The sequence below is a fragment of the Helianthus annuus genome, chromosome 13, assembly GCF_002127325.2.
Source record: "Helianthus annuus cultivar XRQ/B chromosome 13, HanXRQr2.0-SUNRISE, whole genome shotgun sequence".
NCBI classification, from domain to species: Eukaryota; Viridiplantae; Streptophyta; class Magnoliopsida; order Asterales; family Asteraceae; genus Helianthus; species Helianthus annuus.
This window is the reverse complement of record NC_035445.2, coordinates 135,801,953-135,946,131: the sequence shown is the minus strand read 5'-3', so window position 1 is coordinate 135,946,131 and position 144,179 is coordinate 135,801,953. Positions and strand designations below refer to the sequence as shown.

The following is a 144,179-nucleotide window of genomic DNA, read 5'->3' as shown; positions in this document are numbered from 1 at the left end:
TTCAAACGATCAATTGCTCATCTCTTTTTCTCTAAATATGGCAAACTTTCAAACGTGGAATAATGCTTTCAACATTGGTTCAATGTCTAAACCTCCGACCTTGGTCAGAGAGAAATACCCACAATGGAAAATTAGGATGGTCAACTTCCTTAATGGACATGACCAAACTCTGTTTCAATCCATTGTAAAGGGTCCATATGTACCAACGTCTGAAATACCAGCTATTCCACCAACTGATCAATCACCAGGAGTCCTTACCTCCTTGGCTCCCAAAAGTGAAAGCCTTTGGAGCCAAGACGACAAGGACCTGATGGCTGCAGATGAAAGGGCAAAATCACTTTTAATAATAGCTCTTCCTAATCACATATTCTCTCAAGTTGATGCATGTGCACCAGCTAAAGAGATATGAGATCAATTAGAAAATCTGTGTTTCCTCCTATGAGAGATTTAAAAATTTACCAAATGAAAAACTTTATGAAACTTATCATAGATTTGCTAAACTTTTGAATGAGCTAAAGAAATTTGGGATTATAAAATCAAATGATGAAAGGAATATAAAATTTCTGGATGCTTTGCCTAGAGAATGGAGAAGTCTAACCATGACTTTGTCCTCCACCTTAGAACTAGGTAATATGAGTCTTCATGACTTATATAGCATTCTGGTCCCCAGAGAAGAAGAGATATATGAAGAATAAAAACTGTAACGACTCGCCCAAAAATATCCTAAAACGCTCCGTAAGTGGAAACCCGAACCCCTGAAACCCTAATGTACATGAAAAACCAAGAAAACAAGAAATTTGGGTTTCAGGCGGGCCGCGTAAACCATAAGAAGAGTTTACGCGGGCCGCGTTAACTTAAAATTATTCCGGATATGCATGAAGGCTTCACACGGGCCGCGTACGTAATTCTCCAAGTTCACGCGGGCCGCGACAGCTCAACGATAAGCGAAAGCGTGGTGCCGCCACGTGTCGATGACTCAGCAATCCTTAGCCGTCTTTATGGCCCTCGCGGGCCGCGTAAGATATATCAAAGGGTTTACGCGGGCCGCGTAAAACCCATATTTTTGCTATAAATAGCCTGGACATCGAGCTTTCATTCTATGTCGAAATCTCATTCTTAAAACGCCTCTATTCTGCTAAATTCGAATTTCGCATAGGGAAACGCTGCTACGGATACATGGTATTAACTCGATAACTGTTCAATTCTTTTCTTTCCGTCAGCTTTTATTTTTGTAAATAATAGCTCGAGATTATACCTTCTAAATCCCGAAACTCTGCCCGTTATTAGGGTAATAACTTTAATCACTGGAACGATACTTTATCCGATTGATTGAAACTATCCGATGGATGTTTAAGTGCTGCTCAAACTCAGGTTATAGTTTGTCATTCGTCGTGAATTCGATGGATGTTTAAGTATCACACTTTGTCATTCATAGTGAGGGTTTCTATCTCGTGATTATCGTTAAAGTTGAATTGAGTTAATACACTAATACGAGTTCCATTGTATCTAGAAATTAGAACTCGTAAGCAGGGAGCTGCTAGAATACTTAAAAGCTAAGTAAACTTAATAAGTTAAATAAACTTAGCAGTTAAGTTAGCTGAGTAGATTAATTAATCTCTTAATTAATCAGTTAATCAAGATTAATTAAGTTAATGAAGATTAATTAAGTTAATCAAGATTAATTAAGTTAATCAAGATTAATTAAGTTAAGCAAGATTAATTAAGCTAAGCAAGATTAATTAAGCTAAGTAAGATTATTAAACACCTAAATAGATATACATGAAAAATAGATATATATGGGGTAAATATTATCTAAGGAAGATTTTATCTAAGGAAAGTGTTATCTAGGGAAGATGTTATCTAGGAAGGTGTTATCCAAGGAAGGCTTATCTGGGGAAAGCTTATCCAGGGAAATTCTATATAGGGTAAGGCTTATCCTCTTACCTATAAATAGGAAGCTTAGGATTCATTTTTCTTTGTTCATTTCTTCTATTCTTCTCTCTATACGTTGGTGTTCTAACCAATAATCACCAAAGCGATGTTCTGTCCGATCGATTCAGGAACCATCTAACGAATGCCAAAGTATTATACTTTGTGAATTTCGTTAAACGGAATCCAAAGTACTATACTTTGTGAAAATCGTTAAGGTTCGAATCTCGTGATCATCGTTAGGTTTGATATGGTTTTACACAAATACGTATTCCATTCTGTTAAACTATATGTTTAACCATCCGAATACTCCCAACCATACTCTCACAATCAAAATGGATGTTTAAATCATCAGAAGGTTCAGAACAATAAAGTATATGCCTAGTTATCAGGAGGCATAAAATCAAGAAAATCAATACTGCATGCTTATACTGTGAGTCATTCTCTTTTTATCAATTGTTTTACAATACTCCAAATTATTTTTCGAAGTTATAATTACAGAGATTAAGTTTATGTAATCACCAAATTACAGCCGGTATGTGGGGTATTGTGCACATTACTATTTTATCACTTTAGGTGGGCGAGCCTAAAATTTGTGTCACTATTGGGTGACAGGACCAATAGTGATATGACCATAGTCACAGATCCGGTCGAGTGACAAATACTGTGGGTAATTGGTTGATAGAAACATTGTAATCTCCCTTAATACTGTAAATTATAACAACGTGTCATTTTATTTAAAATGAATGATTCACTCAGTATTTCCCACTGACAAAACCTTTTTAAAACGCATTTCAGGTAATTCCAGTAGATCAGAATAAGAGATGGATACGGCACCAAAAGACTTACAGAAGTGGCTCATTTTTATCAATTAAATTAAATTAAGAAAAATTGTTTTATATAATCGGGTTTATCCCTTATTAAAGCTACCATTGTAAAACATGGGTTTTTATCCCCTCTATTTAATAAATAAAATCTGGTGTTTCTAAACTCTGATATTTTTCCTAACTCACGGTCCTGATGAACTTTCCGCTGCAATATTTTTCAAAATAATCACCGGTACCACTTGGCTGCTCGCGGCTCCCGATTCCGTGCAGGGAGGGTCGGGGGTCGTTTCAGAAGGTGGTATCAGAGCCACTGACTTAAGCCAATAGGTGTTGTGAGAATAATACCTAAGCTTAAATAACAGAGTTAGGAGATTGCTATTAACTTGTAACACACATGGTAGCATTTAGACTTGAACTTAAGATTTTTGCCTTAATATAAGCTTCGAGATAAGCTAAATACTTGTGTAAATAAAGTGTGATGGGTTTTGGTATGCCGTTAAAATAATAACTATAACATTGCAAGTATAATAAATAAGCAATAACACTTGACCACTGTTATTTCTTTATTTTGTTCTAAAATATGCACTTTCTAAATCATGATTTAAGAAAGATCTATATTTCTCCGGCAAGATTGGGTATGGTGTAGCAGACTCTCCAGCTTGTCCGGATATACTGAAGTTACCTCTCCGGCGAGAACCGGGTAAGATGGGGCATATAAAATGTCAAACGAGTGACAAGATTTCCCTAAATAGTATCTTGACCTGATATCTGACTTGTTTTTGGAAATAAGAATCTGTTAAATACATTAACCTTATAAAGGGTATGTATATTACAGCATGTGAAGTATATGATTATATAGATATGTATATCTATAAGAAATTCCAAAAGCCATAACGATTTACAATTAAGAATAAAGCACAAGCATATGTGTCAATAATAAATATAGATTCCTTTATCAAGAATCTCTTACATATATCGATATCAAACATTATTTCGATTGATCATCTACCTCGTAACTCGAGCGACAATAATAACAATGGAAACCCATTAAGTTGGGACACCATCAAAAATATAAGAATTACCAATGCATTACCATAAATTATTAACGCCATAAATTATTAACGCAAATAAGAAGCAGGTAAAGTTGTGCTAATGTACAGGAAAACACATGAAACTTAAATTATACGACCACAGACGTCGAAGTATATCACACACGACTTTCAAGGCAAGACCTTTGGAAAATATGATTGGACACGACAACAAAAAAAAAATGCTAATCCCGACAGTGGGAGAACTACTGATTAAAAAGAGGCACTTTGCCACATGATCCTACAAATGATCTGAATATCGCTGAGGTACGTTGGGACAAGACTTCACAACCATCAATGCATAATCTAAGCAGAGTCACAATTCCTGACGCTGCAAAAGAAGTCACATACCTTTACAATCCCTCTATTTCATTTTATTCGACATTCCCTGGTAATGTCACTTAACAACGGTTATCACACGAAATTCCAGATAAAATTCTTATATTTCTTTCATTGAAATCCTGACTTTTGCATATAATTAATTGATCTTCACATTTCTACTTCCCTTAATGGTCATCATACCATGAGGATTTCTTTCATAGTAACAAATATTGATCTATTTCATTTCTTGATAAATCCACGCGTTACACATGCACTGTTTGTTGTGTATGTGGTTCATTTGAGTTATGAAGACCCTAGGAGGGCTTCATTCCAATTTGTTGTTTTATCAAAAGTTCAAATCTCGTTTTGCTATACTTAATCATTGCATTGTAAACCACAGTTTTGCCAAACGATAATTCTTTGATATTGAATCGATGAATTTCCTGAAAAACTCGATTTTCTTTTGAATGGTATACATGGTTTTTGTTGTGACCATGTCAGGACTTTCTCGTTTTGTCTAAACCAAGTTTAATTGTTTGAACTTGCTCGCATTACGTATTCAATTCAAGGTTCCATATGATGGATTGCAGCTATCATATTCAAAATAGTCCCAACAAGCACTTCATTTGCTTTAAACCATAACATGCTTGTTTGGTCTTCGACTTCATCATTTCTTTGATCACGATCACCTTGTGGTGACGTTTTCCCAAGTTTGAAGCCTGCGCTAATCTCGTTGCTCACACCATGCTCGGATTTAATTATTTATTGTGTATTGATATTAAATCCGCTTGTTCGATCTATGTATTATCAATCTTAATGCAATTATGTGTTAAGATAATGGTACCCCAGTTCGTGTTAAATATTCCGGTGTACCTCTTAACGGTTCTTTCACCATCAAGCGAACATTTCGTGATATTCAGTGCCTTTTCTCTTCGCTCAAAAATACTGTTTATTCGTTCCATTTTCAGTTATAGATCCTATGAAAATTATTTAAAACAAATATTCAGATTTACTTTGTGAACCCTTCGCTTAATTTCAAAACATGGTAATACTTGTTTGATCACTCCTATTATTGCCTTGTTTCAATCACTACGACACCTTGTGGTGTTGGTATGAACTTGCAAATTGTGCTAAATTTCTATCAGTCGTTTCATGCGGAACTATTTATACTTTTCGTTTGCACACATTATATACGGATTTAATTTGTACTGAATCCGCTTTGTTGGTTTATCCTATAAAAATCAATCTTAACACAATCGTGTGCTAAGATAATGATACACAAATTCGTATCACATTTCAGTGTATCTCTTAATGATTGTTACATCATCAATCGAGAGTTTCGTGATCTTTATTGCTTTATCATCTTTGATTGAAAAACATTATTCAATTGTTTCATTTTCAATCGAAAATCCTACTAGACTCTTTGAATCAAACATTCGGATTTACTTCGTTAAACTTTCATTTGATTTCATGAACTCATTCAGTCACTGCTATTATTATTTCAATCACTACGACACCTTGGGGTGGCGTTTTATTTAATTTGAAACTTGAGCTAATCTTCTTTTCACACCTGATGTACGGATTTATATATTTATTTTCTGTTGGTTCATTATCTTAAACATTCTTAATACAATTATGTGTTAAGATAAGAGTACACAAATTCATACCATATTCCGGTGTATCTCTAAAGTTTTATTCATCATTGATCAAAAATTCTATGATATTCATTTGGTCTTATCTTCCTCAATTGAAAATCCTATTCGAAATGAATATCTAAAATTTTACTTCATTAAAGCTTTCAGTTGATTACCAAAAACGGTGAAATTGTTCGGTCACCGCAATTATTGAATCATTTCAATCATTACGACACCTTGTGGTGTCGGTATAGACTTGTAGCTTGAGCTAATCTATATATACCTTTCGCTTGACTCATCCTTGAAAGTGGTCTTTATGTGTTAAGACAAAGATACACTAAACTCTATTATATTTCGGTGTATCCTTGTAATTCAATAAATGTCAACCCATTGATTTTTTTTCCTAGTTGACAAATCATTTTCGTACTTTTATTTCATTCAAGCTTGTTGATTCTGATTCTTTCTCAGTTGACAATCGAAATAAGTTTCCTTTGGCAAATCATTCACAACTTGTAAACATTCACATTCATTTGATCATATATCTTTTCGACTTGAACCTAATCACCTTGGAAACTATATCATTTCATCTCATTCATTTGAACATCTCATCTTTTGAAATATCCAGATTCGCTTCCTTGAAACTCTCAGTTAATTTCGAAAACGGGGAATTCATTCAGTCACCATAATTATTGATTTCTTACAACACTTTGCAGTGTCCGTATAAATTTGTAGCATGTGCTAATAATAAACCCTATTCATACGTCATTCGTTTGATCCGTCATTTTAATAGTCTTGATACAATTTAATATTCAGACCATGATACACTAAATTCTATTGTATTGTCCAATGTATCCTTACCATTTAAGTAAGCGATATTGATTTTTGGATTAATCATTGACAAAACATTTTTCATACTTCCATTCACAAAATAGAGATTTATCAATTCAGAATCTTCCTCAATTGATCAAAGTAAGTTCCTTTCTGACATTGAATCCTATTGTTTCTACAAATCATTTTATTTCAAATTTCATGCCTATCGAATATCTTTTGATTCCATCCGATGACATATTGTCTTTACTAATTAAAAGGAGTAACGTAAACCCAAGTAGAAATCATAGTCCAAATCTCGAGGACGAGATTTAAACCAAGGTGGGGAGGATGTAACGACTCGCCCAAAAATATCCTAAAACGCTCCGTAAGTGGAAACCCGAACCCCTGAAACCCTAATGTACATGAAAAACCAAGAAAACAAGAAATTTGGGTTTCAGGCGGGCCGCGTAAACCATAAGAAGAGTTTACGCGGGCCGCGTTAACTTCAAATTATTCCGGATATGCATAAAGGCTTCACACGGGCCGCGTAGGTAATTTTCCAAGTTCACGCGGGCCGCGACAGCTCAACGATAAGCAAAATCCTGGTGCCGCCACGTGTCGATGACTCAGCAACCCTTAGCCGCCTTTATGGCCCTCGCGGGCCGCGTAAGATATATCAAAGGGTTTACGCGGGCCGCGTAAAACCCATATTTTTGCTATAAATAGCCTGGACATCGAGCTTTCGTTCTGTGTCGAAATCTCATTCTTAAAACGCCTCTATTCTGCTAAATTCGAATTTCCGCATAGGGAAACGCTGCAACGAATACAGGGTATTGTTATGGGTGAAATTCTGAGCCCATATCCTGGAAAATATCTTGATATATATCTTGTTTATATTATATCTATTTACATCCGGGATGCTAGTTCAGGATATTGGTAACATCCTGAATGGTATCCTCGGGATTACTAATGGATTATGTGCAGGCACGTGGGTTAAAAGCTAGCAACGTTAACAAGACTTATTCCACGGAAGACTCGGTCCAAGTCGTTCAAGTGAAGACGTTGAAGCCGTATTACTCGGTCCATAACGTTCATAATGGAATATTCGGAGTAGCCCATATTTGTAGGGATTATTGTTTGTAATTCGTTACTATAAATAGTTGGGTATATCAGATCAACTAGGACATCACAATCACATCCGCTACACTCTAACACTTAGCAATTTTCACTTTCATACAAATTCGTTGTAATACTTAGCGATCTGATCTATATCCTGCACTGTATCCTGAAGTTTAAAGCAATAAGAACAACAAGGCAGCTGCGATTGTCAGCTCCCGAGGTTTTGTGCCGGCGATCTAGATTGATCAAGGGCTTCCTCGTACATATCGTGTCATTTACTTTACTTTCTTGCTCATTGTTTGATCGTAGATACAACTCAATATCCTGGGCCGTATCCTGAACACTGTTTTTCCAAACAACATAACCATCATATTTTCAACACATTTTTTAGCACACTACCTCACTTAACTAATTTGATCACTTAATTGCTTCGGTAATTTTTGACCAAAACAATTTGGCGCCCACCGTGGGGCAAGTGGTGCTCTCTTTACTAAAAATCTTTGTGAAATCGTTAATCGGTTTTCTGTTTTCGAAACTTTTTGCCACATTTTTTACAATGGCCTCAAGATCAAACATGAGCTCTTCTACTGTGTCTGCTACAACTTCTGCAATAGTTGGTTCGGTGCTTCCACCACCTCCTCCAAGGATGCCAGCCTCTACACAATCTCAAGATGTCATCCCTACTCGGAGTGTCCAGGGATCTGCTCCTGTTTTAGCTTCTAACGATGAAATTTTAACCTTATTTGGAAGTGTGCAGGAACAAATGAGGCAGCAACAGGAAACAAACCAAATGCTTTTAAGGGAAATACAACTCCTGAAGTCTGGCTCGAGCAGATCTGCTGAGGATAATGTCACTCCATTACACCCCAGAGCGTTGAACTTTAGTTCAGCTGTGTATACTGAGGATAACAGGGGGAATATTGTGCCCAGCCTTCCTCAGAACCATACTCCTGAAATACCCTCCTCGGTCAGGATATCAACCATGAGGAGCTCAGGATATGCTTCAGGATATGGGCAAAATCCTCTAACGGGTAACGTATCAAATAATAATAATACTATTACCACTAACAGTGTTGGATCTTTGCAGGATACAACTGTAACGTCAGAATTATCCAGGGAGCTTCAGAAATTAAAGGATATGATATCCAGTGTACCTGGGGTGGTGCAGCCAATTCCTGAAGTATCCCAGGATAGCCACAGGATATCTCGGTTCGTGCATCCTATATGTGATGCTGAAATCCCAAAAAGATTTCAGACTCCGAACATGAAGCTTTACGACGGAACCACGGATCCTGAAGAGCATATTGCCCAGTATAGGGAAAGGATGGAGATCAACCCTATCCCTCCAGATCTCAAGGAAGCGTGCTTGTGCAAGGGTTTTGGTTCAACCTTGACAGGATCGGCTTTGAAATGGCTCCTGAATGTTCCTCCACATTCGATTACATCTTTTGCTCACTTAGTAAATTTATTTAATAGTCAGTTTTCTTGTAGTAGAAGCTTTGAAAAATTAACAAGTGATCTCTACAGGATAACACAAGGGCCTCAGGAATCCCTTAGGGATTATGTGAACAAGTTCAGCCGGGAATCACTAGACATTCCCCATCTTGATGTGGCAACAGCTGTGCAAGCTTTCAAGATGGGGCTGCAAAAGGATTCTCAATTTTATCAAGACCTTGTAATGAACCCATGCAGGAACCTGGATGAAGCCCGGAACAGGGCCCTAAGATATATTCGGTTGGAGGATGACAGAAAGATGCGAGAAAGAATGAACTCATCCAGCACTTATGAGTCAACTAACAGGAAGTCAGAATCCTCATTCAAGTCATATCGGCCTAAGCCATATGGCAGAAATGAGAGCAAGAGAGTGAATGCTGTCGAAGATGAGGATCCTGAAGAGTATCCTGAATTATCTGAATATTGCTTTTCTGTTAACATTCCTGAATTGATGTATGCCATGCAGGGTCTAGGGGACAAGGCAAGATGGCCTCGAAAGAATCAACAAAAAGCAGATTGGAAAGACAAATCGAAATGGTGTGCTTTCCATGAAGATTTTGGACATATGACTGAGGATTGCATCGCTTTGAGGAAAGAAATAAGCTATCTTCTAAGCAAGGGATATTTGAAAGATCTCTTAGGAAGAAAGAAGAATAAGGGTCAGGATACTGAGAAGGATCCTGAGCGAGCGGCATCACCTCCCGCCGATGCCAAGATAATCAACTTCATTTCAGGAGGATCCGACATTTGTGGAACTTCGTATTCAGCAGCAAAGAGACATGCAAAGGAAGCTAAGGCCGAAAGGGGAGACAAACCTGTCAGGATGACTACCCTCACAACTGACAAAGTGATCACTTTTGATGCAGATGACAGGGATACTGTCCAGGATCCTCACCATGATGCTCTGGTAGTAACGTTATATGTGGCTAACCATTTTGTACGTAGGATACTGGTTGATAATGGCAGCTCCGTCAACATAATACAACTGGAGACTCTGAAGAGAATGAATGTGTCTCCGATGGATATCACTTCGAAGTCCACTGTGCTCGTTGGTTTCAGTGGAGAAGCTAGGAACACAGTGGGAGAGATAAAGCTGCCCGTATATGTCGAAGGAGTCAACAAGATGCAACGTTTCTGTGTGATGGATTCTCTATCCTGCTATAACATCATCCTAGGAAGACCATGGATCCACGATATGAAGGCCGTACCATCGACATATCACCAATGCATCAAGATCCCTACCCCTTGGGGGGTTGTCAAGATCGACAGTGATCAGCAAGAGGCAAAAGAATGTTATTCATCCTCAATGAAATCCTCGACCAAACCGAGTGCAGCATAGCAATTAAAGATGCGGGCCCAGGATATCGTGGAGAATCCGGAGCAGGATGTGAAGAAAGTTATCCTGGATCAGGATAATCCTGATATCTCGGTGCTCGTAGGGACCAATATCCCTCAGGATATTGAAGAGCAATTAACTAACTTTCTGAAATGCAGGATGTCAACATTCGCATGGAAGCATGAGGACATGACAGGTATATCTAAAGACATTATTACTCACAAGCTTGGAATTGACAGGTCATTCAAGCCTATACAACAAAAGAGAAGGAAATTCGCCCCTGAGCGGAATGCAATTATCCAAGAGGAAGTTGAAAGATTATTGAAGTCCAGGATGATCAGAGAAGTCAAATTCCCTAGATGGCTAGCAAATGTGGTAGTGGTTCAAAAGAAGAATGGGAAGTGGAGAGTCTGTGTAGACTACACAGACCTGAACAAAGCTTGTCCAAAAGACCCATTCCCTCTGCCTCATATAGACTCAATGGTGGATGCCACTGCTGGTCATAAAATGTTGACCTTCATGGATGGATCCTCAGGATTCCAGCAGATTCAAATGGAACCTTCGGACCAGGAGGATACTGCTTTCATGACACCAACAGGTATTTACTGTTATACTGCTATGCCTTTTGGTTTAAAAAATGCAGGTGCAACGTACCAGAGATTGGTGAACATGATTGTTTTGGTCAAAAATCACACAAGGATAATGCAACCAAACTCTAAGTAAACGGGGAATGATGCTTGGTTTGTTGAAAAAGTAAAGGATCACTCTGGTAAGAAATATGCAAGTGACACAAGGATTTATACGAGGAAAAAGCCCTTGATCAATGAATGATCTCCGGCATAAAAAACCTCGGGTGATGGCAACTACCGATCACCAAACTTCAATATAACAAAAAATGGTTACAACTTCGGATGATAATGAGCTGAGTACAAGGATCACTATAGTATCGAGTGTCTAAGCGTGTGAGAAATGTGTTGTCTTTCTTCCGAATGGGGAAGAGTGTTATATATACAAGTGTGAGTGACCTATTTTAGGTAAATAGACTAACAATCAGCTCATTACCCCTTTAGAAATAAAAGTAAATCTAGCCTAAATTATCGCCCTTAAATCATGCCGAGTTTCCATATCCTCTACAACATCTATTTCTGGTAATACGTGTGCGAGATTAGCGTGACAGGTTTCTTGTTTACGTTGCAGAGACCAGATCCCACTTGTAATTCCTGCAAGATAACATTAAATCCAAAGAGAACAATCGTTAGTATGAGGATCCTTAGGATGATCCGTGATCCTGATCCTGAAGCTCCTCTGAGGATCACTGTCTGTCAAGGAAACAAGGATCACTTGTTAGGATAACATGTAAGGATCATAGGTCATAAAAATCCAGCCCTAACAATTGCCCCCAAAATATAAGGAGTTTTTATGTGATATAAACGAGTTATATTTTGCTGAATCTTATCTATAACTAACTCAACGGATATATAGCCGTTAAGATGGAACTATCCGTTGCGATCTGACGTCATGGAAGTGACAGCCCTGCACAAATCATCATTATAAATAGAAATAGGGATAGGATCGAATGTATTTAAATTCAAAGCAACTCCCTTTATAACCGTATTCAGAAGATCAACCAGGTATTCTCCTTTTCATCTTCTTCTCTCTTGTTCTGTTTTTCATATCTCATTCCAGTATGTTGCTCCGGAATTCTCCTGCCAAGGATCAACAGAAAGAAAGCCCCTTTAAGAGCCAAGGGATCATCACAAACTCTGCTAAAGAACGCTGTATCTTTGCTGATCCTCAGATTGATAGGATTCGGTGCTGTTTTCCTGCAAATACGGTGTTCAAAGCTTATGATCCCTCTGCCCTGAGTGACCACACCTCCGATTCATGGGTTGCCTTTCCTGTGATCCCGTTTTCCATAGGTTATACATATCCCTTTCCAGCCTTTACTCAAGCATTCTTCTCCTTGACCGGCATATCTTACGTCCAGGCCATGCCGATGATCTGGAGGGTTTTGTTTACCCTTGAAAGGATCATCGAGCAAGAGGGGATTGACTTAGGTATGGCCGAGTTGGGTGAGCTATACGATCTGACCACCTTTGGTGCCCATCGTTATCTGTTCAAACGTAGACCCGGGGAGGAGCATCCAATCTTCAAGGTTACCAAGAATGATACTAATTGGAAGCGGCGATTCTTTTTTGTTAGGAGAGATACCATCCCTAACGGGAAGGATTTGCCCAAGGAGTGGGCTACCCATGGTAGGATAGAGGATCCTGGAAGGATCACCATAGAACATATTCCTTGATAGAAGGATCACTGATATTCTGTTGTTTTCTTGTCGTGCAGCTATCTCCGTTTCACATCTGAAGTTGACTCCTGCTGCAAAAGAGAGACTCTTGGCCTTCAAGAAGCTTGATCCAGAGATAAGAACTTTCCAGGCTGCCACCCAGGATTCTCAAGAAGTATCCTCTGCCTCTGTCACAGTGTCACGTAAGTATCCTGATTTAAAAAGTAATTCTGTGTAGGATTTTAAATTCAGTTAGAATACTTATCTTATTTTGGTTGTATAGGCGCTGGAAAATCTGCTAAGTCTGCTTCAAAATTTGGCGTTGAAGATTTGTCCAACGTCAAACCTTCAAGGAGGAAGAATCCTGCTAGCCCGAGTACCTCTGTCCCCAAGGCACCTGTGAGAGGAAAGGGAGGAAAGAAGAGGAAAACCACTGATGCTGAGGGTCTCCAAGGATTTCCCCTGCTCCGCCAACAGTTTCTTGATTACGTCAATGAGGTAAGGATCATTGCCCCTGCTTGTATATCCTGTTTGAATATCCTGCTTGTTTGAGGATCACCTGGTCCTGGGCTTACCCTTTTCCCTTTTTGCAGAAATTTGCTGAAATAGAAACTTATATTGGCCACGTTGAGGATCAAGACCGCCAAATCGCTGACCTCCAACAGATGGTTGTGCTGAAGGATCTCAAGATTGCTGATCTTGAGAAGGGGCTTCGGGCTACCAAGGATGAAGCTGCCAAAATGGTGATCAACTTCGATTATGAGAAGCATGATATCACCCAGGATGCCAAGGTCTCTGCTGCGATAACCATGTATAAGATCCAGTTGCAGATGGCTGCGGAGGCTCAGGATCCTACCTTCGACAAAAGCACATGGGACGTGGAGGGCTGGAAGGCAAGGCTGGCAGAGTTGGAGGATGATGATGAAGCTGAGGAGATCCCAATGCTTGAAGGTGGTGATGCTGGAAAGGATCAGGGGGAAGCAAGTGGAGCTGGTGGTGATGGTGCAGCGAAGGTTTGAGCTGCAGAATTGGGCGATGAAGGAAACTTCTAGACATAGCCGGAGCCCAATTTTTTTTGTTTGATGGTAGTTTGTTTCGAACAATTTGATGGTCTGTAACTTGAACAATAGTTTTAGGATTAAGGATCCAGGATCCTTCAGACAATGGGTAGGATTGCAAACGGTGGAGGGATCCTCTGTTTGGGGGATGAAGCCTTTGTGATCCTGCCGCTTTTATTTACCTGCATGCTATGACCGCACAAACAATGGACACCCTTTGCCAACCCATGTGGACGGGCCACGTTTTACTGGTAGAAACGTGGGTTGGCAATTTTGACAACTTTGAAGGGTTTAAAATCCTTTGTTAATAAAATAACTCTAATCTTTTTGGCTTATATCGTGTTGTTATCCTTTGCTTATCCTCTTATTTTCCGCTTGTTTAGAAATGTATTTATTTGAGCAAGAAAAGTTAAGCAAATTATGTTTAAGAAGTTTAGGATATGATCCTGGATCAAATATCCTATAATCGAAAATTTTCAAGGTAGTTTATTTTAAGGATCATAGGTTCAGTTGTCAAGGTCTAAGGGTTATTCAAATGAATAATGAAATTAAAAATAGTTAAGGATCATACCTGAGGATCCGAGTTAGGATCCTAACCTTTAATCAGGATAACCATAAGTAAAAACTTTAATGAATAATAAGGATTAAGGATCCTTAATTGTTTAACTTCAAAAACCTGAAAAAAATGGAATATAACTTGGGACTAAGCCAATATAAAAGATAAGTTAGTAACTGGGGACAAGCCCAAAGGATAACTGGGGACGAGCCCATAGGATCACTGGGGACAAGCCCGAAGGATAACTGGGGACAAGCCCAAAGGATGACTGGGGACAAGCCCAAGGATCGTATGTAAACTGGAGTATGGCCCTTACTGGCGACTATCCAATCTTAGTGACATGAAAATGCCAAAACCTTAGCTAACGTGAAAACGTTAGAAACCTTAGGAACGGATGTATGGTACGTCTACCATTATACGTAGGATCCTAGGTATAGCCAGTACGATGAGGTTGTCAGCCCCGAAAGTGGGTACTGGTCCCAAAGACGTGAACTATACTGTTTTGGTCAAAAATCACACAAGGATAATGTAACCAAACTTTATGTAAACGGGGTATGATGCTTGGTTAATTATGAAAATAAAGGATCACTTCTGTGATAAAAGATGCAAAGACACAATGATTTATACGAGGAAAAAGCCCTTGATCAATGAATGATCTCCGGCATAAAAAACCTCGGGTGATGGCAACTACCGATCACCAACTTCAATATAACAAAAATGTAGTTACAACTTCGGATAGTAATGAGCTGAGTACAAGGATCACTGAGTGTCTAAGTGTTTGAGAGTTGTGTCGTATGTCGTGTGTGTCCTTCCGAATGAGGAAGAGTGGTCTTTATACTAGTGTAGGTGACCTATTTAAGGTAGGTAAACTATTAATCAGCTCATTACCCCTTTAGAAATAAAGATAATCTAGCCTAAATAGCTGCCCTTAGATCAAGCCAAGTTTCCATATCCGGTACAACGTCTATCTTCAATTTAGCTCTTGCCATAATTGTGAAAACGCGTCCCTTGATCATGGTCTTTAGAGCATATCCTGCTAGATGTTCCTGCAAAACAATATTGTATTAAGCGGAAGTGGCCGTTAGTATGAGGATCACCATAATGTCCCATGATCCTGATTCTGAAGTTCTGCTGAGGATCACTGTCTGCCAAAGAAACAAGGATCACTGGTTAGGATCATGTGTAAGGATCACTTATAGTAAAAATCCAGCCCTAACAATTGCCCCCAAAATATAAGGAGTTAATTGTAAATAGACGAGTTATATTTTGTTTCGATCTTATCTCTAACGGGCGATTCCGAATAACTAGCCGTTACACATGGACTAGCCGTTGTGATCATTACGTCATAGGTGTGACAATCCCTGCAAATCATCATTATAAATAGGAGATAGGGTTAGGATCATTTTGTATTTAAATTCAAGATACTTCCCTTTATATTCTGCACTCGAAGATTGATCAGGTATTCTACTCTTCTCTTTCTTCTTCTCTCTATTTTTCTTTGCTCTGTTTTCTGCTTCTACCCTGTTTCTGTTCCAAACATGCTGCTTCGGAATTCTCCGCACAAGGATTCCAAGAAGGATAGTCCCTTAAAAAGCCAGGGGATTATTAAGGATTCTCCTACGGAGAGGTGCTGCTTTACTGATGCCCACATAGACAAAATTCGTCATTGCTTTCCGGCGAATGTTGTTTTCAAGTCCTTTGATCCTAGTGCTTTGAGCGACTCTGTTTCGAATACCTGGGTGGCTTTTCCTGCTACTCCCTTCACCATAGGGTATTCATATCCTTTTCCATCCTTCACCCAATCCTTCTTTTCTCTAACCGGCATCTCTTACATCCAAGCTATGCCGATGATCTGGAGGGTTCTGTATACCTTCGAGAGGATCATTGAGCAGGAAGGAATTGACCTGGGGATGGCGGAGCTAGCTGAGCTCTATGATCTTACTACGTTTGGATCACATCGGTATCTGCTGAAACGGAAAGCTGGGGAGGATCACCCTATCTTCAAAGTTACCAAGAATGATACAAACTGGAAACGTCGGTTTTTCTTTGTTAAGAGGGATTCCATCCCGGATGGGAAGGATCTGCCCAAGGAATGGGCCACTCATGGTAGGGTAGAGGATCCTCGAAGGATCACTATCAGTCCTGTCTCATATGATGAGGATCACTAATGCCTTTTTTCCTTTGTCTTTTATGCAGCTATTTCCGTTGCTCACCTAAAATTGACCCCTGCTGCAAGAGAAAGAGTGTTAGCTTTTAAAAAGCTTGATCCAGAAGTTAGAAGTTTCCAAATCACTATCCAAGATTCTCAAGAGATATCCTCTGCATCTGCCACAATGTCAAGTAAGTATCCTCATAAAAAGTAAGTTTTATGTAAAAGTATTTAATTTAATAAGGGAACTTATCTTGTTTTTGAATTGTGTAGGTGCTGGAAAATCTGCCAGGTCTGTTAAATCTGCCTCCATATTTGGGATAAGTGATCTTGCCAATGTCACATCTTCAAAGAAGAAGAAGGCTCCTGCTGCTAGTCCTTCAGCATCAGCTCCCAAAGCATCTATCCGGGGCAAGGGGAAGAAGAGGAAGACTACTGAAGATCTACAAGGATTTCCCCTCCTCCGTCAGCAATTCCTTGACTATGTGAATGAGGTAAGGATCACTGCCCCTGTAGGTTATCCGCCTAGCATATCCTGCTTTTGTGTATTCTGCTTTATTTGATCCTATGCTTATCTTTTTCTTCTCCTGTTGCAGAAACTTGCCGAGATTGAGACCTATCTTGGCCATGTTGAGGACCAAGAGAGCCAGATTGCTGACCTTCAACAAATGGGCGTGCTTAAGGATCTCAAGATAGGAGATCTTGAGAAAGAACTCCGGGTCATGAAGGCTGAGGCTGCTCAGAGGTTGATTGATATGGATAACGAGAAGCAGGAGATCACCCAAGATGCTAAGGTCTCCGCGGCAATTGCTATGTATAAGATACAACTTCAGATGGCCGAGGAGGCTCAGGATCCTACCTTTGACAAAAGCTCGTGGGATGTTGAAGGTTTGAAGGCAAGGCTGGCAGACCTGGAGGACGAGGATGAGGCTGAGGAGATCCCCATGCTGGAAGGTGGTGATGCTGAGAAGGATCAAGGTGGAGATGCTGGTGGTGATGAAGCAGCGAAGGTGTAGGCTGCATGATTGGGCGATGATGGATATTTCGAGACTAGGCCGGAGCCCAATTTTTTAGGATTGGTAGTGTTTTTTTTGTGGTTGTTGATGTTTGAAACAATTATGGTCTGTAATCTCTGAACAATAGTTTCTTAGGGTTAAGGATCCCGGATCCTTTGAACAATAGGTAGGATTACAAAAGGTGGAGGGATCCTCTGTTTGGGGGATGAAGCCTTTGTGATCCTGCCGCCTTTATTTCCTGCAAAATGCTAAGACCGCATAGACAATGGACACCCTTTGCCAACCCATGTGGACGGGCCACGTTTTGCTGGTAGAAATGTGGGTTGGCAATTTTGACAACTTTTTGAAAGGGTTAATGATCCTTTTGTTTAATAATATAACTTAACTTTTCTGGCTTATCTTGTGTTGTTATCCTTCAATAATCCTCTTATTTCTCAATTGCTATATTTGTTAAAATAACAAGAGTTGACAAAGTGTTTAATAAACTTAGGATATGATCCTGGATCAAATATCCTTATATTGAAAGTTCTCAAAGTGTTTTAGTTCAAGGATCATGGGTTAGGTTGTCAAAGTATAAGGGTTGGTTAGGATAAAGAGTATAATCAAAAATAGTCAAGGATCATACCTGAGGATCCACGTTAGGATCCTAACCTTCAATCAAGACAATCATAGATAAGACTTTGATAGTTAACAAGGATTAAGGACCCTTATATGTTTAGACTTCCAAAACCTGAAAAGTGAGATATAACTTGGGACTAAGCCAATGTGAAAGATAAATTAGTAACTGGGGACATGCCCAAAGTATGACTGAGAATGATCCCAGAGGATCACTGGGGACAAGCCCATAGGATAACTGAGAATGATCCCAGAGGATCACTGGGGACAAGCCCATAGGATAACTGGGGACAAGCCCAAAGGATAACTGGGGACAAGCCCAAAGGATCGTATGTAAACTGGAGTATGGCCCTTTCTGGCAACTATCCAAACTTAGTGACATGAAAATGTCAAAACCTTAGCTAACGTGAAAACGTTAGAAACCTTAGGAACGGATGTATGGTGCGTCCACCATTATACGTAGGATCCTAAATATAGCCAGTACGATGAGGTTGTCAGCCCCGAAAGTGGGTACTGGTCCCAAAGACGTGAACTATACCAGGATCATCGTGCGCTGCTGGCGGAAACTGGGGATAATCCCAAGGATAACTGGGGTTGTACCCAAGGATCTGTGGTGCTTTTGGAGATCTTTGACGATTTGCTGAAGATACCTGAACTATCATAACTCAAATGGTTTGTGAGTAGAGGATGAAGGATACATGATCCTTATCCTTAGGCAAAAAGTAAGAAAATGCAATAGTCTTAGGATAAGCATATTACCAGAATAAGGATCACCGATATCTCCAGGATCCTTCAAGGATACTTCACATGCAGGAAGGATCATGTTCACATGAAATATTTCTTTAAGTGAACAGCATTCCAGGCTCTTGGTAACAAGTTTCCTTCCATGGTTAGCAACCTGTATGCCCCCTTTCCTGCTTCAGCTTCAATCAAGTAGGGACCTTCCCATTTTGGTGCTAGCTTCCCGTCAGCAGGATTGATAGTATTTTGAAATGCTTTTCTCAACACCATATCCCCGACTTGGAACTTCCTTATCCTGACATTTTTGTTGTAGGTACCAGCCATTCTTTGTTGGTAGCTTGCCATCCTTATTCTAGCTAGATCCCTGATTTCCTCAATAGTATCCAAATCCTGAGCTAGGATTGCAGCATTTTCTTCAGGATCACGAGCAATTGTTCTAGCAGTTGGGATCACCATTTCTGTTGGGATCACTGCTTCTGCCCCAAATACTAAAGAGAAAGGTGTTTGACGAGTGGCATTCTTGGGAGTTGTCCTATCAGCCCATAGCACATAAGGTAACTCTTCTGCCCATTTCCCCTTCTTGGATCCTAGCTTCTTCTTCAGATTGTTGATGATGATCTTGTTGGATGATTCTGCTTGACCATTGGCTTGTGGGTGAACTGGTGTTGATGTGATCATCTTGATTCCCCGACTGTCACAAAAGTTAGTGGTTCTGCTTCCAATGAATTGGGAGCCATTATCACATACAATTTCAGAGGGAATGCCAAATCTAGTTATAATGTTTCTTTTAATGAAGGATATGACTTCCTTTTCTCTGACTTGAGCGAAGGCTTCAGCTTCTATCCACTTGGAAAAATAGTCAGTCATGGCAAGCATAAATACTTTTCCACCAGGTGCTTTAGGGAGCTTGCCAACTATATCCATTCCCCATCTCATGAATGGCCAAGAGGATGGTATGGGGTGTAGTAATTCAGCTGGTTGGTGAAGGATATTGCTATGTCTTTGGCAAGGATCACATTTCTTAGCATACTCTATAGCATCCCTTTTCATGGTTGGCCAGTAGTATCCTGTTCTAAGGATCCTTGAGAATAATGCCCTGCCCCCAGTGTGGTTTCCACAATCTCCTTCGTGGAAGTCTCTCAACACTTCTTCAATTTCAGGATCTTCAATACATCTTAAATATGGTCCTGCAAGGGATCGTTTATATAGCACATTATTTAAGATTGCAAATTGAGATACCTTAATCCTGAAAGCTCTAGGATTTTCTCCCGTTAGAATCCCCCCATGTTGCAAGTATTTCATGATTGGTGAGATCCATGATCCTGAATAAGATTGGGCTTCTTCACTAGGGATCATTGCAGTATCCTCTTCTAATTCCATGGCCACCTGATTTTCAATAGCAGGAGCCAGGATATGGATGATAGGGATACTTATATCTTCTGGAATCTTCAAGGACGATCCTAGGTTGGCCAATGCATCAGCTTCCGTGTTATCCTCCCTTGGTACCTGTGTTAAGCTAAAGGAAACAAAAGAGAGTGCCAATTCTTTGACTATCTCTAAGTATTTGGTTAGTTTTTCACCTTTAACAGCATAGGATCTGTTAAAGTGATTAGTGATCAATAATGAATCTACATATACTTTAAGATATTTTACCCCCATATCCTTAGCAATTTGTAAGCCAGCAATTAAGGCTTCATACTCGGCCTCATTGTTAGTTGCTTGGAATTCACAGGCTATGGAGTGGGGTATTATGTCCCCCTGTGGCGATTTTAGTAGGATCCCTAGCCCTGTGCCTTTGATATTTGAGGATCCGTCAGTGTGTAGTATCCAAGGATCCTTGGTTTCATCCAGCTGTTGGACCTCCAATTCTGCTTCTTTTTGTAGATCACTACTGAAATCAGCCACAAAGTCAGCTAGTGCTTGAGATTTGATGGCTGTTCTTGGTTCGTATCTTATATCATGGGCACTAAGCTTCACTGCCCACTTAGCCATTCTCCCTGACATATCTGGTTTCCTGAGGACATTCTTAATTGGAAAATTAGTTCTAACAATAATAGTATGGGTTTCAAAATAATGTCTTAACTTAGTCGATGCCATGATTAATGCAAGGATAAGTTTTTCGAGGTGTGAGTACCTGGATTCGGCATCAAGTAGACTTTTACTTACATAGTAGATAGGATATTGTGTACCTTCGTGATCCTTAACAAGGACAGCACTTACAGCGGTTGAGGATACCGCCAGGTATAAGGATAACACATCTCCTTTTTCCGGTTTTGCTAATGCTGGTGCTGAGGACATATACTCTTTTAGGGCTTGTAAAGCATTCTCATGCTTCTCAGTCCATTCGAACGTCTTATTCTTCCTTAGGATATCGTAGAATTCTTTGCATTTTTCTGAGGATTTCGATATGAACCTGTTCAATGCTGCTATCCTGCCTGTCAATCTTTGAACATCCTTGGCATTGGCAGGAGATTTGATATTTATTAATGCTTTGATTTGTTCCGGGCTTGCTTCAATGCCCCTCTGGGTTACCATGTATCCTAAGAACTTTCCTGCCTTAACACCAAAATGACATTTTGAAGGATTAAGTTTCATGTTGTAATTATCAAGGATATCGAATGCTTCTTCCAAGTCCCTTAGGTGATCCTCAGCTTTCTTTGACTTAACCACCATATCATCTATGTACACCTCCATAGTTTTTCCGATTTGATCTTTGAACATCATATTTACCAGCCTTTGATATGTTGCACCTGCATTTCTCAATCCAAAAGGCATGGCAATATAACAATACAAACCTGTTGGGGTCATAAAGGCTGTATCCTCTTGGTCCGATGGTTCCATCTGAATTTGTTGGAATCCAGATGATGCATCCATAAAGGTTAACAGTTCATGCCCCGCTGTTGCATCCACCATGGAGTCAATGTGGGGTAATGGGAAAGGATCCTTGGGACATGCCTTATTCAAATCAGTGAAATCGACACATACCCTCCACTTTCCGTTTTTCTTTTGGACAACAACCACATTGGCTAACCATTTTGGATACTTTACCTCTCTGATCATACCTGCTCGAAGTAGTCTCTCTACTTCTTCTTGGATAATGGCATTCCTTTCTGGGACTGGTTTGATAGACCTGTCAATGCCAAGTTTGTGAGTAATAATATCCTTAGATATACCTGTCATATCTTCATGTTTCCAAGCAAAGGTAGATTTTCTTCTTTTGAGGAAGGATATCATGTCTTCTTTCATCTTGCCAAGGATCCCTGATCCGAGATAAATTTTTGATTCAGGATCACTAGGATCCAAGAGGATTTCATCTACATCTTGTTCCCTCGCCTCCAAGACGTTCCTTGGAGGATACTGTAATTGCTATTGCTCCCTTGGCTTCGAGGTTGGCTTCATAGATGAGGTATAACAATCCTTAGCCTCCTGCTGGTCACTATCGATCTTGATTATTCCCCATGGGCTAGGGAGCTTCACACATTGATGGTAGGTAGATGGAACTGCTTTCATGTCATGTATCCAAGGCCTGCCAAGGATAACGTTGCAACAAGATAAACAGTCAATAACACAAAATTTTTGGTAATTATGTAATCCTTCCACGTAGATTGGGAGTTTGATGTCCCCCAGAGTTTTCTTCGTTTCTCCACTGAATCCTACAAGCACGGAGGATCTTGGTGTGATGTCTGATTCTGGGATTCCCATCTTCTTCAGGACATCAAGCTGGATAATGTTCACTGAGCTCCCTCCGTCAATAAGGATCCTGCGGACAAAATGGTTAGAGATAAAGAGAGTGATCACTAAACTATCATGGTGAGGATCCTGAATGTTAATGCGATCATTCTCATCAAATGTTATCATCTTCCCTTCTGAGACACTTGAGGTTCTAATAGGCCTTTCTCCATTATCCATTTTTGATTCTTTTGCATGTCTTTTGGCCGCTGAAAAGGATGTACCACAAATGTCCGATCCTCCGGATATAAAGTTAATCACTTGTGCGTCTGCCGGAGGTGCTGGAGCCTTTTCAGGGATCCTTTCAGGATCCTGGGTCCTTTGCTTTTTTCTCCCCAATATTTCTTTTAGATGCCCCTTGCTTAGCAGGTATCCAATTTCTTTTCTTAAGGCTATGCAATCTTCAGTTAGATGCCCGAAATCCTCATGGTATGCACACCATTTGGACTTATCCTTAGTCCCGGATGGTTTATCATTCTTCCTGGGCCATCTGGCTTTTTCACCTAGGTTCTGCATTGCAAGGATCAGTTCATGATTATCAACGGAAAAACAATATTCTGAAATTGGAGGATATTCTTCATCATCCTCTTCTTGGTCAACAGCATGCACATTCTTGTTCTCGCTTCTATGGTAGGATTTGAACTTGTTGCTTTTGAAGGAGGATCCTTGCTTATCTTGTTTTGAGGATCCTACTTGTCTTTCCTGGATCCTTTTGTCGTCCTCTAGCCGGATAAACCTGAGTGCTCGAGTTCTTACTTCATCTAAATTCCTGCATGGTGTCATAACAAGATCATCATAGAATAATGAATCCTTAAGCAGTCCCATTTTGAAGGCTTCAACAGCCGTAGCCATATCCAAGTTGGGAATGTCCAAGGATTCTTTACTAAATTTAGTTATATAATCCCTTAATGATTCGTTATGATTTTGAGTTATCCTGTACAAATCACTAGTTAATTTTTCAAATTTTCTACTACAAGAGAATTGGTTATTGAATAAATTAACTAAATTGGCAAATGAAGTAATAGAGTAAGGGGGAAGACTTAGCAGCCACTTAAGAGCTGATCCAGTTAGAGTGGATCCAAATCCTTTACATAGGCATGCTTCCTTCAACTTTTCTGGGATAGGATTGATTTCCATCCTTTCCCTGTATTGTGCTATATGCTCCTCTGGATCCGTTGTGCCATCATACAGCTTCATGGTAGGGATATGGAATCTTTTGGGTACCTCTGCATCGCAAATTGGTGGTGCAAAGCGAGATACCTTGTGGCTTCCATCTGCAATCTCTGGGATAGGCTTGACTACCCCTGGAACACTTGAGATCATGTCCTTTAGTTTCTGTAATTCCCTGGCCATAGCATGATTGGTACCTGTATCCTGCATGAATCCAAGGTTAGTGGTAGGATAATTATTTAAAGTGTTACCTCCCATTGGGTTCAAGTTAGGGAATCCATATTGCTGGGATTCTGGAACAACGGCGGGACCAGTGGAAGCAATGGTCTGCATTGGAATGAAGTCCCCTTGATGGACATCTAGACTTCCTGTTTGCAAACTTTTTAGGGATCCTGGCATCTGTAAGGATCCTGGTATCTGGGATGATCCTGGAATGAAGGAGGATCCTTGAACCTGGGATGATCCTGGAACAAAAGAGGATCCTTGGCCCTGGAATGATCCTGGAATAAAGTAGGATCCTTGAAACTGCTGTGCCCCCGGATAGGCTCCCGGATTCATGAAGGATCCCATGTATTGAGGATAGGATCCTATTGGCTGAAAATGTGAATCTGATGTCTGAGTCATTGCTGCCGAGTTGAGATGTGATCCTCTTGACTCCCCTATGATTTGCACGTCCGGGATCCCTGATGGCTGGGAAGTGATTATTGGAGTATCGAAGCTCAAGGATTTGGGCATCAGTGGAGAATGATCCTCTGCCGCTTTCTTTTGTCTTTTGAGATCTCCAATTTCCCTGAGGATCCTTTCGTTAGTTTCATCTTGCCGCTGCATACGATCCTTCATCTGCAAAATTAAAGCAAATACATCACTAGTACTGGGAATAGAAGAATTCATAGCAGAAGAAGATAGAGGTTTAGAGAAAGTGGGAGTTGATCTCTTCTCAGTATTTTTCTGAGATCCCGCCGGTGGAGGAGGCAAGGTGATCTGTGATGAGGTGACCGCAGACATCGCCGTGGACGTGTTCTTCAATGATGAAGCCATGTAACTCTTTGAAATGGTTTTGAACAAAAGATTTTCTTATGAATGAAGCACCAATTGCCCCACGGTGGGCGCCAAACTGTTTTGGTCAAAAATCACACAAGGATAATGTAACCAAACTTTATGTAAACGGGGTATGATGCTTGGTTAATTATGAAAATAAAGGATCACTTCTGTGATAAAAGATGCAAAGACACAATGATTTATACGAGGAAAAAGCCCTTGATCAATGAATGATCTCCGGCATAAAAAACCTCGGGTGATGGCAACTACCGATCACCAACTTCAATATAACAAAAATGTAGTTACAACTTCGGATAGTAATGAGCTGAGTACAAGGATCACTGAGTGTCTAAGTGTTTGAGAGTTGTGTCGTATGTCGTGTGTGTCCTTCCGAATGAGGAAGAGTGGTCTTTATACTAGTGTAGGTGACCTATTTAAGGTAGGTAAACTATTAATCAGCTCATTACCCCTTTAGAAATAAAGATAATCTAGCCTAAATAGCTGCCCTTAGATCAAGCCAAGTTTCCATATCCGGTACAACGTCTATCTTCAATTTAGCTCTTGCCATAATTGTGAAAACGCGTCCCTTGATCATGGTCTTTAGAGCATATCCTGCTAGATGTTCCTGCAAAACAATATTGTATTAAGCGGAAGTGGCCGTTAGTATCAGGATCACCATAATGTCCCATGATCCTGATTCTGAAGTTCTGCTGAGGATCACTGTCTGCCAAAGAAACAAGGATCACTGGTTAGGATCATGTGTAAGGATCACTTATAGTAAAAATCCAGCCCTAACATATACCAGGATCATCGTGCGCTACAGGCGAAACTGGGGACAAGCCCAAACTGGGGACAAGCCCAAAACTTTGGAGGGTTGGCCAACCACTTTGATCTTCTGTAAAATGATAACAAGTCTGCAAAAGCTTAAACTTTGTGAAAATAGATGTTAACTGATTAACATCTTTAACTTATGATAAGTAATTAGTATAAAATGAATGAAAATGAAAGTAATGTGTTACCAAATGTAGAATCATATATCCTTTGAGGATCCTGGATCAGAATAACGGTATCGCTGAGGATCCCTGATCCTTCTTACTTAAAGTATTTTTTTGAAATGAACAGCATTCCAAGCTCTTGGTAGGAGATCACCATCCATTGTTAACGAATGATATGCCCCCTTTCCTGATTCAGCTTCAATTAGATAGGGGTCTTCCCACTTTGGTTCTAGCTTGCCATCAGAAGAATTTCTAGTGTTCTGGAATGCTTCTCTTAGCACAAAATCACCAACTTGAAATCTTCTAATCCTGTAATTCTTGTTGTATGCTCCAGCCATAACTGGCCATTTCCTTTTTTCTGACTTTGAGCAAAAGCTTCTTCTTAGGATGTAGATGTTATGTTGGTTGGTGTAGAATATTACTGTGTCTTTGACAAGCATCACATTTCTTTGTGTATTCCACAGCATACATCTTCATGGTAGGCCAATAGTATCCTGTTCTAAGGATCCTTGAGAATAGTGCTCTGCCCCCAGTGTGGTTTCCACAGTCTCCTTGAATTTGAAAGCTTTAGGATTTTGTCTTGTAGGGATCTCTCCATGTTGTATATATCTTAGGATTGGAAGGATCCAGGATCCTGAATTCGACTGTGCAGGATCACCAGGTATGATTGCAGAATCCTCCACTATCTCCATGGCTATGTGATCCTCAATTGCAGGCGTTAAAACATGGATGATGAGTATTTTAACATCCTCTGGAATCTTCAGTGATGATCCAAGATTAGCTAGAACATCAGCTTCTGCATTCTCTTCCCTGGGTACCTGTGATAGACTGAAAAAAGCAAAAGAATCTGCCAGTTTCCTGATCATTTCTAAGTATTTGATTAGCTTTTCACATTTGACAGTGTAAGAACCGTTATAATGATTAGTAATTAATAGAGAATCTACATATACTTGAAGATACCTGGTCCTCATATTGTTAGCTAATTGCAAACCTGCTATAAAGGCCTCATACTCTGCCTCATTATTAGTGGTTTGGAATTTACATGCAATGGATTGGGGTATAATGTCCCCCTGTGGCGATTTTAGTAGTGTGCTTTGTCCAGTTCCTTTAACATTTGAAGCTCCATCCATGAAGAGTGTCCAAGGATCCTTGGTCTTCTCAAGTTGTTGAACTTCTAATTCAGCTTCCCTTTGTAGATCACTACTGAAATCAGCCACAAAGTCAGCTAAAGCTTCGGACTTGATGACAGTCCTAGGTTCATACTTAATGTCATATGCATTAAGCTTGACTATCCACTTTGCCATTCTACCTGCTATTTCAGTTTTCCTGAGAACATACCTGGCCTCAGCATCAAGTAGAATTTTACTTACATAGTATACCGGATGTTGAGAACCTTCATGATCCTTAACTAGGATCACACTTACTACTTTAGCTGAAATAGCTAAGTATAAGGATAACGATTCTCCATTTTCTGGTTTCATCAGGGCTGGTGCTGAGGATAGATGATCCTTAAGAACGTTAAGTGCAGCTTCATGCCTATCAGTCCACTCACACTTGTCTTTGAGCAATTTGTCTACCTCTTCTTGGATTCCTTTCAATTGCAAACTTTCTCCTTTTTTGGTGGCTTGGTTTGAATGACCTGTCAATGCCAAGTTTATGAGTGATAATATCCTTAGATATACCTGTCATATCTTCATGTTTCCAAGCGAAGGTAGATTTTCTTCTTTCCAAGAAGGATACTAAATCCTGCTAAATACTGTCTAGGATCCAGATCCTATAAAAATTTTGGATTCAGGATCCACTAAGTTCAACATAACATCCTTGACGTCTTGCTCTCTTGCCTCCATGATGTCTTGCTCCTTGGAGGCTGGCTTCTTTGAAGAAGTGTAATAGTTTTTTGCCTCCTGCTGATCACTTTCTATCTTCACCATATCTCATAGAGTTGGGACCTTGACACGTTGATGATATGTTGAGAGGGATTGCCTTCATATCGTGTATCCATGGCCTGCCAAAGATAATGTTACAGCAAGATAAGCAATCAATAACATAAAATTTTTTTTTAACATAATTTACTCCCTCTATGTAGATAGGAAGTTTGGTGTCCCCCAATGTAATCTTTGTCTCTCCAAGGATAGATGATCTTTGGACAATATCGGATTCAAGGATGTCCATTCTATCGAGGACATCCAACTGGATTATGTTCACTGAGCTTTTCCCATCAATGAGAATCCTGCGAACAAAACGGTTAGATATAAATAATGTAATAACTACACCGTCGTGATGAGGATCCTGAATGTCCGCACAGTTATCCTCATCATATGATATCACTTTCTTTTGGGTAAGGATGGAGGTCCGAACAGGTTTGCCCCCATTCTCCATCTTTGTTTCCTTTGCACGTCTCTTAGCTGCTGAGAACCTCCGGAGATGAAATGGATGATTCAAGCATCGGATGGTGGAGGAGGAGCTTTTTCAGGAATTTTCTCAGGATACTTGATCCTTGACCTTTTCCTTCCAAGCAATTCCTTCAAGTATCCTTTGCTCTAAAGATAACCTATCTCCTTCCTAAATGCTATATACTCATCTATGAGATGACCAGAATACCCATGGTAAGCACACCATTTCGATTCGTCTTCGGTGGCAGACGGTTTGTCATTCTTCCTTGTCCACCTAACCTTGTCACCTAAACTCTGGAAGGAGGAACCTTGAGCCTGCGAGGATCCTTGAGCCTGAGAGGATCCTTGAGCCTGAGAGGATCCTTGAACCTGCGAGGATCCTTGAACCTGCGAGGATCCTTGAACCTGCGAGGATCCTTGAACCTGAGAGGATCCTTGAACCTGCGAGGATCCTTGAATCTGAGACATTGCCGATGATCCAGAACGTATTCCTGTTGATCCACCCTGGTATTGGACATGTGGAGCTGCAAAGTTCTGGGAAGTTATGACCGGAGTGTCGAAATTCAGCGACCACGACATCAAAGGGGAGTGATCCTCTGCTGATTTTATCAATTTCGCGAAGGATCCTGCCATTAGTTTTGACCTGCCGCATGTGATCCTTCATCTGCACAATCAAAGCATAAAAATCGCTGTTAGTAAGTGTAGAGGAAGAAACAACAGTTGGTTTTGTGAAAACGGGGGTTGTCTTTTTCGGAGAATTTCTCAGCAATTTTCTGGAATGCAATGGGGAGATGATGCAAAGGCGGAATGCCCTGTGAAAAAGTGACCGCCGACATAGAGCTTGGAGTGTTCTTCGCTGGAGAAGCCATGTGTTCGAAGGTAATGAACCGAAATAAATGAAATGAACAAAATTTCTCAGAATTGAAGCACCAATTGCCCCACGGTGGGCGCCAAACTGTTTTGGTCAAAAATCACACAAGGATAATGCAACCAAACTCTAAGTAAACGGGGAATGATGCTTGGTTTGTTGAAAAAGTAAAGGATCACTCTGGTAAGAAATATGCAAGTGACACAAGGATTTATACGAGGAAAAAGCCCTTGATCAATGAATGATCTCCGGCATAAAAAATCTCGGGTGATGGCAACTACCGATCACCAAACTTCAATATAACAAAAAATGGTTACAACTTCGGATGATAATGAGCTGAGTACAAGGATCACTATAGTATCGAGTGTCTAAGCGTGTGAGAAATGTGTTGTCTTTCTTCCGAATGGGGAAGAGTGTTATATATACAAGTGTGAGTGACCTATTTTAGGTAAATAGACTAACAATCAGCTCATTACCCCTTTAGAAATAAAAGTAAATCTAGCCTAAATTATCGCCCTTAAATCATGCCGAGTTTCCATATCCTCTACAACATCTATTTCTGGTAATACGTGTGCGAGATTAGCGTGACAGGTTCCTTGTTTACGTTGCAGAGACCAGATCCCACTTGTAATTCCTGCAAGATAACATTAAATCCAAAGAGAACAATCGTTAGTATGAGGATCCTTAGGATGATCCGTGATCCTGATCCTGAAGCTCCTCTGAGGATCACTGTCTGTCAAGGAAACAAGGATCACTTGTTAGGATAACATGTAAGGATCATAGGTCATAAAAATCCAGCCCTAACAATGATGTTTAAAGACAAACAGGGGGACACCATGGAGGTGTACATTGACGATATGGTGGTCAAATCCAAGAAAGCTGAGGATCATCTTCAGGATATTAAAGGAGCATTCGATATCCTGGACCAGTATAATATGAAACTTAATCCTGCAAAGTGCCATTTTGGAGTGGGGGCAGGAAAGTTTTTAGGATACATGGTAACGAAAAGAGGGATAGAGGCAAGCCCGGAGCAGATCAAAGCTATCTTGGACATAAAGTCACCCTCGAATATGAAGGATGTTCAACGGTTAACAGGACGAGTGGCAGCCTTGAATAGGTTTATTTCAAGATCCTCGGAAAAGTGTAAAGAATTCTATGATATCCTGAAAAAGAATAAGAAATTTGAATGGGGCGAGAAGCATGAAGCAGCCCTGCAGGATTTAAAGCAGTATCTCTCAACCGCGCCTCTATTGATGAAGCCTGAGGATGGTGAACCATTATCCCTGTATCTGGCAGTATCAGGGAACGCAGTAAGTGCAGTACTCGTAAAGGATCACGAAGGTCAGCAGTATCTTGTTTATTATGTTAGCAAAAGTTTGTTAAATGCTGAAACTAGATATTCTCACCTAGAAAAACTAATACTGGCTCTAGTAATGGCATCAACAAAGCTTAGACATTATTTTGAAACACATAGGATTCATGTTAAAACTAATTATCCTGTTAAGAATGTGCTTAGAAAACCGGAGATGTCGGGTAGAATGGCTAAGTGGTCAGTAAAATTAAGTGCCTATGATTTAATATATGAACCTAGAAATGCAATAAAGTCACAGGCTCTAGCAGACTTTGTGGCTGATTTCAGTAGTGATATTCAAAATGAAGTAGACCTAGAAGTACAACAATTGGGAGAAAACTTAGAATCCTGGATATTATATACTGATGGTGCATCTAATGTAAGGGGTGTAGGTTTAGGTATACTACTAAAATCGCCACAGGGGGACATAATACCCCAGGCTGTTAGATGTGAATTCCCTGCTACTAATAATGAGGCAGAATACGAAGCTTTAATCACAGGATTAGAATTGGCTAAGAATATGAATATCAAGAATTTGCAAGTATATGTTGATTCCTTGTTAATTACTAATCATTTTAATGGATCCTATGCAGTCAAGGGTGAGAAACTAATTGAATACCTCGGTATTCTTAAAAAATTAGCAGGATATTTGGATGTTTTTACACTTGAACAGGTACCAAGAGAGGATAACGCTGAAGCAGACGCATTGGCAAATTTGGGATCATCAATCAGGATACCAGAAGGAATCCCAATACCGATATTACATATCCTGTATCCTGCAACGGATCCTCAGCATAAGGAAGTAGCAAGTATTCAAGATCCTGAAGTGGTGTATCCTGAAGAGGATCCTAAATCCTGGACAACTCCAATTATGAGATATCTCAAGGAAGGACATATCCCCGAAGATGAAAATCCTAAGGCATTTAGGATGAAGGTATCACGATTCACTATTATAAATAATATTTTATACAAGAAATCTCTTACAGGACCATACTTGAGATGCTTGGAGGATCCTGAAGCCAAAGAAGTACTTCAGGATATACATGAAGGGGGTAACCATACTAGGGGCAGGTCATTATTTTCAAAAGTGCTAAGGACAGGTTATTATTGGCCAACAATGAGAAAAGATGCTGCAGAATATGCTCGAAGATGTGATGCATGTCAGAGGCATAGTAACATATTGCATCAACCAGCTGAACCACTATATCCTGTAGCATCCCCTTGGCCGTTCATGAAATGGGGGATGGATATAGTAGGGAAGTTACCAAAAGCTCCGGGAGGAAAAGTCTTTATGCTGGCAATGACGGATTATTTCTCTAAGTGGGTTGAAGCTGAAGCATTTGTTCAAGTTAGAGACCAAGAAGTAGTATCCTTCATAAAGAGGAATATCCTGACCAGGTTTGGAGTACCAGCTGAAATCATTTGTGATAATGGGTCCCAGTTTATAAGCAGAAGGACTACCGACTTTTGCAAGAGTTGGGGAATCAAAATGATAACGTCTACTCCGGTACATCCTCAAGCGAATGGACAAGCTGAATCTTCAAACAAGATAATAGTGAATAACTTAAAGAAGAGACTTGGAGCCAAAAAGGAAGATGGGCAGAGGAATTACCCTTTGTGTTATGGGCTGACAGGACAACGGTAAAAAATGCAACCGGCCAAACCCCATTCTCCTTAGTATTCGGAGCAGAAGCAGTAATTCCAACGGAAATGGCGATACCTACTGCAAGATCTATCCTACAGAATCCTGAGCAGAATCCTGAAACCTTATGTCAAGACTTGGATATCATAGACGAAAAAAGAGACGCAGCAAGGCTAAGGATGACAGCATATCAACAAAGAATATCCAGAGCATATAACAAGAACATAAGGACTAGGAGATTTCAAGTTGGCGATTGGGTGCTAAGAAAGGCTTTTCAGAATACTACTAATCCTGCCGATGGCAAGTTAGCTCCAAAATGGGAAGGACCATACGAAGTTGAATCAGAACAGGGAAAGGAGCATACAGACTCAAGAATATGGAAGGGGATATGCTACCAAGGTCTTGGAATGCTATACACTTAAAGCTCTATTTCAAGTAAGAATAGAATTTAATTTCTATCCCAGAATGGTATGTATTCTACCTCTTTTAAATATATTTGTTTATTATCTAGAACCCAATACTGACTTAGGCATTGGAGGGGTGTTAGCCAAGCTAACACCCACCTTAGTTTACAATTGTTTTGCAGCATATACTCCAGGATATAGCTCCAGGATGTGTACTCAGGATAGCTCGAAAGATTAGAGGATTGGCCCCCTCTCTCACGTTTAAGGGATACTGATCCCTTCACAGGTTTAAAGGTATTCACCTTTCTTCCGAATTGGGTTTAAACACCTCGCCTGGAGCGCAAGTTATTCGGGGATAGTTCAAGGTGGCGGGACCAGTCCATGTAAAAGTGGCTGACAATTTCGTTACTGTTGGCTATATCCTGAATCCTAAAGGTATATGAGGATTGATCACCCTCTCTCACGAAAGGGTATTTTCATACTCTCTAAGGTTTAAAGGTTATCACCTTTCTAAGGTTTTGAGTTTATACACTCTCGCCTGCAGCGCATGAAACTCAGGGTTTATCCCCAGGATATTAAGGGTTTATCCCCAGTATACTAAGGGTTCATTTCAGGATATTAAGGGTTTTGCCCTGGGGTATTTGGAATTCATTCGAGTCAAAACATGAATACATTTGTGTTTCTGTGTCAAGCACAGGGGACATACATTACAAGGATGGATCCAAGTTTATAAGTATACACTGGGGACAAGCTTATAATGAAGAATCGAAAATGATTCTCTAAGAATCTCTGGTATGATCTTTCCTTTTTATTTAGACAACTAATAGATTGTATTTTATCAAAATATCTTTCAGGATATTTACCGGGATACGTTTACAATATATTCTCAAAAATGTTCAAACAAAAGAATTTTCACAAGTGAAATTAATATATCAACGACAACAATAATAAAGTCAAAAGAGGAGTTATATTATTAATATACCAAAAGATGTGCTCTTAGTTTCACCTAAAAACAAGGCCCATCCACTAAGAGCACTAATAGTCCATTACCATATTTACCCAACAGTTGAAGGCTTCATCTCAAACCGAGACCCATCCACCTCCAACTGTTGTATTGTTCAAAAACCATCCAGGAAATGTAAATTGTTCAGGTGCAGAAAAGTAAAGTGCAGAAAAGTAAATTGTTTAGGGATTACAGACCAACATCAAATCTAAAAAAAGTGGGCTCCGGCCTAAGCATCAACATCCATCATCGCCCACTCACATGCCCTCACACAGCGGCATCCTCTCCAGCCTTCCCTGGCTTCTCAGCACCAGCATCCTCACCAACATCCTGTCCAGCATCCTCACCAGCATCCGCTCCAGCATCCTTCTTGTCTCCAGCCTGATCCACCACCTCTGCTGACTTAGAAGACTCACCGGCTTCAGCTGGAAATGGCACAGCTTTGCCTCCGAGCTCCTTCAACTTGGCCACCCAGGATTCAATTGGCCAAGATGGACAAACAAGACCCGTCTCCTTGGCCTCGTAGGCCATCTTGATGCGTGCTTGTAACAGGGAGACGATAGCGGAAGTCTTGATTCCCTCCCGGAAATTGATCATGGCTTGATCATGATCCATTTGAACGGTGGCAAGTTTGACCTCAGCTTCTTGGGTGACCTTCTTCAACAGGCTTTCGTAGTGCCGGCTCTTCGCTTCAGCAATGGCACCTTGGTCAGCAACGGTGCTTTCAAGCTGTTTGATCCTGGCTTCATGGAGTGCAACAGTACCACATGCATCATTATACAAGTGGAGCAAATGCTGGAGGCCCTACACATCAATAACAGGTACAAGTTAGAATATATATATAATAACTAAGATATCCTATCAGGATATCCTGTTAGGATATACTTGCAGGATATATGTGCAGGATATACATGAAGGATATGCGTCAGGATATTATCTTGTTAAGGAAGGATGTCATTGGCTCTAAGGAATCAGTGAAGCTGAGTTCGTCATAGGAGAACCCTTCTGAGCTTGGAGCACTGACTTCAAGACCCTTTCTCTTTTTTGCTGCGGAAGCGCGGGTCCTTGGGTTGGCCTTGGGAGCTGGGAGTGGCTTGGAGCTAGTAGCAGCAGGAGCCTCCTTCTTGACTATGGTTGGAGTTGGGTAACTGTCAAGTTCATCGAGATCTAGATAGACTGGAACTTTGCTGGAATCTGCACACAGGGAGTAAAATTCTAAACCTCTCCTAAAAATATCAAATAAAAACATGTGTGTACAGGATATCTTGCAGGATCCTTACCAGACATGTTTGTGCTTGAAAGAGGGCTTGGAGTTGGTGGAGATGGGTTGAAACTTCTCTCTGCCTCTGGAAGGAGTCTGATGGCGTCTATTCTTTTTTGAGAATCAACAAGTGGAGGTGCAATTTTCCTGAAATCAGCTGCGTACACGACAGAGGAAGTTGGTCAGTTCAGGATATAAAGCAGGATAACAGGCAGGATCATCTTTAAACCCTAAATCCTACCCTTCTTCAACCATCTCATCGGATAATCCGTTCCACCAGGGATTGAACCCCTTTATACAAAGAAATATTTGGATTGCCAACCATCCTCGTTCCTGGTGGCACGAAGTATCAATGGGTCACCAGAAGTAGAATAAAACAGAAACCTGCATGATCCGTGACATCTAAGTTTGTAAGCTAGGGGCAGATCATGGATAGAAAGGTCAGGAATGTGGTTTCTCTTGATTTGGTCAAGAACAAATAAAACACGCCAGAGCATTGGCATGGTTTGGCTGAAAGAAATTTTGGTGATATTAAAGAATTCGGAGATGAAATCCGGAAAGGGGAATTGTAGCCCTAGGGTAAAAGGGAAAGCACTAAAGCATATCCACTCGCTGGAGACCATATCCGACCGGATTTCCCGGTCAAACGGTCTGAACACGGTCCCTTCCGGGAAGATGCCGGAGAATTTCAAGGCTGACAGGTGAGCACTATCTAAGGTATATGCTTCCTTCTCCGGTTCTCGGAGAAGGTTCTGTTGGATGAATGTGGGAGCTGAGTCGCCTGAACTGGACCTTGTTTGCCTGGGCATTTGGTCGCCTGAATTGTCACCGGGGAAAGATGATAAAGATGAGTATGAAAATGAGGGAGAGAATATTACCTTTTCCTTGACGATTGTAGTTAAAAAAGAGATGGGGATGAGAAGATATAGGGCATGATGAGTAAATATAGGTCGGGTGGTTGAAAGCTGTCACATCAATAGTCTTATCTCTTAATTGCCTCGGCCACTGTGAAAAAATGTAACCGTTAGGATATCAAACGGTAACATTTTTGGGGACAATTGTTATGGGTGAAATTCTGAGCCCATATCCTGGAAAATATCTTGATATATATCTTGTTTATATTATATCTATTTACATCCGGGATGCTAGTTCAGGATATTGGTAACATCCTGAATGGTATCCTCGGGATTACTAATGGATTATGTGCAGGCACGTGGGTTAAAAGCTAGCAACGTTAACAAGACTTATTCCACGGAAGACTCGGTCCAAGTCGTTCAAGTGAAGACGTTGAAGCCGTATTACTCGGTCCATAACGTTCATAATGGAATATTCGGAGTAGCCCATATTTGTAGGGATTATTGTTTGTAATTCGTTACTATAAATAGGTGGGTATATCAGATCAACTAGGACATCACAATCACATCCGCTACACTCTAACACTTAGCAATTTTCACTTTCATACAAATTCGTTGTAACACTTAGCGATCTGATCTATATCCTGCACTGTATCCTGAAGTTTAAAGCAATAAGAACAACAAGGCAGCTGCGATTGTCAGCTCCCGAGGTTTTTTGCCGGGGATCTAGATTGATCAAGGGCTTTCCTCGTACATCTCGTGTCATTTACTTTACTTTCTTGCTCATTGTTTGATCGTAGATACAGCTCAATATCCTGGGCCGTATCCTGAACACTGTTTTTCCAAACAACATAACCAGCATATTTTCAACACATTTTTTAGCACACTACCTCACTTAACTAATTTGATCACTTAATTGCTTCGGTAATTTTTGACCAAAACAGGTATTAACTCGATCACTGTTCAATTCTTTTCTTTCCGCCAGCTTTTATTTTTGTAAATAATAGCTCGGGATTATACCTTCTAAATCCCGAAACTCTGCCCGTTATTAGGGTAATAACTTTAATCACTGGTACGACACTTTATCCGATCGATTGAAACTATCCGATGGATGTTTAAGTGCTGCTCAAACTCGGGTTATACTTTGTCATTCGTCGTGAATTCGATGGATGTTTAAGATCGCAGTTTTTCATTCATAGTGAGGGTTTCTATCTCGTGATTATCGTTAAAGTTGAATTGAGTTAATACACTAATACGAGTTCCATTGTATCTAGAAATTAGAACTCGTAAGCAGGGAGCTGCTAGAATACTTAAAAGCTAAGTAAACTTAATAAGTTAAATAAACTTAGCAGTTAAGTTAGCTGAGTAGATTAATTAATCTGTTAATTAATCAGTTAATCAAGATTAATTAAGTTAATCAAGATTAATTAAGTTAATCAAGATTAATTAAGTTAATCAAGATTAATTAAGTTAAGCAAGATTAATTAAGCTAAACAAGATTAATTAAGCTAAGTAAGATTATTAAATACCTAAATAGATATACATGAAAAATAGATATATATGAGGTAAATATTATCTAATGAAGATTTTATCTAAGGAAAGTGTTATCTATGGAAGATGTTATCTAGGAAGGTGTTATCCAAGGAAGGCTTATCTGGGGAAAGCTTATCCAGGGAAATTCTATATAGGGTAAGGCTTATCCTCTTACCTATAAATAGGAAGCTTAGTATTCATTTTTCTTTGTTCATTTCTTCTATTCTTCTCTCTATACGTTGGTGTTCTAACCAATAATCACCAAAGAGATGTTCTGTCCGATCGATTCAGGAACCATCTAACGAATGCCAAAGTATTGTACTTTGTGAATTTCGTTAAACGGAATCCAAAGTACTATACTTTGTGAGTTCATTAAATGGATACCAAAGTACTGTCTGAATAAGACTATACTTTGTGAAATTCGTTAGGGTTCGAATCTCGTGATCATCGTTAGGTTTGATATGGTTTTACACAAATACGTATTCCATTCTGTTAAATATATGTTTAACCATCCGAATACTCCCAACCATACTCTCACAATCAAAATGGATGTTTAAATCATCAGAAGGTTCAGAACAATAAAGTATATGCCTAGTTAGCAGGAGGCGTAAAATCAAGAAAATCAATACTGAATGCTTATACTGTGAAGCATTCTCTTTTCATCAATTGTTTTACAATACTCCAAATTATTTTTCAAAGTTATAATTACAGGGATTAAGTTTATGTAATCACCAAATTACAGCCGGTATGTGGGGTATTGTGCACATTACTATTTTATCACTTTAGGTGGGCGAGCCTAAAATTTGTGATGCTCGTCACTATTGGGTGACAGGACCAATAGTGATATGACCATAGTCACAGTTCCGGTCGAGTGACAAATACTGTGGGTAATTGGTTAATAGAAACATTGTAATCTCCCTTAATAATGTAAATTATAACAACGTGTCATTTTATTTAAAATGAATGATTCACTCAGTATTTCCCGCTGACAAAACCTTTTTAAAACGCGTTTCAGGTAATTCTAGTAGATCAGAATAAGAGATGGATACGGCACCAAAAGACTTACAGAAGTGGCTCATTTTTATCAATTAAATTAAATTAAGAAAAATTGTTTTATATAATCGGGTTTATCCCTTATTAAAGCTACCATTGTAAAACATGGGTTTTTATCCCATCTATTTAATAAATAAAATCCAGTGTTTCTAAACTCTGATATTTTTCCTAACTCACGGTCCTGATGAACTTTCCGCTGCAATATTTTTCAAAATAATCACCGGTACCACTTGGCTGCTCGCGGCTCCCGATTCCGTGCAGGGAGGGTCGGGGGTCGTGATAAAATCAGAGAGGGGGATCTTTAGCTTTAATATCAAACTCATAAAGAACACCCATCAATGATCCACAAACCTCAAACTGCCAAAATATTGAAAATTTTGATACATCATCAGATTTTTCTGCTTTTGCTGAAGCAATTGCACTGCTTACCAAAAATTTTGAGCAGAGGTTAAGGGGAGGTGGCCAAAGATACCAGAAAAGTGATAAAGGGAGGATGGAAGGAAGATCTAGGGATGAAGGAAGATCAAAAGATAAGGGAAAAGCAGAAGTTGTGTGTTACAAATGTAAACAAAAGGGTCACAATGCATCAGAATGCAAAACTAAGAAACTGAAGGATGTTGCATACTATGAGAAGAAGCTGGAAGAAGCAAAGAAGCAACAACAAGTCAGTTTGATAGCAGGAACAGATACATGGCTGACAGATGACTCTTCTGATGATGAAGAAGAAATGTTAAATTTCTGTCTCATGGCACTTTCTGGTGAACTACCTGAAACAACAGAACATAAGGTAAATTTAGATAATCTTGACCTTGAACACAAATTAAACAAACTTATGTCAGATTTTCTAAGTCTGCAAGATAAACAAAAATCAGAAAGTAAAAAATCTGATGAGTTGCAAAGAACCCTGAATAAAGTTATGATTGAAAACCAGTTACTGATAGAAGAGAGCTTAGATCATAGAGCAAAAATTGAATTTTATAAAAAAGAAAGGAAAGACTGTAACATCCGTCAAAATGGATTTCCAAAATCCGACCCGTTTTGAAATTCGGATCCAAACTTGAAACCATGGAAAACTTTTGCGAATTAATTAATCGATTGAGATATTATTTCTTTAATTATCAATATAATTATTCAATTATTTAATTATCTAGATTACCTTTCAAAAAATTTAATAATCTAGTTAGTTTGGTTCGATTTCAAAGTTAGTTTAGGGATATATAAACTAACCAAGTTAGTATTAGTTAAGCCAAGTTAGTTCGAGTAGTAGAGTTGAGGGGGGCTTATTGTCACCTTTTAAAAACTCTCAAGTAAAACCAAGAAAATGGTTAGTAAATAAATAAATAAATTAACAAACATTTAGACTTTACAATTAATATCGAGTAGTAGAGTTTGGTGCAAATATCCAATCTCTTATACTTTACAATTAAACCGTTGAACATCAAATTTGCCGCCTACTGTGAACGCGGAGAAGACAGCCACCAACTTATTTTCTCCTTTCCTTTCTTTTTGCTTGTTCTCGCTAATTGTTCGGGAATAACCGCGTTTCCATAAAGAACATGAATTGATATGAATGCGGCGTTTCCGTTACAAACCAATCACAAACCGTTTCCATAATTCGCGAGTCTTGCGAACACTATAAAACCGAGACCACCCATCTCGATACCCCACACATCTCCTACCTCACTGTCTCACCCATTTCAAATCACCCGCGCGTTGCCGGAGATCGGCGAACAAACCGGAGAACATCTTATCTCTCGCACACTGTTGTGGTTCCAATCGGTACAACCGAATCAGAAAATAGATAGAAAACTAGAAAGAATTTTAGAGAGATATTTAGACTAATTTTCATTCATAAATAATACAGAAATACCAATGCCAATATATAGGCTTAAAAAGAAAACTAACACTAACTACTACTACCACTAGTCACTAACCCACGAACACTAAACAAATGGAATAGTAAAACTAACTATCTTCATGAAAGTAAGGAAAAGGTGAATAATGTAGCAACCACGTTGTGATGCATGGATGGTAATTGTGATGTGCATATTGACCATATCACACACACTCTCTCGTAAATATAGTCTGCCGGAGTGACTTGAGGTCCACCGGAGTTACGAAACACCACTCACAAAAACTCAAACCTCATCTGCACACGTCACTGGAACTCGAAGGCGACGTGGAACGACTCAAAGTTCACCGGAAGCCACCGAAGCTGCACGGGATCGACCGTAACTCGTTCCTTCTTCATTTTCGGTATTACCATCTTTTAATCAATTCATTTTTTATGCCCTTTTTCTTTTGTTCAAACAATAAAGGAAAACATACAATGATGAAACAGTGGGTGTTCGGTTGGGTTAAAACGTGATCGCGTCGACGCCGTTTCGGTATATATATTTTTCTTTATAAATCAAATCAATTCTTTTCTATATAAAAGGAAAAACATCATCTAATGATTTATGAAAAATCAAGTTGTAACAGTAGAGTTCGTGGGTTTGTTTTTACTATTCTGCTGATGATTTTTTATTAATGAAAATGATGAATCTGTTGTGATCTTTATACAAACAAATCAAAAGAATGAAGTTATGGATCAAGTTTAAAAGAAAACATGTGTGTGAGGTGAGTTCTTTGGAAAGAAAACATGATTTTTTTTTTTTATGTATCTTCAGTTGTTGTTTCCATATAAAGAAGATGACCCCACAGTGGATGTTTAAAACTAATGAGACTACCCTTTTTATTTATTTATTTTTACAATAAAAATCCCTCTTGTAACTTTAAAGGTTATAATGAAATAAATTATTATATCTAATGACTTAATTTCTAAACCACAAATATTAGCAATCTTATATAATCTACAAATAATAATTAGATCGTTATTGTGTTATTCCATATCTAGGGTAACCCTATCGTTCGTTCTCTTGGAGTTCTCCAATCTCTTACTCGTGCGTACTTACAAGAAATCGCAACGCAATCACAGTGAGTATACTCGATCCCATTTTCGTTTTAAACATTTTGGGTGCAACATGTATTCCTTATTCAAATTACACTTCACTTGAAACTATTTTAAACTCTATCCATACCTTACATGAAACTACTTGATGCTTGTTAGACTTGTATGCTAGTGTAAACTATTTGTGTCGATATATGCTTCATTAACTTTGATAGCCCACCTTAACAATTATGGTACTATGCATATGCTATAGGGATAACGCACCGCCCACGAAACTTGGGGTATTGTTAAGTTAAACTATTTTACCTCCCGCAAAACTATTGGGATAGGCTATTTTAACGCGTTGGAAACTTGGGTTTGAACATATGAGTACACCTTTTCGGCATACTGTTAAACTTGCAAATTGTGATTCATGTTGGATATGAGACTTGAAACTTTTTATACTATTATATTGTAAACAAACTTGTATACTCGCCAACATTTTTTTGTTGATATATTTTAATACATGTTGCAGGTTGATTAGTACAAGACTCAAGAAACAAGCTAGGAGGGCTTTAGATACCCATTTTAGCAATTAAACAATGTTTGAATTTATGTTTACTATTTGAAACAATGTATTATTCTTTAGTTTTAATAAAATGATTTAATTCATATTGTCACAATTAGTGTTATGTTGTTTTGAGCAATTTGTTCGTCTCATCGCGATGTTTCCACCATCGGTTGGGGTGTGACAAAGACCTATACAAGAAAATTCATGATAAAGAAATAAATGTAAAGGGTTTTCAACAAGCAAAGGAATTCATTAACTTTCTTTAAACTACACCAAAGAACAGAGGTGAGGGTTTAGGGTATGTAAAAACAAATGAAATTAAACCCACCACCTTTGTGAAAGCAACACATCAAATTTTTGATAAATTTACATCAGAATCTGATTCAGAATCATGCAGATCTATAAGTTCTGAGAACTCTTTTGATATCTCAAAACTCAACTTAAAAGCAAAAAGGAGTGAATCCAAACAAAGTGTTTAAAAACTCCAGAAGTGATTCACTCAAAATTTCAAAATTATCCAATAGTTCCATCACAAGTAGAGAAATCAGAAAATTCTGATAAAGAAACTTGTATGTGTGTTGACATTCTGAAGCTAGTTCAACACCATCTCCAAACAAAAATAGAAAAATCTGTTCATGGCTCAGCATGCAACAGATACCCTGATGAAAGTTCATCAAAAGAAGACTATCTGATTAAAACCTCATCAGAAAAAGTACCAAAGCAAGTCTGGGTACCAAAAACCCTCTAACTTTACCATTTCAGGACCATCATGTGCAGCAGATCTGGTACTGCGATTCTGGAAGCTCCAAGCACATGACTGGGGACAGGAGCTTACTCAGTAATTTTATTTCAAAACTGGGTAAATTGGTTAATTTTGGGAATGGAGTAAAAAGGAGGATTTTGGGGTATGGATGTATAAAGTATGGATGTTTGACCATCGAAAAAGTAACCTATGTAGAAGGCTTAAAGTATAATCTGCTAAGTTGTGGTTAATTTTGTGACAAAGGTTTTCAGGTAACCTTCTTACCAGAAAAATGTTTGCCAATTGGTATGGATGAATAAGATCTATTTAAGTGGAAAAAGAATAAGACAGTCAATCTACTATTTTGATTTTAATGAGGAAAATGAACATCCAAAGTTATGTTTATTTTCAAAAATTAACAAAGGTAGTAGTTGGCTGTGGCACAAAAGATTAGCCCACTTAAACTTTAAAAATTTAAGCCAATCAGCAAACAAAGGACTGGTAAAAGGATTACCTTTCATATCCTCAAATAAGGATAAAATTTGTGAAGGCAGACACAAATTATTATATTAAAGATATAGTATACTATAACACCAAAATAACAGACTAACTTAAGGTTCTACCTGAATTTTGGCTTCGCTTTGGCTTTGACCAAAATTCAGACACATTATGAACATACATAAATAACAGATTGTCTTGATGTTCTACATAAATTTAGCTTCGCTTTGGCTTTGACCAAAATTTATGCATTATGAACATACATAATAGACTCATTTATCGCTTAACATGAACTTTGGCTTCGCTTTGGCTTTGACCAAAATTTATGTATTATGATCATATGTAAATAAAAACCAACTTAATGTTCTGCCTGAACTTTGGCTTCGCTTTGGCTTTAACCAAATTTAAGGCATAATGAACGATATAAATAATAGACCGTCTTTAGTGTTCTACATGAACTCTGGCTTCGCTTTGGCTTTGACCAAAATTCATATATTATTAACACACATAAATATAGACTGTCTAAATGTTCTACATGAACTTTGGCTTCGCTTTGGCTTTGACCAAAATTCATGTATCATGATAAACGTACATAAATAATAAGGTAAAACATATAAATATAACATAACACCTTTGGGCCATAAATGAAGTATTTATGTAAATTATGCTAATAATTTATTATGTGTATCATCAAACAATTAGTTGTTGGGTTCATTACCCAACAATACACATAATAACATAAAATGACATAAATTAAAGTTGGGCCATTCGCAAGTTATGATCATACGAAACCAAATAAAATAAGGCTTCCAAAAGTTAACATAAGGCATGCAAATTTGTATGTCAAATAGATTTCAAGACATAAGTAAAAAAGATTAATTTCGCTTAGTGTGAGGAACCCAAAACATAATAGAATCCCATATAGTCAAATTTAGTAACCGTAAGGATTTTGACATAATTTTTAAATCAAATATAGAGATTTGCATAAATACAAATCCAAACATTAATTGTATCCTTTAGATGGTTATAATAAAAAGTCTAATGTGGATATACGAAAAGATGTGACAATCAATTATCCACATCTTCAAACATAATACAGTAGGAAACGAATTCCTTTCTCTAATAGATATCAAATTAATATCAAAAGGAATTAATTAAATTCCATAATTCAATAAACTGTTCGATGGCATTTTAATATTTTCAAAGAATGAAAAGCCTTTTGAATATTTGACTAATATTAAATGACATACTGATACAGATGAAACGTTAGTTTAACTTTACAATCTTGATTATGAATTATGAATAACCAAAATTATCTAAAACAATTCATCAAAATTTAGTTTGTATAAAATTGATTTGCTTTATCTCATTCCGGTATAAATTACTAAAAGAAAGAAACAAATCAATTTTATATATAATATCCATCAAACGGATTGATCGAACTCAAAGGAATAAATCGATTCATATGATTGAATTTTGATATAATCAACATTGCTCTGATACCACATGTTAATTATATCTATAAACATGGGTTAAAATTTTAGAGCTTAATCATGTTTATTCAATCATAGCGTAAATACAGATACCAAGATAAAGATACTTACTTGTATGGATGATTATCTTTGAGGATAAAGATGAAGCCATGATTCCCATTATGGTACCTTGTGTTGATGGATCACACTACAGAGAATTTTTAGTATTGGTGTTCTACAAGAAGAGTTTTTGATCACCACTTATCATCGATATATAAAAATCAATGAATAATGGTCATGAATAGTGATCCGTTATAAAAACTTTATGTATTCTCTATTAATGGTACCTAAAGAGAAATCATAATTCCCCCTTGAACTAATCAATATTTACAATTACTACCATCAAGTAATTGTTGGGACTAGTTATGTCATATTGGTAATGTTACCAAGTGATCCGTAAGGCCACATCAACGGGTTATTTCTAACACATTCACCACAAAATCTATCAAATTTTTAAAAATTGGCGCCAAAGATCAACAATGAATGTAAAACCTCTACTACTGCACACGAGCGGGATGCAGATTCACATTCTGAATGGTTCGAAAGAGGTCCCTTTTACAAGACGCTTTACCCAATTTCCCAGTCCCGGTACGGTTCGATGCTCAACAAAAATGGGATCATCGTGTATAGGATCTGCATAGGCATATGACCGATTCACATCTCATCATCCCAATACAGTTCTTGATGGGTTGGAACCGATGCAACATAAATCCGCCTTATTTTATTCTCACTCTGGCCAATTCACTTTCCCCTTCATTTTACCTTTTTCTCCAATCGTTACTCACTCCTGTTCTGGTCGAATCTGGTATGTTTTCACTCCCACCGTTCTCTGTGTTCATGGTGGTAATCCAAGAATTACTGTTGTGCTTTTTTGTTTTTGTTTCTTTGTTCATATTCATATCTTTGTTACATATTGGTAGCATGTATTCAATAATCGAATCAAATGAACCTTTTGTAACCTACATTCACTAATCAGGAGTGAATGATTTCGATAATCACATATTTAAAACGAGTGTGTTATATTAAACTAAGGGTTCACAAAATACTATATTGTTGCCGTAGAAAACGAACTCTGTAGAACTCGATATATGACTCTACTTAATTTGTAGTAAATGAAATGCATTTAAGGTTGTGAGAACTGGGAATTGGAATGGTTGGGATATGGAAGATAGATGTCTCATTATTAGAAATTAAATAGCCTAAAAACAGTGGATTCCGTTTATAAGTTCCTTGGGTTAATCAGGTAACTCGAAGCATACACATTCAAATCTGGCATCCGACCCGATCAAACTAATTTTGGTGTTTTTCGTTGCCAATTTGTTTGTTTACATGCTACAAACAACAAATGTTTTTTTTTTTTTTTTTTGCAAGAGGGCTTATTGCAACTGGATTTGTATATGGATTTTGTGTTTGTAGAGCCCTAAGATTCATGTTAACTTAAAAATATTCTAATGGTTCATCACACATAATGTTCAATATGTTTTTTGCAACACCAATTTTTTAACGCTGTTTTCTAACACCATACAAACTTTTAAGTTTTGTTATGCAAATATCAAGTTGATTTCCTTTTTGGAAAAAATGTTTTGCATAAATTTAACGGTTATTGCATCGTATGTATTTATTGACACTAAACATTCTTGATCAACACCCGCCGCAACGCGTGGGTAACATCAACTCTTTTTTAAACAAAGGGTATCATCAATGTTGAATTCATTATCACCGCTGGCAGTGTGAAATCCATCATTGATTTCATCTTCTCTGTCTCAATCTTTTCGGTTCACGTATATCATCCATAGTATATTTTTCCGTCTTCATCAAAACTAACTCGGCCACAATAAAAATTTAAAAAATAAAACAACTAAAATCAATTCTGAAATAATTAAAGTGTGTTTACTTTCGTTTAGGATTTTTCTGGGTCATGGTTTAAAGAATTTCTTGCTAAAACCTTGTCTGTCGTCTCTTACCATGATGAAGCAAAAGGACCAAACACCATGTTAAAAAAGTTAACAAGTAAATGACAAACCTAATGAAGTTGATGGGCTCATATGCAATATTCACGAACAACGATTTAACAACCCATAAATCTATACTATATATAAAGGAATTGAAATGAATCCTGATAATAAAGGAATTGAAATGAATAGTGATTTTAATATTATAATAATACATAGTTTTTTAAATACTTTTATTATTTTAATATTACTATAATAGTTATTTTCTTTATTTTTTAACTTTAATCCTTTTTTAATATCAGGGGTTAGGATAAGCTTGGTGTCAACCGGTATCGAACCAGTACTGGTATCGAAAATACCGGTACGGTCCTGTTCGGTATCAGTACATGAAGGTAAAAACCAACACTAATATAGAAAACGACAAAAGTTGGTGCCGAATTGATATTGGAAATCTTTTGGTTCGGGAAATTCAGTGCGGCTACCCGATACCATTTGCTCATCCCTGATCACGGTTACCATACGAACAACGGTATCGTACAACTTTTTTTGTTGATTTTCTTCAAATTTTAATTTTTTCTTTTTTAGTTTCATGGGTAGGGATGAGCTCGATGCCAACCGATACAGAATCGGTACTGATACCTTTTTTTAAACTGGAAGATACTTACATAATAAGCATTTCGTTGATATGTTGATTGAGATATTATTTCACAAAAATCGCTCTCTTCTGCTTCTTTTTGAATACCCAATCCAACTTCGATTCCATTCCTGAATGCCCTCAGATGAAATATCACATTACCAATCTTATCGAATATCAGTGTGTCACCATCACATATGTTCAAACTTTCACACAGTTTCGGCCATCCATCGTTAAAAGCATAAGTAACATGTAGTTTAGCTGCCATTAGATCCCAGTACTTACCACCTGCAAATACTTGGTAACTGCCGTTTAGCTCGTGGTTTCTGTAGAACATGTTAATAAATTCATCTGGAATTACCTGCAAGTTATTAAAACATATTAATAATGATAATTACTAAATATGTATTACATTTCAAGTGTCTACAATGTTCACATTTAATTTACTATCAAACATTACGCTTACCGTAAGACCCACTTTTGTGTAGTTGTTCTTTGTTATGTATGATTCACCATGCACATTGTTTATGAAAGGATAAACCTCCAACACTTTTTCCCCAATGCTTCTAAATAACAGCCATGTGTTTTTTTAACAAATGAAGATTATTAACAACAGCCCTCCAACCATCTGTTAATACTGGTAGATCATCCATGTGTCTAAGTCTTACCATCCAATGTCTACCGTCTTCATGACGAACCTCTATGTTCATATGTTGCCACTCACTGCCCCATTTTTTTTTAACAAATGCAACAGGTACCATCTACATGAACGTTGATATATACATTATACGGCTTGTATTAGATACAAGGTAACATATTTAAATAATTCATATGGTGACAACGTTATATTTGATCAACTTAGAAACGGAAAGTACACATACCAACGAAAGCTCTTTAGGATCTTCCATCAGTTGAACTTGAACTGTAGGACCGTATTTGACAGTCGTGTGAGTCAATCAGAGCTAGCAACTACCGAAAATGTAGCGGAAATACAAAATCGGCATGAATCAAAGCAGAAATGAGTAGAAACAGATGGAAATCACTTTAAAGCAGTTTTCTCATTCAATCTTCACAAAATACACGAGCAGTAGTTCGGCTACACGGGAGACATGAACGTACAAAATGAGAAAACAACTTGGGTATTTATAGGGGAGGTAGTTTCGCTCATATGAACATGTCCTTTGGAGCGAAACCTTAATCAAGTAGTTTCGCTCTTAGGGACATGTCCATATAAGCGAAACCTCAACATGACAAACCCAAAATTACATATTAACCCCTATACAATACATAATTAACACATCTAGACCCTATACATTCAACAACTAAGACTAAGATGCAGGCTTTAGACATTCGTGCACCAACAAACTCCCCCTTGGATACAGCCGCAATCTTCAGTCTTCTCTTTGGGTCTTCAGATTGCTCTAAACTTTTCTTTGTGCTGCTTAGGCTTCCTCCTAAGAGCGTTCCTTATCATATCGTTTTCTTTCTTTTTTGCTTTATCTTCTTCAGCTTGAATCTTCATCCATTTGCCTTTATTCTCATCAAGCTTTTGACGTTCACGAGCAGCTTTCCTTTTCTTTTTCTCCTCGAGCGAACACCATGCTGACTTCCATTTACTTTCAGAGTTGATACTTTTCTGGAAGCAAAGGGTTGCAACTCTCTGAAATTGCATGGCCTGCTCTCAGTCCTCTGGCTGATAGTGAATTTTGTTTATGAACAGACATTCGATATCCTTTGCCGAGCAATTCACAAGCCACATAGGATCATAAACATGAATCTCTCTCAATTCTCCACCTGCTCTGTAAGTAATCACTGCTTCAGTAGTAATACAACTATAAACCCAGCCCATGAAACCTTTGTAAAACTCTTGCTCCATTGGAGGAACTGGTATAGTCTTCATCGTTTTCGGCTTTTTCACATTCAAAATCATTTCTTCAACTCCTGTCACTGGATCTCTTCTTGTAACTCTTTTCGGATAGTGTGGCTTCTAGTGCTTGAAGTCTCTCAAAGCCTCGAACTCTATCAAACCCCACAAAGCAATGTCATTTTTCCTGACAGGATATCATAAAGTTCTAACCTTTGACAATTCATCCACATCCCACCATGGAAGTGACATAATATCATGTAGCTTTTCAAAATACTGCACGCCGCATTCTCTTCTGATTGCATACGCATTAATTTGCGGTAAGAATCCCCAACTAATAATATCAACGAGAGATACGCTTCTATCACGTTGATAATACTTCAAAGGCCGTTTGAACTTTCTCTCGTGACTTTCTTTAAACCATTTCTTTCGTTCTTCCTTTGCCATATCCTTTTGAGTGCCATCAAAGTTTTTATCTTTCAAAATTTCAGCAACTTTTCTTCGCAACTCATCACGATTCTCCTCAGTAAAGAATTCCATTAACGTTGGCAACTGTGAGGTATCTTCATTAACGCTTTCATCATCTGTCCAGTCTTCGACTTCAACTCTATCATACAAATTAGCATCCTCAACATATCTATACTCATACTCATGCTGTTGATTAATATCGAAAGCATTCAACTCTTCTTCAAACTCGGCATTCATTTCTTCTTCAAAATCGAACTTAAAGTCAGGATCCATCACGCGAGTCATTTCCTTAATTGCTTCCAACGTGTAAGTATGGAAATGCTCTCCTTCTTCACGATAAGTATCTAATCTTAAAATCAATTTGTGAGCTTGTAGAACATTCTCTGCATCACCTAACTCCCCCTGTCTATCAGCTCCCCCTGATTCTTCGTTCACAGAATCATTCATCAAATTATCAACATTCTGTTCAGCAGAAGCTTCAGATACTTTCAACCCTGTACCACCCTGAGCATCATCGTCATCATCATCTTTACCTGAACCATGACTGCTCGCAGAGTATACTTTCTCATCTTTTTTATCTTTCTCTTCATCCTCCTCTTCTTCATCATCTTCATCACTATCACCGATTAATTCTTCAAGAGGAGTATAATCTTCAAACAGACCAGAAACTGCAGAGATAGGCTCGGGATTTTCAACAACCATTGAAGGAACAATCGATCTTTCTGTCACTGCAGAACTTCCTTCAACTCCTTTGCCTTTGTCTTTCATTTGCTCGTCTATTTTGGCTTGACGTTCAGCTCTGAGCTCTTCAACCTGCAGCTCTTCAAACTTTTGCTCAACAGATGTTCCAAGCATGCTTTCAACTACTTTATTCAGCATATAGAACTCGTGATCTCTGAAGGCTTTAGCTGCTTCAAGTTCTTTGTTCTTCGACTTGAAATACTCATTTTGCTTATCTCGTCGAGCCTTTTCTTCCTCAAGCTCAGCAACTCTTACTTTCAAAATGTCAATCACTGACTGATCAGAATCAATCTTTTTCACCAACTCTTTATTATCATTCTCCAACCTCTTCACACGCATTTCTAAAATTCTTTCACGGTCAGTCACCCTTTTATTCTCAGCAACCAACTTCTTGTTCTCAGCAATCACTTCATCAACCTTCTTTTCAACATTCCATACTTGTGAAGTGTTGGCAAAATCAAAATCTCCAACATCATCAAGACTCACATTCAAATTCGAAGGCACATTAGGAAAGTTTTGGAATCCCGCAGAACCCGGTGTAAGTTGACCTTGGGTAAGTGGAGGTGTTTGAAATATTTCTTGTGAGGTAAGAAGGGTTTGTTGTGGTGGTGGTGAATGATGAATAGGTGATGGTTGTCTTGATGGAGTTGATTGTTTCGGTGGTGAGGATTTTTGTGGTGGAGTAGGTTGTCGGGGTGGTGATTGGATTGGAGATTGTGAAGGTGTTGGTTCATGTGGTGGTGTAGGAGGTTTCTTGGTTTCTTTTGTTTGTTTCTTCTTGAGCACAATCTTCGGTATTTTAATCTTTGGTGTGACTTTGCGAATCTTTGGAGAAACTACTTTCTTACGAGCTCCAACTTTCTTTCTGCCACCTGGAGGAGATTGTGATTCAGATACATGTTCTGGTGAAGGAACGTAAGCATCATCATCATCGTCCTTTTCCAGTCTCTTTCTCTTTTTCAACAACTTTTCTCGTTTTGTTTCCTCCTGAATTCTTCGTAAACGTTCGGTTTCATCAACTTCCTCTTCTGAAGAACTCGAGGAGCTTGTAGTGTCTTTATCCACATCATCTCCCTCAACATCATCAGAAACCTTTTCTTTTCCTTTCTGAACTTCAACATTAACAACTTTATCAACATCAGCAACCACTGTTGGTCCTGTCTCTAAGACATCAGTATCAAACAAATCGTCAACATTAAATGGATCCTCTTCTGTAGTTACCACTTGTTCCTTTTCCGCTGTGACCACTGGATTATCTTCTTCCGGCTCATCAATCAACGATGTTTTAGCAGCCTTCTTTTGCTTCTTCTTTGGTTGTGAAGATCCCTCATCCTTTTTAACAATAGGAGTGGCCTTTCTGCGTCTTCTCCCAGTTTCTTTCACATACCATTCATTCTTTGTGTTTTTTAAATCTTCAAGAACTTTCAACTCCTCAGCATACGCTGCTTCTTTCATCTCAGCTTCATTTCTCCAATTCTGGTGATCTACTGGATCTGGATCAACATAATTTGCATCTTTTATGAAACCAAAGAATGCAACATCAACTTTCGATTCAGGGTGGTTCGGGTGATATCTCACAAGCTGTTTGATTGTAACCTCGTTGATGTGCGTGAAGTGTGTTATATTTTTAGATATATTTTTAAGCCCTTTTTACACTTTTAGCCAAGTTTTAAATTTATAAAACACGATATTCACTAACACTAAACACACATATGGGCAAGTGCACCCATCGTGGACGTAGTATAGTGTTGGTAAGATACCGAGGTCGTCCAAGGACACAAGAGCTTTTAATACCGGTTTATCCTCAACGTCTAATCAAATCAAAAAGTGAGAAAAATGTTTTAAACTAAGAAAAATAAAAACTAACTAAATGCTGAAAAATAAAATAAAATAAAAACAGATAGACAAGATGAATCACTTGGATCCGACACGTGTATTAGTATAACCTTTGATTATTTTCGCACTTTTGCACTTGTTTAAGAGATTATCTTAGTTATTGTAGTAGGCCCCTCTTTTGAAGGCGACGTTACCCTCAACCCAGTAGTTTGAGTCAGCAAGGATACAATCCTAAAGGGTCGGATTATTGAAAGATAATGAATTAAGTTATTAATGCAAATTATGGTAGGCCCCGCTTTTGGCGGTGACGTTACCCTCGGCTAAGTAGTCTGAGTCAGCAGGGATACAGTCCTAAATAACCGGGTTATAGTATTAATAGTAGTTAGCTTATGAGGGGGTCAAAGAGTTTGGATCCCCGCCATCCAATACCTATGGGCATTGAAGGAGATCCTACTAAATTTGACCCAGGTCCCAAGCAGGACCTCTAAACGCTGAACAAGGGCAAGACCCTTACCAAACCGTTCCCTTAACCCCCGACCAGGTAGCCAACATACCTCCATATAGACCGTGGAGATATGAATGGTGAAAATCTTTTATTTTATATAGACAGTAAAATAACGCCAAGACACCACGGACAAACGATAAGGAAAGATCACCTTCAACATAAGTAACTAGTTATTAAAGTCATTAATACAAAACCAAATAAAAAGTGCAAAAGATTAAAAATAAAAAGTATTATACTAAACACTTGTCTTCACCAAGTGATGTAAGAGACTTAGGCAAACATGGCCTTGATTGTCAAGAACTCTTACGATCAATCTTGGATCCCGAGACGACTCACACACTCTACGATGGACAATGGATGATGGAGGTGGATGATGGTGTTATGGTGGTGGTGGGTGGTGGATGAAGTGTGAGAGAGGTGGTGTGCCAAGGGATGAGTTGAAATGAAGCCAAGCACTCCTATTTATAGGCTGAACAGAAGCCTGGGCACGGCCCCGTGTCCGCTGGACACGGCCCCGTGCCCGTCTGACACTCTCTCTCTTCATTAATTGTAATTCGCAATTACAATAAATGCACCTGCAGCACTCTGACCACGCCCCCGTGTCCGCTGGGCACGGCCCCGTGGTGGGCAATAGAAGCTTCTACCACTTTGTCTTTTGTGCCAGGGCTGACCATCCTGGACACTGCCCCGTGCTCGCTGAGCACGGCCCCGTGTTGAGCTGGACACGCCCCGTGTCCGCTGGACACAGCCCCGTGTTCAGCTGGGCACAGCCCCATGCTCAGCTGGACACAGCCCCATGCTCAGCTTTCTTCTTGTTTTTTGCTTTGGGAGATGCTGTCGAGGAGTCGGGCATGCCACGTTTCTTCCTTTTCTTTGTATTTATGTTGTATTTAGCTGCATTTTTGCTTCTTTTGTTCATTTAAGCTCTTTTAACCCTGAAAATACAAAAGGAAGACAAAAGCACACTTTTTCCAACATTAGTACTTAAAAAGGGTTAGTTTTATGCCTCATTTGATGTAATTTATATGTTGCATTTCACACACATCAAATACCCCCACACTTGAATCTTTGCTTGTCCTCAAGCAAAACTCTTTAATATGTGGCTTACACTCCCAAATGGAATGGGTAGAAGAGAAGGTTTTGGGCTTGTCTTTGAGTGTCGGGAATCCAAGATCTTTATTGGGTTTTATTTTTATACTATTTACAATCCTATTCGTTATGATTTATTTAGAACGTTTCATAAGATAAATTACTTATTTGGGCATAACATGCCTTTTTAAAATTTCATTTATATACAAGTTCACATACCTCACGGGGGATCACTCAACACTCGGCCGAAGGTGTATTTTTAGTGAATCACTCGAGAGCGGCATGGAACTTATTCCTACCATAAGCTTGCCAAGCAATCAATCCTCCTCCTTTTTAACTTTATACCTTTGTAAATATCAAGAGGACTTTTTGGGTGAAGGGTTAGACTTGGGCTAAAGGTGGGTGGTTGGGTTAGTGGTTAGTAAAAGGGCGAAAAGCGTAAAAAGCGTCGGTTTTCGTAAAACACTTTGTTTTGTTTTTTTTTTTTTCTTCTTTTTTTTTCTTCATTTTTTTTTATTATAATGAAGCATTTTTCAAACAAGGTTTCTTTTGACGAGCTTGTTTGTTTATTGCTAACTTCATCTCTCTCTTTTTTTTTTTTTTTTTTTTTTTTTGTGTCACAAGAAAACCGAGCTTTGTTACTAAAATAAAGGGTTTAAAATGAAAAAAGGTTTTGGTGGGTAAAGGGTGTTTGTTTTAGGGAAAGAAACGAAAAGGTTTAGGCTCAAAGGGGTTAACTAGGGGGATTTTTGGGTAGGTGGTAAAAAAAAAGGAAAATTAATGGTGTAGAAATAAAAAGGGGTTAGTCCTAATGCCTCCATCATTTACTTACTCGGGTTTAAGTTGGTAAGGACCGGGAATGTATCGTCATGGCAAGTTCTAGAGTCGTAAGAACCAAGCGGCTATTCACACAAGAAACGAAAAATGAGCATTTAGTTTAAAGATGTATATTTGTATGCTCAATAAAGGCTCAAAACTCACTTTTGTGGGAATGGGTTTTTATGTGATCAAGTATATATAATCAAATTTTAACTAAGATTGTCATGCCGTTTCATAATCTTTTTATTTGGTTCTTTTTATCACGACGCTATCGGTTGTAAATTTATAAAAATATAACCTTTTTAGAACTTGTTATTCCCAAATTAAACCAAGACAAGTAAAAAAATGAAAAGTTTTTGAAAAAAAATTTGGGTTGATTAGCGGTTCCAATAGAGTTTTGTGTAAGGCTTGTTATTAGGACTTGCAAAATTCAAGGTTTTAGCATCCCCCCACACTTAAATTACACATTGTCCTCAATGTGTCCCAAAAATAAGTTTTTCGATTGATTAAAATGTGTAAAAGTGGGTTAAAAACAAGATTTTATGGTACTGGGTAGCTGAACACGGGGTGGTGTTGGCTGAACACGGCCCCATGTCCAGACTGCCAGTACCAAAAGTAAACAGAAGGCTGGGCACGGGGGCGTGTTCAGTGAGCACGGCCCCGTGTCCAGGTACCTGAACTGGGCATTTCTGCAGATTTTTGGGCACGGGGGCGTGTTGGGTGAGCACGGCCCCGTGCTGAACTTGCAGTAATGAAGAAAAATTGTCAAGAGGCTCTGTTTTTGCGCATGGGGTGTTGGTTCAAGCTTCCCATAGTATCCTTCACCATCCCGAGTGTGTTTTATTCCTGCAAATTAAAACTAAACTAGAAAGCAAAAAAAGTTAAACTAATCTAAAACTAAGGATAGTTCCGCGGAATGCCTCCGTGGTGCGCCACGTTTATAAGGGTCCTTGGCTAGACCCTCCTTATCGGGTGGTTCAGGCTCATCTTCAATTAGGGGGTCATTATTGCCAAAAGGATATTTCATTGAGCGCTCAAGATCTATGCTCCTTTTGAATGCCCCTAATTGAAGAGGTAGATTATTGAATTTCCGGTTTTTCAAAGCTTCATGAGTTTTTACAAAAGGTCGTCCCAACACTAGAGGAGCGTCATCGAGGATGACAAAGTCGGTTGGGATTACCATTTGATTTGTTTGAACCAAGACATCCTCCACTTCACCGATTGATTTTATTACTTTCCGATAGGATAGAAAAATGGGTATTTGAAGTGGAGAAAAATCACTAATACTTAATTTTTCAAAAATATAGTTAGGCATTATGTTAACACAAAGATCTTTATCAATGGTGATATTGCTAATAAATGAATTTTGAAAGAAACATGGAACCGGTGTAATGTTAATTTCAAAAGGGTCTTCTTTTATTAGCGAGGTTTGATCATTAGTTAACTTAACACTTACTAAGTCTTTGATTTTAGCATTAGTGTTTAACTCTTTTAAAAACTTGGCATGAGGGGTTATTAAACAATGATTTTCGAAAGTAGGTGACAAGAGAATAATTTCCTCAAAATTAGACTCTTCTTGAATTTTAACATTATCGGACTCACCATTTTCGTTGTTTAACTCATGTGTCTGTTTTTCACTTTCTTGTTCTTCCATTTTTACACTTTCAACTATCTCTACGTTATTATCATTTTTTAACTCTTCTCTTGCGCAGGATTCCTCTTCCCTTGCGCGAGATTCTTTTATGCAACGTTCGATAGTTTTAATGTGTTCTAATATCCTATTAGTTACTTCGGTGAGATTGAAAGAATTTGGATCCTCAAAGCTTGAATCCGGTTGTTCGATCCTTGGCTCCTCATAATTCTCATATGAAGTAGATGGTTCACACCATTGTTCTTCATTGTAAGTATATGATGGATAAGGGTCGAAACTTTGTTCTTCATAGTACTCATATGAGGTGGGTTGTTCACGCCATGGTTCCTCATAATAAGTATATGAAGGTGGTGGCTCATATCTTGAGTCTTCAAAGTATGAGTATGAAGGCTCATACCTTGGTTCGTCAAAATATGAGTATGAGGGAGGAGGTTCATACCTTGGGTCTTCATAGGATGTGTATGAAGTTGATGGCTCGTACCTGGGCTCCTCATAATGGTTGTATGAATTGGATGGTTGATATGAAGTACTATATTGAACCGAGCGTGCATTACGACAATTAGTGCAATAATTACCTCTATAATCATCCTCATCATAGGTGTAGTTGTAACCTCTTGAGTATTGATCCATAAGAATCACTCAACAGACCACAACTGAGTCTCGGGACCAGAAAACAAAAATAAGACGGAAACAGAAGCTGGACACGGCCCCGTGTTGGGTGAACACGGCCCCGTGTTCAGGGACTGTATCTGGGCGTTTTAATTAAATTAACTGATCACGTTGAGCACGGGGGCGTGTTGAGTGAACACGGCCCCGTGTTCAGACTCTGTATCTGGGTATCTACTCTAAAATATGCAGCACGGGGGCGTGTTCAGCGAGCACGGCCCCGTGTTCAGGCTACTGTAAATGCAAAAACTAAACTAAAATGCAGAAAAATGCGCGCGTTTTTAAAAAGGTTTTGAAAAACTGATTAGGCCGTCGATTCTAAGCTTTCTTAAAATCCTTGTGTCCCCGGCAACGGCGCCAAAAACTTGATGTGCGTGAAGTGTGTTATATTTTTAGATATATTTTTAAGCCCTTTTTACACTTTTAGCCAAGTTTTAAATTTATAAAACACGATATTCACTAACACTAAACACACATATGGGCAAGTGCACCCATCGTGGACGTAGTATAGTGTTGGTAAGATACCGAGGTCGTCCAAGGACACAAGAGCTTTTAATACCGGTTTATCCTCAACGTCTAATCAAATCAAAAAGTGAGAAAAATGTTTTAAACTAAGAAAAATAAAAACTAACTAAATGCTGAAAAATAAAATAAAATAAAAACAGATAGACAAGATGAATCACTTGGATCCGACACGTGTATTAGTATAACCTTTGATTATTTTCGCACTTTTGCACTTGTTTAAGAGATTATCTTAGTTATTGTAGTAGGCCCCTCTTTTGAAGGCGACGTTACCCTCAACCCAGTAGTTTGAGTCAGCAAGGATACAATCCTAAAGGGTCGGATTATTGAAAGATAATGAATTAAGTTATTAATGCAAATTATGGTAGGCCCCGCTTTTGGCGGTGACGTTACCCTCGGCTAAGTAGTCTGAGTCAGCAGGGATACAGTCCTAAATAACCGGGTTATAGTATTAATAGTAGTTAGCTTATGAGGGGGTCAAAGAGTTTGGATCCCCGCCATCCAATACCTATGGGCATTGAAGGAGATCCTACTAAATTTGACCCAGGTCCCAAGCAGGACCTCTAAACGCTGAACAAGGGCAAGACCCTTACCAAACCGTTCCCTTAACCCCCGACCAGGTAGCCAACATACCTCCATATAGACCGTGGAGATATGAATGGTGAAAATCTTTTATTTTATATAGACAGTAAAATAACGCCAAGACACCACGGACAAACGATAAGGAAAGATCACCTTCAACATAAGTAACTAGTTATTAAAGTCATTAATACAAAACCAAATAAAAAGTGCAAAAGATTAAAAATAAAAAGTATTATACTAAACACTTGTCTTCACCAAGTGATGTAAGAGACTTAGGCAAACATGGCCTTGATTGTCAAGAACTCTTACGATCAATCTTGGATCCCGAGACGACTCACACACTCTACGATGGACAATGGATGATGGAGGTGGATGATGGTGTTATGGTGGTGGTGGGTGGTGGATGAAGTGTGAGAGAGGTGGTGTGCCAAGGGATGAGTTGAAATGAAGCCAAGCACTCCTATTTATAGGCTGAACAGAAGCCTGGGCACGGCCCCGTGTCCGCTGGACACGGCCCCGTGCCCGTCTGACACTCTCTCTCTTCATTAATTGTAATTCGCAATTACAATAAATGCACCTGCAGCACTCTGACCACGCCCCCGTGTCCGCTGGGCACGGCCCCGTGGTGGGCAATAGAAGCTTCTACCACTTTGTCTTTTGTGCCAGGGCTGACCATCCTGGACACTGCCCCGTGCTCGCTGAGCACGGCCCCGTGTTGAGCTGGACACGCCCCGTGTCCGCTGGACACAGCCCCGTGTTCAGCTGGGCACAGCCCCATGCTCAGCTGGACACAGCCCCATGCTCAGCTTTCTTCTTGTTTTTTGCTTTGGGAGATGCTGTCGAGGAGTCGGGCATGCCACGTTTCTTCCTTTTCTTTGTATTTATGTTGTATTTAGCTGCATTTTTGCTTCTTTTGTTCATTTAAGCTCTTTTAACCCTGAAAATACAAAAGGAAGACAAAAGCACACTTTTTCCAACATTAGTACTTAAAAAGGGTTAGTTTTATGCCTCATTTGATGTAATTTATATGTTGCATTTCACACACATCACTCGTTCATATGTGATTGCACCAATAAATCGTCCTTTATATTTCGGTCAATCTCAGGATAAGCGTGATCAATCAACATCTGCACGAATCTCGGATACGTCCAGGTCTTGCTCTTTGATGTTATATTCTCTGCCATGTAATGAAACACAATATGCGAAAAGTTGTATTTCTTGTTTAGCACTAAAGCAGTAATCATATTCATTTGATAGTCACGCATCGCATCATAACCTCCTTTTGTATGACTCAACGACATCAATACACAGTGAATCAGGAACTTATACGGCTTTGTAAACTTTGACTTCAAATAATTCCCAGCATTCAAAGCTCCCTGATATCCCATTCTTAACATGCAGCCTTTAACCATTCTTTCCGGAAATCTTGTTGGCGAATCTGCTTCATCTGGAAAGTTAATAACTTCACGAATAAGAGCTTCGGTAACAAGAATCTTCTCCATCTTGCCATGCACTTCAACAATTGAAGATATAACTTTGTTCTGATCATCATAGCTGGCATTTTTCCAGAAACGTTCAATGTGAGATTTATACAGTGGTCTTTGATCAGTCAATGCCTTCTGAATGGGAATACGACCCATGAATTCCAATATACCACTGAACTTGACCAATTCTGGATATTTCTGAATATCCAAATCACAATAGCTGTTGTGAAGAGGATAAAAAACAACATTAGATCCCTGCATATCACAAACACATACAATAAATTAGACACATTGAAAATTTTCAAACATCAAAATTTTTACAAATAAAATCACTAAACACAATGAGCGAAATTACAAGTGCCTTAGGAACGAAACCACAAATGTGCATAAAAGCGGAACCATATGTGTACTTAAGAGCGGAATCACAATATGCTCTTATGAGCGGAACCACTGAAGTACAGATGAACGAAACCTCACAATGCACTCATGAGCGGAACCTTACACTGCATCTTGGGGCAAAACCACTAACAACCCCACAAAATTTCATCAAATCATACAATTAAACTCACTAATCTGATAATATGATAAATCCGACACTTGGGGTTTGTTTTAATCTCAATTTTGACTTTAAAAGAACCCTAGATCTACGTCTGAACTACCTGTAACTTGACAAACATCATCAATCAACAAATTTGTAACAATCAACACACAAATCTGTTATCTACACACTAAAACGATTGTACAGGTGTGATATCAAGTTCTGATTTAACAGTAAAACACCTAAATCTATGTTCTGTTCAGTTCATGGCCGACAGTTCAAGAATAAACATGATTTTGGTCAAATTAGAAATCAAACAACCTTGCGAATGAATGTAAACTATGATAATCACAAGATCTGAAAAGAATCGGGCAGCACTTCGTTTGAAAATGGTGGTTTTAGGGTTTCGCTCAAAAGTTCGCCGGAGAAGAAGACGTATGAGCGAAAGGGGTAAAAGTGACGAATGAGTGAAACCTACTGATTTATATAGTTGATCTGGTTTTGCTCCTACGACCTATTGACAAATAAGCGAAACCCCAATTGTATCTATAAGCGAAACCACATGATGCAGCTATGAGCGAAACCTTCGTTTTAGGTGACATTTGAGCGAAACCAAGATGACACATGAGCGAAAACAGGTTGTAATTTTCAAAAAATTTAACTTTTAACACTTTTCAGATTAACCACCATCACACCCAGTTGACCAAGTCCAAGTCAATGACCTTGGTCAACTGCTTGGCCCACCAAGTCCAAGCTAATGGCCTTGGTTGGCCGAATTATGAAGTACACAGTTGTTTCTTTCTGAAAATAGTTCAAATGAATGAACTTTTGAACATTTTGAACATTTTGAACTTCCAAAAACTTTTCAACTGTCCAACACTGTACCAATCATTGTTCTGCATCATCAGCTTACCCAGCCCTCATCATACACTGACATGATCTGCACTAAGCTTTGATCGTCCGATTCCCAATGTCAGTTGTCGAAAATAAAATGAGAAACTAAAATCTTTTTGTATTTTTAACTGGATAAACTGAAAGCTGTACACACAATATTTTTGTGAGTGTGTTAGGGGATCATATCAGCTGCCGACTAGACACTAGCACAGTTAAGCTGTTAATTCATTTTAAGCATTAAACAATTCGCGTAGATTGCCGATATACTGATCCACTTAAATTCTCACAAAACTTTCAACCTGTTCGGGATACAGAATTAGTGTTTTAGGACTTAAACATCTACATGCGTCCCACCTCAGTATATACTCCCGTATCCAGATCCCAGTATTCAGTCTTACAGGTGAGTATACCTAGATGATATCTGTAATGGGGTGTTGTGCGAGGGCCGTGAGAGCTCAGGTCGATACTTCCGTATAAGCAAAGAGATGATGGCTTCGACTTTACGGTGGGTCCCCTTTAGAGGATCTTTTTGATTTCAACAGCAGCGACTATCAATTTTATTGTTTCATCAGCATGCTGAGGGCGAAGCTATGTTTCAAGCTTTTGCAGAAAGCATTATCCGGGGACTATGTCAGTATTTCCATACAGCAGGAGTCCCGGGATAATACCCCAGATATCACTAAGCATAAAGACCTAGTATCTCAGAATACGGGACCCTTCAAACAGGATTTCAGGGGTTACCTATATATCCTGGAGGTGTTCCCCACGTAGACGCAAGTGAATTTTATGTTTATATCCCAAACTGATCTACTAATTTTGTGAAAACCTACCGGCACATCTTTAACGAGACTGCTTAATTGCATTTTATACATTACAATTCTTTAGCGTACTGCGTCCGTCTAGCTGATGTACTATCATTTCCCCTATTCTACACAACTCTTTTTGTATTTTTTAATGTTTTTGGATTTTTGAATTTTATCATGTTTTTGTATTTTTCTGCGAATTTCTCCCCCTATAACTAAAACATATTTTTGTGTTTTTGTTTTTATCGAAAAGCAGAAAATAAACTATACAAACAAAATTGACAACACGACAAAGGTTCACTTCAGATCGCTGCCCAACTCGGCTTCACATTCAATAACCCTCCCAGATTGCAGATTCTTCACCCCGTTCAATTTTAAAAGATAGTAAAATCTCTTTTTATCAAATGGTTTAGTATAAAAATCCGCTTTCTGATCATTGGTGTGCAAGTGTTCAATCCGAATTAACTTTTTCTCGTGACAATCACGGATAAAGTGATGATGGATCTCAATGTGTTTAGTTTTTGAATGGTGAACCGGATTTTTAGTTATGTTGATAGCTGCTTCATTGTCTACGTAGATAGGAGTATCTAAGAACTGCAAACCGAAGTCTCACATCTGCTGTTGGATCCAAAGGATCTGTGAACAACAGCTGGAGGCTGAAACGTATCCAGCCTCGCAAGTAGAGAGCGCTATTGCGGTTTGTTTCTTACACTGCCAGGTGACGAGTCGAGTTCCGAAGAACTGACACCCAGCAGTGGTGGACTTTGCGTTTTGCTTGCAGCTCCCAAAATCAGAATCAGCAAAACCAGATAAAGTAAAGTCACCCGATCGAGGATACCACAAGCCGATGCTTGGGCAGCCTTTCAAATACCGTAAGATACGTTTCACTATGGTCAGGTGTGACTGCTTTGGATTTGACTGATATCTGGCGCAGAGACACGTCGGGTATATGATGTCTGGACGGGAAGCCATGAGATACATCAGAGAGCCAATGATAGATCGGTACAATGTCTCATCCATCTTCACACCATGCTCGTCTAGACAAATTCCATGATTCTGCGCGAGGGGGGTGGATGCAGGACTACAATCTGTCATGTCGAACTTGTCAAGCACATCCTTCACGTATTTTGATTGGTGAATGAAGATTCCATCGGGCATTTTCTCCACCTGCAGCCTGAGGAAGAACTTCATCTCCCCCATTGAGCTCATCTCGAACTTCTTCTTCATAACATTTTCAAATTCTTTGCACAGGTCGTCGTTGGTGGATCCAAAAATGATATCGTCAACATATATCTGCACGATCAACAAGTGGCCTGCTTCTTCCTTGGTGAACAAAGTGCTGTCTACTGTGCCTCTTGTGAACCCGTTGTCCAACAAGTATGTCGAAAGCGTCTCGTACCAGGCTCTCGGGGCCTGGTGAAGTCCGTATAGCGCTTTGTCCAGTAGATACACCTTGTTTTTGTGTAGTGGGTCTGTGAACCCCGGAGGTTGCCCCACGTACACTTCTTCTCTGATTTGTCCATACAGGATGGCAGATTTGACGTCAAGTTGATATACTTTAAAATCTTTCCAAGACGCGAAGGCTAGAAATATCCGAATTGCCTCAAGTCTGGCAACCGGTGCGTAAACTTCATCGTAATCTATTCCTTCCTGTTGACTGAAGCCTTGAACCATAAGTTGCTTTTTGTTTCTCACCACGACACCTCTGTCATCACGTTTACATTTAAAAACCTATTTCGTCTTGATTAGCTTTTGATTTTTAGGCAGATCAACAAGTCTCCAGACTCCCAGCTTTTCGAACTGTTGCATCTCCTCCTGCATTGCATTCACCCAGCTATCCTCGGTCAATGCCTCTTTGTAAGTTCTGGGTTCTATCTGCGACATGAAACATTTTAATGAGACTTCTTTCTGCATATCAGCAATAGATGAATAGAAACAAGTAAGAGCTCGATCTATTTGATGTCGGGTTTTGACACCACTTTGTAGGTCGCCAATAATTTGTTCTAAGGATGGTAAGACAACGTCCGTGGCATAACATTGTCAGGCACATTCACTTTCGATTCCAGGATCGATATGTCAAGATCAACGGTTTGATCCTCAGCTTCCGTTGGATCCTCGTCAAAAGTCGGAGCGGGTTCCACTTCTGACTCGTCAGATTCGTCAAAAGATCGAGCTGGTTCCTCTGGTGGTTCGTGAGCTGTTCCACTCGGTCCTACTTCATTGTCGTGAGTACCCACGACGGGTTGAGAAACTTCTAGTGGTCTAAACACTGGCTCTTGTGATGCATTTTGCTGATACAGGTACATAAGAGCTAGTTCCTCATCACTCGGCTCGACCGGCAGATGAAACGACTCCCAGAGTTTATCATAGTCGAACAGGAATCTTTGTCCAGGAAGTTGTGGCGATGGAGTGTGCTTCTGACAATCCACGTGTAGGACCTGAATCACCTTCCCCAGGCATGGTACAAACACCCTCTTCAGTGGGCTTGCATAACCTACAAAAAACCCTCATTAGATTTAGCGCCAAATTTACCGTTTTCATCAATAAAAGTGCAAGGAGACCCAAACGGCTCCAGAAACTCAAGATTTGGCTTATAACGGTGCAGCAGCTCAAAGCAAGTCTTTTTATACTTCTTGACAGTGAGAACTCTATTCAATGTGTAACAGGCTGCTGAAACTGCTTCACTCCAGAAAAAGATTGGTAGCTTGGAATCTGCTAACATTGTTCGTGTTGTTTCAATCAGGGTCCGATTCTTTCGTTCAGCTACGCTGTTTTGCTGTGGAGTGTACGACGCACTGAATTCATGAAGAATTCCTTTCTCGTTGCAGAACTCGTACATCTTGTTGTTCTTGAATTATGTTCCGTTGTCGCTCCGAATCCTCCGGATTGGCAGTTTATACACCGTTTCCATCTTCTTAAAAAGCACCATCGAAGACTCAAAAGTTTGATCTTTTCGTTCCAAGCACACTACCCAAGAAAATCTCGTAAATTCTTCAGTCACCACCAGGCAATATAAGTCTCCGCTGATGCTCTTTACATTGACAGGTCCGAAGAGATCCATGTGCAATCTCTCAAGAGGTAACCTGATCGTGTTCATAATCTTCAATGGGTGTGACTTTCGAGTCTGCTTTCCTTTCTTACACGCTACACAATCATCATTTAAGTGAAAATTCTTCAGATTAACACCATCAACTAAATCATTATGTACTAAAAAGTTCATTTTGCGAACATGAATGTGGCCCATCTTTCGATGCCACATTATCGAATCTTTTTCTGTCGCTTTAGTTTTAGAACAAAACACTGTTTCTGATGAGATGTTGGCGTTGCGACACTCATATCAAGTATATAAAGATCATTCTCCCGCGGAGCTCGCAACAACACCATCTCATCAGGGATTTTAAACCCTGGTTTCAACACAACACATTCAGTTTTAGTAAAGTGTACACTAAACGCTTTATCACAGATTTGTGAGATATTGAGTAAATTGTTTGTTAACTCCACTATGTAGTTCACTTTGTCGAACGAAATCACGCCATTTGACAGCGTTCCTTGACCAACGATCCTTCCACCTTGATTCCCAGCAAATCCAACATAGCTTCCGTTTATGGATTTGACATTATAGAGTAGAGCAAGTATCCCAGTCATATGCCTTGAAGTGCCACTATCCATAATCCACTTTGATAGTATCGACTTGGGCAGCCCCTGCAACCATCACATCAATTTTATTCAAACAATGAAGCCCGAGATTTCTTAACTTCCGACACACTTCCGAACACAACATCACACTTCTCATTTGTTTTCGGAAAATCAAATGTGACATTTGGAACCTCTTCTTTCACAATCGTTTTAACTTTGTTAGTTATCGGTGGAAATTCAGCAAGAAACTTATCAACTTCATTTTCAAACTCAACCACATCATCTTTAAAAAGACTTGAATCAATTTTCAAAGCATTCTCCATCTTTTTAACCTCAACAGACGGTTTTGATTTCGTGACCCAAGATTGATTTTCAAAAATTTTTGTCTTAGGGTAAAATTTTGAGGTCTTCCGAGTCTTAGAAGATTCGCCAATCATGAAAATCGATTTCGGCTTATCCTCCGACTTCAAAGATTCCCCTCTTTTCAAAATACGGATCGGAGAAACCATCGGCTTTTTGCCCTTTGTGTCAGTTGGAGATTTAGGTCGAGGTTTTTGAATGTTTGACTTTTGAACAGTTGGTTTAGAAACAGTTTGTTTTTGAACAATTGGTTTTGAAACAGTTTGTTTTTGAACCGGTTTTACAACAACAGGTTTCTCGATCTCTTTCTGACACTGTTTCGCCATGTGTCCGATCTCATTGCAGCAGTAACACACCCTTTTGTCATATTCGACAAAAGTAGATTTGACTGACTCTTCTTTCAACTTCTTTGCTGCATTGAAATCGTCCACAGCTTTTTGACTGAAAATATAATCTTTCTCATTATCAACACTTGGACCAGCGACAAAAACATCATTTATCTTCTCTTTCGGCTTAAACACCTGTTTAGCCGTTTTCTTTTCAAACCCAATTCCTTTATTTTTAAAGTTGTTTTTCTTGTTGTGACCTTTACCATCCCCATCTTTCTTTCCCGAACTTGCTGGACGTGATGTCACAAACGACTTTTTAGGTTTCGAACAGAATTCATTGTTATTGACCTCGTTAATGTTCAATTCAACCAATTTAAACACTTTTTCGACATTTTCGAGTGGATACTCGTAATCGGAATAAAGTTTGTCTATTCCAATCATGGTGTATACCACCATAATCGAATCTTCATTCGCACTCTTTTCCGATTTCGGTACATATCGATCTAAGAAATTCCCTTCATCTTCAGAATCACTAACAACCTTCTCAGATTGAGCCTTTTCAGATTTCTCACTCTCCTCATCCAACACCTGATCGACAACATTTTTGATAACCTGAGATTCGTTGTCGGTATCAGATGGGGAAAATGTGACATCTATGGTCTCAGGCAAATCATCTTCTATCGATCTCAATTTGAGATTCAAAGCTGCTTCCACCCGATCTGGATATTTCTGTGTGTAATGATTCCACATTGGGGGTGGAACGCTCTTAAAGACTGGTGCCTTATGTGGCTGTTGGGGGACAATCTGATCAAGAACGTACGAAGAGGCCACATAACTCATTAACTTTTTATCAATCCGATCGTTCTCAATTTTAACCAATTCGAGTTCTTTCTTAAGCGATGCGATTGTGTCTAAATGAAAATTGACTTCATTTTGTTTATCCAATAGTGTTGCTTTAGCCAATTTTGTAGCTTTATCGTTTTCAACACTTTCCTTTTGAATCATCTTGATTAACCTGGCGAGAGTATCGTACGCCTCTTTAACTTGGCCAAGGTCAAATTTAATCATATCAGTGTGGTGTTTCAATTCCTGATACTTAGTATCTTTTTCAAGACACTCCGTGCATGGTTCTAAATACTGTTTGCACGGTGTTTCAGGGATTGAAACAACCTTTTCAACAACTTGCTCTACACAATCAATTTTACCGACATTGTCTTACTGAGACTCAGATATTTTGACAGATTTGATCTCCTAAACTCCAGATTCCTCTCGTTTGACAGACACATTACTGACAGACTTTGACTCCTCAGATTCTGAGTCTACCTCTTTGAGTTTTCCCATTAGAGCTTTGTCAGCTATGTCTTTCAAAGCTTCTCCAGTCATCTCTTTTGACACATCTATCAACTCTTCAACGACTTCTTTCTTCTCTTCAAACCTTGGGCATGATCCTGTCCTTGGTTCTTTAAAATAACCTGCAAAAGATTCAGAAATGTTAGGAGGCAATACAGATTTCATTAAACTTCCCAAAACCTCATGCTCTGACTGGTAATAATACACTCCAGCAGCTATTTCTTCCATATCGACCGCATTATAAGCAGAAACTTCTTCAACAACTACAGAAACATCTTCAGTAACTGTTTCCGGTTCAGACACCATCTCAGAAATTTCAACAACTTCAGCCATCATGGCTTGACCATCGCTACCGAGGATATACTTATCCCAGCTGAAACCTGCAGCAACCTTCTCGTCATCTTGATTTACGATCAGCGCTATTTCCGGTTTATTCTCAATCTGTGGCCTCTGAACAGTTTGCTGTTGATTTGGTCGGTGATAGATCGCTTGCCTGTAATAGTCGTTGGTGAACGGATTTTGATGATTGTTTACTTCACGATTGTGACATTCTCGTTTGAAGTGACCGCGTTCTTTACATTTAAAGCATGTAATTTTTGACTTATCAAACCCTAACTTTTGATCGGGGCCTGATAGACTGTTTCGGCCTGTGATTTCCATGAAACGTTGAGCCCTACGCACCAAACTCGCCATACACCACTTGATGTCAATTAATTCAAGCTCTTCGGGATCGATTTGGTCGTAATCCTCCTTTGTCATGTCAGGATTACCGATCCTCCCTGCGACTAAGCCCTCATAAGCCTCAAGAACGGAAGCAAGCATTGCTATGTGCTGTTTTACGGCTGTTTCAGTGATCTCATTTCCATTTTTGATATTCACCGCAATATTGCACTGAACCCCAGAAACAGACGCCTGATGATTTGATCCTGTTGAGCTTTGAGGTGAAGGCTGTTCCTGAGCTTTGACATTTGGTTCAAAATTCGCGAATGGTGAAGAATTGCCGGATTGCGGAGTGTTTGAAGAAGCACTTGAGGTGTTATCAGCAATGAACCCTGTCTGTATTTTTGGGCTTTGATTGGTTGAAACTGTAGGGTTGCCTTTGTAATACAACGATACATCCTGCTGCACACTCGCTGAGTTCATTTTCTTGATCTTCAGCAATTCTAGCTCGTGGGCTTCAATCTTCTCGATAAATGAGCTGAGGTTGAGATTCACAGAATCAGAATTATTCTTCAACATCATTAGATACGTGCCCCACTCATCATACGGAAGTGCATCACACAGCTTATCAATCCATTCTTCATTCGTCTTTGTAATTTCCAAACGCTTCATTTCAACTACAAGATGACAGTATCATTCGATTAACTGCTTTGTTGTCTCGCCTTTAATCCCAGTAAAAATATCGAATTCCTTCTTGATTAAAGCCTTCTTGCTTTTAATCATTGAAACACTGCCTTGGAATTTCAGCTTAAACGCTTGCCACATCGACTGAGAATTATCTTCATGTTGCAGTAAAACGAGAATATCTTCCTTGATGACTTGTTGCAGAATGCTCACCATCTTCTTTTCAGCTTTGAAATCAGTCTGTTCCGTTTCCGTTAGACTCCCGATACCCTTTTACAATCCCATACCGTTAACTGGTGGCACATACTTTGCTTCTATCTTCATCCAACACTCGAAGTGATTGGCTTGCACCCAGTTTTTGAAACGGCCAGACCAACCCGCATATTCGTCTAAACTCATGAGCTTCGGTGGCTTTTGCATAGTCCCCAACTCGTTTTCCATGTTAACGTTCTGCACTATACTCGCCGAACTTTGCGTAGCCATACCGCTCCCCGCAAACAAGTTATAAAAATCTTGATGTTCCATGTTTAGTGACAAATTTCCAAAAATGTTTAACTTTTTGATTAACAGGTTAATTTTATCGAAAAACTTTTAACACAAACTGAGTTTCCAACACTTGATCACGTACAAAACGGACTAAACGTTCAAAACATGGCTAACACTAAAACAGGTCAAATAAGCGAAACCAGATTCTAAGTGTACTTATGAGCGAAACCACTTAGTTGTTCACAAAAGCGAAACCAAATAATGACCTAATAAGCGAAACCACTTAATGACCTTACGAGCGGAACCACTAACTTGACTAATAAGCGAAACCACAAAACTGACACTTGGAGCGAAACCTACGAGCGAAACCTCTGAAATGTCACAATGAGCGAAACTACATGAGCGAAACCTCTGGTTTCTAATGCCGTAAAAGCGAAACCTCTCAAGATGACACAAAAGCGAAACCTATTCACGAGCCATTTTAGGTCACTTTTAAGCTGATTTTAGGTCTGAAAATCTCAAGGGTTTGTTATTAACCAGTTTTACACTATATGTCCAAATCTCAGTCCATTTTGTCCGTCGGAAAGGTCAGAAACTCAAAAAGTGCTTGAAAAAGGCTTTGATTCGGGTCAACTAGCTCACAACTGGCTCTGATACCAATTGTAGGACCGTATTTGACAGTCGTGTGAGTCAATCAGAGCTAGCAACTACCGAAAATGCAGCGGAAATACAAAATCGGCATGAATCAAAGCAGAAATGAGTAGAAACAGATGGAAATCACTTTAAAACAGTTTTCTCATTCAATCTTCACAAAATACACGAGCAGCAGTTCGGCTACACGGGAGACATGAACGTACAAAATGAGAAAACAACTTGGGTATTTATAGGGGAGGTAGTTTCGCTCATATGAACATGTCCTTTGGAGCGAAACCTTAATCAAGTAGTTTCGCTCTTATGGACATGTCCATATAAGCAAAACCTCAACATGACAAACCTAAAATTACATATTAACCCCTATACAATACATAATTAACACATCTAGACCCTATACATTCAACAACTAAGACTAAGACGCATGCTTTAGACATTCGTGCACCAACATGAACAAACCATAGAACCATTTCGTACACCGCGTTGCATAATACTTATTATTTCGAATTCATATTTTTTATGGTTAAATAAGTTATTATAAAGTTTTTTTAAGAATCATCAAAAACACATTAAATTTGCGTAATTCATCCAAACATCTAATTCTGACTAAAATTCATAATTTTTAATGTTATGATTATTTGTAAAAAGAAAAAGTTATTTGTTACCCATTCTTTATTTACTTCCGTATTCCCAGTAGCTATTTGTTTAACATACAGATATAATATTTACATAATTTTAGAAAATAATTAATTAATTTAACCATTGCCTTCGTTCCTTAAGTATAAATTTATTCCTTTTATGAGTTATAGCATCTATCAAGTTTGTTAACACTCTAAATCCATGATATTCTTAACATGCAATCTATAATTACTACTGAATTTCTGTTTAATCGATTTCCTGTTCATTCTCTATTAGATCTATACTTAAATATCTAAATAAATCAATGTATGATCCAAAAAATATTAACAGATTAACAAAACTGAAGATACGAATCTTACCTTTTCTTTGAAATTATACACCAATCTTTCTTCGGTACACTTTGATTGTCTGCAAGATTATGTAAGAAACGAATTTGAAAACCCTAACCGATGGTGTTTGTTGTTGTTGAAGTGATAATAGTCTTTTTTGAATTTTGATAGAATAGATTAATTAAAGGTAATGATGGTATTTCATTGAAACAAGTTATTGAAGTGACGTTTATTAATAAGCAACGGCTATGTAATAATTTGTTTTTTTTTAACATTTTGTATTGTTTATCTTTTCTTTATTTAATATACAAATAAGAAAAAACTATATATTATTTATTTTAACAATTGAATTATTTAGATTTTAAATATAAACGATGTTAATTACTTTCCATATTAAAGACATTCTAAATTTTTATAATATTTCATATAATTAAAGTATTGAAATTTCCATTATTTTTTAGCCATTCAAATCTTTCCAAATATTATTACTTATTACATTTGTTATTTCATAATCTTTTTCAAAGTTAATGAATTTTGTAACCTTATAAATACATCCGGTTTTACATTAAGCCTATTATCTCAAATTGAATTTTGGCTTTTATTTTCAAACAATCATGTTTTCAAACTCTCATGATGTCTCTTCTGAGTTTTTTAACAATGCATCTTTCAGTAGCATTGATGTTTTATGGGAGACAACTAAGGTATGTTTAATTAATTTTCCGTTAAACTTTTCAATTATTTATTTTTAACTATTTATTATATTTTGCAATTTTTTTTAGCCAAAGTCTCTTATCATATTCGGTATCATCAAGAACATATTTACTGGTTTTGGTTGGTACTACATGACATGTCCAACGTGTTTGCATGAGGCTACTATGGAGATTGAAGAATATCTTCCACTTGATGGTTCTTTTGATTTTAAGAAATATGAAGTTTATCGCTGCTCTAACTATGAATGTTTTGAACACATCATAAAACCTCTTTCGAAATTTAAGATCAAAATTGAAGTTGAGGACGATACTGATTCAACTCATCTTATATTATTTCATGATCAAGCTGTACAGGTTTTGAATAAATCTGCTGATGAATTGCTAAAAGATAATGAATCGGTATATTTTCAGTTTATAATACTTTTATTCTATAATCTTTATTTTAACATTTGTAAAATATTAACAGATCGATGAATATTCAACATTTCCAAAGGAGATTAAATCTTTGGTTGGGAAGTTGTTTGCTTATAAGATTCAAGTTACCCATGAAAATATCGAAAAATTTGATGAAGTTTATGATATCACCGCGATAAGCAGCGATTATTCTGTTATTTCCCATGTTAAAAAGAGCCTTTTGACTAAACAGGTAATAATATTGCTTATGAGCAATACATATTATTACTTATTATAGTAAATTGTTAAATATTTAAGTAACTAATAAAAAAATTATTTTGCATTTACAGGAGGAGAATATCGTAAAAGGTAAACGTAATCTCTGTGAGCTGTACGACGTTGATCCAGCATTTCCGAGTTGTTCTACAAAGCGTAAGATTGATGAAAAAAAAATGGGAAAGATTTTCATTGAAGTCTACAGAGTTACTAATTAAGAATTTATTTTTTATTTTTGTTTAGTCACACGAGTTTAAATTTTTGAATTTCAATCTTTGTTTTGTGTATTAGACTCGATTTTAATATTTTATAATTGAAGTTCTGGTGTTTTCCTTTATAATCTTTTTATTTATACTGAATGGTTTAAAATTCACATTTCTCAACTTGATATTGTAATATTTGTGACTATGTATAAATGGGAACTTTAAACTAAATTTAGAAATTATATAACTGAATATAACCGAAAATCAATTCAGCAAATTTAATAGATAATCTCAATTAATGCAAAATATAAAAAAGACCTTATTTAAGCCTCTCATTTTGCATTAGAATATTTGTTATGCATAATATTTAATGAAATTCAAAAGAGACAACTTCCCACTTTCAAAGCCATTCATACACACATTTCAATTCTTTATGTTCCAATTCACCCGTATCTAAATTTTTGAAGGTAATTCTATATGTATTCATCATTAGTGCATGTTACATACAAGATGTAATTATCACCAATTCCATTTCCTTTAGCTATTCTACAATTTTAATATGAACAATTTTGTTTTCTAATAATTTTCTTTGTGGTTGTTGTTAATGAAGTTGTGATTATTCACATATACTATGTCAAAAAGATCATATCACTCGCGTTCATCTTTAAAGGATCAGAATTCATTACAACAAATATTTAAGAGTAAGTGACATACTAAGTTATTCAGTTTTCATTTACCTAACCACAAATGATGCATTTTTTATATTAAATCTGTATTCATATTTCTGTTTTTTAGGTCCTATTATCAGAACTCCTCTTTCAGATATCTCAAATGGTAAATGCTGTTAAATCTTATTAAAACTATAATTTTTACATTTTATGTTTCGAATTCTACTAATTCTTATGTTTCTTACGTATTCTACCTTTTTAATTATTAAGTTGATTCACCTGCTGAAAGGCGTAAGCTTTGAAAAATAATACTTGATAACAAGAGATCAAAGAAATCGTCATCATCAACAAGTGTTCCTAACATATTGCCTGAGAACATAAGTTCGCTGCAGTCTTCTAATAATAACAAGAGATCACAGAAATCGTCATCATCAACAAATGTTCCTAACATATTGCCTGAGAACATAAGTTCGCTATAGGTTTCTAATAATAACAAGAGATCAAAGAAATTATCATCATCAACAAATGTTCCTAACATATTTCCTGAGAACATAAATTCGCTGCAGTCTTCTAATAATACTGATCGGAACATATACTCCTTTTCTCCTCATAGAAGTATAAATCATACAAGTTCATTAGTTTCAACCATAACAGGTATGTCTTATGTTTCTGTTTTCTTACTTTTCTATTATATTTTACTAAACAAGATGCTTATACTAACATTTATGATAAAATATGTAACCTTTAGATAACTCCAGAACCAAATCCACACCGTCAAATGAAAATCGTCGATATTCCATTTCTCCTCGCATCAATATTAGTAACAATCAAGTGGTATTTGGTACTACATCTACAATTACAAGGTTGTCTTCTGGTAAACGTAAGCTTGAGCACAAGAAACGTGATACTACTCCTATACCTATGGTCAATTTGGATTCCGATGAAGATGATGCTGTTTTAGTTAGAGTGGACAACCCTTATAAAGGGGTATCTAAAGGTTTAATTCTATTTCATCTTTTTATGTCATATATTATACTGAAGCTGCAATATAACCATTAATATTTTTTTAATAGATTATTTGGACCATGGTGACCAAGTTCTTACATGCCAAATCTGTAGTGCAAAGTTATGGACATCAGAAGGTGGAAAAGGTCGAATAACTATTAATAAGCTGTCTTATGGTATGTGTTGTGGGTATGGTAAAGTTGAGCTACCGCCTTTAAAGGATGCGCATCCGTCTTATCAAAATTTGTTTTCTTCCACAAATGAAAAAAGCAAGTTTTTCTAGAAGAATATTAGACGATACAACTCTATGTTCTCTTTTACATCTATGGGTGGAAAGGTTGATTCTACTATTAACAAGGGCAACGCTCCATTTATATATCGTATAAGTGGCCAAAACTACCATTGCATTGGTAGTCTTAAACCTTCTAATGGAAATCAACCTCAGTTTTGTCAGCTATACATATATGACACTGAAAATGAAATAACAAATAGACAGACATTATTCGGGTATGATTCATTATAAGCACCATCTTTTTTACTTATATTTATTTATAAAAAACGATGTTCTATTATTATTATTATGCTATATTAACTTTATGTTGTTTATTTATATTTTGTCAGGAAAACAAGCAAACCTTCGTCCTCTAATGATAAAGAGCTTGATGTTGAAATGATACAGTATTTGAGGAATTTATTAGATTCAGAAAATATGTTGGTTAAGACATATAGGATGGTCAGAGACCATTTTCACGAATCCCCAGAGGCCAACCTTAAACTCCGTCTTATGTATAAAAGAGAAAAAGATGGCAGAATATATAACTTACCAACCACGTCTGAAATTGCTGCTTTGGTTGTCGGAGACATAGATAAAGCTATAGATCATCGTGATATTCTTGTGGAGACTCAGTCTGGAATGCTCCAGCGTATTAGCGAATTACATCCATCATATCTTGCTTTGCAATATCCGTTGCTATTCCCATATGGTGATGATGGATATAGAATTGATATTCCCCATAGAGATTTCATTGCGACACAAAAGAAAATAAAACCAAAGTGCACCATGAGAGAATTTTTTGCATATAGGATCCAAGATAGAAATTATGGTTTTTCCTTAATTCTTAATGGAAGAAGGTTGCTCCAACAATTTTTGGTTGATGCATATACTATGATCGAGAGCGAGAGACTACATTTCATTCGGAGACAACAAACAAAACTTCGATCTGAGACATTTGAAAATCTTCAGAAGCATAAAGCTAAAGGTAAACAAACTTTAAAAGACATTGGAAAGGCTGTTATACTACCTTCTTCATTTACTGGAGGTGCAAGATTCATGCAATAAAACTACCTCGATGCAATGGCCTTATGTAAGTCGTACGGGTATCCAGATTTCTTCATAACTATAACTTGTAATCCTAAATGGCCAGAACTAAAGAGATTTCTAAAAGATTCCACCATCAAAGCTGAAGACAGGCCTGACATATTGTGTCGATTGTTTAAAATTAAGCTTGATTCCATACTCAAAGATTTGAAGGATTCCAATTATCTTGGTGAGATTAATGTTGTTATGTTAGTTTATTTTTACATTTCTTTTTTCGTTTATAATTTGCAATTACTTTTATAAAGTACTCAATATGTGTTTTTTATTTTTTTAGTTGTTTATACGGTAGAATTCTAGAAGCGTGGTCTTCCTCATGCACATATATGCTTATTTATGAAGGTCGATCACAAACTTCCTACTGTAGATCACATAGATCCATTCATATCCGCTGAGATTCCTGATAAAAATGAAGATCCGGAACTTTATTCCTTGGTAAGTGATTATATGATTCACGGTCCATGTGGAAATGCTAATTTGAATTGTCCTTGCATGGTTGATAAAAGATGTTCAAAAAACTTTCCAAAGAAATTTTCACCACATACAACTGTTGATTCAAGTGGTTTCCCTGTATACCGAAGACGAGATTCCGGCCACATAGTTATAAAATCTGGTGATAGATTGGACAACAGAAGCGTTGTTCCATATAACAAAAGGCTTCTAAAAAGATATCAAGCACACATCAATGTACAATGGTGTAATCAATCCGGTTCAGTTAAATATTTGTTCAAGTACATTAATAAAGGCCCTGATATGGCTACTGCGGTTGTTTCTGGTGTTTCAAATCCAAGCATTAAGGATAAGCCAAGAGATGAGATCAAGGAATATTATGATTGTAGATATATTTCAGCTTGTGAGGCATCATGGAGAATATTCTCAAACGAGGTTCATTATAGGTATCCTGCAGTTATGAGGCTTCCCTTTCATATGCCGGGTCAACAGAATGTTGTGTATGGTGCGGATGACGATATTGATAATGTGTTAAGCAAGCCTTCTGTTGCTTCTTCAATATTTGTTGAATGGATGAAATTAAACGAGTCAAATGAAGATGCTAGAAAGTTGACTTATGCCGAGTTTCCTTCCAAATTTGTTTGGAAACCTCAAGATAGATCTTGGCAGGTACGTAAGACGTACCAAACTGTTGGCCGTATACATTCTGTGTCTCCTGCATTAGGCGAACCTTATTTTTTGAGGATACTTCTGAATAAAGTTAGAGGTCCCAGATCCTTTGAGGAAATACGTACTGTTAACGGTCAGTTATTCCCGACTTTTAGAGATGCTTGCTACGCAATGGGGCTCTTAGATAATGACAATGAATACGTTGAGGCCATTAAAGAAGCAAGTTTTGAAGGACATGCTGGGTATCTCCGAGCGTTATTTGCTACCTTGCTGTTGTCAAATACACTTTCACGGCCAGAGTTTGTGTGGGAGAACACATGGAAATACTTAGCAGATGATATTTTATACAGACGTCAAAAAGAAACAAATGTTCAAGGTTCTTAGCTGTCTGTTTATTTTACGTTCTACTTTTCCATTTGATTATTAACAACAATTAATTTTTTTTAGGTTTAGTTCTTCCTGAACATCAAATTAAAAACCTTACTTTGTTGGAAATTGAAAAATATTTACTTTCGAATGGTTCGTCGTTACGAGGATTTAACACGATGCCTTTCCCTGATGATGATTCGTTACGTGATGCTACTAATCGTCTAATCAATGAAGAGCTATCACATGACGTAGATGAAGAACAAGCTAAGTTTAATAATTTGCATCAATGTCTGACAGATGAACAACGATCTGTTTTTGACGAAATAATGGCAGCAGTTGCGAGCCGTAAAGGAGGGTTATTTTTCGTCTATGGTTACGGTGGAACTGGAAAAACGTTTTTATGGAAGACTCTGTCTTCAGCAGTTCGATGTAGAGGTGAAATAGTTTTAAATGTTGCTTCAAGTGGTATTGCTTCGTTATTACTTTCTCGTGGAAGGATAGCCCATTCTCGCTTCCATATCCCAATTAATCTCACTGAAGATTTCATGTGTCATATTAAGCCAAATAGTGATATCGCGAAATTATTAAAGGAAACTCAATTGATCATATGGGACGAAGCACCGATGGTCCATAAACATGCCTTTGAAGCTTTAGATAGGACGATGTCTGACGTATTTTCTGACGGTAGGAGTATTCGTTCTGATGTTCCGTTTGGAGGGAAAGTTTTTGTATTCGGCGGTGACTTTAGACAAATCCTACCAGTTATTCCTAATGGTACTAGACAACAAATAGTTTGTGCTTCTTTAAGCTCTTCATATATATGGTCAAAGTGCAAACTGTTAAGGTTGACTAAAAACATGCGCCTAACAATTGGAGCTGAAAGTTCTGATATGGACTCTATTAGGGATTTTGCGAAATGGCTGCTTGATATTGGTGAAGGTAAGTTGGGAGATGATAACGATGGTGAAGCAATTATTCAGATACAAGATGATCTATTAATCACTGATAATTCTGATCCAATACAAAGCTTAATTGACTTCGTCTACCCTTCAATTATGGAACAATTTCGGAATCCTGGTTTTTTTTCTGAGCGAGCAATTCTAGCACCAAAAAATGACGTAGTTCATGAAATTAACGATCGATTGCTTTCGTTATTTCCAGGTGATGCTAAAGAGTATTTGAGTTCCGATAGCATATGTCACACTGAACAAATGCTTGATTCATTCCAAGAAGGTTTATACTCAACAGAGAACTTGAATGCTCTTAAGATTTCTTGCTTGCCTAATCATAGATTAGTTCTTAAAGTTGGTGTTCCTGTCATGCTTCTTCGAAACATCGATCAACAAAAAGGTTTATGTAACGGTACAAGGCTAAAAATTACTTTTCTAGGCAAACGGGTAATAGAAGCTGAAGTAATATCTGGCGGTAATATCGGCACAAGAGTTTTTATTCCAAGACTTAATATGATTCCGTCCGACAAAAAAATACCATTCAAATTCCAACGAAGACAATTTCCTTTATCAGTTTGTTTTGCCATGACAATTAACAAGAGTCAAGGACAATCCTTATCAAAAGTTGGTCTGTATTTGAAAGATCATGTGTTCACTCATGGTCAATTGTACATTGCATTATCAAGGGTCAAGACCAGAGAAGGAGTTAAAATATTGATATTCGATGCCAATGGAAAACCAACAAATAAGACGTCTAATGTCGTCTATAAAGAAGTCTTTGGTAGCTTATAATGTAAACTGTTGCCTTTTGATTCCATTAACATGTCAGTTATTTTTTATGATTTTCAGTATGTATTGCTTATAAATAATAAGTATATTAATAACTTTCTCCAGCCCGGGAAGCATTTCCCGGGTGATAACCTAGTCTATACTATATATAAAGGAATTGAAATGAATCCTGATAATAAAGGAATTGAAACGAATAGTGATTTTAATATTATAATAATACATAGTTTTTTAAATACTTTTATTATTTTAATATTACTATAATAGTTGTTTTCTTTATTTTTTAACTTTAATCCTTTTTTAATATCAGGGGTTAGGATAAGCTTGGTGTCAACCGGTATCGAACCAGTACTGGTATCGAAAATACCGGTACGGTCCTGTTCGGTATCAGTACATGAAGGTAAAAACCAACACTAATACAGAAAACGACAAAAGTTGGTGCCGAATTGATATTGGAAATCTTTTGGTTCGGGAAATTCAGTGCGGCTACCCGATACCATTTGCTCATCCCTGATCACGGTTACCGTACGAACAACGGTATCGTACAACTTTTTTTGTTGATTTTCTTCAAATTTTAATTTTTACTTTTTTAGTTTCATGGGTAGGGATGAGCTCGATGCCAACTGATACAGAATCGGTACTGATACCGAAAATACAGGTTACGGTACCGGTATATGAAGGTAAAAAACGGTAGTGAACCGGTACCAGAAACGCCAAAAGTCGGTACCGAATTGGTACTTAAGATCTTTCGGTTCGGCAAATTTGGTACTGGTACCCAGAACAATTTGCTCATCTCTGACCAGGGTTTCATACAAACAAAATCGTTACCATACAACTTTTTTTGGTTGATTTTATTTCGGTTATCTTTTAGTATTTTTTTCTACATTTTCTTTTTATTCGTGTAAGCAGTTCTGTTCGCAACACGCTCGTAGTGATTTCAAAACACATGTAAACACAGACTAAATAACAAAAGAAATTCGCTGCAAAGCGGCGAACTTCTTTAAACGTAGTTTGATATAATTAGGGAAGAAATATTTTCGGGGAGGAGATTTAATATTTTGGTGAATTTGATTTTTAATTTTTTTTAGACAACAATTCTCGAATTTTTCTAGAATAAATACACCACAACATGTATCATATCATATCTAGTAACATTTTAACTCTCAACCTTAAAATGATGGAGTTAACCGTTTAGTTGCCGGATGCCCCTTAGGGACATTCAAATTTATCATTTTATTTTGTTAAGTTATAGTAGTGGATTGTAAAATTTTGAATTTAAAACAACGTTCATATTCATCATCTTTATCTCTATAATTACATTAAAAATTATTATATTTTTTCCTCTCATTTTACATTAAATAATGTTTTTTATACCTTTATAATTACCTTCTTTCTCTAATCTACTCACAACCATTTTCTAAAATTATTAAAAAAAATGTAGGGGTGAATAATATTTTTTTCATATTCATAGATGAAAATAAATAGTAACATTTTCTTTATCTCTTCTACTTATAACCCTTTATAACCACTATCTAGAATATGGAGGAGCCTCTCACATAATTTAATGGACAGGAAGTGAATGCTCTGAAGACTTGGAATATGTGGAATTATGTGTCCTGGTATCAAACTTAGTTGCTGAGGGGTTATTTATGCCAGAAATAGAAATTCAAGAGAACATTTAAAAAAAAGATGAAAGGGGTGCCACTTTCATTTTTTTTAAATGACCATCACTTGAATCCATAATTAGTCGTCACTCATACGAAATCGGCAAATCGCTACAATCACTTGGCTAGATTAAGAGCTATATCTTATAAAAACAATCATATTTTAAATAAAAGGGTTCATATGATTATAAGCATTTAAATACACTATTGATAAACCATTATAATATTAAACTCTCTTTTTAGTTAGTATGATTGCATATGGGAGACGTATTTAAATTAGCACGCCAAGCCACCCCTTTTTTTGACAAACAAAGTTATAATCATTAGTCACTCCACCGCAAAAGCAACCAACTTTTTGACAAACAATACTCAATATTAGAACCCCACAACACACCCCTATCTCACTACACTCTTATCATTATCGTCAAACTCTCTTTATATCTTTTGTCACCAAGGACTAATCTATCTCTTTGAGACCTAAAGTAGATATTAAAACCGGTTCTTGCCTAGAGTTCAGCGTGTGGTCCACAGCAACTCTTCGACCCCTCAGGGGCGAGGCTTTGTTTTTAGCAGATTAGGGTTTTCTATTTAGAAGGGGATGGCGGCGCAGTTTGTTGCTCGCCTACCTGCTATCCTTATGTAATTTGCACTAGTGATTGGAGTGAAAGAATTGTTCGAATCAAAAAACAAAAAAAAATCTTAAATAAAAAAGAAAAGAAAAGAAATTCTTATTTCTTTTTTGCTTAAGAGCCTGACACGTGGAAATATAATGCCATATTATTTTGTATGCGACTTCTAAAAAACACAAAATCACACAATACCAACAGAAATTCGAGAGATTAAAAACTAAGTGAGTTGTTGTCAGCAGGTAATGGTAATTGAAGAGTAAGAATCGAATGTGAATCCAACATAGTGAAACACAAAAAATATTAGAGGCCCCAAGTTTTTGGTTTATTAAAGTGGAGCCACTCTTTTTGTCACTATTAAACCTCTATAAAAGAACCCTGCCTTTTAGTTTCAACTTAAAGGGAATCAAGATATGCACAACTGCAATCAAACACATTCAAGTCCTCAAACTAATGGACTCTAACCATCTTTTTCTCACTTGGGTTCTTCTTGTTTTCTTGTCAATGCCCACAAAGTTTCTCATCCAAGCTCAAGCCATCAAGCCCACACGACTCCTCGACCTCACAATTCAAAACTACACCTTCAAGTCCTTCAAGAACTTCAAAACCGGCACATCATATAATATCCATTTGCCCTCGAATTTTACGGGGATCAACGTTAGCACGGTTAAGTATCGTAGCGGAAGCCTCAAAAGGTATGGTGCCAGTATTCAAGAATTTCACTTGGGTGTTGGTGTGGATGTTCATCCATATGTAGGGAGAGTCCTTTTAGTAACACAAAATCTTGGAAACAATTGGTCTAATATTTACTATGACACTTATATTTACAACCAATTAGTAGATTATCAACTTGTGTCTCCTGTGTTAGGATTACTAGCTTATAATGCTGACTCAGATTCTAAAGAATTAGAGGTTAAAATTCAGTCCCCAAAAGTCAATGGAATAAAGATAGATTTTAGCAACTACACCATTCAAAAGAATGACACTTTGCATGGTAAGATGCAAATGTGTGCAACATTTGGTGATGATGGTAAGGTGACACTCCAAAAAGAGGTTGCACCCAACATTTGTGCCACCTCAAGCCACGGCCATTTCGGGTTGGTGGTACAGTCACCAATGTCGCCGGAGGGGAAGAAGATAAAGCGGTGGAAGGTGGTGTTTGGAAGCTCGGCTGGGGCGGCTATTGGGGCTTTTCTTTTGGGGTTGCTTCTAGTTGCCATGTTTGTGAATGGGAAGAAGAAAGCAAGGATGGATGAGTTGGAAAGAAGGGCTTATGAAGAGGAAGCACTTCAAGTTTCGATGGCTGGACATGTGATTCGAGCTCATAATGTTCATAATCATCATCAACCTCGGTGAGTTTAGGTGTTTGTTTGTACTACATTGTATCCAAAAATTCTTTGTACTATGTTTGATTGTAAAATGTCTTGTATTTTCCCCTAATATTTTTGACAATAGCAAAAAGTTTAAATACCACCTAAAACTATCTACAAGAAGCTCCTCCAGATGAGCATAAACTCCAAATCCAACACACACCTGGACATGAATCAAACATATACATCTTACATTCGACAGTACGCTAACCTTAACACGAAGCTCATCCAAGAATTATCGGACTACTGGTCGCAACCGAAAGCAAGTGGAGATAGAAAAAAGTCCAACTTAAACGCGCATAATTTTCTCCATCTGAAGTTAATGGGGCCATACCGGCCAAATTCCTTATTTAGAATACCGATTTTGATCTTGACGGTTTTTCTCAAATTTTATGATTTTGTCAAACACACTGGACACAAAACAAGTATTTTGCTTAATAAATCGTTCAAATTCAAAAAAATTAAAGGTTGGAAATCGCTTGTATCTTTTGGTCAATAAGGGTTCATATCAAACATTCTAAATTCCATGAACAATTATACCAAACACACTCTAGATACATGTGAAGTGCTCCAATGGTGTAGATTTCACTAACTGTAGCTGGACATTATTGGGTTAGCTTAATTATTTGATGAATTACTAGCTTATTAGCTTAATAAGGCTTTGAAACCATTTTATATGTTCTGATCATAAGGCTCATCCTAAATACTTATGAGCTTATATTGTAGACAGATATGGTGATGAACTGAATCTAGTCTTTCAAGGCTCTTTTTTAAAGAGTGTGCCTATTGGCACACTAAAGTGCCTATTGGCACACCAAACCCTAGCAAAAGTTAGGGTTTATCTACGCTGCGTATTGGTCAATACGCAGCCTATAAGGTTAACCCTAGACGCTGCGTATTGACCAATACGCAGCGTAGATAAACCATAGATCTCAGTGCCTGCCTGATTACCAATCATTGCACAGAAAACAAGGTCCCTATACGCTGCGTATTGGTCAATACGCAGCGTATATAAAACTGATGCACATTTGGGGTCATTTTGGTAGGTTTGAAGTGTCAAATTTTTGCCAGGTTTCTATACGCTGCGTATTGACCAATACGCAGCGTATATAAACTTGGTAAAATTTGACACTTCATACCTGGAAACATTTTGTGTCAATTTCTGAAACATAAGGGACCATTATTGTAAATCCTGGAAACATCAGGGACCATTTATCTAAATTATCAAACATCAGGGACCATTTTTGTAATTTCATGAAACTTCAGGGACCATTTTTATAAAAAATGAAACACCAGGGACCAAAGTGTAAATATATATAAAATCAGTATAAAAGGGGGTCTTCTTTAAAGAACCGGCCCTTAGCATGAATCGAACTCGTGACCTATCATTTAGAACCGTAACGCCTTAACCAGTTTATCCTCCGTTCCGGAGCTGTTAGAACACGGAACTTAATTCTTATATGTAGTAACTGCTAATACGCTGCGTATTGCCCTATACGCAGCGTATACTGACACTTCGTATACGCTGCGTATTGAGCAATACGCAGCGTATAAAGCCTTATGAACTTTAAATTCACACAGAACCTGTTATATTCCAGAGACACTCGTTAGGCCTGTACGCAGTTACTACATATAAGACGGACTTAGTTTCGACGCTCGTTAGGCCCGTACGCGCCTTACGGACGACGTCGACTAAATAATAAAAAAAATATTAATTAGTCGACGCTCGTTAGGCCCGTACGCGCCTTACGGACGACGTCGACTAAATAATATTTTTTTTATTATTTAGTCGACGTCATCCGTAAGGCGCGTACGGGCCTAACGGGCAACGACGGACTTAGTTTCGACGCTCGTTAGGCCCGTACGCGCCTTACGGACGACGTCGACTAAATAATATTTTTTTTATTATTTAGTCGACGTCGTCCGTAAGGCGCGTACGGGCCTAACGAGCGTCGAAACTAAGCCCGTCGTTAAACGGACTTAGTTTCGACGCTCGTTAGGCCCGTACGCGCCTTACGGATGACGTCGACTAAATAATAAAAAAAAATATTATTTAGTCGACGTCGTCCGTAAGGCGCGTACGGGCCTAACGAGCGTCGAAACTAAGTCTGTCGTTACGGACTTAGTTTCGGCGCTCGTTAGGCCCGTACGCGCCTTACGTACGACGTCGACTAAATAATAAAAAAAATATTATTTAGTCGACGTCATCCGTAAGGCGCGTACGGGCCTAACGGGCAACGACGGACTTAGTTTCGACGCTCGTTAGGGACCTACGCGCCTTACGTTTCGACTTCGACTAAATAATAAAAAAAATATATATTTTAACGTCTGTAAACGGGCGTTTAAACGGCTGCAAACGCAGCCGCAAACGGCTGCGTTTTCGCTGCCGTCTGCGGCGGCGTTTGCAGCCGTAAACGGGCGTTTAAACGGCTGCAAACGCAGCCGCAAACGACTGCGTTTTCGCTGCCGTCTGCGGCGGCGTTTGCAGCCGAAAACGGGCGTTTAAACGGCTGCAAACGCAGCCGCAAACGGCTGCGAAATCGCTTCCCTTTGGGGCTGTGTTTGCAGCCGTTTAAACGCCGGTTTACGGCTGCAAACGCAGCCCCAAACGGCTGCCGGTTTAGACGTCGTTCAAACGCCGGTTACGGTTCGACTTCGACTAAAAAATTAAAAAAAAATATATGTTTAAAAAAAATTTCTGTTTAAAAAGAAATTTGGTTTAAATGGTCCTTGGAGTTTCAAAAATTGACACAAATGGTCCATTTTTTATATATTTACACTTGGGTCCCTGAAGTTTCATTTTTTTACAAAAATGGTCCCTGATGTTTCAAAAATTGACACAAGTGGTCCCTAACGAGCGTCGAAACTAAGTTCGTCGTTAAAATATAAAACGACGAACTTAGTTTCGACGTTCGTTAGGGACCTACGCGCCTTACGGTTCGACTTCGACTAAATAATAAAAAAAATATATATTTTAATGACGAACTTAGTTTCGACGCTCGTTAGGACCGTACGCGCCTTACGAGCGTCGAAACTAAGATCGTCGCGTAGGTCCCTAACGGGCGTTTAAATGGCTGCAAACGCAGCCGCAAACGGCAGCGATTTCGCTGCCGTTTGCGGCTGCGTTTGCAGTCGTAAACGGGCGTTTAAACGGCTGCAAACGCAGCCGCAAACGGCTGCGTTTTCGCTGCCGTCTGCGGCGGCATTTGCAGCCGTAACCGGGCGTTTAAACGGCTGCAAACGCAGCCCCAAACGGCTCGCAGCCGTTTGGGGCTGCGTTTGCAGCCGTTTAAACGCCGGTTTACGGCTGCAAACGCAGCCCCAAACGGCTGACGGTTTAGACGTCGTTCAAACGCCGGTTACGGTTCGACTTCGACTAAAAAATTAAAAAAAAAATATGTTTAAAAAAAATTTCTGTTTAAAAAGAAATTTGGTTTAAATGGTCCTTGGAGTTTCAAAAATTGACACAAATGGTCCATTTTTTTTTATATTTACACTTGGGTCCCTGAAGTTTCAATTTTTTACAAAAATGGTCCCTGATGTTTCAAAAATTGACACAAGTGGTCCCTAACGAGCGTCGAAACTAAGTTCGTCGTTAAAATATTTAACGACGAACTTAGTTTCGACGCTCGTTAGAGACCTACGCGCCTTACGGTTCGACTTCGACTAAATAATAAAAAAATATATATTTTAACGACGAACTTAGTTTCGACGCTCGAACGAACCTACGCGCTTTACGAGCGTCAAAACTAAGATCGTCGTTAAATTATACTTTTTTTATTATTTAGTCGAAGTCGATCCGTAAGGCGCGTAGGTCCCTAACGAGCGTCGAAACTAAGTTTGTCGTTAAAATATAAAACGACGAACTTAGTTTCGACGTTCGTTAGGGACCTACGCGCCTTACGGTTCGACTTCGACTAAATAATAAAAAAAATATATATTTTAATGACGAACTTAGTTTCGACGCTCGTTAGGACCGTACGCGCCTTACGAGCGTCGAAACTAAGATCGTCGCGTAGGTCCCTAACGGGCGTTTAAACGGCTGCAAACGCAGCCGCAAACGGCAGCGATTTCGCTGCCGTTTGCGGCTGCGTTTGCAGTCGTAAACGGGCGTTTAAACGGCTGCAAACGCAGCCGCAAACGGCTGCGTTTTCGCTGCCGTCTGCGGCGGCATTTGCAGCCGTAACCAGGCGTTTAAACGGCTGCAAACGCAGCCCCAAACGGCTGCGAAATCGCTGCCCTTTGGGGCTGTGTTTGCAGCCGTTTAAACGCCGGTTTACGGCTGCAAACCCAGCCCCAAACGGCTGCCGGTTTAGACATCGTTCAATTTTTTACAAAAACGGCTGACGGTTTGATATATTTACACTTTGTTCCCTAAAGTTTCTATTTTTTACAAAAATGGTCCCTGATGTTTCAAAAATTGACAAAAATCAACTAAATAATTAAAAAAAGAAATTTTCTTTTAAAAAAATCTGTTTAAAAAAAAACTGTTTAATAACTAACGTACCTGAAGAGCGGATCCTCAATCAGCGTACTCCTCCCCTTGGATTGGTGGTGGTCCCAATGACGGATGTCCGCGATCAGATCCCAAAACTCTAATAGCGTGGGTTTATCAATCATTACGAGCCCCTGTTTACACGAATGTTTATTAAACGTTAAATTAATATTAAATCTTAAATGTTATATATTAAAAATAATAATAATAACAATACAAAATTTGTGTTAAACGTACCTTCGTATAAAGATCCGTAGCAATCTCAGCCTCCGTATACAAACCGCTATGCACCGCAAACTGTGCAAGTGACATTTCGCGCGCCTGGCCAGCCATGCGAAAAGAAACCTCGGGCGGGGGAGGGGGCTGCGCGGGGTCCACAACCTCATTTGGCCGACGAGGATGAAACTCGAACGACGATAGAAACTCGACTAGTATCTCCCTGTAGGTCGGCGTAAACGATAGCTCAAACAGACGATCCCACGGTGAATCAACGGGAACAAACCCCCGCACCCAATCTTCAACCTCAAGCTTCCGGAGGGTTTTCCACGAAACCGCAAAATGTTCACCAATATGCATCTTCCGAAGCTTCTCGCAACGGAGAGCAGCCTCGGACTCCGGAGGAAACTCCAAATACGGGTGATTCTCTAGAGGATCCGTCGGTGGACGCGCCCGCCGTTTCCGCTGCGGCTGCTCCGGAATATCTCCTTCGAAATCCATTTCCTCCATTTTCAGTTTTTTTAAAAAAAAAAAACAATTTAAGTTTAAGTTTAAAAAAATATATATTTTCTGTTAAAAAATATATATTTTCTGTTTACACAGCAAAACCATGGCACAAGTGAAAGCATAAAGACATTTTAAATGTTATTAGACTAGTTATGTACTTAGTTGTAACTATTATAATCAGAACGGGTCCGGGTCGGGTCGGATCGGGTCCGGGTCAGAACCTGGAAATATTTTGCTGTGTAAACAAAATTGGTCCCTGAGGTTTGATAAATTTACAAAAATGGTCCCTGGTGTTTCCAGGATTTAATAAAATGGTCCCTTATGTTTCAGAAATTGACACAAATGTTTCCAGGTTTGAAGTGTCAAATATTTTTTTTATTATTTAGTCGACGTCATCCGTAAGGCGCGTACGGGCCTAACGGGCAACGACGGACTTAGTTTCGACGCTCGTTAGGCCCGTACGCGCCTTACGGACGACGTCGACTAAATAAATATTATTTAGTCGACGTCGTCCGTAAGGCGCGTACGGGCCTAACGAGCGTCGAAACTAAGTCCGTCGTTGCCCGTTAGGCCCGTACGCGCCTTACGGATGACGTCGACTAAATAATATTTTTTTATTATTTAGTCGACGTCGTCCGTAAGGCGCGTACGGGCCTAACGGGCGTCGAAACTAAGCCCGTCGTTAAAATTTTAACGACGGGCTTAGTTTCGGCGCTCGTTAGGCCCGTACGCGCCTTACGGACGACGTCGACTAAATAATAAAAAAAACATTATTTAGTCGACGTCATCCGTAAGGCGCGTACGGGCCTAACGGGCAACGACGGACTTAGTTTCGACGCTCGTTAGGCCCGTACGCGCCTTACGGACGACGTCGACTAAATAATATTTTTTTTATTATTTAGTCGACGTCGTCCGTAAGGCGCGTACGGGCCTAACGAGCGTCGAAACTAAGTCCGTCGTTGCCCGTTAGGCCCGTACGCGCCTTACGGATGACGTCGACTAAATAATAAAAAAAATATTTGACACTTCAAACCTGGAAACATCAATGTCAATTTCTGAAACACAAGGGACCATTTTATTAAATCCTGGAAACACCAGGGACCATTTTTGTAAATTTATCAAACCTCAGGGACCAATTTTGTAAACACATCAAACCTCAGGGACCATTTTTGTAAATTTATCATCCGTAAGGCGCGTACGGGCCTAACGGGCAACGACGGACTTAGTTTCGACGCTCGTTAGGCCCGTACGCGCCTTACGGACGACGTCGACTAAATAATATTTTTTTTATTATTTAGTCGACGTCGTCCGTAAGGCGCGTACGGGCCTAACGAGCGTCGAAACTAAGCCCGTCGTTAAAATTTTAACGACGGACTTAGTTTCGACGCTCGTTAGGCCCGTACGCGCCTTACGGACGACGTCGATTAAATAATATTTTTTTTTATTATTTAGTCGACGTCGTCCGTAAGGCGCGTACGGGCCTAACGAGCGTCGAAACTAAGCCCGTCGTTAAAATTTTAACGACGGGTTTAGTTTCGACGCTCGTTAGGCCCGTACGCGCCTTACGGACGACGTCGACTAAATAATATTTTTTTTATTATTTAGTCGACGTCATCCGTAAGGCGCGTACGGGCCTAACGGGCAACGACGGACTTAGTTTCGACGCTCCTTAGGCCCGTACGCGCCTTACGGACAACGTCGACTAAATAATATTATTTAGTCGACGTCGTCCGTAAGGCGCGTACGGGCCTAAGGAGCGTCGAAACTAAGTCCGTCGTTGCCCGTTAGGCCCGTACGCGCCTTACGGATGATAAATTTACAAAAATGGTCCCTGAGGTTTGATGTGTTTACAAAATTGGTCCCTGAGGTTTGATAAATTTACAAAAAATGGTCCCTGAGGTTTGATAAATTTACAAAAATGGTCACTGTAAACCCTAATCAAACAAATCCAACAAATACCCCTAATTCACTGTAAACCCTAATCAAACAAATCAAACAAACACCCCTAATTCACTGTAAACCCTAATCAAACAAATCAAACAAACACCCCTAATTCACTGTAAACCCTAATTTACCTATGATACAGCCCTAATTTACGGATAAAATACTAAAAAAATCAAAATTACTTAAATAGGTTGAGTATATACCTCGTTTATACTTCGAATTCGCGTGTATACGGTCGGAAATACGTAGTCGCCTTCGTAGGGGTTCGTAGAGGTTTTATGTGTAATTTGGGGAAGAACATACGCTGCGTAGGGGTTTTCCTGATTTATATCAGAACCTATAGGCATCGTAGAGATCAATACGAAGCGTATGCAAAAGTCTGAAATTACCATTTCGCCCTTCTATCAGTGCTATACGGGGCTTAATATAAGGGCAAAAAGGTCATTGTCCACTTCCATATACGCTTCGTATTGAGCTCTACGATACGTATATAAGAGGTCATCACAATGACCTTTATACCCTTCTGTTTAGCCTATACGAAGCATGTGTAGAAGGGTATAAAGGTCATTATAATGACAATTATATACGCATCGTAGAGATCCATACGAAGCGTATATAAAGGTCCGAAAATGACCTTTTTGCCCTTATATTTAGCCCCGTATAGCCCTAACAGAAGGGCAAAATCGTAATTTAACATATTTATATTTTCAAACTTCAATTTGGGGGGAAAATTGTCCGCCTTTGACATACAATGCGTATTGATCAATACGCTGCCTTGTTTTGTCTCATTTTACCTTTTTACCCTTGTTCTGAGGCTAAAGGAAGCCAAAAGAGGGGCTTTATTGTCATTTGGTTAACATACGATGCGTAGGGATCCCTACGCACCTTATAAGACCCTTTTTTTTTGTTTTTTTCTTGGTTTGTATTTAGAGAAACTAAAAATAATCCAAAAATTATGTTTATAAAAATTTGAATTATAAATTATAAATTATAAATTATAAATTATAAATGAATTAAAAATGATATTATTTGAATTATAAAAATTAAAAATGATAAAAACTTTATAAATTAAAAAATTTCTACAATTTACAAAAATACAAGTTTCCGCTTAATCTTCGATAACATTTAAACTCGGTTCTCTGTCTTTGTCTCGGTCTGATTTAGGATGCATTAACTCGTAGTAGTGCTCTAACCGCGGTGTATACATTTCTTCCCACCGTTTCGCAGCTATTGATCGATGTGCCGACCACAGCGGGTTCACTAAAGGCATGGGGTAGTCTCCTTCCAACTTAGCATGTATGAAGTGTCCCCCGTGAACATGTACAAGCGTTATCGCTTGAGGTCGTGGATCTAGTGGGGCATCCGTTAATGGGAAGATGGTAGAGCTCCATTCAATGCTTAGCACGTGGAGGACAATATTATACCTTTGCGCTATGAGAAGCCCTACCTGGGGCATTTCCATCCAGTGACTTTCATCGCACCCTTTCACTGAATGCCATTCGATGCTCTTACGTATTCGTTTAAAGTCTCCTTCGTTATATGTTTCGAATACATGCTTCCAACGCGGTTTGTTATGGTCAATCTCCAGTAGTAAATCTCTTCGAATATTGGGCCATGCGTGTTCCGTAAAACCTAACCCGACAGCCACAGACCTGTACCCACAATGACCGTCTGGGGTCACATCTTGTATACGCGATATGTAAGAGCGAAACTCTGATGGAATTTGATTCTTAAACCTCTTAATGCATAACAAGTGCTCGTCCCCCTTTATTAATGGAAAAACCTTATCATCCATCGTCTCCTTCTTTTTAGAACTTGTTGAACTGTTTGGTTGCATTTTAGGTTTTTCAGACTTCACAAACGAACCAGTTCCACGAGAGCCCTCTGACGGTACGTATGAGCTGTGTCGGGGTAAATCGTACCTATGCTTGGGGGAAGCGGTAATTACGTTGTTGTCCTCGCCATAGGAGCTGTATCTCGCAGCTTGGTCTAACCTCGCAGCTTCATCTAGCCTTTCTTGTACTTTCTTTGATGTAGGCCGACCGCGAGTGTTTTGCTGGACGATCGGTGGTTTCTTGGTTGACGATTTCGGGGTGAAAACCGCTTTTATCTTTGAAAGCATACTCTTTTGCTGAACGGGGGACTGCGCCTCTAAATGTTGCCGCACATTATTGAGCTCTGCTACAATATCGACCTCCTCGTCTACCAGTTTACAAGGGAGCAAGTCAAGCTTACGCCAGAATACATCTATCTCGTCGAGTTGTATTATACGCCCTGCACAGTTAAGTTAATACGGTGTGAGAAACAGCTAAATCGTACAAAATAACAAAAGGTTTGTGGTTTTAATATTTTTTACCTGTACGTGTGTAGTTTTCCAGCCTACAAGCACACGACAATCCTTTGCTAAGCCACATATGGCAACCACATGATGCGTTAAGTTTCCGCAACACATCCATCTTCCTCAGTAGCTCTTTTTCCAGCAAATCAAGTGCTTCATGGGAAACCTTTCCACGTAGGTTGTCCAACATTCGGTGTCTGTGGTGGTTCATCGTTTTTTCGATGCTCTCAGTGAAACTTTTTTGTATTTCATCGTACTGAGTTTCAACTATATCAATGATGCATCTTGCTATTCGCTCCAATGAACTCCCGCGCGTAATGTATCTTTTTAAATTTGCGTGCTGGCTCTCAACTCTGTTGGTGGTGCGCTGACCAAAGTTGCGACACTTATCGGTCCACGCATAAACGAACATTTCTTTATAGTCTTTGAGCCAGTTTTCGTAGACGTAATCATAGACACCTGTAAAAATAAAATAATGAAATGTAAAAGCGTGTGTGAAATATAATAGATTGGGTGAGTCGTTTGTTGAAGGAACACTTACTTTCTCGGTTGGCAACCACGAGTCGGTTATACATTTTCTCCAAGTTGTACTTGTACATGGGCTCTGATGAAGATTCGCACAATGTCCGCCAGTACGACATAAATTTCCCCCAATCTTCTTTATCGAACCCTGACTTGCACTTTCTAGCTATATTTTGTTGGATGTGAAAGTGGCATAGAAGCCTTTTTGCGTTCGGGAATACTTTAGAACACGCGTTTATTAGGGCAAGCTCCCTATCCGTGACTATCACACGCGGCATCATACATTCATGCAATATTGACTTGATCCGCTCAAGCACCCACACGTAGTTACCCCTTCGTTCTTTACAAATAACGGCATGTGCGATACAAAAAGACTTCCCAGTCGACGTCATACCCACAACCTGGACAAATGGCATGTTGTAGAGGTTTGTTTTGTAGGTCGCGTCGATCAACATCACGTGCGGGAATGCACGCCACATAGTGATTGAATAAGGATGAACAAAGAAAATCTCTGTTACGACATCTGTTTTGGGATCTTGTCGGGTGTCGTAAATGAATCGGCGGTCATGCAGCAGGCTTTCCAGTGCCTGAATAGGATTCTTTCCGTCCATTATTGTCGCTCTAATTTTTTGTACCGCATTTTGCACGTCTTTCTGAACGTGTAGGCTGTCGGGGAACTGCTTTCTTAGGGTTTGAAATATGATACGTGGCTCCATGTTTTGAGCAGTTAGCTGCTCCACTAGCTTGTATTCGGCTTTAGTAAATCTTCGCACAAAAGCGTGGCCCAACAGACTCGTCGTAGGTTCGTGGTTATGGTTCGCACAGTCCACTTTTAACTCCCACGTGTCGTTCGTCACGTCCCGGATGGCGAGTAATGAAAATGGGCAGCCGATTTTTTTGCTACCAGCTTTCCTAACTGTTGCTTTACTACGGTGTTCACCACTACGGTCGCACACAAGCCATACCATCCCAGTAGTACCGCCAATATTTTTTGATCGGCGGGTAACAATTACGTAACCATTATCCTTTCCCGTTTCTTGTACCCAATTCTTCAAATCAGTTAGAGACATGAAACGCTAAAAAAAGTTACGTTAATCGAAACTCATACTTCAGGTACTAATATGGTTATTATTGAAACTATTTTAACAGAATGATTTAACAAGGTTAACTTTCATATAAAGATTTCATCTTTAAACACTAACTCAGTTAGCATACTTAACTGAACAGTATAGGGACCATTTGTGCCAATTTTTGAAACTTCAGGGACTATTTTTGTCAATTTTCAAAACTTCAGGGACCATTTTTGTCAATTTTAGAAACTTTAGGGACCATTTTTGTCAATTTTCGAAAGTTCAGGGACCATTTTTGCAATTTTCGAAAGTTCAGGGACCATTTTTGTCAATTTTCGAAAGTTCAGGGACCATTTTTGTCAATTTTCGAAACTTTAGGGACTGTTTTGTCAATTTTTTGAAACTTCAGGGACTGTTTTCGTAAAATTTGAAACTTCAGGGACTTTTTATTGTTTTTGGCACTTAACTGGACTAACTGAGTTCTCTAACTCAGTTAGTGGTCCCTTGTATTAAATGCTAACCTAGTTAGGATATAACTATGATTTAACTAACTAAGTTAGGTTTAAACTAACCATTTTGTTAATTAGACTAACTAGATTATTATTATAAAAAGAATACAATTTTTAATAATAATAATAATTATAATTATAATATTTTTAACAACAACAACAATAATAATAATAATAATAATAATAATAATAATAATAATAATAATAATAATAATAATAATAATAATAATAATAATAATAATAATAATAATTACAATTATAATTATAATTAAAGTATTTTAACAATAATAACAATAATAATAATTATTATAATTATATTATTTTTAACAATAATAATAATAATAATAATAATAACAATTATAATTATAATCATAATAACAATAATTATTTTAATGTGATACCTCATTTACTTGAAATGGATTGCCCGGGGTAGATGGTTCATAAAGTGATGTGTTACGGGACTCATAACCATATCCACCATGTTCTTCGTATCCACCGTATCCAACTTCATCCCTAGATCTATCGTATACACTGTATCCACTGTAACCACCGTCACCCCCATATCTATCGTATCCACCGTAGCCCCCATATCCACTGTAACCACCTTCACCCCCGTATCCACCATCACCACCGTATCCACTGTAACTTCCGTATCCACCTTCATCCCCGTATACCCCATAACCCGGATACGATTGCTGCGACGGGTAATATGGTTCATCAACAGGTGCATTCTCAACACCGTATCCACTTTGTTGCACGTACGGAGATTCATACCCGTATCCGTAATCTGGACACACTTGATGCGCCGGGTAATTTGGTTCATCAACAGGTGGAGTGGGAGTCTTGTTCAAGTCTGGCAACTGTATTTTTTGATCAACAGGGACTCCAGACACAACCTCCTCCTCCTCATTGGCAGCATTTGATCCCCATGTGTCGTTAGAATAGCGATTACCGAAATAATTATCCTTCCAAAATGATGACATTTTAACAAGGTTGAACCAAAAACTAACAATTTACTGAAGAAGAAGATGAAAAGGAAAGCAAAGTATATGTCGGGTGATGGGTAACAGATATGAATGGAGGGATAAATAGACTTTCATCTGGCATATCAATACGCAGCGTATTGATCCCTACTCACCGTATTACTTTATTCACGTGCCCTGGACAACATCGTATCAGGTCAAATCAGTCTGTCAATACGGTGCGTATTGATCAATACGCACCCTATGTAAGACTGATTTGACATGGTACTAGGTTTGACTGTCTGGTCGTGTACCTACCACTTATATACGCTGCGTATTGACCAATACGCAGCGTATTTAGGTAACCCTATACGCTGCGTATTGGTCAATACGCAGCGTATGTAAACCCTAAGTGTGTAGATATCCTGCCTTGGTGTGCAGATAGTGAGAGCCTTTTTAAATGTTAACCAAAATGTAACAGATATTAAATAAGTATGTGATGCTCAGTGGAGGCTATAAGATTATATTAGTCGATATATAGAGCGGACTTAAAAGTTCAATATATATTATTTTAAAGCAAAGTTTTATTATTCATCGCTTACCCATAAAAATTTATAATCCTAACTAGTTAAATTTCCGCCCGCGCGTTGCGACGGGGACCCAATGACTGCAAAACGCGTGTCAGTAACGGCAAGCAGATACCGAATATCAAAACATAAATAAAAATGTCGTGAAAAGGATAGTCAATCCGTCCTAAAAAAGCGATTTTAAATAACCTAATATATAATAATAGGACCCACACGTCCTACACGTTGGAAATTCGGTTGTTTTCAGTTCAGTTATTACGGTGCTAACACGTTAAAATATGGATGAGCTCGGTACCGGTAACAGCACCGAAAGTACCGATCCGGAAAATCATTGAAATTAGGTATCGACACCGAAAATGCTCGGTACAATACGATATGGTATTTGAAGGTAAAAATCAATAAATATAGGTATGGTGCTAGACCGGTGTCGAATCGAAAGTAACGATTCTGAAAACGCCAAAAGGTGGGTACCAAATTGGTACCGAAAATGATTTGGTATAGTAAATTTGGTACCGATACGATACCGGTTTGATTACAGGATTTGATACGATTTGCTCATCAATAATCTAAATATCCAAGTTAATTTGCATGCTACAATTCATTCATTACGTAAAAAGACAAAAAATAAAGCAAATTGTTGTGTATATAAAACTTCATTCAAACGAAATACAATTTACTTATTGTGTGTATGAAAAGTAATCTAAACTGTGCAATTACTTGCATTGCTGCGTTGCTATAGGATTTGATGAGTTCGGTACCAACCGGTACCTAAAATACCGTTACCGAAATCCCCAAAAGTGGGTACCGGTACCGAATAAACCTGGTACAATACGGCTTGATACGGTCGGTATGGGTACGACACCGGTATTTGAGGGTAAAACTCGATAAATACCGGTGCCGAACGGATACCGAAAATACACTTAATTTGATAAATTTGATACCGGTACCGATACCCGATACTATTCATTCATTTATAATATTTATTTATTCGTTACTGTTCATTTACTTCCCTTATCAATATATAGGTCAAAGGTCAATGGGATGGATGTAAGTACAACAAAATGACTTTGACTTTTCCAGTACTGGAAGTAGAATTATTACATCTTAAGAAAAATGACTCGATCAAAACCCTTTTAAAATATAGGGTATAAACTGAAGTGATGATAAATAAATCATCAACTATATACCAAAAACAAATTTGCAAACATGGACAAATTAATGGAAGTTGACTTTGGCTTGGTAGGTCAACCCTAGGTTCCAGTTAGCCGGGGCGACATTGTAAGCCGTAATAGTCTGTTTTGTGGTGTATGAAGTTAGCCTGAAGGATAGGGCTTGACCCTTAAGAGTTGCGAAAGCTTGGTAAGAAGCACCCCAGTTATGGCTCATGCTGATCCAACCGGTCTTGGTCCCTTTGACCCACATATTACGGATGTCACCCGCACCACCAACATTCATCACATACACCAACAACCAATACCCATTTCCTTGAAAAGAAAATCTGATCCCACCTTTCCTGATGGCATTGCATGGAACCCTAAAATACCCATAATTTGGTTAGAAAGCTAGCGGTTAGTCAAATTCGTATTAAGTTAACATGTTGAAGAAAAGGTTCCAACTTGTTGAAAAATGAGTTTGATTAAAAATCTCCAATCAACCAATAATTGTCCCTTGGCGTAGCAGATTTCAATCTTTGCGCAACAAATTTTAATGTTGGCTCAAGAAATCCATTATCATGCGCTAGATAGAAACCTGCTACATCAACACAACACGGTGTGCTATGTAGAAGCTTCTGGTTGGCTGAAATAGTTTCTTAACTAAAAAGAAGATAAGCCAAACGATTTTGTGTAAAAGAAAAAAAATTCAAAGCTATTTTGTCAGACTCATCGGTCAAAATGACCAAGCTAGTGATTTTCCATTTCACTAAAGTAATAGAAATGCACCTGCGGTACATGACTGGGACAATGCCGGCTTTCCATTGAGCAATTTTCATGAACGCGGGCTTAGCCATGTCGAAATGGGTTCGGGGAGGGTTGCACCATCCTCCGTTGTTTGAATCCTTAGACCAGTTAGGTGGGCAAAGGTTGGTGGCAGTAACGGTTGTATAACCTTTGTAGCACCATTTGGACTGGACACACCGTATTTGGTAACACTGACCACATGCGTATCCATCGCTAAAGAGCGTTGAGCTCAATGCAGCTGTATTGGTTCCGTATCCGTTAGTAATCAAGTTCCCATATCCACAAGCACCCCCTAAAACATTGATTAAAAAATATTGTTATTTAGACACCATATTATAAACCATTAGATGATAATTAGACTATGTTACATGCATGTATTACACACCCATAGTTGCAGATGCAGACTCATCGCCATAAAATGTGGCGTGGGCTAGGGTCCATGGGCTCGGAACGTAGCCATGATAGACAGCTACACTAGGCTTTACGAACCCGGAGAAAATGAGTGTGACAATGCTAAAGAAGCAGCAAAAGCTCCATGGATAGTAAAAAGAAGCCATTTTGTTTGATTTCTTGATCTTTGAATGTGTTGTGAAATGTGGCTAACTGGTGTGTATTGACTTCAACATTAAGTGACATCTATTTATAGTACAAAAACTAGCCAATATTTTGTGGAAATGGGTGGCTTTAGTGACCCTTACAAAGGTTGACATTTTGTAAGTCAACCTTGGTTACAATTCTTTAATATGTATTGGAAGTACAAGAACAGTTCAAATAATTGGATGTTCAATGAAATCCTTTAAACGTGCGAGCAGGTTCTATGTTAACTTGTTAGGCTATACACGTGTCCTAACATCGCCAAAACTTGGTTATATATATTATTATATAAAGTGTAAAGTATTGATACATATTATATAAGCTAATCGTTATAATAACATTATCCATTGACTATAGATTATGTCTCATCTAAATAATATGTAATTGCTAACAGTGATTAATTTTTTGGGGGTTGTCGGATGGTAAAAACAATATTGATAGTGCACGTCTAATTAGTCTCCGCCGACTTTGTTGTACCATCGGAATTTATCGTATTATAGTGATTTATATATGATGATCACTTACAAATAGATTTAAAAGTTGGTACGTTTGTTGAAAGAAAATGACATTCGAGAAAACACACCGGGTCTAAACAAACATAATTTATCACTTCATATGTATTTTTTAGTTTCAGAACCACACAACTCCAGTAATTTGAGAAAACACACTAGAATACAGGGCAGGGTCGTCTCCGAGAACAATAAAAAAAATTGGGCCTTGGGTAAAAAAAAAATTGGGCCCACTTAATATAATATAAGCTCATCAGTTATATATTAAGAAACCATAATACGACGATAATTGTTACATAATAAACCAAAAGTTGTGTAGTTTGATAAAATATGTTTATACACCAACGTATGTATAAATATGTGATTCAAATTAGTGACGTTTTTAGGCATAACATGTCGTGTAATCTCAGTTTATAAAGCGTTAATATTGTTTTTAGAAAATGAATCGTTACAAAATCATTAACTAAAAATAAAGTTAATCATGGGGTTTGAACTCACGACCATAAGACTATAACCGTAAACATTAACCAAAATTAAATCAAAATGTTAATTAATTAAGTGGATTGATAAATAAAAAAGCAGAAGACTAATAGTTGAAAATTGTTTAAATAAAAATGTACTAGAGGGGATTAGAACTCATGACGTTGGTCTTCAAATTTGAGTGTCTAAACCATTGAGGTAGCTTCAATTTTTGTTATTGAACTCATTTATTAAACATTTAACATAACGGTGCTCATTTAAAAATCTAGCCTTAAAATTTTGTCGGGCCCAATAAACCCTTTGGGCCTTGGCGTCTGCCCGGGCTGCCCAGCCCTAAAACCGGGCCCGATACAAGGATTTTGAAAATTTTTTATTTTTTGTTTCCCTCGTTTTGTCCCCTTTAACTTTTCCTTGCCACAATGTGCCACTTCCAACACGGCCGGTTAGGCCAGGCCCGTGTAATAAAGTCAACCGCCTTGATTAAACCTAATGCGTTATTCTCACTGGTCCTTAACCGTCCGTAGTTGTAAACATCCAACGCCTTCGATGATGTTCCAACTGTGTTTGTCACAGGTGATGTGGTGGCAGCACTCTTACCACATGTCTCACCGGTCAACGCAGTGCTTAATTATTTTTTGTTAAATACAAAATACATTTGTACCGTCTATAGCTTCGACAAGGTTGACCCGCCGGTGAATCATGAGTAGCCGACGGTAGTTTATTTAAAAAAATTAGCACTTAACTAGTCGTTGTTAACGTGGCGACCAACAACACAATCTACATATTGCGTCGCCGGTAAAATACGAGTACCACCAATAAAATAGGGATGACCCTCTGTAAAAGACGAGTACCACCAGTAAAATAGGGACGACCTCGGTAAAATACCAGCAGCCGTCGATAATTTTGTCACTTCTAAATACAAAAAGCTAGTGAAAAGAGGCCGTCTTCATCATGTTTTTCATTTACGTTTATCTTCCCCCAATACCTTATGCACCCGACTTTTAAACTACAAAGTTAGAATACGTTATCACAAATATAAAGCATGTTGGGGGTCTCGGAAGTACATTCTTTGAACCTCTAACGTGCTATAGAACTTGTTTTTCTCCATCCGGCACCCTAATTTGATGGTGTTTCAACACACTTCAATGTGGGAATTAAAGACCCAATGGTTAAAAGGGTTTTATTAAACGACATTTATAGAGGTTTGTTTGAGCATATTGGTAGTTAGTGATGAATTTTATACATGAGCATTGCTTCAACACTTCAGTTTTCTTTATTTATTTTGCAATTGCAAGCTTGCGTTTGCAAAAAAAAAAATAGGATCCATGAAGTAAAAACATATTTATTAATTTTGTTTTGTTGGTGGAATTTCAAATTAAACACAAAGTATACAAAACAAAATGAAAGATTGTCATTTGTTTTCTCACAAGCATACTAAATATAATAGAGATAACAAGAGTATTAAAGTTCTAATAAGCATGCCAGAAAGTTTGGACTGAAACCGTTGCTACAGTATCCGTACCCATACACGTACCGGTATCGAAAATACCGATACCGAATTTGAACAAAACCGGGTATCAACTACCATACCAAATATATTGGTACGGTACAGGTACGGCTATTTCGGTACAGTACCAGCTTTGGTACCATTTTATTTTTAGGGATTTTTACATATTTCCCCCTCTTAAGCCTTCTTATTACATATTTCCCCAAACCATAAAATCAATTACATATTTCCCCTCCCTAACTTATATATATTACATATTTCTCCTTTTCATTTAAATGACTCTTATTTAAAACTATTTTACCCTTGATAAACTAATAAATGAATATTACATATTTCCTCGTTCTAATATGTAAAATCAATTACATATTTACCCAGATTGTATCACCCCAATTCTTCTACTTGTTATGCAAAGCAATTCAGTTCTTTAATTAGTGTTGTTATGGTAATATTACCTCTCTGATGTAGATGGTGTTATGCACTTGCCTTGAGAGTCTACACTCTAGAAAAGTATAAAGCGAAACAAGAAAAGATAAAAGTTAAAAGTGAACTTACTGTATTTTCTAGTAAAACAATATTTCAATGATAAATCTAACCAAAGTGGTAAAATCGTCATATGCATCCACTAAATTAAGAAATTCTCCAATTGTTCGAGCATCCACATTTTCTGAAAATAATGTCAGCAATAGGCAGCCCAGCTCTGGATTTATAGCTCTACCACGGGTAGACACTTCATTCATGGCAGAATTAACCAGACACGGCGATTTGGAAGGGGTAAAGCACAAAGACGATTCCGAGTTTTGGACTTGTACGACACCCTTGTCTTGTACACCGAGGGGAGAATTAGCTTTTACAATGTCGTTTACACTCAAATTTGCCAGCATTTGCCTTCCCTTATCATGTTTAGCATGTTTATGAATCTCCTTGCTGGTAATCGATGGACCATTTGACGGATTAGGGGAAACACAGTGATCTTTTTGAGATGTGTTCGCACTAGAAGACCTAGTGGATATACGACGGGGAATTGAATGTTCAGATGGAGAGGACATAGGGGAATCAGACGGGTTAGGTGGTGGGAGAATCCCACCACTAGATGGTAACATTTGGCCAGATTACAAGATCAAATCAGCGAATTTAGGGCAGAAAATGGAAGAATTCGGTGATGAGCATGAAGATCGGCTGGAGAGAAAGTGGTAGAGAGAGAAACTAAGATTAGATTTTTTGAAACATACCTACCTGAGGAAGAAGATGAACAAGCAGATGAGTTATATGAGGGTAATTGGGTAATTTCTCAACAAAAAGGAGAAATATGTAATTGATTGGGGAAATGGACTGTATCACCCTCAACTATGCAAAATTGGCCAATATCACGCTCAACTTTCAAGTTGGCTCCCACCACCCTCTACTCGACAAGTTGTTGTCACTGTCACCCCTTCGTTAAAAAAACACTAACTGGGTTAGTATTTTAAGCCTATGTGGCATTTAAATGATGACTTGGAAGCACACGTGGACAGAGCCTCAATAAATACCCCCTTGCATTTCATCAAAACCCAGTTCACCAGTTCACTTCGATGTTGGCGTTCAAACCCTAGTTCCTTGATCATCGACGATTGCAGGCAAAATTCAGACTCCCAAGAGGTAAGGTTTATATTAGGGTTGATTGCATTGTGATTTTACACATTGATTTAACTTATGGAGCGTATAGATGTTATGCTTTGGTACGGTGGTTATCTTGATTTCTCTTTTGATCAACCTCAGTATATTGATGGTAATTGTAAGTTAATCCAAATGGATTTTGATCATATCGCATACTTTGAGCTAGTTGATTATGCAATGGAAACCAACGAGTATGAAAATAGGGATTTTTATATGTATGGGATGGATGCGGATAATGGTGATTTTAAACTGTTTCGTGGTGATAAAGATGTGTTGGAACTTGCAATGAAGGCTAAAAATTGGAGTGAATCGTTCATTGAAGTCTTTGTTCAACATAGCCCAATTATGTTTGAACATAAGACCCACCACTGTTCCCAACCTAGTAAACCACAGGCCCAGTCCAGTTGCCAGTCCAGTACCCAGCCCATTAAACCTAAGTCTAGTTCCCAGCCCATTAAACGACAAGCCCAACCCAAAAAACTAGTACCCAAGCCCAGAAAAAAAGTAGTACACGTGAAAGTGGGTAGGGCATCTGGTAAATGTTTTACAACTCCTGAAGTCCCTAGATCTGGAAGTACATCAGGTGTTAAACAGGTTGTTGAAGAACCAGTACACGAGGCTTCATGGGCATTTGATATAGATACGGAAACAAATCTTAAAGAGGTTGTGAAAGAATCAGTAAAAGAGGTTGTACAGGAAGAAGTCTTTGGTCAACATAGTGATAAAGAAGCTGATTTAGAATAGGACAGTGAAGACAATAAAGACAGTGATTACAATGAAGAGTCAAGTTGTAATGATGATGAGGATTGTTATTCTGATGAGGATGAGGTTTTGGAAGAATTGGTTGGCTTAGATTCAGACAGAGAAGATTTTGAATGGAAACAATCACAAGATGCAATTAAACAGGCTACCAAGGATGAAGAAGCAACCACAAAGAAGATACTTGAAGAGTGTATCAAACATAATGAAGAAGAAGGTAATTTGCATGAATCTAATGATGCAGGTTGTGCACATGTAGAGGGATACAGTAGTTATGAAGAATCAGATGGTGATATTGCCACACCAGGTGATAGTGAAGAAGATGATGTTCGAGGTAAAAAGTTTAGGGAAACTGCTTCTAGTGTAAGTGCACAAACTAACTGGAAGAAGTTTGTTTGGAAAGTTGGGACAAGGTTTGCTTCAAGGGATTCCTTTAAGGAGGCAGTTAGAAGATATGCTGTGTCTAATGGCAGGAATCTTTTCATAGCAAAGAGTGATAGCAAACAAGAAGGTCGTGTAGTAATCAAGTGTGTAGCAGGGTGTCCTTTCTATCTATTTTGTTCAATGCACACAGGGAAAGAGTGTTACATGATTAAAAGTGTGAAAAACCATCACACTTGCCAAAGAAACATGATAAAGAACAGGCAACTAACTGCTGAGTTTATAGGTGATGAGTTCCTACCTTTATTTAAGGCCAAACCACACTGGTCTGCAAAGGAAATCATAACTGCTGTCAGACAAAAGTACAAGGTGATTGTAAGTAAGTGGTTGGCTTATAAGGCTAAGAAAAGTGGACATAAGAAGCTTCATGGATCAATGAGAGATCATTACAGTAAGATTGGTTCATATCTGAATGCATTAAGGAAAGCAAATCCATCATCAACTTTCAAGTTGGAAACTGCTCCACCAGGTTTCATTAATCTAGATCCAGAGGCCACATGTGAAGCATTCTTTAGACTGTTTGTATGTTTTGATGGTCTTAAAAAAAGGTTTCTAGCTGGATGCAGGAAGGTGTTGTGCTTAGATGGGTGTTTTCTAAAGACCTTCCTTGGAGGAATGTTGTTAAATGCTATTAGGAGGGATGCTAATGACCAAATGTATCCTGTGGCGTGGGCTGTTGTTGAAGGAGAAAACAATGACTGTTGGGGTTATAATGAAATGTAGTAACTGTGGGGCTATAGGTCACAACAAAAGAAAGTGCACTGAGAAGGGGAAAACAACTGAAGGTAAATGTTATTAAGTTTAAGTTTATTCTTTAGTTATTTACATGGCTTAAAGTTTGTGTCTCAGGTGGTTCTGCTCCAAAGAGACAGAAGAAGTCAACTAAAAAGGCAACAAAGCAGTCCACTCAAGAGGCAACCCAGCAGTCCACTCATGAGGCAACCCAGCAGTCCACTCAAGAGGCAACTCAGAAATCTACTCAAAAGGGAACCAACAAGTCAAGTCAAAAGGGAAAGAGAAAGACCGATCAAGGCTGAAGTTATATGTGATCTTTTGTGTTTGTGGCATTGTTATGTATGACTTATTTAAGTAGGCAATGTTATGTATGACTCTAATATTTTGTCTAAAAACACCTTCTAGTAATGTGGGACCAGTTAAGTAGTCAATCTATGACTTTGCGATGTTGTTTGACTTTTTCTGTGTTGTTTGACTTTTTAGTGTTGTTTGACTTTTTTTGTTGTTGATTGAGTCACATATTGGTGTACATATTCCATTATGGTCATTGTGTTCACTTTAATAGGTTGACTCAAAAATTGATGACCATGCTTTCTGTTTGGTATGTTTTGGTCAGTCTGCAGTTTGGTTTGGTGATTCTGCTATTTGGTTTGGTGATTCTGCTATTTGGTTTGGTGATTCTGTTGTTTGGTTTAGTGATTCTGCACTTTGGCCAATTTTGATTCAACTTACAGTTTGGTCTGCTGTTTCTACAAGTGGACTTGGAAGTGTAGTTGCACTTTGGTTCATATTTGGCCAACTATGCACCTAGTTACAGTTTGACTGCAAATTGGTCAAACTTTGGCCAATTTTGCACCTAGTTATGCAGTTTGAGTCACTTGCAAGTGCAGTTGCACTTTGGTTCATATTTTGGCAAATTACGCACCTATTTACAGTTTGACTGCAAATTGGTCAAACTTTGGCCAATTTTGCACCTTGTTATGTAGTTTGAGTCACTTGCAAGTGCAGTTGCACTTTGGTTCATATTTTGGCCAATTATGCACCTATTTACAGTTTGACTGCAAATTGGTCAAACTTTGGCCAATTTTGCACCTAGTTATGCAGTTTGAGTCACTTGCAAGTGCAGTTGCACTTTGGTTCATATTTTGGCCAATTATGCACCTATTTACAATTTGACTGCAAATTGGTCAAACTTTGGCCAATTCTGCACCTAGTTACAGTTTGACTGCAAAATTGGTCAAACTTTGGCCACTTTTGCTTTACACAGTTTGTGAATTTTGGCTCAAACAGTGGCTGGCTTCATATGCAGTTTCAGTCACTTGCAAGTATGGTCAACATGTACATTAACTTAGATGTCCAGTTGAGTCATAGTAACAAAACACTTCATTTCATAACAAGTGGGCACAAATGGTTACAAACACTAAATACCACAACAGTTCATTATCAATAAATACTAATTCCACAAATACAACAATATGGCAATTGCAATTACAAAGGTTAGCACATATGGTTTCTTCGACTTCGTCTTTGTGTCAAATCTCATTGCTTTCAAGTTCCTGTTCTCTTCTATTAACAACATATTGTGTAATTCAAGGTTCTTTATCTTCAGGTCTTTAAACGTCACTTGAGTTGAGGTGCCGTATGAACGTTCAACGAACATCTTATCAACATCTTCTTTCCAGAGGAAGAATTTGCAATCCCCTCTCTACAAAACACAACAACTATAAGGAAATTGCAATGGAATATCTCCTAAACACCAAATTGATATGCAAATTCAACTTACAGGCCAGTGAGAATAGCCGTAAAATTCTTCCCCATGTCTTTCACTTTTAAGACCAGCTACTCGAAGAACAGCAACAACGTCGTGATGACAGTACACATTTCCATCCAAATCGACCTTGAAGACTTTAGGTTTTCGAATTAGAGCAGAGGTAGAAGAAGCCGACATGTTGACTGAATGTTTCAATGGGCAATTAGGGCAAGATCGGCTATGGGGAGGAGGTATTAGGGCAAGAACGGCAAAATCGACCTTGAAGACTCTACCTGCAATTGATCTTCGTCACCAATTTGATGGAGGAGAAGATGAGTTTGTTTGGGAATTAGGGTTAAATGGTTGAATTGATGTTAAACAGATGATATGTCAAGTTTCTGTCCACGTGTGCTTCCAAGTCATCATTTAAATGCCACATAGGCTTAAAATACTAACTCAGTTAGTGCTTTTTTTAACGAAGGGGTGACAGTGACAACAACTTGTCGAGTAGAGGGTTGTGGGAGCCAACTTGAAAGTTGAGCGTGATATTGGCCAATTTTGCATAGTTGATGGTGATACAGTCCGTTTCCCCTAACTAATTTTATGGTTTGGGGAAATACGTAATAAGTAGACTTCGGAGGGGGAAATATGTAAAAATCCCTTATTTTTATTTAGTTTTTGAGCACTCTTATGGATACTAAGTTAGTAAAATTAACATGAGTACCAATATAGTACGAGTACCAATACGATTCGAGCACCATATAGGTAAAATCAATACGAGTACTTTAAATACCATAATACAAAATAAAACAGATAATATAAAAAAAACTTTTAAATGTCTTTATAAAATTCGGTATCAGTACCCGTACCCATACCAATACCGAAAGTACCGAATACCAAAATCAATAAAACTGGGTACCACCGATACATGTACGGAATACCTAAAATCGGTACAGGTACATGTACCGATACGGGTACGAGTACGGGTATTTGGGAAAAAAAGCCCATCCCTAGAAACCAACTTGCAAACCATTTTTCATTATCGACCCTTTCATTTTCTAACTGGCCCAGTTGATTTTTTTGCTGACGTGATGTGTTATATGACACAAAACCTTGTTATTTACTAATGTGGTTGCTTATGTGGCACAATCACCACCACCTCCACCACCAATACCATGAGCAACCCCCACCATCACCACTGTTATTAATCACCACCACCGTCATCCACCACCAGCACCAACACCACCCACTAGCATTCACACCAGAACCACCACCACCACCTACCCACACCAAAATCGGTCGGATATAACCCTTTGGAGCCGAGACCTCTTGATCTAAAACCCCTAAGTCGTCATCCCTGGTTCTTCGCCGGAAACACCCCTTTGCTCAAAACCCTAGCCGCCGGATGTGGTGGCTCAACCTCTAGCCGTCGTAGTTGGCTTAGATGGTTGGAATCCAACATTGCCATCACGAAAACCATAGCTGCTGCTCTTCACCGTTGTTTCAGCAAATAATCACCACTACAGTTGTCGTCGGTGCCATCGAAGGTGCAGTTGACAACCGTTGACTTGCTGAAATGGTGCCTAGCCTTCCTAATCTTTCAAGATTTCTCAACTCTCCCTAAATTTCTGTTGTGATTGTGTGTTTGGTTTCAAATTTCTGCTACAAGGGTTCTATCCGATCAATTTTTGTGTAGGTAGGTGGTGGTAGTAGTAGTGGTAGTTGTAGTGGTGGTGGTAGTGGTGGTGGTGGGTGGCGGTGGAGTTGGTGATGATGCCACATAAGTAGCCATATTAGCAAATAACAAGGATTTGTGCCACGTAAGTCGTCATGTCAGAAAAAAACTAACTAGGTTAGACCCCAATTAGTATAGGATCGGTGAAGGAAAATAGTTTGCAAGTTGCTACTCTTGTTGGGAATTTTTTAAGTTGGAAATAATGCCAGCCAAGAGGTGAAAGTTATCCTTAGCTTAGAAAACATGAGGCAGCATAACATTAGGATCATTTAGAGGACAAACTAGAAACATCTCATTTGGTAAGGGAACACGTTCAAAACGAGTTGATGTCGGTTTTGGTGAATCGCCGCATCTAGTAGACGATGATTCTCCCCTTACTTCGGTTCTTTGTATGTGGTCCTGGCCCGTAGCTCTCTCTAACCATCCATAACTAAGTCTCTGAAGATAATAATATTTGCCATGAGGTCACTATTCATATCCTACGTGTAGCCCTGTAAATCATCAACTTTTTCTGACCCTATCAATAATTGAGAGTCTTCTTGGTAGCAATCTCTCAGTCCTCTATGAAAAAGGAAAGACTTGCATACAATCAACTATTTCTCAACCCTACCAACAGCTTGGTTATTATTGTAATTGTATAGGGTATAATTGTTATTAGGAACAACTAAGTTGGGTACAATAGGAATTTCTACTGAATTACTGGAAATTAGCATTTTTATTTCATTCCAATCATCAGGGCAAATTACATAAGAATAGCAGGTAGACGAGCAACAAACTGCGCCGCCATCCCTTTCTGAATAGAAAACCCTAATCTACTTAAAACAAAGCCCCGCCCCTGAGGGGTCGAAAAGTTGCTATGGACCACACGCTGAACTCTAGACAAGAACCGAATTGCCTCCGGCGCCAAGGAGCCGAACGTGTCAAACGCCAGGGGGACAAAGGCATGCTGATTATCCTCACAAGCTTTCGCGTGCTTTTCCACCTTCTTTGACTCTGCTTTCAGTACTGCTTGCCCCCACCACAAACCCATTTTCCCGGAACCCGGCTAGTGGGGATACACCTGTGAGATCGACACAAGCATGTTTCCCGCCCTCCCAACCAAAAACTAGCATGTCAGCTGGGCGTAGGGTGGATCTCCCCTCCGACGGGTCTGTAAGAAAATTAACCGGTGCCTCTTTCTTCGCCGAGATCCCTGCTCGTCTGAGAATATCCATTAATGCGTCTCGCACAAAGTCATGGCGATACTTAAACCCCGGCAACTCTCTACAGTGTAACGCATGCTCTCCGTATTTATCCAGGCATGCTTTACGGCAGACTGTGCAAGTTTCATCATTCGGGAACATGGGGATCATCAAACGGTACTTAAGGATTGACCGGTACTCCATCGCTGACATACGTTGACCCAAACCTTCAATAGGAATAACAGTTAAGAAATCCTGAGCGTGAGGCCTCTGTAGGCATTCAATGACGGCCTTCTGGCGGGGTGACAAATGGAAATCTTCTCCGAAACTTTGTGCGATTCGACAACAAAGGGCATTCTCCAAAGTTTTCTTTGGCTTTTTGGGGGCGGTGTCCTTGTTAGAGAAACCACCGAGATCAAAGTCAGGTAGAGATTCATGCAAGCGTTCCAAGGCGCTGGCATAATCCGGATCAGTGTTAGCAACCCCACTGTTACGTAAGATGTGGTCCTGCAACTCCCAAGATTGAGACCTGGAAGCCAGGCATAGGCAGCCACATCCCGGGCCAAGAGTAGGCCCAACCCACCAAGCCTCATTGGCAAGGTCACGATTCGCCACTGTAGATCACCAAAAAAAGGACCTCCACATACGACATTGTCTTCTATTGCCTCCCGAAGACCTTTATCAAAACATGAAACATCATCATCCATAAAGGGGGGCTGGCAAGTTCGCAAACCAAATAGCAACTTTGCAACCCCCATACAAGATCTAAGCAAGAGGAGTTCGCTTTGAGGATCCCGCAACAAGGGAAGGTGTCCCATAATGTCAACAGCACGCGTTGCCCTCTTAGCCGCTAGACCACTAATAAAACTGGCATCACGGCTGACTGCCCCTCCTAGCAGTTTGACACCTTTCTCTGGCCTCCCAATCTCACTGGGGAAAAGCCCTGGCCGGACCTTCACCCCGTTGCATGTCGGCCAAAATACTTCAGTTTTTCTAATATTAAGCCGTAGCCCCAAGGCTGGACCCTCCGAACCGATGATGTCGAGAGCTTTAGCAACCTGAACAACGTCCCCGATAATTGTCCCGTCATCCAAGTACTAAGCATATAGTGTCAAATCTCATTGCTTTCAAGTTCTTGTTCTCTTCTATTAACAACATATTGTGTAATTCAAGGTTCTTTATCTACAGGTCTTTAAACGTCACTTGAGTTGAGGTGCCGTATGAACGTTCAACGGACATCTTATCAACATCTTCTTTCCAGAGGAAGAATTTGCAATCCCCTCTCTACAAAACACAACAACTATAAGGAAATTGCAATAGAATATCTCCTAAACACCAAATTGAACTTACAGGCCAGTGAGAACAGCCTTAAAATTCTTCCCCATGTCTTTCACTTTTAAGACCAGCTACTCGAAGAACAGCAACAACGTCGTGATGACAGTACACATTTCCATCCAAATCGACCTTGAAGACTTTAGGTTTTCGAATTAGAGCAGAGGTAGAAGAAGCCGACATGTTGACTGAATGTTTCAATGGGCAATTAGGGCAAGATCGGCTATGGGGAGGAGGTATTAGGGCAAGAACGGCAAAATCGACCTTGAAGACTCTACCTACAATTGATCTTCGTCACCAATTTGATGGGGGAGAAGATGAGTTTGTTTGGGAATTAGGGTTAAATGGTTGAATTGATGTTAAACAGATGATATATCAAGTTTCTGTCCACGTGTGCTTCCAAGTCATCATTTAAATGCCACATAGGCTTAAAATACTAACTCAGTTAGTGTTTTTTTAACGAAGGGGTGACAGTGACAACAACTTGTCGAGTAGAGGGTGGTGGGAGCCAACTTGAAAGTTGAGCGTGATATTGGCCAATTTTGCATAGTTGAGGGGTGATACAGTCCATTTCCCCTAACTAATTTTATGGTTTGGGAAAATACGTAATAAGTAGACTTAGGAGGGGGAAATATGTAAAAATCCCTTATTTTTATTTAGTTTTTGAGCACTCTTATGGATACTAAGTAGGTAAAATTAACATGAGTACCAATATAGTACGAGTACCAATACGATTCGAGCACCAGATAGGTAAAATCAATACGAGTACTTTAAATACCATAATACAAAATAAAACAGATAATATAAAAAAACTTTTAAATGTCTTTATAAAATTCGGTATCAGTACCCGTACCCATACCAATACCAAAAGTACCGAATACCAAAATCAATAAAACTGGGTACCACCGATACATGTACGGAATACCTAAAATCGGTATAGGTACATGTACCGATACGGGTACGAGTACGGGTATTTGGGAAAAAAAGCCCATCCCTAGAAACCAACTTGCAAACCATTTTTCATTATCGACCCTTTCATTTTCTAACTGGCCCAGTTGATTTTTTTGCTGACGTGATGTGTTATATGACACAAAACCTTGTTATTTACTAATGTGGTTGCTTATGTGGCACAATCACACCACCTCCACCACCAATACCATGAGCAACCCCCACCATCACCACTGTTATCAATCACCACCACCGTCATCCACCACCAGCACCAACACCACCCACTAGCATTCACACCAGAACCACCACCACCACCTACCCACACCAAAATCGGTCGGATATAACCCTTTGGAGCCGAGACCTCTTGATCTAAAACCCCTAAGTCGTCATCCCTGGTTCTTCGCCGGAAACACCCCTTTACTCTAAACCCTAGCCGCCGGATGTGGTGGCTCAACCTCTAGCCGTCGTAGTTGGCTTAGATGGTTGGAACCCAACATTGCCATCACGAAAACCATAGCTGCTGCTTTTCACCGTTGTTTCAGCAAATAATCACCACTACAGTTGTCGTCGGTGCCATCGAAGGTGCAGTTGACAACCGTTGACTTGCTGAAATGGTGCCTAGCCTTCCTAATCTTTCAAGAATTCTCAACTCTCCCTAAATTTCTGTTGTGATAGTGTGTTTGGTATCAAATTTCTGCTACAAGGGTTCTATCCGATCAATTTTGGTGTAGGTAGGTGGTGGTAGTAGTAGTGGTAGTTGTAGTGGTGGTGGTAGTGGTGGTGGTGGGTGGCGGTGGAGGTGGTGATGATGCCACATAAGTAGCCATATTAGCAAATAACAAGGATTTGTGCCACGTAAGTCGTCATGTCAGAAAAAAACTAACTAGGTTAGACCCCAATTAGTATAGGATCGGTGAAGGAAAATAGTTTGCAAGTTGTTACTCTTGTTGGGAATTTTTTAAGTTGGAAATAATGCTAGCCAAGAGGTGAAAGTTATCCTTAGCTTAAAAAACATGAGGCAGCATAACATTAGGATCATTTAGAGGACAAACTAGAAACATCTCATTTGGTAAGGGAACACGTTCAAAACGAGTTGATGTCGGTTTTGGTGAATCTCCGCATCTAGTAGACGATGATTCTCCCCTTACTTTGGTTCTTTGTATGTGGTCCTGGCCCGTAGCTCTCTCTAACCATCCATAACTAAGTCCCTTAAGATAATAATACTTGCCATGAGGTCACTATTCATATCCTACGTGTAGCCCTGTAAATCATCAACTTTTTCTGACCCTATCAATAATTGAGAGTCTTCTTGGTAGCAATCTCTCAGTCCTCCATGAAAAAGGAAAGACTTGCATACAATCAACTATTTCTCAACCCTACCAACAGCTTGGTTATTATTGTAATTGTATAGGGTATAATTGTTATTAGGAACAACTAAGTTGGGTACAATAGGAATTTCTACTGAATTAGTGGAAATTAGCATTTTTATTTCATTCCAATCATCAGGGCAAATTACATAAGAATAGCAGGTAGACGAGCAACAAACTGCGCCGCCATCCCTTTCTGAATAGAAAACCCTAATCTACTTAAAACAAAGCCCCGCCCCTGAGGGGTCGAAAAGTTGCTATGGACCACACGCTGAACTCTAGACAAGAACCGAATTGCCTCCGGCGCCAAGGAGCCGAACGTGTCAAACGCCAGGGGGACAAAGGCATGCTGATTATCCTCACAAGCTTTCGCGTGCTTTTCCACCTTCTTTGACTCTGCTTTCAGTACTGCTTGCCCCCGCCACAAACCCATTTTCCCGGAACCCGGCTAGTGGGGATACACCTGTGAGATCGACACAAGCATGTTTCCCGCCCTCCCAACCAAAAACTAGCACGTCAGCTGGGCGTAGGGTGGATCTCCCCTCCGACGGGTCTGTAAGAAAATTAACCGGTGCCTCTTTCTTCGCCGAGATCCCTGCTCGTCTGAGAATATCCATTAATGCGTCTCCCACAAAGTCATGGCGATACTTAAACCCCGACAACTCTCTACAATGTAACGCATGCTCTCCGTATTTATCCAGGCATGCTTTACGGCAGACTGGGCAAGTTTCATCATTCGGGAACATGGGGATCATCAAACGGTACTTAAGGATTGACCGGTACTCCATCGCTGACATACGTTGACCCAAACCTTCAATAGGAATAACAGTTAAGAAATCCTGAGCGTGAGGCCTCTGTAGGCATTCAATGACGGCCTTCTGGCGGGGTGACAAATGGAAATCTTCTCCCAAACTTTGTGCGATTCGACAACAAAGGGCATTCGCCAAAGTTTTCTTTGGCTTTTTGGGGGCGGTGTCCTTGTTAGAGAAACCACCGAGATCAAAGTCGGGTAGAGATTCATGCAAGCGTTCCAAGGCGCTGGCATAATCCGGATCAGTGTTAGCAACCCCAACATTGAGACCTGGAAGCCGCAGCCCCAAGGCTGGACCCTACGAACCGATGATGTCGAGAGCTTTAGCAACCTGAACAGCGTCCCCGATAATTGTCCCGTCATCCAAGTACCAAGCATGGAAGGGGAGTTTACAGTTTTCCTGCACCTGAAGGACTAAGGGGTGTAAGGCTAGGGCAAAAAGCAAAGGTTCCAAGGGATCCCCTTGTTGCACCCCCGTGAATGCCCCGATGCGGTCATTCCCCATGTATAGCCTAGCAGGCTGAGCATACAGAAATTGAACCCATGGGAATATGGAGGGGCAATGGCGATGGACCTCGCGAAGCAAAACTGAACGGTCAACTAAGTTGAAAGCGTTGGAAAAATCAACCGTAATTAAGAAACCTGTTAGCGCTGCCAGCGAACCATCTGAATGAAAAGAATTAAGAAACCTGTTAGCGCTGTGGAGCACCGCCTCCGCCCCATTGGGGACCCCCACCCCAAATTGATTGTCCCCCAAGTACTTAACAGCTTCTTTCCCAACTTTCTTCATGGCTACTTTGGAGACTAATCTTCTCCAAATTGCCCCCACAACAATGGGGTGAATCCCATTATCAGGCTTCAACAAAGGGGTTTGGGGCGCCGAAGCAACAAAATCCGTGAGTACCTTAGGACATAACCCCCCTAGCCAAAGGTTTACCACTTCAGTGATGTCAGTAAGCAATCCCGAGGCAGTCGCCGACCCCTCGCCGCTAAGAGCGTCTAACAGGTGTTGGGCCTGCAGGCCATCTCGCCCACAAGATGTCCCTTTCGGGAAAGATTTCACACACTTGTGGACACAATCTTCATCCACGGATACCGCAGGTTGTGAAAGAGGAGTTGAAGGGAGGTTCGGGGGTGGTGCGAAGGGATGTTTGCCGATAAGGGCTTGCATGGTAGATTCCCCCCGGGGAGCAACCCCACTGGAACACAACACCTTAACTGCAACAGTGAAGTGACCATCACTCACTTTCCTGAGACATTGCTTCATGTTGGGGCTAACCTCCTCGGCTATCTCCCGTTGTGCCTTCCCCCCACGCATGACCCCTTCTCCAATATCAGCAAGGAGGGAATTGACCAAAACCTCAAAACCAGAGCCCTCCTTCCACATAGCTAAGGCCCGTAAAATACTATCGCATTGCAAGGATTTTCGATTACCTGACCTTCGCTCTTGCCTGGAAGACGGCTTAACCACCTTAAGGGTACAACGGGGTAAGAGCAAGAGTTTGACCCAACTTTCGACAGTCCCAGGGGAAGCTACTACTTTATGGATGGCACCTGTCAAAGCTTGTGCAAATGCCAAACGACAGCTTGGGGGGATGCTCTTAACAGTTCGAACCGGAAGGGAGAAAACACGTTCAAAGAGATCGACATCTCCCATCACTCCCTGTGGGGCCCTAAGCTCAACAACCATCACAGGATCTTGGGGCCTTGGGATCCCCACGACAAAATCCTCATCAGACCCGGATTTTCTAGAGAACGTGAAAACACCATCAGGATGATGACACCCCCTACTAAGTGCGTGTGTCTTCATGCACTTCCCACACAACCAATATCCCAAAACTCGCAGGGTTTCCCCAACATTCGAAAACAATTCTAAATCCTTAGAAAGCGCACCTTGAAGGGATTCTTTACGATCATCTTTAAAATGGAATTGCTGAAAATGCGCGATCAATCTGTTATACCCAGAAGACCCAGGCTTGCCGTCTTTACACTTGTGGAAGTTCCTGAAGGGGCATAGCCACACTCCATTGGACGAGGTGGAGCCAACATCCCCTTCAGAGGCACTGGATACCATGCTCCTACCCTTGGTAGAGCCCATTGGAAACAATCAAAACCGAGAAGTGATGACGAGTCCTCCTTCTCGAGGTGAGGAGGAGGCCAGGTATCAACCCACCCAAGAAACGAAGGAGAGGAAAGCAACCTACAGTTGCTCACCCTCCCAGACACCTCACCAAGAAAGAGCTACGTCATGAGTGCGCGACTTGCGGCAAATCCCAATTTTAACTTGAACAAGAATTAATCACCCAAGAGCCCTAAAATGTCCCCCTTTGGCTCCAACCAATTACAAAGATACCAATCAAACAAACAAACGAAGAGTTATAGATTAATGATTTTACCTCGGTTGAAAAAAACCAAACTCAAAACAATCAATCACCAAAATTTGGGTCAAGCATTTTATCAAATAACTGGTGTGCAAGTTGATTCTGAGCCTAAAAATGTGTTTAAAGTCTGAGGCAATGAACAGCAACAATTCGTGTGTGGTGGGTGTTTGGATTCACATGGAGAAAACATTCAAAAAAGGATGAATAATCAGAATTTAGAAGTGCCAACAAATAATTGAAGTGGGTAATATCGGAAACAGGAGAAGTGCAAACAAAGAGGAAACATAATTTAGAATTTGAAAAAGTTCGAATTGAAGAGTATCAAAAGAAAAAAAAAGGCGAATATTAATAGAAAAGAATGTTGGGGAAAGAGTTGCTGAATTACAAATTTACAACAAAAAACAAATGTTAGACAATAGCTTACCAACAAATTCATTTTTTGGACAAAAGAACTTCGATTACCCAAAGTCTACACATTCTCTTCTTTTTGGTGCTAGGCTTGCTAACATTACATCTTTCAATATTTCTTAGACATGTATTTAAAATTATTTGGAGTGAATCGTAAGAATTGTCCAATATCTTTATACCTAATTTTAGGCGGTGTCATTTGCGTTTAAAATTGATCGAGTTTTGTACTTTATGTTTCCAAATGCTACACGGTTTGTACTTTTGGCCTAACTCAATTAGTTTTTTTCGTTAAATCTAGTCATAAGCTCTGCACACGAGGGCAACTTTTGTCATTTTACCTTTGCAAGGACTAATTGTGTAAATAACTAAAAAACATTTAGAAAAATAAGTAATAAAATCATATATATACACAAAAAACCCTACTCTCTCTCATTCTATCCCTCTTTTTCACCTCTCCATCTCACCCGTCACCACCACTTCCTGCCACCCCATCACAACCGCCACTAGCTCCTGCGACCTGCATAACCACCACCAGCTACACTTGCCGCCCCATAACCACCACCAGCTGCACTTGTCTAGGGCTGGCAATTTCGACACGAACATGATAACACGACACGAACCTACACGAAGTTAACAGGTTTCGTGTTTGACCTTGACAGGTTTCGTGTCTAAACAGGTCGACACGATAAGACATGTTTAAATTTCGTGTCTAAACAGGTTAAAACCCGTTAACCTGTTAAGACCCATTAGTGACCTGTTTATTTTAAATTAAAAATATATCAAATATATGTGGGGTGGGTGGGGACATGTGGAGTAAGATATACCCAAAATTTTGAAATCCTTCCTTCATTTCGCGCTCACCAAACCCTAAATTTCCTAATTCAAGTCGCCACTCACTTTCATCATCACCGGCGGCCATCTTTCACCGGTGGGCGCGGTCATTGTTCATCACTTCACGTCGGGCGGTGACCATCTTTCATAATCACCGGCCGCCATCTTTCATCATCACCAGCAGGCGGCGGCCATCTTTCATCATATTCCGACGTCGTTCTGCCATGTAAGAAACACAAATATTTTGTCTGTGAATGGTATTGGTTATTGAAAGAACATGATATGGTAGTTGATGTTGTTAGTGTTTGATATGACTTTGAATGTATTACTGTTAATTATGTTTTTTTGTTAACAGGTCGTGTTCGTGTCTTAACATGTCGTGTTTGTGTCTTAAACAGGTCATATGATATGTTGGTAACATTTTAATGTCTTAACAGGTCATTTCGTGTAACCTGTTTATTAACAGTTTCGTGTTCGTGTTTGGAAAATCTGACATGATAAGATTTTGTGTCGTGTTCGTGTCTTATTATGTTCGTGTCTTAACAGATCGGGTTGACCCGATATGCCAGCCCTACACCTGTCGCCTCCATAACAACCGCACCTACACCTGCCGCCTCCATAACCACCGCCACCTGAAACCTGCCACTACGACCTGCTAATCGCTGCTAAAACCTAATAACACCACCACCACCACTACAGTGATTGAACAGATCGAAACCACCCACCACTACATCTTCGACGATCTGTGTAGATCGAACACATCGGAGCCCCCGTTAGCACCACCACCACAGTGATGAAATTTGGGTTATTTGTGGTTTAATTGAAAGATCGGAACCCGCCCATCAATGATTTGTTGTCCTTCAGTCTGAGTTATTTGTGGTTCGATTGAACAGATCCAAACCCCCCATCGTCGATGATCTGTTGTCCTTCAATCTGAGTTATTTGTGGTTTGATTGAATTTGTGAACTTGTGTTTGTGGGATTGACGGAAATTAGGGCTTTATTCCCACAAATGGAAGCTGAGAATAGTAGAGGGTGGTGGTGGTGGTTGTGATGGTGGTGGTGGTGTGAGAGTAGTGAAGGGTGGTGGTGGCAGTGGACAGAAGTAGAGAGGAGGGAGGCAGAGACTCTCGATTATATTATAATAATATATTATTACTTTTTAAAATTTCTTTTTTTTAATTGCTAAAATATTTTTAAATAAATGGGTAAAAAGACTAAATTACCCTTCTGTGATCTGATTTAAGGAAAAAACTAACTGAGTTAGGCGAAAAGGATAAACCGTATAGCATTTGGAAACATAAAGTACAAAACTTATCAATTTTAAAAGTAAAGTACACCGTCTAAAATTAGGTATAAAGATAAAGGATAATTCTTACAATTCACTCAATTATTTATTTATTTACAATATATTGGCTTTCATCCCTTTGTGTTAAAATGCAAGTATGATACGAAGCACTTTCATTTCAATGTTTCATCATTCATAGAGCTTATAATATCAACATCTAGAGTGTCTTTTTATACAAATTAACTACATTTTTAACATATTGTGATGGCACTCCAACGATGTTTGCATGCATATAAAACTCTAAAAGAGTCTTTCATAATTTAAACGTTGTTTGGACTATCTTTACTCGAGTAACTCATTAGCTTATTGGATAACTTATAAGCTGATATAGGAGGTGGATACAGTAATAAGTGAAGGTGGTTTCTTAAGTAAACTTTTTACCCACACACCTTAAGTGAAGAAAATTAAATACCTTAAGTGAAGAAAATTATAAGCTGATATAGGAGGTGGATGCAGTATTATTCCTCATTTAAATAAGAAAAGTTCGATCTATTATTCATCACTTACCCATTAAAATTTTAAATTCCAATGGGACGGATGACGAGTACAACATGACAACTACTCCAATGGAGGTAGAATTACAATGAAAATGAACATGATAGCAAGACAACACGGTTACCGTAACAAAATGACTTAAACCCTTCTAAAATATCGGGTATAAACTGAAGTGATGATAGATATATCACCAGCTATACGAATCGAAAATCTTTAGATTTGATGGATCAATGGAAATTGACATGGGCTTGGTACGTCAACCCCAGGTTCCAGTTAGCCGGGGCCACATTGTAAGCCGTAATGGTCTGTTTTGTGGTGTGTGAAGTTAGCCTGAAGGATAGGGCTTGACCCTGAAGAGTTGCAAACGCTTGGTAAGACGCGCCCCAGTTATGGCTCATGCTGATCCAGCCGGTCTTGGTCCCTTTGACCCACATCTGATGGATGTCACCAGCACCAGCAACATTCATCACATACACCAATAACCAGTACCCATTTCCCTGAAAAGAAAATCTGATTCCACCTTTCCTGATAGCATTGCATGGAACCCTAATATACCAAAAATTAGTTAGAATATTAGTAGTTAGCCAAGATCAAACCACCTTTCCTAATGCCATTGCATGGAACTCTAAAATACCCAAATTTTGTTAGAATGCTTGTAGTTAGCCAAAATCAAATTAAGTTTACATATTGATCAAAGGTTACTACTTGTTGAAAAACTTAAGCTTTTTACTAAGGGAAAATCATCAAAATGTCCATCTTCTTCAATGAATTTGACAAAATTGCTTTGGCTTATAAAATTTTATAATCAATCAGTCAGTGTCCCGTGGCGCAACACATTTCATACTTCGCGCCACAAATTTCAACGTCTGCACAACACATCCATTATCATGTGTCAGATGGAAATCTATTGCACGAGATAGAAACATATGTGGAAGCTTTTGTTTTGCTAAAACAATTTCTTGACTAAAAACAAGAAAATTCAAATCATTTTTTTATAATATAAAAAACCTAATGTTATTTTGTCAGACTCATCGGTCAAATGACCATTTTGGTGCTAAACAAATAGAAATGCACCTGCGGTACATGACTGGGACGATGCCAGCTTTCCATTGGGCAATTTTCATGAACGCGGGCTTAGCCATGTCGAAATGGGTTCGGGGAGGGTTGCACCACCCACCATTGTTCGAATCCTGAGACCAGTTGGGTGGGCAGAGGTTGGTGGCGGTAACGGTTGTGTAACCACTATAGCACCATGGAGATTGGACACACTTTATTTGGTAGCACTGACCACATGCATATCCGTCACTAAAGAGTGTTGAGCTCAGTGCAGCTGTGTCGGTTCCATATCCATTAGTAATCAAGTTTCCGTATCCACAAGCACCCCCTGAAACAATGATTAAAGTATATTGTTATTTTCACACCATATCAAATACTATTAGATGATAATTAGACTATGTTATATGTGTTATATATATACCCATGGTTGCAGACGCAGACTCATCGCCATAAAATGTGGCGTGGGCTAGGGTCCATGGGCTCGGGGCGTAGCCATGATAGACAGCTGCAGTAGGGTTTATGAACCTTGAGAAGATGAGTGTGACAATGCTAAAGAAGCAGAAAAAGCTCCATGAATCATAAAAGGAAGCCATTTTGTTTGATTTCTTGATCTTTAAATGTGTTGTAAAATTTGTATGACTGAATGATGCTTCTTCAACATTAAGAGCCATCTATTTATACGACAAAAAGCTAGCCATTTTTTTGTGGAAGTAGGTGGCATTTGTGACCCGCACGAAGGTTGACATTTGTAAGTCAACATTGCTAACAATTATTTAAGATGTATTGCAGTAAGTATAGGAACAGTTTAAATAAAAAATTGAGTTTCTAGATTGCAAGCACTGATGTAAAACCATATCCTAATGTTTATGAATGAAATCCCATGCATGAACTTCAAAACGTGCTAGCAGGTTCTATGTTAATTTGTTAGGCAATATTTGGTTATTATATATTAGTTTATCTAATATTAATAAAAAAAAATCCCTTTTTAATGTCCCATGACATCCTCTTTTAAGAATAGATTTAATCAAATGGCAATTTATCATACTACATTAACCATAGTAAATAATAAGTAAATGACTATAAAGGCTATAATGATTGAATTTAGTTATATATATATATAGGCCGGTTATCATACAAATAACCTAATCGTACATTATGTACGCTTCATCCACAACCGTCAGATCATCTCATTTAAACAGCGTGTTTTACTATTAAATTTATCAAATTAATATTAATAAAAAGAAACCGGCAAGGTTAAAATCGTCAAATGCGAGATCAAAACCCCTGATAATCAGCAAACAAAACCTCAAAAATCATAACGTAAGATTCTAAATCAAAACCGAAATCGATCAATTCCTATTCACCAAATCCTTCTGTGAATTGAACTTCTGATGAATTTGGAAATTCAGAACTGAAACAAATCGATGGACTGACTATCGAAGAAGATGATGCAGGGTGTGATATAATGTGCGAATTCATCACAATGCAAATGCGATTTCAATAAAAAGAAGAATTCTTTGAAATTTCATATAGTGTGCGAATTCATGACAATGCACATGCGATTTCAGTAAAAAGTTAAGTATTCTTTGAAATTTCATATAGTGTGCGAATTCATTACAATGCACATGCAATTTCAGTAAAAAGTTAAGTATTCTTTGAAATTTCATATAGTGTGCGATTTCATACTTTTACACATGCGATATCAGAAAAAAGATATTATATTTAGGTTTCTTAAAGTTTGCGAATTTGTTTTCGATTCAAATGCGATTTTTAATAAAAACACTGCAAAAAACTTTAAAATTACTTTGTCCTAAAAATGCAAAAAAAAAAAATTACGAATATTAAAAAATAAAAATAAAAGTATTTTATATAAAAAAACTTAATTTATTACCGATGTGACTGTAATTTAACATGTAATAATCAATTTTACATTAAATACTACTGAACTTACCACCCTACCTACATAATAAATTTACTATATTAATATAAAAAACCTAGATATGACTACCTTCCATATTAAGACATAGAAGACGAAAAAAACACATACAAAAAACAGACCAACAAAAATGGCATCTGAAGATTCAGAAAAAATCAAAAACATTGCAATCAAAGAGCTATTGTCAACTCGCACGTTGACAGAAATAAGCACTGATGTCACCTCTTCTCATCGGGTTCTTGATGTGCAGAGCTGTTAGTGCATGCATCTGTCGACTTCATCTTGTATCGAGTCTTAGATTAGATTGTATAGATCAGGACACGTAGATCGAGAAATTAGGAAAGTTTAGAGCTTATTTCGCTTGAATATGCATTTGTGAGAGATTCCGCTTGAAATCGTTTCAAGCGAACTCAACACATGGTGATTCCGCTTGAATCAGTTCAAGCGAAACCCCTTGGCTTATAAATAGCCATCTCGAGCGAAATCTCTAGAGAGTTGTGATATTTGTGATTTTTCATACCGAAGTGCTGCCGGTGTGTTTCCTGATTATAATTGCTGTAATTTCAATCAGAAGAGTGTTTTAAGTGAAAAGCAAGCTATGTCTAAGTCTATTTCTTGTTTTCCGCACCTGAAATAGATCAAAACCTCTCTGAACGACTCGTTTGGGTCATCTACACGATCCTACAAGTGGTATCAGAGCTCAGGAGGAGGAGTTCTGCAGATTACAGCTGGAATTGATTGCATTTTCTTACTTCTACATCTTCTTTCATCAGTTCAGGAAGTTTTAACGGTCAAAATCAGATCATTTTCTCAGAGATTGTGTAAAATTACCTATTATCAAACCCTTGAAAATTTCACAGCAAAATTCAGACTAAAAATGGGTGAAATGGACCTTAGATGTGATTCCGCTTGAACGAGCATTTATTGATTCCGCTCGAAACTGCGATATTACTTGTTTGATTCCACTGGAATTTACCTGTTTCTGTTTTAAAAGTGAGATTCCGCTTGAAAGGATTCAAGCGAAATCAGAGAGTTAGTCATAATCAGATTCCGCTTGAAAAGTATTGGAGGTTCCGCTCCAAAGTGTGTGGTGAGTTCGCTTCAAACAACTAAATTGTGATTCCGCTTGGGGGACTGTTTGTTATTTCGCTTGAACTGTTGAGTTTGGTTATTCCGCTTGAACTTTACTGTGTTTGGAAATTTGATTACTAAAACATGGATAACGATTTCTACAACGCGTTTGCTACTCCGACTACTCCGTGTAACACCCCAAAAACGGGTTTAGTAATTATAATAAAGTAATCGAAAATAAACAGGTAAAATACGGTAGTGATAAAAATAAACCCAATAAATATTAGGATCTAAATAAGTAAGCCTAATATTAACTAAAAAGTGAATCAAAGCTTTGGAGGAAATAAAGCTTATAAAAGACCCGAGGTAACGGGGTGTATGTAACACCCTAAAACATAAATCCTTTTATTATAAATCCGACGTTGATATTAACGAGATAAACTAACTAGTGATAAAACTAACCTAGTTAGATAAGAGTTTAGTGATAATAAATTAGAGTGTTAGAAACACCCAAATAAAAACCTCATGAAAGTAGGAGGGTTAAAAGTGCCAAGTATGAAACAAGTTTTATTAAACACAAATAAAATAAAAATCCAACACACACACTGGTGTGTGGATCGACCAGAACGCAGAAGGGGGCTTTCCAAAACCCTAACTCACCCAAAAATTCACAAATTGAAGGTCAAGGTCAATTCCAAAACGAAATCCGAGCCTAGATTGGTGATCTCCATTGCAAGGGGGTCATAAGGTATGTGAAATTTGATAGAAAATCTCTACTTGAAATTCTGATAAACTTAGAGAATTTAGAAATTTTTGATGCATGATTGTTATATGGATGAAATAGGAACATAGAAGTGTCTAGGAGTAAACCCTAGACATGTATATGTTAAAATCATGCTAAGCTCAAGTAGATTCAGATTTTTGTTGATATTAAATTCATGTATGAGATGTTTTTAGGGTTTTGATTGCTAAAAATTAGTGTTATGATGTCAAGAACATGCTTAAATTGAAAGCTGAATTCAAACAGCTCCTGATCAGAATTTACAGCCGACTTGTATTGGCTTTAACCTGAACAAAACGTGATAAAAACGTGTGTTTCTTGAGTCTAAAAGGTAATTCCAGGAAATATCTTTAAAGCCCCACTAGAATCGCATTTTTTCGACGAAAATTGAGCGTTTTATGAATTTTTCCGTATCAAAGGTTCAAGCTGTGTTTTCTGGCAGAATTTGCAGCCCATTACGAATGTCATAACTCAATTTAGTAATTTAGTTATGGTCTCAAATTGTTACTGTAGATAGTTTTAAGCGATTAGAAGAATCGCCAATTGGAATTTCGTCAATCGGATAAACGAGGAATTTTTAATGAATTTTTCCGTAAGCTGCAGTCAGAAGTGACGAATCTGATTGCATCTTAGTAAATGAATTTTTTTTAATTTTTGGTAGAGAGTTGGACTCTAAAAATTTAACACAAGGATAACCCCTCCGAGGGGCACGTCTCATAAAAATATTGTAATTTTTGCAAGCTCGTAAGTATAGTAAACGGACGTCCCCATACAGCATATTTTCAGTGAAATAAGCTATACATGTTAATGAATGATCAATGCAAGTTGAATATGAAATTATGCAAATGTATGCTCCTTATCAAGTACAATGATGTATGCTAACAAGAATGTGTTGATGATAACCTGAAAGCGTAGGAGCCATGTCAACATGGACACGAGCATGGAAGGGCAATGGGTCAAAGCTAAAAACGGAAGCTATGCATGAACTCGGACGCACGAGGTAAGTGTTTTCTGTAATCACTTCTTATTTTATTTAAGTAAAGTAGCGTTAGTTGATTAAGCATGATGATGTTTGAAGTTTCATATGGTTTTGGTCGTATGAAATTGGTAATTTTAGCTTAGTAGACCGAATGGGACAATATAAAGTTGTAATGATATGACGAATAATGTCTAAGTAATGGCTACGGTATGTAACCGGGTAATGGGTAAAATTGCACATAAGTGCACCAACCGAGAATGGGGACTTAGGTTAATGGGTCAAAGTGAAGGTATACTTTAGCACGGAACGTTTGTACAAGCAATGTCGATAGTATTTCATGTGCCCGGTTAGTGTAAGGTGTTATAACATTAACATTATGTGAGCCTTAAGTGTAAACATATGAGTTGTTGATAAATGCATGACGGGTCGAATAATTCGTAATGAATAATAAGCCGAAAATGTATAAGTTAAGATTTCCTTATAAGTTCACATAATAGAATGTTAGCTTACAATCATGTAGGAAGAAACGAGAGGTTAATCGGGTAAACGGTTTAAAAGCTATGCAAGTTTTGTGCGTGCGAACGACAAAAACAACACAGCAGAAAAATGGCAAAACTAGAGGCCGTCGCCGACGCCCCTATGGGCCGTCGCCGACGCCTTGTGCATTTTCAGTTTTCTCCGACGCCTAATTTTCCTGTCTACGGAGGTTTCTGGCTACGCGAAAAACTAATAGCCGTCGCCGACGCCCTATAGGGCCGTCGCCGACGGCCTCCACATGTTTAAAATGTTGAAATTTGTTAATTAAGTTATTTTGTGTACCGTAAGCTTCGGTATATTAACCGTGGTCTACGACGGGTCTCCCAAATATAATTTTGAATGTTTCCTTGATGTTTTTGGATCATAAATCCAAGTCTAAGCACTCCATAATTAATGTACGAGTATGATAAGTGAATGCGAATAAGTTAATCAAGAATTGAATGTAAGTAAGTATGTGTAGACATGATTATGTAAGCATGTAGTTATGTATATAGGTAAGTAGATGTGTAGATATGTAGGTGCGTATGATTAGACGTATGAATATACGAATGCACGAAGTAGGATTTATCGCCTATGAAAAGAATGGGACAGGTATGCATGTATACATGGTTTCAATACGTTTGAGTATGGACGTTACTAATGATGTGCTTGAGATTGGAATGTAATGCAGGAATGAGAACGTCAGACTCTTGTAGAATTGAAGCCGAACCTGGAAGCCGAACTCGAAACAAAGGAATCCGAGAGGATAGTCGAATGAATCAAAGTTTATGTTGTTGAATGTTATATGATTTTTAATTGTACCAGATTATTGTTGTATGATGTTGTCAATGACTAATGGTTAAGTTGTATGTGATGTCCACAGGTACTACACAGATTTCTTCTACCACTATCGAAGATAAGCGGGTATAGATCGAGTCGAATAACAAGGATTGTACGGAAAGAACGGTTACGTAGTCTTAATTTTGTAACGCATTAATTTGTAAAAAGGGAAGTGAATTTTGTAAGCTTCTTCTTGAATGTGTGTATTGTTTTAAGATCGTAAAGAAATTTTTTTTTAAGCTATTTTTCCGCTGCGTTATCTTTAAGTTCTTACACGATGATCTTACAGGGAATCGTTCTTATTACGAACGGGTCATGCCCGAATTTTTCTTAAATAATAGTATGGTAATATTACTTTTCGGATTAAGAAATATGGGCGTTACACTCCGGCTTCCATTGCTCAGAACATGAGTTTGGAAAAGGAGACCGGAACGTTACAAAAGCCCCCGAAGCTTATGAGCATAGAAGAGTATTACGGATGGAAAGACAGATTCGAAAACTGGGTTCAGGCCAATCATCTAAGATCTTGGGAATGTAATCTGAAGAAGTATGTGTTGCCCCGTACTGATTTGCAAGTCGAGAAAACAATTTCTGAGTTTAGTGACCAAGAACGTGATATGTACAAAGCCGAAAAGATGATGATCAGTCTTCTTCAGCAAGCCATCAAAGAGGACATCTTTGTGTTGCTTCAACATGACAAGACATCAAAATCGATTTGGGATGCTCTTAGAGTCAAGTTTGAGGGTAGTGAGAATATGATAAAGAGCAAAAAGGCACTTCTCAAGAAAGAATTTGATCTTTTTACAAGTTTGCCCAGGGAAGATACAAAGAAGCTCATTGAACGATACTGCCACTTAGTACGATCCATGTCGATGCTGAGCATTACAAAAGATCGTGAAAAGTGGGTAGACAAGTTAGCTGATGCTTTGCCTCAGAAAGAATGGGGAACATATTTGATGATTCTAAAGAACACTAGGGTTTATGATGGGTTAACAATTTCTCAGTTTATTGAGAAAATTGAAGGTCAAGATCTGGAACAGCAGAAGATTGCGAGGATGAACAATCCGAGTGGTCAACAAGACGTGAAAATGTACTACAAAGGCAGTATTCCAGAAACTGAAAGAAGCCCGAAAATCCAAACTGCATTTAGTGCTGGAGATTCATCGGAAAAGTTGATCAGAGTACAAACAAAAGCAGTGGGTTCTCTTCATATCCGAGTGTTAATCCCAAGAGTTCATCTGAAAGTTTTCATTCTCAAAGCACAAAAACTGGAAATGGTTGTGTGATACAGTGCAACATTGCTTTGAATCTTCCTGATGGTCAAAGTTTTTCTGAAGAGATTGCGAAAGATCACATGGCTTTACTTGGTTCTGTGCTGCTATCTTATGAAGGATTAGTTGCACGGAGGATCGGGAATCCTATGCTAACAAAGGAGGATTACGATCAGATAGACGCCGAATAGATGGAGCTAATGGACATTAAATGGTGTCTAGCTAGTGTTCTTAGAAGAGCTGAGAAGTTTAAATTGATTACCGGGAGAAATGACTTTCTTGATGCACATGTTTCTACTTTAGGTTTCGATAAATCTAAAGTTACTTGTTTTAAATGCAGGGAGAAAGGTCATTTCAAGAGAGAATGTAAGAATAGAGAAGCAAATGAAGCAAAGAATCCGTTCGGAAAAGATGACTACTACTACTACCGGAAAGCCATATATCAACAAGTTGGTCAACAACAACAACAACAAGAACCGCAGGTGGCTCATGGTAGAAAAGTGATTGAGGATTCAAAGAGAGCATGTCTGGGGAATCAAGAAAGCTTTAACTAGAACTTTCAGGATGATGAAAGACTACCAGAAGGCTTTAGCTGGGATATGTTTACAGATGAGAAAGGAGATTTCAAAGCTTTCATTGCCAAGATTATGAAAGAACCAGATATGTTCACCGAGTGGATGAAGTCCTTTGGAGTTAGTGTGAAAAATGAAGATGAAAAATCTGTTTCATCTGATGAAAGTTCACAGAGTTCTGAAGAAAGTTCAGAAAGAGAAGTTGTTTTTGATCAAACACCATCTGATTCTGGTTCTTCGGATGAGAGTTCTGACAAATCAGTAGAGTTCGATCAATCTCCAACTGATGACAGTAGTGATGATGAGGAAGAAAAACATATTAATGTTGCAAAATCTCATCTCTCTCCTGAAAGTTTTCATTTCTATTTTGCAGATTGTTTGGAGAAACTGAAGGAGAGACGAGCAGCTAAAGAACAGAAGATGATGAAGTCTGAAAGTGTTGCTAAAAAAGGTAAGACTGTTCAAGTTGAAGAAGTTAAAAGTGTTGTTGAGGAGGTTGATGAAGCAGAAAAGGTAACTGAAGCAGTAAAGGTGATTGAAGTTGAGAAAATCATCGAAGTAGAAAAGATTGTAGAAGTTATCAAGCCTTGCACAAAGTGTTTAGAACCATGCAAGGAGTGTGCAGCTAAAGATGAAAAGATGGCTGAGTTTGAGAAGATGAAAGAGCAGTTGTTGTTCAATCTTAACTATGTGAAGGAGTCTTATGACGTTTTGAACAGAACAGTAACTGGTCTTCAAAAGACAAACTCTGAAAGAGAAAATGCTTTAACCATGATGAACGCTGCAATTATGACAAAACAAAAAGCAATCAATCATTACATTGAAGAAAATGCTGAGCTAAAGCAAGAGTTGGAAAAGGAGAAAATTGAGAATGAGAGAATCAGACGTTTATTACAAAGTTATTCTAGTTCTGATTATCTTATTGATCGCATTTATCCAACTGTTGCAGGTTTCGAAGCATTCAAAGATGACAAGCCAAAGAAGAAAGATACTAGTAACAAATCGACTGTTAGCTATAACAAGTGTCCGCCTCCGATCTGGGAAGGGTATTCTCCCAGAAAACCAAATGAGGAGCAAGTCGAAAAAGCAGTCAATATAAAGTTAAAAACCGAGTCAACTGATGAATTTCCAGAAAACATTGACGTCACTTTCACATCGTCTGACACTGATCATGAGTCTGAGTTAATCAAAAAGGTGGTCGATCAGGTGTTAGATACTGATGAGGAGTCCGAGTCAAAGTCTGAGTCTGGAGGGTCAAGTTCATTAGTCAACAGTTCAAAACCGATGGTTAAAAGGACTTACAGTAAAGAGTTTTTGTTATAAAAAGCAAACTTGAATGATCACTTTGAATGATTCTGACAAGTTATATTCTGATAAAGAGTTTCCAATAAGAAGTGTTCGTTTTGACATGATCAAAAAGGTTTTCAAAATGAAAGAAATTAATATTTCTGAAATAAAAGATTTAAATCTTACTGGAAAACCTAAAAAATATACTTCAAGAGTTCAACAACGTTTAAACAAGAAAAAAGGGTTACAATTCTGGTTCTGGTTTTCAGAAGAAACCAAACCATAAAGGTAGCTACAAAAAGAAAGGTTTAGGATTTATTCCACCAGAAAACTCTAAAAATGACAAAATTTCTAAAACAAACACAAAATTTGTTTCAGGAGGAAGTGCAGAAGAGGAACAGAAGAAACCGTTCTGGAGGCAATCAAACCAGGAGTTTCTTGCTGAGATGAAAAGAAAAGGAACTGGAGTTTTTCACAGAAAAGATACTCGAACCTGTTTCAAGTGCAATGAAGTTGGTCACATTGCATCTACGTGTTCTCAAATGGCAAAACCAAAACAGGGAGTATCTGAAAAACTGAAAGAAAAAGTTGTTGATATTGAACCACCAACTGAAAAATTCAAAATTTATGAAAATTCAACTAATGAAGTTGGTGAGTGTTCAAAGAAAAATTTTTATAAAAAGAAAGCCAAGGACACTCAAATGAGGGTTGTCAAGAAGGGTGATGTAAAGGTCGGTGATGAATCTGATTCCACAAAATCAGTGGAGCCACAGGTTGAGGTAAAAGAAGGAAAATCTGTGTCTTCAGAAGATGAGGTTGAAATTCCATCTTTGAAGTTTGAAAAAATTATGCAAAAGGTTGGAAAGGTAGAGATCTCGAATCAATTCTTTTCTGATCAGAAGGAATTTGATGTTGAGAAAACATTCAATGGGAATGTTAAGAAAATTTTTGGGAAAATGATTGATGGGAAAGTAAAAGGGGTTAAAGATTTCTATGAAACAAAGAAAGCAACTTATAACCCGACTGAACAAGAGCTGAAAACACCCAAGATTGGTAAGACTTGGGTGGAAATTCTTTTCCCTTGAAGTCTCAGGACTATGCCGGAGATCCCAAGTTTGTAATTGCGGATCAGAATCGACATCATTCTTAAAATAGTATTTGTAAATGGAGTTTAAATTGTTGAAATTTTACAGGTGATGGACTATGCCGGAGCTTCCAGGTTGGTAAGTGTGAAGCAGGAATCGGCATCCTGATTGGTAAAACGGTTTGTGTAGATGTTTTATTCCTACATGTGATTAAATGTTGTGAATATATTTGCAAGTGGTAAATCAGGGACATTAGGTTGTACTTGATTTCCTACAAGTGGTTAAAATTGAACAAGATGATGAACCAGTCCCTACAATTGGTTAAAACAAACTTATTTTCCGGAAAAAATCATTTTGATTAAAACAAACTTAAGTGTTTTGAAATCTTAATGAGAAAATGGTTTGTTGAAAGGGGAAGTTCTGATTGTTTATGCCTAAGTGGATGGAGAATTGAAGCGATTTGATATTGGTTATCATTTTATTTGTATAAATTTGTTTTTATAACCTGTTTCTACAAAGTGGGTCAAGAGCTCAGTTTGTTTTTCACACTTTCTTTAAAATGTGTTTGCATTTTAGGGGGAGTAAGAAAATTTCAGAAAATCCAAAAACATTAGAAAATTTGAAAAAGACAAAAACATGATAAAATTCAAAAACAAGTTTGTTGTCAAAAAGAGGAAATGATAGTACATCAGTGGACTGTCACAACATGCTAAAGAAATGTATAGTTTAAAATGTGATAAACAATCTCACTGCGGATATGCCAGTTGGTTTTTGCACATTTAGTTAATTATGACGAGATATAAACCAAAAATTTAAACTTGCTTATTTTGTGGGTAACAACTTCTTGGATATATGGGTAACCCCTGAAATCTTGTTTGAAAGGTCCCTCTTTCTGAGATACTAGGTCTTTATACTCAGTGATATCTGGGGTATTATCCCGGGACTTCTGCTGAATGAAAATTCTGACCTAGTCCCCGTATAATACTTTCTGCAAAATGCTTTGAAATATAAGCTCGCCCTCAGAAAAGATCCTCTAAAGGGGACACACCAAAAGTTGAAGCCGTCATCTCTCTGCGTATACGGAAGTATCGACCTGAGCTCTCACGGCCCTCGCAATTAACCCCTTTACAGATATCATCTGTGGTATACTCACCTGTAAGACTGAATATTGGGATCTGGATACGGGAGTATATTCAAGTAGTGGGACACGCGAATAAGTTTAAGTTCTTAAGACATTAATATCGTATCTCAGAACAGTTGAACTTTGTGTGAAAATTTAAGTGGACCAATATACTGACAATCTAGGTGAATTGTTTAGAACTTAAAATGAAATCAAGCTTAATGGTGTTGATGATTTGTTTCAAAAACTCATATGATCCTCTTACACAAACTCGCAAAAATATTGTTTGTAAATAGTTCTTTACTGCATTGTTTCTTTATATTCAAAAATCCAAAAAGATTTTTAGTGTGTTTTAGCATAAATTTTGAAAAATTCAAAAAGATTTTCGACAACTGGTGTTGAAAAGCTGATTTTCAAAGTTCCAAGTGCTAGACATGATGACACGTAGTGAGGGGAGTCTATGTTTGAAATCAAATGTGTTAATCATTTTTACAAGTGGTTCATCAAGTTTATTGAGTTAAGTTTGAGAAAGAGTCTGAGTTAGTTCATGCCTCTACTTTTTGAAAATGTGTAAATGTGTGTATTTACTTTGGGGTAGAGTTTATGCAGATAACCTGAGCAGGACGAGAGCCAAGTTACAAGTTTGGAACAGCATCAAAGAATGTTTGAATATAGAAAAGCCAGGTTGATCGATCCTGAGAAACTTGTGTTTAAAGAGCCAGGTTTCGGTACCCGAAGTCTCGGTGAACAAAAGTTGAGCTAGGCAACGATCCTGAATCTGTGAAAGCCAGGATTCTGATGCCTAAGAACTCTCAATTGAAGAATAGAGCTAGGTGATCTTGGGATATGAGCCAGACTACGATCCTGAAGCAGATGATGCTGATGAACTTAAGGAATGCTAGCACATTGTTAGGGGGAGTCTGTTGATGCTGATAGAGAGAGTGAAGCCCAAAGACTATTCAAGACTGAAGTTGCAAAGACTCGACACGTGAGACTCATCAACATCTGAGGGGGAGTCTGTTAGTGCATGCATCTGTCGACTTCATCTTGTATCGAGTCTTAGATTAGATTGTATAGATCAGGGCACGTAGATCGAGAAATTAGGAAAGTTTAGAGCTGATTTCGCTTGAATATGCATTTGTGAGAGATTCCGCTTGAAATCGTTTCAAGCGAAATCAACACATGGTGATTCCGCTTGAATCAGTTCAAGCGAAACCGCTTGGCTTATAAATAGCCATCTCTAGAGAGTTGTGACATTTGTGATTTTTCATACCGAAGTGCTGCCGGTGTGTTTCCTGATTGTAATTGCTGTAATTTCAATCAGAAGAGTGTTTTAAGTGAAAAGCAAGCTGTGTCTAAGTCTATTTCTTGTTTTCCGCACCTGAAATAGATCAGAACCTCTCTGAACGACTCGTTCGGGTCATCTACACGATCCTACAAGGGCAAAATTCTTGAACAAATCAAGAAAAATCAAGATGTATGGGAAAGACTACTTCAAGAACCACCATCAAGCTTCAGAGACAGAGCTTTGGATCACATAAAGGAGCAATCTCGAACTGATGACTTAGCCTTCTCTTTCCTGACAGATGCTCTGAACACTGTGAAGGAGAAGATGTGTCACACCCTGCTAGTAGCGGAAGCGTATTGTGTGTGACGTAAGAAAGGTAATCATTGCATCCAAATGTATTAACAAAATGAACCAACAACGATGCCATAGATATATAACTTCCAACGAATATTTACATATTTTCCCGAAAGTAGTTTCAAGTACCATACATGTTCACAACCTTAGACATAACATAGTTATCAGTTTGTTTTTGCACATCACAAAAGATAGTTTTAACATAAAACTTAGTAAGGCTTTGTTTCCTATATACCCATACGAAGTTGGGATATAGAATACAAACCCTTCAAAAGTGGCAATCGTTGTCATTTGTTTTCCCGAATCCCATAGTGAATCACCGGCTCAAGACCTGTTTCCTGAAATACATGTAGTTTTAAAAAGTCAACAAAAGTTGAGCGAGTTCATGCAGTATTTGTTATCATATGAAATCTCGTAAATGTTATCTTGTAATCATGGTATGTTCTGATTCATTCATGGAGTCTGTTAAGGATCTATCAGTGGGTAGCGAGCCCCCTGACATAATGTACCATAAGTAAATAACCAAACCGAGAACACTTTGTCATCATTTGGGATCACAAAAGCACTCCAGGGTATACCAACCAGGAGTGGGGCGTGCCTCAAGCCCAATAGATCTACACCTTTTGCACCTTGGTCACTAAGTGATTAATGGTTACTAATGTTATCATCCTACTTATGCACATTGATCGTGTTATCTACTACTCCGTAACTAACATACCAATAGTTTTAACATGTATTTCCCCTCGATGTTTTTGAAAACAAAACATTGAAATCAGTGAAAGGAGGGACATGAACTCACAAGTTTGCGTTCCTGTGTTATGATATCGAAGTGAGCATCCGTACGTGTCAATAACCTACATGTGTACTGATCTCGTTAGACACTAGGTCTTTCGGACCTCGTACAAGTTGTTCATCTTGAATTCTTTATTATGTTCTCATTTGTTATCTTTGGAACAACTTTGTATTTTAGAGCATTGATAGTTTACTCGCTCGATTGTTATGTGTATACATGTATTCTATTCGTATTGAATTCATAAGCGTATTGATGTATTCTATGTGTACTGACTTATGTGTGATCGGCTTCGTTCTTCACACGTCCTCGTGCAGTGCACACATGCAATTGAGCCTTTGCTCATGTCATTGGGCCGAGCCCATGTCATTGGGCCAAGCCCATGTCATCTATGTTATCATATCTAACCCATGTTTTAATGTTATTGGGCCGAGCCCATGTTATCTATGTTATTGGGCCTAACCCATGTTTTATTGTTATTGGGCCGAGCCCATGTCATTGGGCCGAGCCCATGTTATCTATGTTATTGGGCCTAACCCATGTTTTATTGTTATTGGGCCGAGCCCATGTTATATTGCCATTGGGCCCTAGCCCATGTATTAAGGAATTTGGGCCTAGCCCATTACTAACTTTGATAGGCCCAATTATAACTTCATGAGTCCATTAACATTATCTTGCAATCTTTACCAAAATGTTACCAAGTAGCAAACTTAAATAAGTTCATTTTTCCTATGAAAAATACTTGGTAAATTTTATAGTTTTCGACTTTCCGGATTCTTGTTATAGGTCACTTACATACGTGCTCGTTTAAACGTCCAAAATATGTTATTTTAGACTCGACTTTGTAGTAGCTTGTTTACGGTGTCGATACGCCCAAATTATCGTCATCGAGAGTTACGTATTTCCATTTCGGCCATTTTATTTAATTGTCCGATTTTACTAGCATTTCTTGGACCATGTAGGAACATGTATGTGTATTTATTTTGGTCACCCTTTAGGTATCTAATAAATACACATATATAGCACACATTGCAAGCACTTAGCAAGTTTCCGAAAATATATATTTTTTTCTTACCAAAAATTACATTTACACATTGTTATATTTTTACCCATTTATTTTTGTAAAAATATAAGTTTAAGTTCATAAGAACTTCTTGAATATTTAAACCTTAAATATTCCCATCGAAGTTACCATAATTACGTTAAAGACCACTAATCGTGTTTAACCTTGTTAATCACCCTTTAATCCCCTCTTTAATCGCGATTAGATTTTTAGAAAAATTCGCCATAGTTTCCCCTAAAACTATGACGTTCCCACATTACAAAAACGCGTTTAAATCAATAATCAATTTCCAAACATCACTAAACTTATGTTTACATCACTAATCATACTTATTCCTTCAAAGATTCTCATGAGCATTATTTTGCTTAAACTTCCAAGTCTTCAAAGTTAACCATTTATTAAGTTAATTACTTACATAAACTTGATTATAATTGTTTTTCACTTTTAAAGATTCACACATCTTTATGTAAAAATTTCCAAGACTTTTACATAACACTTTTGATAATTAATATCACATAAACTTATTTTATGTCAAAAAATCAACTTCATTAGTGTTAAAAGCCTTGTCCCATGATTATTCTTGGTTTAATCTTTCAAGAGTCACTTAATCAAGTTTATATACAAATGCTCATAATCTTTGAAGTTGATGATCTTGTGTGATTTAAACATACACATGTTTAAATCACATTTTTAAGTGTAACATGGCTAGATTAACACTAATCTAAAATACTACATGAAACTAATCACAAGATCATCATAAATAAAAAACTTTAAACCACTAATCTTAACAAAATCAACATAATAATCAAGATTACACTAACTAGATACACTAATTTACACAAATCAACACATAATATGGTTATATTTAGTGTTTATTAGCTTTGAGATTAGGGTTTTTGGTGTGATTTTTATTAATCTTATTGATGATCAACTTGTACTTCCATAATCTACACATAATAATGAACTTAAATAGGGTGTTTAGGAGTCTTACAACTTTGCACAAGCCAAATAAGAATATTAGAAGAAGATTAAGCCTCCAAGAAAGCTCCTAATATAGCTCCATGTTTAACCCATGTTTAAATGATCTTAAATTGCCTTGAAAGTGAGTAAATGTTGTGATTAATGGTGATTTATGGTGGTGTTAATGGAGGTGTATATGTGCCGTGAATGAGGATGAGGATGGAGGAGTTTTCTTTGGTTTTCAAAAGTGTTGAAATAATGAGTAATGAAGTGTAATGTTGGTATAAAAAGCATGGTGTTATAATCAACAAATACATCAAGACCATGCCTCCAATCTTCACATTTCAAGCAAGAATATGGTGGTGGGACCCACCTAGATTTCGTAAATAATGAGGGGGGTAGAGTGTAACTTTTTTTTTATAAAATATCTAAATTTATTAGATATTTTGGTGATTAAATAAAGTTTGGTGATTAAGGGTTTAATTACACCATTAAGGGGTAATTAGTGATTCGGGTACAAAATTATTATTAACTAGTTCATTAAACTAGTAAAAATTGTATTTCGACGCTTTAAATGTCTTTCGTTTGGTCGTCGGTGAGTTTACGGTACTTTTGTGGCGTACCGACGGACGTTGTCGCAAGTTGTTATTTCACGTCTAAGTGATGTATGAAGCAATTCCGAGTTCCAGATTTGGCTTAACTAGTTCACTAGAGTTTTCATTTGGTTGTTATGATGTCGGAAATAGCGCTTACTAGCTCGTCAGTTCGCTAACGGACTAGTTTAGTGCATAGCGATATAACATCGGAAGCTTATGATTTTGGTCATCCCATTGATATCCTTAAAATGTTTTTGCGTGTTTTTCATCAAGTGACATAATTCTGAAGTCCCGGAAATGCTAAATTATTGTCTCGGACGAGTGAAAATGTCATATTTTTGGCCGAAACGGACATTTTTGCAATTAGGCGTTATACCGGAAGGTCTTGTATCTTTGCAAGATATGCTTTCGTATTGTTGTTTTCTTATTATAATGGACTCAGTTATGTTATCCGTGTGTCGTTTTTCAGTGTTCCGTTCTGTTTTCATGGTTTTGCTGGCATGAATAGTGTAACCGTGAATAGTGCACGCAACACTTTTACCAACACTTTTAGGACATTGTTTGACTGGTTTCGAAATATGACAAAAACCAGCATATGTTTTAGCTTTGTTTTCTTGTCCTAACACTGATATCCAGTATACGACACAGTTATGTAATTAAATTACGCTAAATGCATGAGATTTAGAAATATAAATAGTGATTAGATTGTACGGAATTACCAGTTATTTGCCAGTTGTCACATTCTCCCCCTGTTAAAGAGAATTTCGTCCCGAAATTCAAGTTGAGCCATCCTTTGAAGGAGTCTTCTCGAACAGGTGGGGATATTTTGCCTTAATCCGATCTTCACGTTCCCATGTGTACTCGGGTCCGTGACGTGAATTCCAATGGATCTTGACTAGTTCGATACGACTTCTCCTTGTCTTGTGGACTTTCCGGTCCATAACCTCAACAGGTTCTTCAGTAACTGGAGCGTGTCGTCTACATGAATTTCATCCGCTGGGATGATAACTGTCTAAACGGTCGGACTTTTCTTGAGATTCGACACATGAAATGTGTCGTGTACATTACCGAGTTCTTCTAGCAGTTTCAACTTGCACGCGACGGTACCGATCTTTTCTAGAATCTCGAATGGCCCAATGTATCTCGGGTTTAGTTTTCCGCGTTTCCCGAATCTAGCTACGCCTTTCCAAGGCGAGACTTTCAGTAGGACTTTGTCTCCGACCTCGAAGGATAATGGTTTACGTCTTCTGTCCGCTTAGCTCTTTTGTCTGTCATGAGCCACTTTGATACGGTCTCGTATCTTTGCTACCTTGTCCGTAGTCTCTTGGACTAGTTCAGGGCCCACGAGTTGTTTGTCTCCGACTTCCGCCCAACACAGCGGTGATCGGCACTTCCGTCCGTATAGTGCTTCGTATGGGGCGGATTTGATGCTTGTGTGATAACTGTTATTATAGGAAAACTCTACCAGAGGTAAATGAGTATCCCAGTTTCTGCCCAAATTCATCACACAGGCGCGAAGCATGTCTTCCAACGTTTGGATGGTTCGTTCGCTTTGCCCATCAGTTTGCGGATGAAATGTTGTGCTTAGATCCAAACAAGATCCAAGCGATTCTTGAAATGATTGCCATATTCTTGACACAAAGCGACTATCGCGATCCGAGAATATTGAAATAGGCACTCCATGACGTGCTATTATCTCTTTGAGATAAAGTTCAGCTAACTTCTATGTACTGTCTTTCTCGCGAATTCGCAAGAAGTGAGCTGACTTGGTTAATCGATCGACGATAACCCAAATCATGTCATGACCTCGAGAGGTCCGTGGGAGTCCTGTATTGAAATCCATTGATATATGTTCCCATTTCTAAACGGGAATCTCGAGTTGTTGTAATAGTCCAGATGGCTTTTTATACCCGGCTTTGACCTTTGCACAAGTTAGGCATTTCCAAACGTAGGTCGCAATATCTCCTCTGAGATTAGGCCACCTGTAATATTCCTTTACATCCTGATACATCTTATCAGATCCGGGATGTATTGAATATTTTGACTTTTGTGCTTCATCCAACACTAAGTCTCGCAATCCGCCAAAGTAAGGAATCCAGATTCTTCCCATGAAGTACCTTGTGCCATCTTTGATCTCTTCTAGTTGTTTCTCTAATCCTCGTAAGGATTCTGCTTGAATGTTCTCCGGCTTTAGAGCTTCTAGTTGGGCATCGTGCACACGAGTAGTGAAGTTCATCTGAATGGTTAACTCTAAAGCTCGTACTCGTAAAGTTTTGACTCGCTCTTTCCGGCTCAAAGCATCCGCCACAACATTTGCTTTGCCCGGATGGTACTTGATTTCACAGTCATAGTCATTCAACAATTCTACCCATCGCCGCTGGCGCGTGTTTAATTCTTTTTGATTGAATATATGTTGAAGACTTTTATGGTCTGTGAATATGGTACACTTAGTACCATAAAGATAATGGCGCCAAATCTTTAAAGCAAATACCACTGCGCCTAATTCCAGGTCATGAGTGGTATAGTTCTTTTCATGAACTCTTAACTGTCGCGACGAGTACGCGATGACTTTTTCACGTTGCATTAACAAGCAGCCCAAGCCTTGACGCGTTGCATCACAGTACACCACGAAGTCATCGGTACCGTCAGGGAGTGATGAGACTGGCGCTTGGCATAGTTTATCTTTAAGTAATTGGAATGTCGTTTCTTGTTTTTCACCCCAATCGAACTTTCTATCCTTTTGAGTGAGCGAGGTTAGCAGTTGAGCAATTTTAGAGAAATTCTCAATGGATCTACGATAGTATCCCGCTAAGCCTAGAAATTGTCTTACTTCCGTTGGGGTCTTGGGAGCGTTTCAGTTCTTTATGGCTTCTATCTTAGCTGTGCCCACATGTATTCCATTCTCATTCACAACGTGACCGAGAAATTGGACTTCGCGAATCCAAAATTCGCATTTAGAGAACTTGGCATACCATTGTTCTTTCTTAAGCAACTCCAGAATAGTTCTCAAGTGTTGTTCGTGTTCTGCCTCGGTCCGTGAGTATATCAAAATGCCATCAATGAATACAATCACGAACTTGTCGAGATATGGCTCACATACTCGGTTCATCAAATCCATGAACACGGCAGGAGCGTTTGTTAGGCCGAATGGCATAACAAGGAACTCGTAATGCCCTAGCGAGTCCTAAACGTCGTCTTAGGAATGCTTTCTTCTTGAATCTCAGCTGATGATATCCAGATCTTAGATCAATCTTGGAATAAAAATTGGAACCTTGTAACTGATTGAACAAGTCGTCGATCTTCGGTAAAGGATACCGATTTTTGATTGTTAACTTGTTTAGTCCTCTGTAATCGATGCATATCCGTACGGTTCCATCCTTCTTCTTGGCAAATAATACCGGATCTCCCCAAGGCGAGAAACTCGGTCTAATGAATCCCTTGTCAAGAAGTTCCTGAAGCTAAGTAGATAACTCATGCATCTCCGAGGGTGCGAGTCTATATGAAGCTTTCGCCACCGATGCAGTTCCTGGCACAAGATCGATACTGAATTCGACTTGTCGCTGCGGAGGTAGTCCCGACAAGTCTTTTGGGAAGACTTCAGGGTATTCCATTACCACAAGGATGTCCTCTACCTTGCGCTACTCGGCCTTCTTGTCGACCACATGGACAAGAAAGGCGATGCATCCTGTTCTCAGACTCTTCCGAGCCTTCATACAGTTGTTGGTCAGCAGCCGTGTGTCGTGTTTCTTTCCGTGCACCAAAAGATGTTCTCTCATCAGACAGGGGGAAAAAGAATAATAGTTTTCGTAGCACAACTACTTCTGCTCGGTTGTCGGCCAACCAGTCTATGCTAGAAGTTAAGTCGTAACAACCTAATTGAATGAGTGAAAAGTCGTTACTGAATTTTTGTGCTCCAAGTTCGAGTGTGCATCCTTTGATGTCTTTCCTGACTTGACTAATTTACCATTGGTCAATCCTATTGAATGGGAGGACGTCTTGTTTACTTGACTCGGCCAAGCATACTTTTAATTTTATGGGGATGAAGCCAATACCGACACCGGTGTTAAACAAAACGGATGCAACGGGTTGGTTGATAGGAATGTATCGGTGACCCTTAATGACTTCACATGACTTCGCTAATTCCTCATTAGCTAACTTGATAGAGCAAGACATGTTTTACCTACATGACTCTAATTCGTGTATATGCTTAGTATCTAAAGACACTAAGTTAAGCCGATGTTGGTATCCAAAGAATTGATACATGTTGGTTGTAGAGTAGAGCATACCCCTAGACTTACTCGCTAGCTTGATTCATCCTTAACCATCCATGCTCGTAGTGACCTCCTTGCCAGAGTAAAAACCACCTCGTTCATTCTTAAATATAGCTAACTCATTAGTTTCTGTTTTGTGCCAAGTCTCACCACACTGCTACTCTTGTCACTTTTGCAGGTGCCCTCATGATGAAAGTTTCACCTATCTCATTCTGAATTTTGACAAGTTATTAGCATACTTCTTAATGCGAGCATCGATTACGGCAGTAATCGCCTTCGCTTTGCTTGTCACGGGATTTCTCTCTCTCTTAACACCCTCTTTGGGCAGTCCCCCATCCTCACCACATCCTTGGTGAGACTAACTGAGAGAGTTACTTGAAAATAAATCTAGGTAGGGTGACATGATGTGATCATGATTCGGATCTCAGGGCTAAACCCCAAATGTAGCACTCAGTGCGTTTGGATTCGAGTGTTATCCAATATGCAATCAATCCTTGACAGATTGTAGAGGTGTCGGGGTAACCAATAACATTGGTTCTAATCATGATCAAGTCCTAGAGTCCTAGAGTTCGGTTTCCAACCTTGGAATTTACCACTAGCGAGCAATACTATTCTCGCGTAAGATGCTTGAGTTCTTCCCACAGTAACCTCTTTGTTGTATTACTCCCTATAGTTTACACGCGGAGATTCCACCAAGTTATTGCCTCCCTCAACAGATGACTATTAGTTTACCAAATCGTTTACTTAGAAATACATTTACTAGCACGGCTAACTAGCTTCATTGTCTTTATTTAGCGGACATAACTTACCGCACCTCTCGTATCGATGAGGTCTCGCGGCTTGTAATCCGGAGATGCCTTAGAATTAAAACCTGGTGTGATTGCATCTCCAAGTGTGGCATTACCACTCGTTCTCGTCCCATCGGGATTTGAACCACTTGAACTACCGGTACCATCAGTACCATCACTAGTGTCGACTCGACAACCTCATGTTGTTCCATATGACCTCTAGTTCAACTTTAATAGTAGGGCGCTGATTAACTGACCCTCTTCTAGGCGTCGATTTTTTTTTGTCGACGCCACGTTGTTTCTGATACATAGTATCATTAGGTCTAGGTTTTTATTTGGACAGATATAGCCTATCATGCACCTAAGAATTAAGAATGTGATTGGTCATGGAAACCTCAAGACAGCGTTGCTCTGGTATGTTTGAAGAATGATATTCATGAATAAATGCATTCCAAAATGCATAGTACCTCTTAAGTGTATTAGCCATGTGCCTAAATGGGAAAAGAAGTAATTTGTTGAGGAGAAGAACCAAACGGTCGTCTCCAATGTTTACAACGTGTATCCCATAATTCATGGATCTTGAGCGCCCAAAGTAGGAAAAATCCTTCGCCGCACTAGCCCATGTGACGAATAAATTGATATTCCTTGAGCTCCACGAGCTTCGACAAAATTGTATAATTCCCATAGATGTCGAATAATACAATGAAGGTGTTGTAGCATGGCCCATGCCATACCATCCCTTGGAATAAGACAAATGTCAAACGACGGAGTTTAATGTAATCATTTCCCAATAACTAAGATAAGGTAAGGTGTCATAGACACCAAAGAACTAGCCCATGTACAAGAATTTCGAGAATGTTGAGGAAAAATCCTCCATGAGTGGCTAACGGGTTTTGTTTACTTTCGATGACTAGTCTCAGATGACTCGTGTTATAGATTGAATGTTAAGTGCAAACAATACGTGTAGTCTTCCTGTATCGTAGAGTGTTATAGTAACCATTCCGGTTAGTGTTCTACTAGATAGAAATTTGAACAACTTAAGAACTTCGAATGGATAGTGATCTCTTGGTTTGACCCGCAGAGCCCACCAGGATTCCCATACACTACAAGTTGTTATTACGTGGGCCCCCGTAATAATAAATTGTCTTGTATGGTTACCCTAGCATGCTCTCGTTCACGCAGCCGATCAGTCAAAGAGAGGACGCTATTGTCTATATACCTTCAACATAGGAGGGACCTTCGTGATGGCCCACGTGCTAACGCCCGTTGTCATTATTTGTGAAAGGGCACAATGTTAGCCGAAATAGAAATAAAAGAATTCGTAATAATAACAACTGGAGGGGCACCTTCAAGTTGAGCACTTCATCTTCCTTGTCTTGACAGGAATGTAATCGATCATGACTAAAATGAATCTCAGGGACCTCTTCCCACTAGTAGAGTTGTTGTCCAAGGCTGCCACCTCCGCCTCGTCGTCACAACCGAAGCTAGACATATACTACCCGAGGGAAGCAACCATCTTCCACGGAATCAATGCTTTAGGGTCTCGATTAGGGACCACTTCCGCCAAAAGCTTCGTAATAGATGCGAGGTCGTCATTCTCATCGAGTGAGTTAAGTGTAATAATAGAATTCATAGTCGAAGGTATTTTAATTCATGGCAAATATTCCATACAACACATATATAAATATTATATGTATATATATATAATTAATCACTAAATCTCATGTTGTTTTTGTTCTCATGTTTCACATGTAAGCCTTAGTGTTTTCAAGTCTATTCCTTATAGAATAAACATGTATTGAACCATATCAGTTACTTATGATTGAGCCCGCGTGATAGATCCTCATGTTATAGTGACACAATGAAAACCTTTTGTCATTTTGTCATACTTTTTGAAATCATCTTTGTAATGTTATCAACTTTGTTTTCATGTGAGAGCCCTAGGTGATTGTAGACCAAACTTTAATAAAAGTTTGTCCCCGGTTCACTACAATCGGAGCTCTGATACCAATCTGTCACACCCTGCTAGTAGCGGAAGCGTATTGTGTGTGACGTAAGAAAGGTAATCATTGCATCCAAATGTATTAACAAAATGAACCAACAACGATGCCATAGATATATAACTTCCAACGAATATTTACATATTTTCCCGAAAGTAGTTTCAAGTACCATACATGTTCACAACCTTAGACATAACATAGTTATCAGTTTGTTTTTGCACATCACAAAAGATAGTTTTAACATAAAACTTAGTAAGGCTTTGTTTCCTATATACCCATACGAAGTTGGGATATAGAATACAAACCCTTCAAAAGTGGCAATCGTTGTCATTTGTTTTCCCGAATCCCATAGTGAATCACCGGCTCAAGACCTGTTTCCTGAAATACATGTAGTTTTAAAAAGTCAACAAAAGTTGAGCGAGTTCATGCAGTATTTGTTATCATATGAAATCTCGTAAATGTTATCTTGTAATCATGGTATGTTCTGATTCATTCATGGAGTCTGTTAAGGATCTATCAGTGGGTAGCGAGCCCCCTGACATAATGTACCATAAGTAAATAACCAAACCGAGAACACTTTGTCATCATTTGGGATCACAAAAGCACTCCAGGGTATACCAACCAGGAGTGGGGCGTGCCTCAAGCCCAATAGATCTACACCTTTTGCACCTTGGTCACTAAGTGATTAATGGTTACTAATGTTATCATCCTACTTATGCACATTGATCGTGTTATCTACTACTCCGTAACTAACATACCAATAGTTTTAACATGTATTTCCCCTCGATGTTTTTGAAAACAAAACATTGAAATCAGTGAAAGGAGGGACATGAACTCACAAGTTTGCGTTCCTGTGTTATGATATCGAAGTGAGCATCCGTACGTGTCAATAACCTACATGTGTACTGATCTCGTTAGACACTAGGTCTTTCGGACCTCGTACAAGTTGTTCAT

At 38.7% G+C, this 144,179-nt stretch overlaps 8 protein-coding genes and 1 long non-coding RNA gene across 9 annotated transcripts; 3 read left to right on the top strand and 6 right to left on the bottom strand.

Annotated features, from left to right (window-relative positions):
• Positions 1–75,681: 75,681 nt before the first annotated feature.
• On the top strand, positions 75,682–78,575 carry LOC110901847. Its single transcript, XM_022148618.1, has 2 exons — positions 75,682–76,840; positions 76,912–78,575. The coding sequence occupies exons 1-2, from the start codon at positions 75,682–75,684 to the stop codon at positions 78,573–78,575; spliced, it is 2,823 nt and encodes a 940-aa protein (XP_022004310.1).
• A 2,697-nt stretch (positions 78,576–81,272) lies between these two features.
• LOC110899542 lies at positions 81,273–82,329 on the top strand. The gene has a single exon (XM_022146428.2). The coding sequence runs from the start codon at positions 81,313–81,315 to the stop codon at positions 82,213–82,215; it is 903 nt and encodes a 300-aa protein (XP_022002120.1). The 5' UTR covers positions 81,273–81,312; the 3' UTR covers positions 82,216–82,329.
• Positions 82,330–86,423: 4,094 nt separating this feature from the next.
• Positions 86,424–87,450, bottom strand: LOC118485879. Its single transcript, XM_035982381.1, has 3 exons — positions 86,962–87,450; positions 86,737–86,858; positions 86,424–86,511 (listed from the first exon to the last, which is right to left on the bottom strand). Exons 1-3 carry the CDS (start codon positions 87,448–87,450, stop codon positions 86,424–86,426), a joined length of 699 nt encoding a protein of 232 aa, XP_035838274.1.
• Positions 87,451–90,499: 3,049 nt separating this feature from the next.
• LOC110899543 (PKS-NRPS hybrid synthetase CHGG_01239-like) lies at positions 90,500–96,102 on the bottom strand. Its single transcript, XM_022146429.2, has 5 exons — positions 96,097–96,102; positions 94,232–94,525; positions 92,271–93,327; positions 91,748–92,188; positions 90,500–91,665 (listed from the first exon to the last, which is right to left on the bottom strand). Exons 1-5 carry the CDS (start codon positions 96,100–96,102, stop codon positions 90,500–90,502), a joined length of 2,964 nt encoding a protein of 987 aa, XP_022002121.2.
• Positions 96,103–96,427: 325 nt separating this feature from the next.
• Positions 96,428–97,894, bottom strand: LOC110903306 (expansin-A7). The gene is made up of 3 exons (XM_022149340.2): positions 97,723–97,894; positions 97,320–97,629; positions 96,428–96,913 (listed from the first exon to the last, which is right to left on the bottom strand). Exons 1-3 carry the CDS (start codon positions 97,892–97,894, stop codon positions 96,595–96,597), a joined length of 801 nt encoding a protein of 266 aa, XP_022005032.1. The 3' UTR covers positions 96,428–96,594.
• Positions 97,895–100,814: 2,920 nt separating this feature from the next.
• LOC110903307 lies at positions 100,815–101,679 on the bottom strand. The gene is made up of 2 exons (XM_022149341.2): positions 101,021–101,679; positions 100,815–100,926 (listed from the first exon to the last, which is right to left on the bottom strand). Exons 1-2 carry the CDS (start codon positions 101,525–101,527, stop codon positions 100,876–100,878), a joined length of 558 nt encoding a protein of 185 aa, XP_022005033.1. The 5' UTR covers positions 101,528–101,679; the 3' UTR covers positions 100,815–100,875.
• Positions 101,680–105,468: 3,789 nt separating this feature from the next.
• LOC110903308 lies at positions 105,469–106,020 on the bottom strand. The gene is made up of 2 exons (XM_022149342.2): positions 105,799–106,020; positions 105,469–105,720 (listed from the first exon to the last, which is right to left on the bottom strand). The coding sequence occupies exons 1-2, from the start codon at positions 105,961–105,963 to the stop codon at positions 105,469–105,471; spliced, it is 417 nt and encodes a 138-aa protein (XP_022005034.1). The 5' UTR covers positions 105,964–106,020.
• A 12,526-nt stretch (positions 106,021–118,546) lies between these two features.
• On the bottom strand, positions 118,547–120,287 carry LOC110899545 (expansin-A7). Its single transcript, XM_022146431.2, has 3 exons — positions 120,079–120,287; positions 119,676–119,985; positions 118,547–119,147 (listed from the first exon to the last, which is right to left on the bottom strand). The coding sequence occupies exons 1-3, from the start codon at positions 120,248–120,250 to the stop codon at positions 118,829–118,831; spliced, it is 801 nt and encodes a 266-aa protein (XP_022002123.1). The 5' UTR covers positions 120,251–120,287; the 3' UTR covers positions 118,547–118,828.
• Positions 120,288–123,353: 3,066 nt separating this feature from the next.
• On the top strand, positions 123,354–126,013 carry LOC110899546. The gene is made up of 3 exons (XR_002570340.2): positions 123,354–123,412; positions 124,356–124,445; positions 125,632–126,013. It is a non-coding gene; the product is annotated as an uncharacterized LOC110899546 (long non-coding RNA).
• The last annotated feature ends 18,166 nt before the right edge of the window (positions 126,014–144,179 follow it).

Excerpts from the sequence above, each read along its gene's own strand:
- LOC110901847 (XM_022148618.1), top strand. The coding sequence starts at position 75,682 with ATGAAGGTCGATCACAAACTTCCTACTGTAGATCACATAGATCCATTC. Across the intron at positions 76,841-76,911 it reads AAAAGAAACAAATGTTCAAG|GTTTAGTTCTTCCTGAACAT; the intron begins GTTCTTAGCTGT and ends AATTTTTTTTAG.
- LOC110899542 (XM_022146428.2), top strand. The coding sequence starts at position 81,313 with ATGGACTCTAACCATCTTTTTCTCACTTGGGTTCTTCTTGTTTTCTTG.
- LOC118485879 (XM_035982381.1), bottom strand. The coding sequence starts at position 87,450 with ATGGAGGAAATGGATTTCGAAGGAGATATTCCGGAGCAGCCGCAGCGG. Across the intron at positions 86,859-86,961 it reads CTACGGATCTTTATACGAAG|GGGCTCGTAATGATTGATAA; the intron begins GTACGTTTAACA and ends TCGTGTAAACAG. Across the intron at positions 86,512-86,736 it reads ATTGAGGATCCGCTCTTCAG|CCGTAAACCGGCGTTTAAAC; the intron begins GTACGTTAGTTA and ends CTGGGTTTGCAG.
- LOC110899543 (XM_022146429.2), bottom strand. Across the intron at positions 93,328-94,231 it reads ATCCATTTCAAGTAAATGAG|CGTTTCATGTCTCTAACTGA; the intron begins GTATCACATTAA and ends AACTTTTTTTAG. Across the intron at positions 91,666-91,747 it reads GGAAAACTACACACGTACAG|GGCGTATAATACAACTCGAC; the intron begins GTAAAAAATATT and ends TTAACTGTGCAG.
- LOC110903306 (XM_022149340.2), bottom strand. The coding sequence starts at position 97,894 with ATGGCTTCTTTTTACTATCCATGGAGCTTTTGCTGCTTCTTTAGCATT. Across the intron at positions 97,630-97,722 it reads GTCTGCATCTGCAACTATGG|GGGGTGCTTGTGGATATGGG; the intron begins GTGTGTAATACA and ends TCAATGTTTTAG. Across the intron at positions 96,914-97,319 it reads GTCCCAGTCATGTACCGCAG|GGTTCCATGCAATGCCATCA; the intron begins GTGCATTTCTAT and ends TGGGTATTTTAG.
- LOC110903307 (XM_022149341.2), bottom strand. The coding sequence starts at position 101,527 with ATGTTACCATCTAGTGGTGGGATTCTCCCACCACCTAACCCGTCTGAT. Across the intron at positions 100,927-101,020 it reads ATGACGATTTTACCACTTTG|AGTGTAGACTCTCAAGGCAA; the intron begins GTTAGATTTATC and ends ATACTTTTCTAG.
- LOC110903308 (XM_022149342.2), bottom strand. The coding sequence starts at position 105,963 with ATGTCGGCTTCTTCTACCTCTGCTCTAATTCGAAAACCTAAAGTCTTC. Across the intron at positions 105,721-105,798 it reads ACGGCTATTCTCACTGGCCT|AGAGGGGATTGCAAATTCTT; the intron begins GTAAGTTGAATT and ends TGTGTTTTGTAG.
- LOC110899545 (XM_022146431.2), bottom strand. The coding sequence starts at position 120,250 with ATGGCTTCCTTTTATGATTCATGGAGCTTTTTCTGCTTCTTTAGCATT. Across the intron at positions 119,986-120,078 it reads GTCTGCGTCTGCAACCATGG|GGGGTGCTTGTGGATACGGA; the intron begins GTATATATATAA and ends TCATTGTTTCAG. Across the intron at positions 119,148-119,675 it reads GTCCCAGTCATGTACCGCAG|GGTTCCATGCAATGCTATCA; the intron begins GTGCATTTCTAT and ends TTGGTATATTAG.